The sequence below is a fragment of the Lagenorhynchus albirostris genome, chromosome 1 (assembly GCF_949774975.1).
Source record: "Lagenorhynchus albirostris chromosome 1, mLagAlb1.1, whole genome shotgun sequence".
In the NCBI taxonomy this organism is placed as follows: Eukaryota; Metazoa; Chordata; class Mammalia; order Artiodactyla; family Delphinidae; genus Lagenorhynchus; species Lagenorhynchus albirostris.
This window is the reverse complement of record NC_083095.1, coordinates 190,299,316-190,433,502: the sequence shown is the minus strand read 5'-3', so window position 1 is coordinate 190,433,502 and position 134,187 is coordinate 190,299,316. Positions and strand designations below refer to the sequence as shown.

At 49.8% G+C, this 134,187-nt stretch overlaps 2 long non-coding RNA genes and 1 pseudogene across 4 annotated transcripts; all 3 read right to left on the bottom strand.

The window, feature by feature from the left end:
• Positions 1 to 21,235: 21,235 nt before the first annotated feature.
• On the bottom strand, positions 21,236 to 55,038 carry LOC132528873 (large ribosomal subunit protein eL15-like; annotated as a pseudogene).
• Positions 55,039 to 74,833: 19,795 nt separating this feature from the next.
• Positions 74,834 to 96,876, bottom strand: LOC132527497 (uncharacterized). Of its 3 annotated transcripts, XR_009543012.1 has the most exons (7): positions 96,755 to 96,876; positions 86,724 to 86,786; positions 80,863 to 81,900; positions 78,893 to 80,662; positions 75,786 to 76,536; positions 75,155 to 75,258; positions 74,834 to 75,061 (listed from the first exon to the last, which is right to left on the bottom strand). It is a non-coding gene; the product is annotated as an uncharacterized LOC132527497 (long non-coding RNA). The 3 variants fall into 3 exon arrangements; XR_009543013.1 differs by lacking the exons at positions 78,893 to 80,662; positions 80,863 to 81,900 and adding an exon at positions 78,208 to 78,414; XR_009543015.1 differs by lacking the exons at positions 78,893 to 80,662; positions 80,863 to 81,900.
• LOC132527502 (uncharacterized) lies at positions 89,628 to 94,790 on the bottom strand. The gene is made up of 2 exons (XR_009543017.1): positions 93,319 to 94,790; positions 89,628 to 89,918 (listed from the first exon to the last, which is right to left on the bottom strand). It is a non-coding gene; the product is annotated as an uncharacterized LOC132527502 (long non-coding RNA).
• Positions 96,877 to 134,187: the final 37,311 nt, after the last annotated feature.

Sequence of the window (134,187 nt, the reverse complement as noted above, 5' to 3'; positions counted from 1 at the left end):
TACGGCTGTGCATGACAGAGGACCGGGTCACTGCTGGGGTAGGGAGCCCGGCCACGACTTATCCCTTCACCGGGGTGGTCCACTTCCCTCTTCCAATAACTTATCATGCTTCTCTCTCCGCTGCCATAGTTACGGGCCAGCCAAGAGACTGACAACATTGAATTCTCCCAAACATTTTTCTTAGGTTAGAGCAGGGCACCGGGATGTTTATGAGCCTGGCAGTCAGTCCAAGGCGTTAATCTGCAGTGTCTGAGTAGCCTTCTTTTCTCACGATTTCAATGCACGCAGGTTGGGAGAAGTTGTGTCTCACCAGCTAAGTCGGCCTTTCCGCTTCTGCCCCGAGCATAAACCTCCCCCCAGATGCTCAGCTTGTATTTCACAGGCTGGAAATGCTGTCGGTCACCCCATCGCTCGGCATTTGGGGGACAACAGCTCCGTGGAAAACTGAGCGTTATTCCTCCCGGGCCCAGTAGGTGTTTCGTCTGGATTCAGTGGGAGAGCCCAGCTCTTCTTTGACGTAGAAGAGGTTTGTACCAGATCACGCAGAGGCTCTATTTGCTGTTCCTTCTCGTGGTTCCTCCTTCTGTCCTGTGCTTCCTGCTGCATTAACTGTGGTTGTTTTTACCTCGCCTCACCCCACTGGAGTTTCAAAGGCTATCACAGCAGGGTCAGCTCGTGTAGAAACAAACCCAAGTGCATTTACCTGGAGTTTCTTCTGAGTTTTAAAATTAAATTCTCAACATGGGATGGAAGAAAACAAGGAAACCAACATAACTGGGTCCCTACTGTGTGCCAGGTAGGTTATAGCATTAATTTAATGTACAATGCTTTACAAAAGACAAACAGGTACAGAGAAGACAAATAATTGCTTACAGATGCAGCTCGCAGCAGGGGAGGGATTTAAACCTACTTCTTTACCTCAAAGTGCATGCTGTTCATCTTAGCTTGCTTCATCCCAGGAGGACGAGAGAGTGATCCTCCAGTGAGTCAGGAAATTCAAAGGTAACATCTTACCACACTAAATGCATCTGTTAATCAGGCTCAGCTGCTTATGTCAGAAAATTGGAAACAACGTAGCTTAAATGAGATAAAAGCTTATGTCTCTCACACTTCCACGGAGTTCAGAGGCAGGCAGTCCAGGGCTAGCGTCTCAGCTCCATGGCAAATGGGGAGCCAGGCTCCTTACGTCTTTCTGTTCCAGCATCCTCACATGGTGGCTTCCATCCTCGAGGTAAACTCATGGTCCAAGACAGCTGCCAGAGTGCCAGCCATCTCAGACACTTTCCAGGTAGCTGACAGGAGGAAGACTTCTCCTCCCAGGTAGGTTAGCCTCCTTTAAAGAGACTTCCAGGACGTCCTACACTCTTCTACTTTTATTCCATTTGCTGGAACTTAGTCACATGGTCAAACTAGCTGCAAGGGAGGCTGGGAAATGTAATCCTTTAAGTTGGACACCATTATGAATCTGAATATAATCAGGGTTCTGTTACAAGTGAAAGCAAAAGGGGAATTTATGATGGCTATTGGAGAAAGAATAAGAAATGTAAGATGGGTCCTGGGAGGATTCATTTTGAGAGTTTTGTAATTTTACCATAGGGTCTGCCTTTTTTGTATACAAGCTGTCAGGAGAGTTGCTTTGCTTTGGGAAGCCCTACAGGGATGAACTTGGACAGAACTCTGTGTTTGAGTCACACCAATATTGTGCCACACAGGTTATACCAATATTTTAAAATGACTCTCTTTAGTATAAGTGTCTGTTACTCTCAGGTCCCCTGTCAAAGTTATAATCATGCCCATATCATATCTGGTTCAGATACAATCCACATACATAAGATTGTACTATGAAGGATAATAAGCTAAAGTTTGCAGAATTTATTTCATTTACAATAGATCATCTTTATTAAGTTTGGGTACGTCCGATGGATGGTGTCTGGGAAGGGGTTCATTTTTTTCTTTATCCAGAGACGTTTCAAGTCACAGAATCATTGCCTAGATCCTGCCATCACATGCAATAGAGAGAAAACATCTTCTTATGAAAATAACAGGTGGTTGTCTGGGGCAGGTTTCTTCAATATGCCTTGCTCATGGCTTATCGAAGAATCTCCGCTGGGCCACCTGCTTCGAGTGAGCTCTGAGATCAGAACCACGATTCCCACGGAGCGGCCATCTCCACAGGCAACCCCACAGTGACAACAGCGAGCGCCTGCCTGGGCGGAGACTCCCAGTCCTAGGAAACTGGGCCGCTCCTCAGCCTCTGCGAGCTGGTTACACAGTTTTGTCTGTTCTTGAGTGATATTTATGAAAAGTGGCATTTGGCCATTTTTCTGCGGCTGCACATAAATCCTCCAGTTTGAAGCTGGTGGGTCTCAGTACATCATTGACTGGGGAGCCAGCCCAGCATGGGCCTCCCCACAGCTCTGTGTGTTCCACCCACCAATTAGTTCAAAGGCGCATTGGGGTCCACAGGGTGTGATGTTTGGATGACACCCATTGCCATGAAAACACACCCCAGCAGCCCCTCATTCTGGAAACATGAATGGCATTCTTACCCCAGTTGATCCAAAGACGTGTAGCTTGAAATCGGGTCGGCTCAGCTGACCCACGGTAGTGTGAGTGAGAACCCAATGCTTACTGTGCACGTTCTTGAAATGTTCTCGGTTTCTTGTTAACACAGCGTGACAGTGACAAAGCTGCTGACTGGGACGCGGGCAAATTCCATCGTTCATTATATGCTGCTTGCATTTACAGGGAGAACCCTGCGCTCTCAAGGCATCCAGGAATTTTTATAACTTGCAAATGCCTGAGGTCAGGGCCTTCAGGGATACGAAGAATCACCCGGAGAGGGGGTGTGCTCAAGAGATTGGCTCTCTGCCCTTTGACCCTATGCCTGCCTGGCAACCATCAGTGCTAGATTGACCTGGGCTGGTTGCCTTGGGATATCTCACCTCTCACCCGCCCGGTTTATACCTGAGGGTCAAGTTGACCTCGGAGCCTTCCTCTGACCTTCTTCAAAGGCTAAAAATCAGTAGAGGCATCTGTGCTTTTGGGGTATTCTCCAAAGGCCTCACACAAGGAGCTGCTGTGTTTCTTAGTGCTCAGATCCATGTCTTTGGAAATACCCTTGGTTTCTAAAGGGATGGTCACTTGGGAGAGACTAGGAGATGCAGAACATTTGAGGGTCATGGAATCCGAGTTGGCATTCCAGCCAAATATCAACACTGGCCCTTGGCCACTGGGATAAACGCCTTCAGGGATGACTGACTGTGGCAAAGGGTGTCCCCAAATCCCCACCAGAGAAAAAAGCCCTTCCGTGGAGCAGAGCCTGCTGGACAGTGCTGGCAGCCCCGCTCCGGCCAGGCGTGCTTGGGATTTGCAGGAAGCGTCTGGCTGTCTGTGTGGTCAGACGCTGGGAAGTGGCCCACTGCTCAGGGCTCAGAGGTGTGGGCTCTCTTCTGTGGTTCCAGGGACGACGGGGGCCGCCATCCAGAGCATCCTTAGAGGAGGTGTCCAACCGGTGTTCAGACACCAGAGGGCAGCGTCGGCTCGTGCCGAGAAGCGAGCTGGTCCAGAGCATCTGATCCCTCGGGGCTGCGGGGAGGGCCGGCAGCTTTTCCCGCCAACAGAACCCCCAGACCTACTCATCTAAGATCTGGGTTGAGGCACTTTGCTGCAATGGGCCGGCACGAAAGAAAGGCTCTTAAGGGATTCTGCTGCTGGACCCGGACTTGATTTGTGAAAATATGCAGATAACCAGAAACCTTTTGTGAAAAGCATATACGGGCCTTAGAGCCACTGGGGCCTTGGACGGATAGGCGTCTTGTCACTTACTGTGTGACTCTAGCATGCTGTCATAGAGAGGGTTTCACGAGGATCAGATAAAATAACGCGCGCGGAGAGCTTCGCAAAGCCCTATTCAATCAAAGTTCATCAGCAGTCATGCTGCGGCCTGGAGAAGAGGCCAGGCCGAGCACGAGCCCCGGAGGAGACGGGGCAGGAACTGGGGCTCCTGCAGGCACCCCGCTCCCCGCTTCCCGGGCGACAGCCCCTTGCCGACACCTGTTGAAGCACGAAGACAGACCTCAGGCCAGACCCCTCGACCTCTCGAGCCTGGCCACCTTCACTGCATAGCAACTGCCCCTCGGGTACGGATCCTTGGGGGACAAAGCAGCTCCGGCCGTGCAGGCATGAGTGCGGCTGGCTGACCGCCAGCCCCCCCCCCCACACACACACCCCGTCCCGCCGCCGGGCTCAGCCCCATCGCCCGGGCAGCTCCAGGTCCGGATTGCTTCTGGGTGTCCCGAGCGCCCTTGTAGCCCTCTGCCACCCCTGCAAGCACGATGGCCGGGACGCAGCCCAGGTATTCAGCACACCTCTCACCCGTTTTCATAGGTGCTCAGTCTCGGACGCTTCCGAAGCTTCTAAGGGCAGTGACTGCTGAGTGCTTCCGGCGCTGTAATTTGTAGGTTGTCGTGGGGATGAATGGGGCTCGAGTGACATCAGAGATCATCCTGCCGGGGGCCCCGGAGGCCAGATTTCTCAGGGTTAGACTCGGCGACTCACCGGGTAGCCAGGTGGCCTGGGGCACCTGCTTCACCTCTTCCTGCCACAGCTCCGCATCCGCGTAAGCAACACAGTGGGGTCGTCTCGGCCCCGCCCCTCACAGGGGCGCTGTCAGCATCCGCGCAGCAAGAGCACCAGACGGACGCCCAGTACCCACACCGCACGTGGCGCTTGTATCGGGGGACAGCTCTCTGCGGGCCCCCTGCCCTTCTGCTGACGGCTCTTGTTCTAGCTTTTGCTCTCGACCAGCTTTCCAAGGATGTTCACAGAACGAACAGTCTGGAAAGACAGAGACAGTGTCTGTCACCCGGGCAAAGCGCAGGTTTGTTGACGGCTCAGCGGGATGAAGACCGTGTGCCTCGGGGCCCAAGCTCAGGCTGAGCGCCCCTCCGACCACATGCGTCTCCTAAGCGCAGGGCTCCTGTCCCGCGGCAGGTGTCACCTGGCCCTCTTCACTCCACCCTGTGCCTATTGGCGGTTAGGGATCTGGATCCGGGTCAAGAAAACGCCGGCACCCGGCTAAGTACCATTGCTGACAGCTGCGCAGCCCTTCCTCCCGGCCCAGGATGCTTCTGTGTTCTGCCGCCACCTGTGACACCGGGCCAGCCTCGCTTACAGGGCGGGCGACGACCTCAGAGCCTTCACAGTCCTGAACCCCCTTCAGCCAAAGCCGAAACCCTTGTGCACCACACTCCTGCGAGCCAGGTACGCAGATACTTTTATTCCTGTTTTACAGGTGAAGCAACAGAGGTTCAGGAAGTTTAGAGATACTTCCAAAGCCAGCTAGCACACATCAGAGGAGACATCTGGAAAGTTTAATTACCTAATTAAAAACCGAATTTCCTCCAAACCTCTCTCCATATATATATATATATTTATTTATTTATTTATTACAGTCTCTTCCTCCATTCATCCATCTATGGGCCCTTAGGTTGTTTCCATATCTTGGCTATTGTAAATAATGTTGCAATGAACATGGGTGCAGATATCTTTTCAAGTTACTGTTTGTTGCCCAGGTTATTACAGGGTATTGAATATAGTTCCCTGTGCTATCCAGTAAATCCTTGTTGTTTATTTTACATATAGTAGTGAGTATCTGTTAATCCCATAGTCTTAATTTATCCTTCCTCCCTTCCCTTTTGGTAACCAAAAGTTTCTTTTCTATGTCTGTGAGTCTGTTTCTGTTTTGTAAATAAGTTCATTTGTACTATTTTTTAGATTCCACATATAAGTGATTTCATATAATATTTGTCTTTCTCTGTCTGACTCACTTCACTTAGTATTATCATCTCTAGGTCCATCCATGTCGCTGCAGATGGCGTTATTTCATTCTTTTTTATGGCTGAGCCGTATTCCATGGTATATATGTGACACATCTTCTTTATCCATTCCTCTCTCAATGGACTTTTAGGTTGCTTCCATGTCTTGGCCACTGTAAATAGTGCTGTTATGAGCGTTGGGGTGCAGGTATCTTTTCAAATTAGAGTTTTCATCTTTTCTGGCTATACGACCGGGGGTGGGATTGCGGGGTCATATGGCAGTTCGATTTTTAGTTTTTAATGGAACCTCCATCCTGTTCTGCACAGTGGCCACCCTTCTGTCCCTCTGTTGTATATTTTTTAATAAAAGAGACCTCTGAGGAAACTCGGACTGCAGGTTCCAAACATTTTGTGTGTGTGTGTGTATCTGTGTGTATTTGTGTGTGTGTCTGTGTGTGTTTGTGTGTGTGTCTGTGTGTGTTTGTGTGTGTGTGTCTGTGTGTGTTTGTGTGTGTGTGTATTTGTGTGTGTCTGTGTGTATTTGTGTGTGTTTGTCTGTGTGTGTCTGTGTGTATTTGTGTGTGTGTGTACCTGTGCGTGTGTGCAGAGGAGGGTATAGGGGGCACACTGGAAAGAGGAAAAGAAATGCGCTTGGCTGGCATGTGGTCCTTTGGTGACAAGTCTTGAACGACACCAGCTTCGTACCGTGGGGATTGGGCACAGAGCAGCTTCTTGTCCCTCCTCCCAGCTCGGGGGCTTTGGGCGGGTGCCCAGCGGTTCCCACGGCCGCCAGGCCTGCTCCACACGGAGGAGCCCCTGTGGTGTGCTGTCCTCGCGGGGATGTACACTGTCAAAGCGTAAGCTACGCCCCGGCTTTGAAGGCTTCAAAAAACAAATGCAAAATAGCTCGGTATTTGTATATTACACATGGAAATACTACTTGAGTATATTGGGTCAAATAGAACACAGTACTAAGTTAGTGGCACCTGCTTCTTCTCCTTTCTGAAAGTCACCAATGCGGCTTGCCTATGTGGCTCACATTACGGTTCTACTGGGCGATGCTTTTCTGTCGGCCACGACGTGTTCCAGGAAAGGGGCAGGGATGACGTGCTCACCCAGCATCACAAGCCCAGCGTCTGCATCTAAGGCAGCAACTCCCCTACCCTTCCTGCCTCAGCCAGGCGGCCACATGGCTGGCTCTGGATGAAGCCCACTCTAAAGAGGTTTGGCAGGAAGGTGAGGTGTTCCCGTTTTCTTCATCGCGGGCTGCGAAGCACCCAGCTCAGGGCCTGGCACATACGCACTGAACGCAGGCTGTCCGGTTAATTAATCCTCGCCGCCTCTGACGCGAAGTCCTTGACCTCCAGCCTTCGCAATGCTGTCCCCTGCTGGCCAGTTGTAGGAAGAGCCCAGCCAGGTCTCGGAAGCCCTTGGGTGTGCGCGGTGCGCCGTGCGCCCGTGTGACGTGAGCGCGTTCCTCGTGCGCGCACTGCGTGTGCGTGTGTGGACGTGATGATGTGCGTGTGCGACACGTGCGACCGTTTAACGCTCCGCAGCTCACAGTGGTCCTCAGCGATCCTCTCCTCCCCATCCCCGGAGCAGCAGTTGCTGGGTCCAAACATCCTCAAGGGGTTGAGGAAAGAGTCCCCGTTTACAAATCGGGGACCCCCTGGTCTTTGCCCAGCACAGAATTATTCCCGAATAGCGGTCCTCTGCGGGGCCACCAGAATCTCAGGTAGGAAATTCTAGCTCAAGTCTGTCGTAGTTCAGGTGTTCCCGGCTCTGTGCTGAACCGCTTGCTTCCAGGCTGAGGGGCGCATTTGCGCGGGGAAGGTGGCAGCGACGGATTGAGAGGGGCTGGGGGAGGGCTGGGTTCTCCACGGCGGGGACAGACGAGAACAGAACGCGGCATGACGTCTGATGGCCGAGCTTCCCGGAGATCCCAAAACATGTGGTGCAGACGTTCATGTTGGAAACACCTGTAAACCGGTGACTGCGTGTCCTTACCCCACTGCAGGCGGGCTCCTCCGAGCATGGCAGGTGGAGAAAGCAGTAGGGCCCAGGCACTGGGAGGCCTAAAGTCCCTCCCTTCTGATTAAATCCCATTTTTTCAGGCCTCTGCTCTGTGCCAGGTGGCAGCCAACTGAACCGATAAGCTGGTGGATCAATGCTTTGTTCCTTTCTGTGTCCCAGCTCTGCAGTTCCACGTGGCCTTCTGGAGGTGCACGGTGAGTTACTGTTCATTCATTCAACAGCTACCTTCTGCCAAACACGCAGTTAGTCCCCAGGCCAGAGGTACTCAGAGTCTTCTGAGAAAGAGGCAGAGACGGAGAGAGGGGCAGAGAGAATTTCAGTGCAGTGAGCAGATTCTAAGCAGCAGAGTAGAGGTATCTATAAATAAATGGATTTGGAATCGGGGAGATAACACAATTCAATGCTTGGCGAGGCCCACGGAGACTTCCCAGAGGAGCAGAGAGTTTGGGATCCATTTTGAACAGTGAGCAAGTGATCTCTAGGGGGAGAAGTGAGGAAAGAACTTTCTACAGGAAGGAACAGTGTACAGGAAAGCACAGAGCATGGGATGTCTTCACTCATAGCCGGGTGGGAATTTCAAGTCCCCCAAAGTGAAGGAGGACATTTGGCATTCTTCCACTATGGGCTTTTCTAAAGGAATTCTTCCAACCCTTGCTTCTAGGGACTAGGACACCATATTGGTGATGTGTGCCATTCCCACTGCATTGCATCAGGATCTGCATGGCGTCAGTCTGTGAAGGGTGTAGACTTCCATGAGTTATGTGCTTGAAATTGTCCCAGGTGGGGGATAACCCTGAATCGTTTCACCTGCTCAGCCCAGATGTGGTGAGTAAGACACCTGAAAGGTCTACATTGGTCCAGTTCTTTATTAATAAACATAGAGGCGCAAAGGAAAACGACAGGACCTGTTCTTTGGGGGATCCCATGAGGGGTGGAAAGGGATTCACCTCTCTTGGTTCCCTTAGGTTCCTGATTTGAGGTGAATAATATGTTAATCACCCTTTGCTGCCTCACTAGCTCATATGAATGAAATATTCCCCCAGCACACAGCTCTTCCTACACAATTGCTGGCCGGGGTTTTCTCTCCCCCCTGGAGAGCCATTTGCTTCCTCGCACATGTGGAGTGAACTTTTCTTTTCCCCTTCCATTCTGCTGAGTAAGCAGACCCTGGATAACGACACCTGCATCCTATTCAGTCTGCAACGGGGGCCAACGGGGAGGGAAGCTGGTGTGTGAGGGACCAAGGGCGGCGAGGTCTGGGAGCAGCCTGTTTCTTATCAAAAGAGGCAATGGGGACGTTTCAGAGACAGGATCGCAGGCCGATAGACAGTGATGCTTCTTGTTTATCGATTGACACATTCAAGCCATTGCCCACTGAGGGTCAGCCTGTTGGTAGCCCCCGTTTCCTGACTTCCCTTTTAGTTGAACAGAAATTTAACTCTTACTAGGACCCTAATAAGGCAGACTTTGGAACAAAGGAGAAAGCAAAACTGCACTGTTTCCTTCCCCAATGATTTAGCACTTTGAACATTTCCATCCTAAAAGCGTTGATACACCACTTAGAAAGACAGTAGCTCTTCTGAAATAAACACAGTACTAATTTGAAACTAGAATCATCAACCCCGACACTAAATATCACCGTCATCACTATTAGTGGACGCAGGCTCAGTGTATGCATGTAAACCTTTGTCAGATAAGTGCATACCACGGTGCCATTATTTCTGGTGTTTCAAGACGCTGTTGCTGGGAGCTTCTTGACAGAAAAGCTGACATCACCACTCACATTACCCTGATCATATCTGTTTTTCTACGAATGGACATTTAGGTCACATTCTTTCCATCGCTTCTCAAGCCAGCCGTGAGCAGTGACATCTGGGATGAGCTTGCCCACTGACTCACCGCCTGGGGTAATGACTCCCTTCCAGCTATGCAAAGTGCATTACAGACGCCTCATTTATTTTCCACCTTTCCACGTAGTTAGCATGTAGGAGACTGAAAGTCAAAGTACTGTCCGTCGGTAGATGCATGCATACCCAAAATGTGGTAGAGGCGTACAACAGAATATTTCCCAGCCTGAAGAAGGAAGGAATTCCGACACACACTGCAACCTGGATGCACTTGAAGACATTATGCTAACTGAAAGAAGTCAGTCACAAAGATAAATACTGTACGATTCCTCTCATATGAAGTACCTAGACTAGTCAAATTCTTGTCAAATTCATAGACACAAAGTAGAATGGTGGTTGCCAGGGGCTGGGGGAGAGTTCGTATTGAGTGGGTACAGATTGCAGTTGGAGAAGGTGAAAAAGTTCTGAAGACGGATGGTGGTGATATTTGCACAATAATGTGAATGTACTTAATGCCACAGAACTATACGCTTAGAATGGTTAAAATGGTGACATTTAGGGACTTCCCTGGTGGCACAGGGGTTAAGAATCCGCCTGCCAATGCAGGGGAGACGGGTTCGAGCCCTGGCCCGGGAAGATCGCACATGGCACGGAGCAACTAAGCCCGTGCGCCACAACTACTGAGCCTGTGCTCTAGAGCCCGCAAGTCACAGCTACTGAGCCCATGTGCCACAACTACTGAAGCCCGCGCACCTAGAGCCCATGCTCTGCAACGAGAAGCCACTGCAATGAGAAGCCCATGCACCGTAATGAAGAGTAGCCCCTGCTCGCCGCAACTAGAGAAAGCCCGTGTTCAGCAACGAAGACCCAACGCAGCCAAAAAAAAAAAAAAAAGTACTCAGACAAGTGTGTTTATGAAAAAAATGGCAACTTTTCTATATATTTTGCCACAATAAAAAAGTAGAAATACTGTCATGTGAGAAATTGATATTACAAACAGACTATTTGATCAGTTCGAGAATTTCTATCCTAAAATTCCTCTTTTTGCATACTCCACTGTGCCTGTAGATTTAACATTCTGGTTTTAATGGTGGGGTGTCTTCTGTGGCCCATCTGTGGAACCTTTTCCCCAGTGTCTCGTACAAAGCAAGCTCCTCTCTTCTATTCGCTATTGTACACGTAACTTGCCTCTAAGGTGATAGGGTAACTTTCCTAAGCCTTCCTGGATGTTTCTCTCCTGAGTTTATTACCAACCACAAGTGGCTGTAGTGAACATGTGATGAACAGGTAATTTTCTAGATGAACAGACCAACCCCCACCGTCTACTGATTTCTAAGGTGCGCTTTTCCATCCCTGGGAAGGCAGACAAGCCGAGTCTTCCCTCCCGCCCCCTCACCTGCTGGACCATCTTTCATCACCATGGGGCTCCTCTTGGACGTGATGTATCGAACTTTCTCCCACCTGCAACACAGAAGGCCTCGCGCCTGGAAGCAAAATCTATAGCAAAGCGCTGGACACCTACCATCCCCTTCTGGTGAACTGGGTCCGCAGGCCGGGTTACTGAGAAGCCGGGCCACGCCCGGGCTGCTCCCAATGTCAGCATTCACGGGGGGCTCCTCGCTGTAACCCCGGCATTGCGGCAGCCGCGAAGGGCTCGGCCCTGAACCCCACGTCTGCACCGCGATAGCCACTGGATGACATCATCAGGGTCCTCAGTGCTCTTGGGAGGATTTGCTCTCTCTCTCTCACATGCACACACATGCACACACAATTTACTTTTTCAGTCTTCTGCATTAATACATATACTGATTGTGACACAAATCATTTCAACTTTTGCTGTTTTAACTCCCTAAAAGGGTGAGTTTCAATTTTCTGGCAAACACAAATAATTAGCCAACATGGATGTGTGTGTGTCTGTGTTTGTGTGTCTGTGTGTGAGTGTGTCTGTCTCTGTCTGTGTGAGAGAGTGTGTGTGAGTGTGTGGGAATGTGTGTGAGTGTCTATGTGTGTGTGTGTGTGAGTGTGTGCGTATCTGCGTGTGAGTGGGAGTGTGTGTGTGTTACAGACGAGGAAGACTCACAGGACGCCCGGGGACCTGAGAGGAGAAGGCTCTTCTGCTTCAGGTCTCAAGGCTGGGTTCTTTCCCACCCGACTGTGAGGTCTGCGCGTCCCCCCTGCCGGGCCCGTAGGTCTCTGAGGCTGCGTCTCTAGATTGATGGGATGCCATTTCAATTATGTATGTTTCTACTTTCCTAGGCCAAGCCAATAACGACGGGAAGTTCTCTGGTTTATGTTCTGGCAAATGTCGACAAAGCAAAACAAAACACAGCAAAACTCCACTTCCGAGGCATCCAAAGAGGGGAAAGGGAAAGAGGTTTCAGAACACGGAACGCTCAGCCATCGGAGTTCCATCTAATGGTTATGCTTCACGAAGACGTGAGGACACGTGCCTGCAGCCCAGGACAGGGTCGCGCGGGTCCAAGAGCAGAACAGCGCGCGCGGGCCCAAGAGCAGAACAGCGCGCGCGGGCCCAAGAGCAGAACAGCGCGCTCGGACCCAAGAGCAGAACAGCGCGCTCGGACCCAAGAGCAGAACAGCGCGCTCGGGCCCAAGAGCAGAACAGCGCGCTCGGACCCAAGAGCAGAACAGCGCGCGTGCCCAAGAGCAGAACAGCGCGCTCGGACCCAAGAGCAGAACAGCGCGCGCGGGCCCAAGAGCAGAACAGCGCGCTCGGGCCCAAGAGCAGAACAGCGCGCTCGGGCCCAAGAGCAGAACAGCGCGCTCGGGCCCAAGAGCAGAACAGCGCGCTCGGACCCAAGAGCAGAACAGCGCGCTCGGGCCCAAGAGCAGAACAGCGCGCTCGGACCCAAGAGCAGAACAGCGCGCTCGGGCCCAAGAGCAGAACAGCGCGCGCGGACCCAAGAGCAGAACAGCGCGCTCGGACCCAAGAGCAGAACAGCGCGCTCGGGCCCAAGAGCAGAACAGCGCGCTCGGGCCCAAGAGCAGAACAGCGCGCGCGGACCCAAGAGCAGAACAGCGCGCGCGGGCCCAAGAGCAGAACAGCGCGCTCGGACCCAAGAGCAGAACAGCGCGCTCGGACCCAAGAGCAGAACAGCGCGCTCGGACCCAAGAGCAGAACAGCGCGCTCGGGCCCAAGAGCAGAACAGCGCGCGCGGACCCAAGAGCAGAACAGCGCGCGCGGGCCCAAGAGCAGAACAGCGCGCTCGGACCCAAGAGCAGAACAGCGCGCTCGGACCCAAGAGCAGAACAGCGCACTCGGACCCAAGAGCAGAACAGCGCGCTCGGGCCCAAGAGCAGAACAGCGCGCTCGGGCCCAAGAGCAGAACAGCGCGCTCGGGCCCAAGAGCAGAACAGCGCGCTCGGACCCAAGAGCAGAACAGCGCGCTCGGACCCAAGAGCAGAACAGCGCACTCGGACTTGTGGCCGCGAGTCTGTGCAGCTGCGGCCAAGCCACCTTGGACCCTGAGGCAAAAGGAAAGTTCAGCAAAGGTGATTCTATTTTTATTTAAAATTTCGATGGTTTGTTCGTCATGGATTCTTTTGCATTCATTATTTTTTAACATTTTTATTGGAGTATAATTGCTTTACAGTGTTGTGTTAGTTTCTGCTATATATCAAAGTGAATCAGCTATACGTACACATATATCCCCATATCCCCTCCCTCTTGCGTCTCCCTCCCACCCTCCCTATCCCACCCCTCCGGGTGGTCACAAAGCACCAAGCTGATCTCCCTGTGCTATGCGGCTGCTTCCCACTAGCTATCTACCTTACGTTTGGTAGTGTGTATATATGTCCATGCCTCTCTCTCACTTTGTCCCTGCTTCCCCTTCCCCCTCCCCATGTCCTCAAGTCCATTCTCTATGTCTGCGTCTTTATTCCTGTTCTGCCCCTACGTTCTTCAGAACATTTTTTTTTTTAGATTCCATATATATGTGTTAGCATACGGTATTTGTTTTTCTCTTTCTGACTTACTTCACTCTGTATGACAGACTCTAGGTCCATCCACCTCACTACAAATAACTCAATTTCGTTTCTTTTTATGGCTGAGTAATATTCCATTGTATATATGTGCCACATCTTCTTTATCCATTCATCTGTCGATGGACACATAGGTTGCTTCCATGTCCTGGCTATTATAAACAGAGCTGCAATGAATATTGTGGTACACGACTTTTTGAATTATGGTTTTCTCAGGGTATATGCCCAGGAGTGGGATTGCTGGGTCGTATGGTAGTTCTATTTTTATTTTTTTAAGGAACCTCCATACTGTTCTCCATAGTGGCTGTATCAATTTACATTCCCACCAACAGTGCAAGAGGGTTCCCTTTTCTCCACACCCTCTCTAGCATTTCTTGTTTGTAGACTTTTTCATGATGGCCATTCTGACCGGTGTGAGGTGATACCTCATTGTAGTTTTGATTTGCATTTCTCTAACGATTAGTGACGTTGAACATCTTTTAATGTGTTTGTTGGCAATCTGTATATCTTCTTTGAGAAAATATCTATTTAGGTCTTCTGCCCATTTTTGGATTGGGTTGTGTTTTGTTTTTTTTTTTGATATTGAGCTGCATGAGCTGCTTGTATATTTTGGAGATTAATCCTTTGTCAGTTGCTTTGTTTGTAAATTCCATGTCCTCCTAGTATGCCATCTTGACTCTGCCCCCTGCATTAATTTTTATTTTGATGATGTCTCATTAATTGGAGTTTTTTGGGGTCTCCTTAAAGTTTGCATCTGAGATGGTTGCCTCTCCCTCACCCTAGTCCGGCTTTGAGTTTGTGTACGATTCTCAGATGGCAACAAGCCTGGAAGCTTGGGTTACTACCAAGGTCCAGGTGATGACGGGTAATGATGTGGTGGGATGGGTAATCCTTGTACCTGTACCAGCTTCACTTACCCAGCGCTTTGTCCCTGCTGGGCACTGCTGATGCCTCTTCTCGCCCTGGAAGCTCCAGGGGCAGGGACATTATCTGGTTTATTCACATTGTAGTCTCCAAAACAAGGACAGTCCCTAGAACCTTGTAGGTATCCAATGAATATTCGTTGAAACAACCCTATGAGGTTAGTGCTGTCATTATCCTTATTTTACAAGTGGGGAAACTAAGGTTTTGGAGGAATTCGCTAATGGCCCCAATTCATGCAGCCAGTGAGTGGTGAATCCTGCTCTGTCCCCTCTAAATCCTGTGCTGTCCCCAGGCCACCGTTCTAATTCCTTCTATGGTCACATAAAGCTGGGGATTCTGCCCTTCGAAGTTTCCCACTGACCATAGTTGTTGATGGTCATTGCTTCTTGGAAAATCAAATAAAATACGTCTGTGATTGGATGCATTTACGTATGTGTTTGTCTGTTTAAGCCTCATGGAACATGGACATTTCAAACTCTCTGGTAGCTACCCATCCTCCCATTTTTTTTTGAGAAATGTTTTCAAACCTGAGCTATTCAACCTGCCTGTTATTAGGGGCAAAATTGTTAAAAACACTTCGTGAGACACAGGTGTGCTACTGCTTCCCACCTGTTGGATAACCAGGAGCTTCTGACAGCAGCCATGGGGCAGACCCTCTGTTAATGTGCCTACCAGCAACTTGGACTTTTGTAGGGTCTGGTCAAAATATTCTAAGTATGTTTACCCATAACATCAACATAAAATAAAATACCAGGGCCAGTGGCCTTCCTTCTATATTTTTACTTATTCTGTAAAACAAGAAGACATAGAATTATAACTAGTGTATGCACTTATCTACAGCTGTCCTTTTACCCAGGAAGACTGACAATTGCCTTCACCTCAAGGGCAGAAGTGAGAGAGGAGCCCATAGCTCTCAGGACTGGCAAAGCCAGAGAGAAAGTATTAAGAAATCCAGCTTTCGTCAACAGGAAGCATGAAGATCTAGAACAGGGACTGGCAAACTTTTCTGTAAAATTGTAAGTGGTTTAAGCTTTGCAGGCCATGTGGTCTCTGTTACAACCGCTCAACTCGCCAGGTGAAAGCAGCCATAAACAATAGGGAAAGAAGTGGGCATGGCTGTGTGCCAATAAAACTTTATTTACAAAAGCAGGCAGTGGGCCAGCTTTGGCCCACAAGATGGGCTGTGGTTTGCCAACTCTTGATCTGGAATGCTCTTTCCCTTAATGAGGTTATGTTACTTTATGTATTTCCAAACCAAATACGTGGACCAATAACAACCATGATGATGGTTGACATTTGTAAAACATTTATTATTGACCGAGAATATACGCAAACACCCTCTCTTGAGCCTGGAGAAACTAACATCCCTCCAGTGCCCTCCATCCCTTCTGACACCCCTCGTCAAGCCCACCCTCTCCCACTGCATGGCTACAGTGGGGTCCTGCTCAGGCATCCCTTGCCCCCGCCCTGTGCAGCTGGTTTCTACATAGAAGCCAGGGTGATCTTCTAAAAATGTAAATCAGATGCTATCACCCTCTTACTGAAAATCCTTTGTTGACTTGTCGCTGCTTTTCAGCTTAAAACCCAAGTCTGCCCTCTGACCCCCAGAACGCTGCAGGGCCTGGCCCAGCCCCCCTTCGCTCTCCCACTGCCTCTCCCTCCCTGGCTTCAAGCCACGCTAACCTTTGTAAAGTCCCCCTGGCTCCCGCCACCTCAGGCCTTGCCTCTTCCCGGGATTCCCCCCACCCCACCCCTCTTTCCTCTCGTTTGCTTCCACAGCGTCCTCCGCAAACACCGTCTCAAGAGAGCCTTTCCTGACCCACAGATGAGGTCAGGACCTCCTGCTATCGGCTCTCCTGGCTCCCTGGAGTCGTCACGCATAGGGCGCGTTTCCCCTGATAAATTAGTGCTCATTCACGCGTGGGATGCTTGACTCCTTGAGACCAGAAGCTCCATGAAGGCCATGACAACACTGCCTTATTCACACCATGGCCCCAGCACCCAGCAAGGGGCCCAGCACAGAGTGGGGACTCCGGAAACACTCCATTAAAGACACACGGAAACAAATCCAGGCACGGGGTGCCCATGGAATCAGCTCCGCCCCCCGGGCACCATCGTTAGGTGAGGTTAACAGAAAAAAGGAAGGAAGTGAGGGTGACTGGGACCTTGAGAGTCATTCAGCCCAGAGACAGGTGGGCAAAGGGTGACAGCTCTGCGCAGAACGGAAGAGGACAAATAGAAAGCCCAGGCCCGGGGCCAAGCAGGACAGCTCTGGGGACGAACAGAGCAGGCAGCCGGCTCGGGACCGGGCAGCAGGCCCACGTTTCACCGAGGACCAGTTCAAAGATTTCTTCTTACTGTTTCCTGACCCAGCAAGTCAAGATCAAAAGTCTACTGCTCGGGCTTCCCTGGTGGCGCAGTGGTTGAGAGTCCGCCTGCCGATGCAGGGGACACGGGTTCGTGCCCCGGTCCGGGAAGATCCCACATGCCGCGGAGCGGCTGGGCCCATGAGCCATGGCCGCTGAGCCTGCGCGTCCGGAGCCTGTGCTCCGCAACGGGAGAGGCCACAACAGTGAGAAGCCCGTGTATCGCAAAAAAAAAAAAAAAAAAAAAAAAAAGGCTACTGCTCAACTCCCTGTCACCCCTGGTATGTGATGTACCAAAGGCCACTTATGATTTTTTGCCCTTTGCATCAACATTCTTAAATAACCTTGGACAGCCTAACAATCGAATACAAACCTAGAGTTGCGGTTCTGACAAGCTTATTGTGCACAGAATATTGAAGCTTAGAAACTTGAGGTTTCTTTCTCTGTCATTTGGAGGCATCGTGGTGCAGGGTTGCTGGTATGAGGCCTGAAGGCTGACTGCCAGCAAATGGGTCCCAGCTCCACGGCCTGTAGCTGTTGACCTCGGAAAGCTACTGAACCACACTGTCTCCATCTGGACAATGGGGACAATTAGAGTGCTTGCCTCAAAGAGCAGTTGTGTGGATTAAACGGCTGATCCAAGTGAAGAGTGACGTGGGCCTAGCCCATTAGAGGCTCTCAGTAAATAGAATCACTACTTTATTTCGTTTTTATTTTATACTGGAGTATCAATATTTTATACTGATTAACAATGTTGTGTTAGTTCCAGGTGTACAGCCAAGTGATTCAGTTCCACATATACCTGTATCTATTCTTTTTGAAATTCTTTTCCCATTTAGGTTATTACAGAATACTGAGCAGAGTTCCCTGTGCTGTACAGCAGGTCCTTGTCGGTTATGTGTTTTAAATATCGCCGTGTGTACACGTCAATGCCAAGCTCCCAATCTATCCTTCCCACCCCTACCTGCCTCCAGGATCACTATTACGACATCGGATCCAAGCTGTACGGCCCATCCTGGCCCAAGGAGATGGGAGTGAGGTAGAGGCCATATCAGGAGCTGAAATTTCTTCCCTCTTTTGGGTGTGAGGTGGTCCTTGGGACCCTGGTGGGGAATGTGTCTCCTGGCCCACCCTGGTTCTAGGACCATGACCACACGGGGCTAGGGAAGTGGGCTTTGGTGAAAAACGGGTACAACCTTTCTTCCTGCCTTTGAACTGTCGGCTTCCACAGGCAGAAGAAACCACCCCCAGGGCAGAATCACGGGCTTCCTTTTAGGCTCCAAGGGACACTTAACAAAGCCTCGGGGGTGGAGGGCTGTTTCTTTGATCTCTATCCCACCCATTCTTCTTAAAATCATATACCCAGGACCTCCCGCCAATTTCTGATCTTTTGTTCCGAGTCAATTCATGAACGTTCATAAATTGCTTTGAAGATGAAAGTACCACTTCAGTGCACCGCGATACCATTATTATTTTAACAAGTGGAGTCTGCACATGTCTCCTTGACATATAAGCTGTTCAAATATTGGTCTTGTTTTTCAGTTCAGCTGCGTGGGAAAAGAACTTGCGTCATCTCTTGTGTATACTCCCACATCTACCGCTATGTGGAGTGAGCACTGTTTTCATAAAAATATTTGCCTTTTCTCCAACAGAAGAAATTGATGCTTCTCTTGGGGATGCCTCTCCGTTAGCCAAAACTCCAGTAATTATTTTCAGAGATGTGTATTTTTTTTAAATGTCTAATTTATTGCAATGCTTACAAATGCCAATAAAATGTACTCTAATATTCACAAGGCCAACAAAGTTCAGTGCACGCTGAAAAAAGTTTGGTGCACACTGAGAAGAAATACATATATGAACATAATAATGGATTCATAAATGAACACAAGGATGGATTCCGCTTGGAAGGGAGGAAGAGAATAAAACATTTTATTCTCTAGATCCACTCTAAATGGCTATTCTCTACCCAGGCTCCAAAGAGCCTTTTCAGAGAATTTCTCTGGAAGGACATCTGACTATATCATGGCGCATTGCTTTGGCCACCTTTGCTAACTCCGCCGCAAGTCTCACCAACATCTAATGCTTCCATTTGCTCAGCCTCACTGGCAGATCACCTTTCAGGCACTAGAATTGACCTGTGTGCTGACAGCTGGGACCAGGCAGAGAAGGCTGTTGGAGGGGGTTGAAGAGAGGCCACTGGATGGGGCTTAGAAGCACAGAGTCATTACACAAACCCCCAACCTTGCAACTGGTCCCTGGGAGCATCCCTCACGCCTGCCACAGGCTACAGGCTTCACCATCTGGTTTCCATTCCACGTCTGAGCATGACATTCTGTGGCCTGGTTTCTCCTCTCAGCCGTGATGGAGGGAGTACACGGTGTGGTCCATCAACCAAGCTTCAGGGACTTACGCTCCACGGAGGAAACGGGCCTGTCCTGTGAGAAGTCAGCGCCTTCCCAGCGGCCAGGGCTTCTCCTGTCCTGGGCTGAAATCCTAGGGGTTCTGGCTGGAATCATCTTCCTGATTCCTGCTTCTTTTAAAGGTTTCCTCAGAAGTCAGTCTGGCTTTCCACAGACCTGGCTCTCTGCGGCTAGCCAGGGGGCCTAACCCGTCTCTCTCAAATGCCCTTGAACCCCAGAAACCCCATTGACCACTAACCCCACCGCAGCCCCCCCCTCTCCTCGAGTCCCCAAGCCCCACTGCCTGCCTCCTCTCTGGGATCTGCCCACTGCCTTGTGGCATCTTTGATGTTGTTTGGTCGGTATTGTAATTAAACTTTCCACCAGTGCCTTGTTTTCTTGGGAAGGAGCAATCTGATTAGATCCACCCCTTGGAACTCCTATCCCAGGATGTCTGCCCAGGACGGCCACCCACTCCAAGTCATCCAGTGCCCCACTGGGCTCGGTTTCTCTGCCATATGGCAGACCAGACACATCCTGGAAGAGTTTCCCACCCCTAGGAGGCAAGAATATGTTCCAGAACCCTCCCTCCCATACCCTGTCGGGGAGATCGGCTCTACTCATAGCAAAATAAATGAAAGCACTCCAAGGTCTTTATCTCTCGCAAGAGCAAGGAGTTCCTCCTGGCTGTCACAAGGGTGTCCCCCTCCTGCCTCGCCCCCCTCATGTGCAGTGCGGGCAGAAAGCTAGAGCCCTTAATTCAGGACGTGGGCACTTGTGGGGCACTTGTTGCATAAAGTATTACCCCAGACTTAGTGGCTTACCACACACGTATATGATCTCACAGTGTCTGTGGGTCAGGAGTCCCCGTGTGGCTTAGCTAGGTCCTCTGCTCAGGGCTGCACTCAGGTGTCTTCTGGAGCTGGGTTCTCATCGGAGGCTCAGCTGGGGAAGGAACCACTTCCAAGCTCCTGAGGGTTTTGGCAGGTTCGGTTCCTTGCGGGTGGTTGGACTGGGGGCCTCAGAGCCCGGCTGGCTGTCGCCTGCAGGCTGCCCTGTGTTCCCTGCCACGTGGGCTTCATTAAAGCCAGTGAGGGAGGGAGTCTTCTGGGAAGATGGAAGTTGCAAGCTTATGTAACAAAACTGACACCCCAAAACCCTTCCCATATTTCACAGGTTAGGAGTAAGTCACAGGTCCCAGCCACATTCAGGGAGGGGATTACGCAGTGTGTGGACACCAGGAAGTGGCGTAAGTGGAGGCCACCCTAGGGTCTATCTGCCGTACTGGGTACCAAAGGAAGGGACAGTTAGGAATACTGGCATCAGCAAGGTGTCTTTTAATGAAGGCACTGCGACACCCCTAACCATCTCATCAAAGATACTTTTCCAAAAATGTTTACCTCTTATATTTAATAATTATTTTAATCGAAGCTTATTACAATGTATTTGTTTTGATCACATGTAGATTAATGTTAAAATAACTAAATCCGGAAGAAATAATTTTTTAATTTCCACTTTTGTTCATATATCTGTAACAAAGAAGTATAGTGGGCAATCAATGAAAGATTTTCTTTCTTTTTTTTTAATAAATTTATTTATTTATTTATTTTTGGCTGCATTGGGTCTTCGTTGCTGCACGCAGGCTTTCTCTAGTTGCGGCGAGCGGGGGCTACTCTTCGTTGCAATGCGTGGGCTTCTCAATGCAGTGGCTTCTCTTGTTGCGGAGCACGGGCTCTAGGCGCACGGGCTTCAGTAGTTGTGGCTCGCAGGCTCTAGGGCACAGCCTCAGTAGTTGTGGCGCACGGGCTTAGTTGCTCCGTGGCATGTGGGATCTCCCTGGACCAGGGCTCGAACCCGTGTCCCCTGTATCGGCAGGCGGATTTTTAACCACTGTGCCACCAGGGAATTCCCTGAAAGATTTTTCAATCATAAAAATATTTTCTCTTGGAATAAGATCCTGTATGGAAGAGGAATGGAAATACAATTTAAAGATAATAAATTTCCAACACCTAGAGAAGAGAATTTGGTATGTTTTTTAAATGCATGATAGTAGACATAAAATCACTATAGCTTTTCCCTTTCATTAGATATATTTTAAAGAGTGATGAACTGTGTTATTTTAAAATGCCGTCATTTGCATTCTGCTGGAAATTCTACTCTTTTTTTTTTTTTTTTTGCCGTACGCGGGCCTCTCACTGTTGTGGCCTCTCCCGTTGCGGAGCACAGGCTCCGGACGCACAGGCTCAGCAGCCATGGCTCATGGGCCCAGCTGCTCCGCGGCATGTGGGATCTTCCCGAACCGGGTCACGAACCCGCGTCCCCTGGCATCGGCACGCGGACTCTCAACCACTGCACCACCAGGGGAGCCCTCGCACCTTTTATGTGAACTTCAGTGGTACCGTCAAGGCCAAGGCAATTTAGTTTAGGTTAACCAGGATTTGTTTCAGTTGGTAAGAGAAACATCTTGCAACAGGTTTTTTCAATTCTCTTTAAAAATGGTGGCATTCCTTTTCTTTTCGCCTTTTGGAAGCAGCAGTTGCATATATGGAATAGCAGATTAAGTCTAAAAATGTGGGCCCTACTCAACTTTATTTTTCTGCATATGATTATGATAAAGGATCACGACACCCTTCACATTTCCAAGGAAAACCCAATTGAAAGTGTGTCCTTGCCAAACTCCATAAAACAGCCACTTTAGAGTAAACCAGCAGAGCATTGCATCACCCCAATAAAGCTGTAGGTTTCATCACATGCACCAACAAATCTACACGGCTAGTTTCTGCACTCCTCTTTTCCAGAATTTTACACCTATTGTACCAAAAGGCATTTTAAACACGGACATATCAACTCCCTAACAAAGCAAAAACAAAGGCATTTCCCTTATTAGAAACAAGATACCCCATCACTTAAGGTCTTCAAACATTATTGCACTTTCAGAACCTGACAATGCATTCAGTGAAACAGTCCGCAGACAACTAGTTTTAACAGACAGATTAGACACGGATGTCCTAAACTGTTTATTAGGTAAGGATTTTACAAGCGTTACTTGTGTTAGTGGTAGCGGCGGAGCTGGAGAGCACTGTGCCTTCTCCAGGCTGCGCGGCGAGAACCACCGGTCGTGCGGAGGACCCTGTGGCCTTCCCTGCCTGCAGGCGCCACCCTGTGCTTGTGGACTGGCGTGGTGATCCACTGGGTGTCAGGGTTTCTTCTCTTAGCTTTATGGAATGGATCAATGAGGACAACCTCCAAAGATCCGTACGTAGAATCTTCACCAACCCAGTAAGGCTTCAGGACCCTCCGGGCCCCAGAGCGGCGCCCAGCTAGCTCCCCGGCGGCAGAGGGGAGGCTTCGAGCGAACCTGAGCGGGTGGACGCCATGGTGGACAGGCGTGCCGTAGGTGGCGCCATGGTGGACAGGCGTGCCGTAGGTGATGCCATGGTGGACAGGCGTGCCGTAGGTGGCGCCATGGTGGACAGGCGTGCCGTAGGTGGCGCCATGGTGGACAGACGTGCCGTAGGTGACGCCATGGTGGACAGGCGTGCCGTAGGTGGCGCCATGGTGGACAGGCGTGCCGTAGGTGGCGCCATGGTGGACAGGCGTGCTGTAGGTGGCAGGCACACTTAGGGACCGGGCGTTGGCGGCCACCGCGCCACACGCCAGCCGATGCATGACATAGCCTTGCTTGGCCTCGCAGCCCAGCCGCGTCTTGTCGGGCCGGCGGGGCGCGGGGCGGCACAGCGCTGAGAGCTGGGGTGCTGCCCGCGGCGTCCCCTGAGCAGAAGCGCATCGCGTCCGATGGCTGCTTCGGCCCCAGCTCCCGGGTGTACGCGCAGGTGCCCATCGCGGCTCACCGGACGGCCGCCGCCAGACGGCAAGGGAGCCCCCAGCTTTCTGATCTCCTTCTGCTGTTTGGGGTGCAGGCCGAGGTGGGCGCTGATAAATTCAACAACAACTGAATATAAATATATGTATATATTTACATATACACACCACACCCCACTGAATATAACATACGCCCATTTATTAAAATATACATTTCTACGTTTATATTTAGAAATTATTTATATTATTTGTATTCTAATTTATTATGATTAAGTATATAATTATTATGTTTTATTACTATAATTTAATTTAGTATAAGTATGCTTTATTATGATTATAACGTTTTATTATTTATTGTTACAATTATAAATTTATAAATATATTAAAAATAATTATTATATTAAAGACAAGTGTTTGGCTGTCCCCTCTAGAAATATTTATTATAATCTTGATGACCCTGAAAGGAATCGTGACAGATTTTCTACAGTTACCTGGTTTTTCAGGAATTTGGTGGGCTGCTGACACACAGCAGTGTGTGGTGTAATGTGAGGCCAGGGCTGGATGGCCTGCCCATGCCCTGCTTGTGTTTTAAATAAAGTGGACAAAGGTTTGTAAGAAAGGAATCTGGAGGCTCTGGTTTCTCCTTGGACACCACACCTCGTTCCCAGGATCCCAGTAAAGCAAAGAGACAAGGAGGCCCGAGGGACAGAGCCCAGGCCCTAGGCTGCCCGCTGCCCCCACAGCTGCTGGTCCAGGACTTGTCCATACGCACCAAGGGCAGGGGACGCAGCCTTGGTCTGGACTGAGCTCTGATCTGCTCCCAGCACACGGAGTCACAGCCCGATTAATACCCTGTTTACACCAAGGGCTATGGAAGGCACGTGTTTGTCCCTGCGTGGCAAACTGCAACTTCGGGGATCAGAAAATCCCAGCCAGTTCTAATCCATCCACGTCTTACGTGCTCATCCTTTCACTATGCCGAGTGGTTGGTGGTCAAGTTCCTTTGTACTCATCAACTTTCAATATATTCATCTGCCGGTAGTCCTTGGTAAAGGATGGTATCAGGCCCACGTTTCCAAGAGAAAGAAGGTAAAGAAAAGAAAATCACGTTATATACCAACCAAATGCTGGCAAAAATTTCAGTGTATGAACCTAAGAGAATAGAGGTCTCTTCTCCAGAAGACAAACCAACAAAATCCACAGAACCTTGCTTTACTTATCTCTACAATGGGAAGATACTCCCTAACCCCTCAGGGATGAAATCTGTAACAATTTCATAGCTCGGGGATGAATTAGACAGAAATTTGGAAGGTGCAGAGAGTTTAGATGTAGTGTTAAGATGTAGTGAAATGGTACCATTAAAATCAATCTTGCACAGAGCTTTCAAAAATCCTGTGCTATGGTGACTCTATTTTGCCTTAAAAGTGGGTAACAGCTTCTCTCAAATTCTCAAATTCTTCTCCCACTCCCAACTACTCTAATGCCCCTCATCCTTGCTCCATATCTGGGAGAATAATTCTGGGAGTTTATCCACCAAAAACATGTTTAAATTCCTTCTTTCCCTCCACTCAGCCTCCCAAGAAAGTATGTGTATAGTACTACCTCCTACCACAGTGAATCTAATTTTTGATTCTTCTGTCAACTAAAAACAAAACAAAACAAAATGCACAACCTAAAAGTTGAGAATTATGTTTTGTTTGGGGACCTTACTGAGAACTATAGCCCAGGAAAGCAGCCTCTCAGATCACTCCGAGGGACTGTTCCAAAGAGGTCAGGGAGGAATCAGGTTATATAGGAGTTTTTGCTGGGGAAAAAAATGTAGTTGAACATCAAAAGATCACTGCTAATCATAAAAAAGTAGACGTCTTCAGTTAAGGATTTTAGTGCTTTTCTGTGTATGGGAAGATGCAAGAGTCTGGGCTCATTGAAGTCATTCCTTTGATAAGCATCTTAGCTCTCTAGGGCCAGTATCTTGTTTTTCTCCATCCTGAGTTCCCCTCAGGGCATACCATCGGGGGGCTGCCATGGCTGATGGCTTGATGGCCTGAACACCCTTTCTTTACTGAAATGGCAGGTGACATGCTTTGTACACACTTCCTAAAAGGGTCCTGGTCTCTGTAAAAATGGGGGAGAACATTGCTGGCCGCCACAACTGGCCAGGATTTCTGCATGTTACATGATGCCTCTCTTCCTGGCCTTTCTTTCATGGGGTTAAGGTGACCTTCTAGGCACTCTCTCCTTTCCCTGACAAAGTCACAGAGTCCCATGGACCTCCATTGGGCAAAGGCATGGACTGTATTTGGACTGAGTAGTTTTCATCTAGGGGGTATTGGCGGGGTTATAAGAGTTTGTCCCATTGTGTTACGGGCAGGTCCCAACCACGAGGAGAGTGGAACACCAAACCCCAAAAGGGATTTTGGTTTAGCTCAGCTGCTCTGATTAATTGGGAAGGTCTGGTGACCGAAATTTCACAAGAAAAGGAAACCACGTATCATGTTGAATGTATCGTCTTGGGCACAGTTATCTTAAACTGAACATAAACTGGTACCTCTGCCAAGCTTCTCTGTACAACCACAACGTTTCATGGGAAGAAACAAAAGTACATTTTTTGAGTGGGGCATAGCCCTCATAGTATGGTTTCTAATAAAGGTCAAAGGTCTGGGAGAGATTTTGGTGAAATCAGCTAAAGTGCTTTGCTTGGCTTGAACCCAGAGCTAACTGAGGTTTCAGGTTTCATGAAGACATTTGCCCAGCAACAGGGTTGATAACGTGTCATTTAGTATCTGGTCTTCATAGCCCGAGACCTCTTCACTACGGCTGTGGCTTGAAAATGCTCTAAAAACCACAGGAAACATTTTCCCAATGAATCATAAACCTTCTGGGAAGTCAGAGGGTTCAGTCAGATGTACCTCCACTCTACCTGGGGCCACTGGGACGATTCAGATAACAGCGCGCGGAGACCACAGCCCACGTTTTTTCAGATATAAAGATGAACTTGTTATTTGAATGGGATTGAGGCAGGGAGAGAATTTCTGTGAAGGTACATGAAAAGGGGGCTGATTGCCGCTAACACACCTAGGACGCATTTTCTAAGTGATTTTTCCTAAATTTGCTGATCCCGTGTCCAAATCCTACTCAGTTAAGAAACGTCCAAATTCCTTTGTCCCACGGTGCCTGGATTCGTTCTACAAGCGCCAGAGGAAGCGTTCATTAGCCCAAGAGTACCTCTCAGACTGAGAATCTGAACAGCCAGGGGCGAAGAATTGTAACACTGCGACTGGAAGGCCCATTCTTGAAGCCACATTGTGGCCGGTGGAATTGTGTTCCTCACACCTCATCAAAGCCAGACCAACCCTAGCGTCCATCCAGACACAGCCTGGTGTTCACAGAGCCTAACTGGGCTGGTTTCCTTCGGCTCAACCCAAGAAACCTAAACAGTAGTTCTGTACTTAGAATTTCGCATGCGGGAAAAGCTACCGTCTTCCAACTAGAGAGAAATCAGTGCACGGGAACCACGCTAGTGATAGTTCGGGCTAACAGCTGGACTCATTCACCTTGCTGCTACGGCAGAACGAACTATCAGGCATGTTCAGAATATGAGCACAATTGGAGGACTAAGTATCCTTTCTCTTTTTTTTAATTTTTAAATTTTACTTTATTTATTTTTATTGAGGTCTAATTGACATATAACATTATGAGTTTCAGGTGTATCGCATAATGTTTTGATATTTGTATGTATTGTGAAATCATCACCACAATAAATCTACTTAGCATCTCTCTTCACATAGAGTTTACAAATCTTTTTTTTTTCTTGTGTTGAGAGCTTTTAAGAACTACTGCCTTAGCAACTTCCAAATATACAAGACAGTATGATTAACCACAGTCATCGCGCCATATGTCGCATCCCCCTTTTGACCCCCCATCACCCATTTTGCTTCCCAGCACCCCACGTCCCTTGTCTCTGGCAACCACCAATTTGTTCTCTGTATCTGTGAGCTGTTTTCTGTTTATTATTATCATTATTATTATTATTATTATTTTTGAGTCCACATGTAAGTGAGACCATATGGTATTTGTCTTTCTCTGTCTGACTTATTTCACTTAGCAAAATGCCCTAAAGGGCCATCCGTGTGGCAAATGGCAAGATTTCCTTCTTTCCCGTGGCTGAATAAGATTTCATTGCATATATATACGCATTCATTTGTTCATTGATGGACCCTTAAGACCTTTCTTAAGCTCAGGCATTTTATGTTGCAGCTGTTGTTGATGGCAGAGCTGCGTGGCTTGTGGGATCTCAGTTCCCCGACCAGGGACTGAACCTGGGCCCTTGGCAATGAAAGTGCTGAGTCCTAAGCACGGGACCACCAGGGAATTCCCAAGCCGAGGCATTTTTGAAAATAGCTCTGTATGTAGCAAGAAACACTAAAAGAAAAGTGATTCTTCTCCATATGCCCAATAAGGTGGATTTTATTATAACTGTGCCTCTAGGCCAAGGCTGGGGCATTCAGATGAGCGCCTGGACAGCTAGGAAAGATTTCTTGCAAGAGATTTGAGGGGGAACTAACAATATGTAGGTCTTTCAGATAGACCATCAAACAAAAGGACGTACAATGTACAATAAGTATTAAAATAAGCCAAAGGGAAACTACAGAGAAAAAGGCTGGCAGGAGAAAGATAACACACTAAAGACATCACATGACCCCGTACGTGTTTGTTAGGGCGATACAGGAACTAACCATGCTCACTGCAAAGAGGAACCTACAATGCGTTCCTGTAAGAAGCCAGAAGAAGGAGAGCTCAACAGCGCAGGAAAAGCATGATGATTTGAGAAACCCTGGGGGCTTTGAAGGGGAGAGCCGTCATCCCCATTTGCCTAGGACTAAGGGGCTTCCCACGATAAGAACTTTGGGCAACTTGGGCAAATTTGTGAAAAATTCATATGGGTTAGACCCATCCCACCATGGCAGGAAGCACTCTGCTTAACCCGAACCCTAACCCTAACCCTAGGCCTAACACAAACCTAACCCTACCCCTAGCCATAATCCTACCCCTAGCCCTAACCCTAACCCTAGCCCTAACCCTAACCCTACCCCTACCCCTAGCCCTAACCCTAACCCTAACCCTAACCCTACCCTAACCCTAACCCTAACCCGTACCCTAACCTGTACCCTAGCCCTAGCCCTAACCCTAGCCCTACCCCTAGCCCTAGCCCTAATCCTACCCTAGCCCTAACCCTAACCCTAACCCTAATCCTACCCTTACCCTAACCCTAGCCCTAACCCTAACCGTACCCTAGCCCTAACCCTAACCCTAGCCCTAGCCCTAGCCCTAACCCTAATCCTACCCTAGCCCTAACCCTAACCCTAACCCTAATCCTACACTTACCCTAACCCTAGCCCTAACCCTAACCCTAGCCCTAACCCTAACCCTAACCCTTACCCTAACCCTAGCTTTAACCCTAACCCTAACTTGTACCCTAACCCTAGCCCTAACCCTAGCCCTAGCCCTAGCCCTAACCCTAATCCTACCCTAGCCCTAACCAGGACCACCTCTGGACCTCATGTTTATTCTCAGACCCACAGCCGCAGGTGAGGGCAGTTCCCACAGGCTCTGACCTTGGCATCCTGGCAAGCTGCTGGCCCGTGTTCGTGAAACACAGTCAAAACCAGAGGGGGCAGGAGCCCGAAGGGACGGCAGAGGGACAGGAGGATGCTTTCTGGGGAACCTCAGCCGCGGCTGCGGCCTGACTTTGCTCAGGCTGAAGCTGCATGAGGAAGTGAGGGCAAACTGTCCATCAGGAACCTCGTGACACCAGGGCTCAGGTGACCTCCCTCAAACAGGCCCAGGGAGGCGTGCCGGCCCTCCAGGGCGGGGGCGAGGGGACAACAGCTGGTGTCTCCCCTGCAGGGCAGGAGCCAGGCTTCTGTCAGGCCAGCCTGCCTGTCTGCATCAGCCTTGGACTTTCCTGGTTCACTCACAGGGAAGTTCCTCAGACTCATGGCATCGTGACAGCTGTGGTGTGGGACCCCAGACTCAGTAAGGCGGCTTCATGGTAGCCTTTTACCTGGTGTTGTAGGTACAGCGAGCTGCTCCCCATAGAAGACACTCACCTCTTTCACAACCTGTGCTCCGACATAGCCATCCCTGTGCTGGAACATTCTGTCCTGTACCAGCAGACTCCTTCAGCTCAGCATGGTGACTTCTGCTCAACAGAGGGACTTCTGCTGCCCTATTCTAGGAATACGACGCAATTCTACCCCCTCCTACAGCGTCGTCCTCCTTGGAAGGTTGACGGTCACTAAGGCTTCTCAGGCGAACGAACGTTGCCTCTGAGTTTGCCCAGCTTTCGTGGTTTTAGCACAGAAAGACGTTTCTGTTTCTGACCCTTGGCGGGGCTCCCCAGTCTTCCTTCCCCCATATTGCTAAGGAGGCTGAAAGGTCAGACTCCACTTTGACTTGTCCATTTTTTCTTGCATCTATCCATCTAAGATAATTTTCTGGGCATCCTTGGAGAAGGTGAAAGACTTCACAACACTGCATTGCTTCAGCGGTCACGTTTTTAAAAGACTGGGGCGCATCTCTTTTAAAAACAGTCTTTGGGCCTTTTTCATATACAAGCTCTTTATTTTTTTGAAGTATAGTTAGTTTACAATATATAAGCCTTTAAAAACAAAAATGTCGACTTATAGCTGTCTCAAAATAAACCACTTGCCGAATTAAGAAATATATATTTTGGGGTTGTCTTCAAATGTCTGACGGTGTCCCAATCAACATTTCCATGCATATTTCTGAATAAGTAAGGGCTTTCATCTGAATATTTCTACAATGGGCCCTGGACACAGGAGGTATTCACCATTTGTTAGAAGAAGACAGATGGTCACAGTGACTGTGATCGGGGCTATGACAGACCCAGAGCAGGGCACAGTCCTGGCTGAGGGCAGACGGGTACAGGGAGGGAGGTTTCTCAGAAAATGGAGGCTGGAAACCATCTCGGAGGTCGAGTGAAACTGACTATCTGGACCACATGAGACCGGTGATTTGCGCTTCAGATGACAGGACGGAAGATTGCAGAGATAAAGCAAGGCCAGATCTCAGAGGGCCCCGTGTACCAGGTCAAGGAACTTAGGCTTTATCCCGTGCACCTCCTGATTTGTTGTAAAGGATTTCAAACAGGAAGGTAACGTGATCGAATTTGCACCTGGAGTCTCTTAAAGAAAGGGGTGGGTAGAGAAGAGTCTAGAGGCAAAACACCCAGCTAAGAGCCTTGGCGGTGGTCCAGAGGAGAGGTGAGGAGGGCTGGAAGTGAGGGGGAGTCACGGGGGGTGGTAGAGGGAACGCAGTCAAATCCCCTCTACTGCGGAGGTGAAGCTAACAGGATTTCATGAGTATCGGATACTGGAGGTAACAAGGCAGGGACATCAAGAAGAACGTCCTTCTAGGAGAAGGCAGCTTATCCTGAAGCTTGCGTCAGACTCTGTCAGGCAGTAACTCCTGGGAGAAGATTTACCTTCTCCTAAGAAAGATTTACTTTCTTGCTGTGTGTCTGGAGGGTGTGAGGAGGGCTCTGCTGAGGCAGTGGAGGGGAGCTGACAGGTAGGTGAGGGCGGGGCTGGGAGCACGGGGCTCGCGCGTCCAGACTGAAATACCGCTGGGGTCCTTTGTACATGGGATGAAGAAGTGGACCTGTGGAGGTTCAGGACACTCACATTCAGGGCTTCCCTGGGGGCACAGTGGTTGAGAATCTGCCTGCCAACGCAGGGGACACGGGTTTGAGCCCTGGTCCGGGAAGATCCCAAGGCCGCGGAGCAACTAAGCCCGTGCGCCACAGCTACTGAACCTGCACTCTAGAGCCCGCGAACCACAACTACTGAGCCCGAGAGCCACAACTACTGAAGTCTGCGCTCTAGAGCCCGCATGCCATAACTACTGAGCCCACGTGCCACAATTACTGAAGCCCACGCGCCTAGAGCCCATGCTCTGCAACAAGAGAAGCCACCGCAATGAGAAGCCCGCGCATCGCAACGAAGAATAGCCCCCGATCGCCACAACTAGAGAAAGCCCGTGCACAGCAACGAAGACCCAATGCAGGCAAAAATAAATAAGTAAATTTATTTAAAAAAAAAAAAAAGAACATACTCAGGTTCAAACCAAAACCAAGATAATCCCAGGCTGCCTCTCCACCCAGCTTTGACCAGGAAAGACGCTGGACAAGAAAACTATACTAGCGTCACTCCAGAAAATTCTGTCCCGTCCCAGTGGGTTTCCTTCCAAAGAGCAAAGTGAGGACGTGCGAGCTAACAAGTCCAGGGATGGGAGGGGCACGCGGAAGTGTGCTGGTCACAGCCGGGGGTCACCAAGGCCATGTCGCCAACCAACCTGAATGCAAGGAGAGTGGTTTTCCTGGGAACATCAACAACCCTGCCTCACTGGAAAACTTGCTTCATGGAAATGGTTTCATAATAGCCTGCCGTGCAGCTTGGGCGACTTGGCAGGAAAGGAATCTCCAGCTGTGTGTCGACTGTTTGCCTGCACGCTGGGCCAGAAACCCTCCTTCTCTGTTTTCACTACTTCTTTTACGGATTCTCCACTATAGTGGAAGCCCTCTTTACCAGGCTCCCCCTAAAACTGCTAGATATCCCCTAATCTCCCTTTTTCAGGAAAACACACTGACTGAAGCTCTGAGCGTGCAGGACGGTTTGCCTGGGGGCTTCTCAGGCTAACTCCTGAGAAGTGGCCCAGGTAGGCGGATCCAGGAAGGAGAGGCCGTCCACGTACCAGGGGACCAGAGAGACAGCACAAGCTGGAGCCCCGTGCGTAGCAGCCAATTAAACACAGCAAACACTGTCGCAAGCCTGTGAGACACACGCCAGTGCCTGGCCAGACGCTGAAGAGTGCAAAGTGTGACTGTCCCTGCCTTGTGGAGGCTGAACCCAGGGCTTGCAATCCAGACCCTTCTAGAGGCCCGGCAGGGAACGGGCCAAGCCGAGGTGGGGCAGATGCGGTGGCGAGTGCTGGGGTCCCCCCACTCTTGTCAAGTGTCCCTAAGTGACAGGGCTGGCTCACGGGCTAGCCACCAGTACAGACGTCCAGGGCCCTGTGCTCAGAAGGGCCCAACATTTGGGTTTTAATGCCCTTCATATAATGAATTTGATGATTAAATTTTAGATTTGAATGTGTATTTTGTAAATAAAGTCTGATGGGACAAGGGAGCAGGCCCCGGGAAGCCTCAGCCCACGGGGGGCTGTCTGTCAGCAGCTCCCCAGGACGAGTTCTTTGTCCCAGCTCCCCAGGCCGGGAGAAGAAAGCTGATGTTTCCGCCATTACCGGGTGGCATCTTAGGCTCCTAGAAAAGACTCAAGTACAAACTCCAGGGCCCTGTGGAAGCCAGGTGAGCTTGAACTCTGGAAACCCTTGTCACCAAAGCTGGTGGGATTAACCCACATCTTTCCAAATAAACATGGCACCAAGCTGTAAAAATAGTTGCTAAATTAAGCTTTATTTAGCCTAGATGGACTGCCCTTGCTCTCTACTCTATTCAAAACCATCAAAAACCAAACCAGTCCAACTAACAAAACTCCCCCTCCCATCTAAAACAGGTGCTCTGCAGATGATACTGTGAACTGTGAACAGTGATCCTTTCTACAATCATCAGAACAGCTACTCTTTATTGATTCTTTAAGCCCCACGTCACCTGTTTCATTGACCTTTTCTTATTAAGCGCTCCAAACAGTCCCAACTGGCAGATGCCAGTGGGGTTCCTCTTAATCCACTCTAGTTCCTGAAAGGGTGTCCGAGTCACATCCCCACAAAGGAATAACAGTTTCCAAGGGCAACAGCAATTATACATGGGAAATTAATGAATTTGGTTTCTTCATTCAAATAAGCACTTGTGGAGCAATAAAATTTGGCAGTGGGACTGAAGCAGAGAGTGGCGGTGACAGGTGGTGTGAGCAGAGGATGAAGAGAAGGCAGGTCTACATCCGGGAGGAAGGGGAGCTGTGTCCATGGACCACGGATGCTGTGGGAAATGCCTGGGAACAGAGTCCTGGGCCCCAACCCACCAGGACCCAGATCATCCTGGGAAGACCCAGGGGACCAGACGGCCGGCCTTCGGAGGGCCATGAGGCTGTCTCTTTGGCCTTATGACAAATCCCCCCTTTATTCTTTTTTAAAAAATTTATTTTATTAAAGTATAGTTGATTTACAATGTCATGTTAATCCCCCTCTTTGTTCTTGAATAAATTTTTTTAACATTTTTTTGGAGTATAATCGCTTTACATTGTCGTGTTAGTTACTGCTGTATAACAAAGTGAATCAGCTATATGTATACATATATCCCCATATCTCCTCCCTCTTGCGTCTCCCTCCCACCCTCCCTATCCCACGCCTCTAGGTGGTCACAAAGCACCGAGCTGATCTCCCTGTGCTATGCGGCTGCTTCCCACTAGCTATCTACCTTACGTTTGGTAGTGTATGTATGTCCATGCCACTCTCTCACTTCGTCCCAGCTTACCCTTCCCCCTCCCTGTGTCCTCAAGTCCATTCTCCATGTCTGTGTCTTTATTCCTGTCCTGCCCCTAGGTTCTTCAGAACCTTTCTTTTTTTTTTCTTTAAGATTCCATATATATGTGTTAGCATACCGTATTTGTTTCTCTCTTTCTGACTTACTTCACTCTGTATGACAGACTCTAGGTCCATCTACCACACTACAAATAACTCAATTTCATTTCTTTTTATGGCTGAGTTATATTCCAATGTATAACTTCTTGTAGGTTTTCGGTTCCTTAAAATCAACAGACCTTGACAAAAAGCACCTAAAAATACCATAAAATCAGTATGTATATACATCTGGAAAGAACCCTCAAGATCGTCCATTCTGATCTCTTCATTTTAAGAGGATGCCTGAGGCCCAGAGATGGTAAGTGGTGTCCCCAGGACCACAGAGCTGGGGTTCAGCCTGGACCCCTCCCATGTGACACTCTTTCTAAGACACTACACCACCTCTTACTTGGAAAAATGTTGTTCAACACATAGAAGGACCAATAGCTATAAAACCGTACCCTAGAATCCCGTTTCTAGACCAGAGGATAGTACTCTATGCCTTTATAGTCCATTTAGACTTCAATCATTAGACATTGATGATCATTTCCCATTGTCCTGAGCTGTATTTTTTAAAATGCCAGCCTGGCTTAGGAAAAACAAATTGGTTTCTACCATCTTGTACCCATTTTTATGTAACTAAATAACGTGCTCATGGCCTGTAATCCTAGTCTGTTTATCCGAATAGACTCTCTAGTGTACAAATTGTGTTAACAAATATATACTGTTAGGAACTGCATGTAAGAAAAAGTAATGAAATTCTAGCCCAAAGATAAGACTTCATGAATGTGTGTGTGTTGGGTATGTTTCGTTTAATTTTTATTGTTGTTGGTTTAACTTTTTGTGATTTCAACTTGGTCTTCCCTTCAATACATGTAAAGAGTCGCCCCAACCTGGAAACACCAGAAGAATGGATAAACAAGCGGAAGCACATTCATGGAAGAGAATCAACGCAGCGATCAAAAGAAAGGAAAAACGTAGATGGAGCTGACAGTCATCGTGCTGAGAAGCTTTGCGTGGAAGTATTCTCAATTACAGACTTCTAGAAGAGAAAACACTAATCTATGGTGGAAAATCAGAAAAGAAGCTCTTCTGGGGGCAGAGTAGGGACAGGAATTGACTGGGAAGGGGCACAGAGCAATGTCCCCATGGCGGGGGAGGTAAAGCTCTCTATCTTGCCAGGGGCTTAGGTTACCAGAGTGTATGCACATCCCCAAAACACAGCCAGTGACATGGAAGATGGGCACATTTCATCACATGCAAATGTTACATCCAAAGGAAAAACTACAAACAGACATTGAACCCTCATTAATAACATGCATGCTGAAATATCTAGGGGATGGTGCACCGATGACTGTAATTTACTTGGCACTGCCTTGTTTAAAACAAGGAAGCTTGCTGGGTGGATAACGGAGTTGGACAGACAGGGCATGAAGTAAGTATGCGAAAACGTTAATTATAGAATCTAGGTGGTAGGTGTCCGTTAAAACTCCTTACTACATTGCTGTATGCTTGAACATTTTCATAATAAAATATTGGAGGGAAAAGCCATGTACAAGCAGAGCAGAAGAGAGCAGACATCTTCATAATTCAGGACCCTCTGGGCGTCGGAAAGAAGCAAGGACGCAGGGCTAGCACTGGGGCGTACTGTGGACCATGTTATGATATCCAGGAATATTTCTATGGCAACGACAGACAGAAAGACTGCTGGAAACAAAAGACAATTTCCTGTTCCAGCTTTGGGGAAGACAAACCAAACACCTGAAAAAGAGGCAATGAGAAAAGCACAAATGTACCCCTCACCCCACAAGAGATTAGCCCACATTATCAGCAGAGACAAGCTGTGTTAAGGAGAGATAGTGGCCAAGCCAGCACCAGAGGCTAATCTCTCCGGGAATTAAAGCTTCATCAACTTGTTTTCGGCATTTTTCAGGAAGAATCCACAGATTCTGAACTATGACCGTTTGCATGTTATTTCTTCTTATCACTAAAATAAATAAATAAATAATATATAAAAAGAACACGGTTTGCCCACACGGTTAGTCATTGGTGGATAATGGAGACATAATGCTGACTGGTATTTGGAACTTGTCATTTATTGGTAAGTTCCTTTTCCACCCCCCTAAAATCTGTCCCTATCGGTGCTTAGGGCAGAAACCCTTTTTTTCTACCCCACTCCACCCATGTTGTTCCCTTTTCTCCTCTTTCCTTTACTTGCTTTTTGAAGGGATCAGTGGTGAAGGAAGAGATTACTAGGAAGTACCCCGCTTTCTCCCCCTATTCTCCTCTCTGGGCTTGTTGCCTTCCAGGAACAGGGAGATCACTCCCACCTGCTGAGGCAGGACTGTTCCGGGCGTCACACTTAAAGATGGCATCACAGGAAGGGAAGCAGAGGCCAGAGGATTCTCAGGGAGCCTCAGAGCCACTCCCAAAGCGAAAGCAAATTTCCTGGACGGTGTGTGATGTTCTGGGGAGGACTGAGGACAGATAAGGACCACGGAGAGGCAGAAACCATGCTTTGGGCACTCAGCCCTTCCCCGGCTCTTCCCTCCGGCAAGGTCCCTCCACCCAGGGTCCTAGCACTGTGGTCTAGTTTGTAATTTTGGAAAACCACCCCTTTCCAACATCCCTCCTCAAGCCTTCAGAAATCGTCTGCAGTTCCACAGGGTGCAGAGTGGAAGCAGCATGGAATTCGGAGTTGGGAAAACCTGGGCTCCAGTCTCTGTGCTCCCTTCTGTCTGGGTGTTACGAGTGCAGGAAGGCAGTGTCTCTGGGGGCGCAGTGTCCCCCAGGCCCCAAGGGCAGCATGGCTGTGAGGCTCCGGGGGCCTCGCGGTGGGTGTGAGAACTCCTGGGGTAGCCTGGTGCCCACCGAGCATTTGGGGTCTGGCAAAGGGGGTGATGGTACAAGCTGGAGGAGACTGAAGGCATTTCCCGTTCAAAGCAGGTATCCCGGGGCAAAAACACTGCTCAGTTACCCATCGCCGGTCGAGGGCCGCTGCGTGACCAAGCAGGCTGAGGGCTGCCATGAGGGGAGACGGTTAGACTCATCTTCTGCTGGGTAACAACTCACACAGAGAGTGGTTAGAACAACTCAGTTTTCATCTCACAGGGTCTGTGGGTCAGGAGTCCGGACCCGGCAAAGCTGGGGCCTCTGCTCACGGTGTCCCCAGGCTGAAATCAAGGTGTCCACAGGGGCTCCGAGCTCACCCGGGGGCCCTGGTTGTCAGCAGAATCCAGTTCCTTTCAGGGGTAGGACGAGGTCCCATTTTCTTTCTATTTATTTATTTGTTTGTTTGTTTTTATTGAAGTATAGTTGATCTACAATGTGTGTGCGTTTCAAATGTACAGCGAAGTGACTCGGTTATACACATATATTCCTTTTCAGATTCTTTTCCCTTTGTAGGTTATTACAAGGTCTTGAGCTGAGTTCCCTGTGCTCTACAGTAGGTCCTTGCTGGTTGTCTATTTTATATACAGCAGTGTGTGTATGTTAACACGCTTGCCCCCTTGGTAACCAGAAGTTTGCTTTCTATGTCTGAGTCTGTTTCTGTTCTGTAAATAAATTCATTTGTATCATTGTTCTAGGTTCCACCTATAAGTGGTATCATATGATATTTGTCTTTCTCTGTCTGGCTTACTTAGTAAGATAATCTCTAGGTCTATTCATGTTGCTGCAAGTGGCACTGTTTTGTTCTTTTTTATGGCTGAGTAATATTCCATTGTATAATGTGTATGTACCACATCTCCTTTAACCATTCCTCTGTTGATGGACACTTAGGCTGTTCCCATGTCTTGGCTATTGTGAATAGTGCTACTATGAACATTGGTGCATATGAACATATGAACATTGGTGCACGTATCTTTTTGAATAATAGTTTTCTCCAGATATATGCCCAGGAGTGGGATTGCTGGATCATATGGTTTTTTAAGGAATGAGGTCCTGTTTTCTTGTTGACTGTCACGGAGGGTCACCTTCAGCTACTAGAGGCCCGCCTTGGGTCCTAGCCTCTGACCACCCCCAACAGGGATGCTCAGAGCCAACAGAATGGCTCTCCCTTCAAATCTCCCTTCAGTCAGCTATGAAGGGCACATGATATGTGATATATAGAATGTGACCAAATCATCCCATCGCTTTGCCAGTAGGATATAACCTTATCCAGGAAGAGGCCAGCCATCCTGTTCATCCGGTACTTGGGGGAGGGGGTTATATAGCATGTGATCACTAGGGGGCAGGATCTTGCGGTCCATCTTAGAGAACTTAGAATGTGGCCTGGGAGAAATGGGCTCAGAGCATCAGGCCGGCAGGGAGGGGAAAGGGCTGGGCTACTGACAGTCAGCATAAGGCTCTGAGACCTCCCCAGCTTCTAGGAAGTTCCATAGCATGAGAAGAGCTTTGGGGTTAAAGCTAGAATAGCCCCAGCCAGGTTTATTTCCTGAGTTTCCTTTAGAATCATGGATGTGTTGGTCATTTTTAAAGAAAGACTGTATATTGGGGGAGAGATGTTGCTTCTGCTGCTGCTTCTCAGAATAATGTGGGTCCAGGTCTATTCCTGAGACACGTGGTATCATCAGAGAGTGAGGAATCGATAACTGGATGCAGACAGACATCATGGCAGCCGGCAGAGAAGTTCTCTCTTCTTTGAAGACATCCTTGGAAAGAGACGCCTGCTGCCCCGAGACCCTATCACCCAGGCTGGTATCTCTAGCCGGCAGGACAGACTCTGTTTGACTGAAATCCTCATCTTTTTGTAACCTCGGTGAAGGCATAGAAAATGATTCATAGATTCACAGATAAGAGAGAAAGAGCCAGAAAGAGACACAGAGGCAGAGAGAGGCAATGAATCGTCCATCCCTCAGCTTAAGGCTGAGAAAGCCTTGGGTTTGGGGTCGGATGTCTCCAAAGACCAAGATACAAATCGTGTACAATTCTCCCTGCGCCAGGCTGACACTCACCCCCTCTGAACACCAGTGCACTCCAGCCCTGCTGGATCTTTGCAATCTTACCTTGGGCTGTTCAAAGTCCTTCCCATCCAGTTTTTGGTAGGGTTGCTTGGAGCAAAACCAACCCCTGGGACCTATGTACTGAGTGCTTACAATGTGCTGGACTCTGTGGGAACTCAGTGAAGAGGCCGGGCACAAACCTGTGAAAAATGACATGGCAGGACCCAGTGCAAAGAACACAAAGGAGGAGATCACAGGGTGCGCCGTGATTGCTTGCCAGATGGTCCAGATAAAAACCTCCCAGGAGCTCAGAAGAAGCGTGATTGCCTCACACCGGTGCTGAGTCAGAGGTGGACTTGATTAAAAAGTGTAGCCTGGATTCAGGCCAAACTATTTTTTTCTCCTTTCACCACCTCCCATTCTCCTCCCCCCGGATCCTCTGGGTGTTTGGAAGCAGAGGTGTTTTCCAAGCAAAGTTCTAAGAAGGGCTGTCCGTCTAAACTTGCTTCCAAAGAACAACAAGAAAGCCCAGCAAAGTAGCAATGTCCTAAAGTAATCCTGCTTCTTCACTTCATGTCGTGTAACTTAGTTTCAGCACGAGATACAGAAAGTCAGACTGTGCTCTTTAATAACATTGGTGCAAGTAGAAACAAAATGCTTAATCACACCCTGTTTCATGCAGCTGAGCTTGAGTTGGCAGTGCTGCTGGGTCTGAACTAACCTGAGGCTAGGGAGCAACAGTGTATAATGAGCCTCTACTTAAAGCAAGGCAGGCCTGAACTTATCTTCCTGGAACTTAGAGTTTATCTGCAAAGGGAGAAGTAACAGGTAATGACAACACAGGGTGTTTGGGTTTTCTATTGCTGTGTCAAATATCATCCTAAAACTCAGGGGCTTTAAAAGAAAAAAAAAGATGCCTTTTGTTTCTCACGAGTCTCTGGGTGGACGGGGCTCAGCTGGGCAGTTCTTCTGCAGCTGCATTCAGCTGGGAGCCTGGGGGTGGGGTGGAGTGCGGGGCTGGAAGGTCCAAGATGGCCTGTCATCCCCCAGGGTCTCGCGTCATTTAGTAGACTAGCCTGGGCTACTTGAGGCTGTGGTGACTGCCTTCCAAGAAGGAGTGTTCCAAGGAAACAAGCTCCAGGATAGAGGTCCTATCAATTATTTGCCTGTATCACTCTGACTCACGTCCCGACAGCCAAAGCAAGTCACACGACCACGCCCACAGTCAGTGTGGGAGGGGCCACGTAAGGTTATGCAAAGCAGGAGGCGCGGTTCTTCTGGGGACTACGAAGTAATAATCCTCCACTTGATGTAAATACTACGAGAGCAGTAGGAGCACGCTGGAGGGACAAGGAGCCCAGGTTTAAAGTTCAAGGTGACTTCCTGGAGGAACAGACCTTAACCAGACATGAAGGCTGGGGAGGCATGTCAGGGACATCTGTTGTTTTGCCTCGTTATTTCTCGGAAAGCTACTCGTAAGATTTGTGTTAGGTATACTATGTATATAAAGTAATTAATTTTTTTAATTTGCAAGAATTAATCAACTGTTAATTAGGAGATAGAGCCATAAGCACACTTCTCACGTGGCCACGGCTGCCAGCAAGACCGAGCAATTTCCACCACGTCTCCCCTGCTGGCTCTTGTCCCGGGGTCCCCAGCAATGGGACTCTGACTCCGGATTCTATGTGTCAGCGTTTCCTGCTCTCACTTTCCACTTGGTAGTCGTGGATGCTTCCAAACTGGTAACATTCCTATGTGGATGGTTAAGCCTTAATTCTTGTAAGATGATCATTTCCTGATTCCCGGACTGATTTTTCTTGGGATTCTGAAAAACATAAATTTCCCAAGAATGGCGGAGAAGGCATTCCTGCCCAAGGGAACACTTGTATTGTGGCTGAAGAGGGGGAGAGACAGTCCGAATGAGGTGGGCGGGGGGGGGGGAGAAATCACGCAAGAGGGAGGGTCTCATGAGCCCTTTTCAGTTAGAGCTCTATCCTTACGGCAAGAGGAGATCACTGAGAAGTTTTTAGACGAGGAATGACAAGATCAGAATTGCATTTGAGAAAGATCTCCAAGGCAGAGGTGTGGATTGGATGCAGGGAAACCTACCAGAAGGGTGAAGAAATGATGCAATGGTGGTCTGAGATGGTCTGAATCGAGTAGGGGCCACGGGGATGGGACAGGAAGGAACACAAGACCAGCCTTCGTGATTGATTAGGTGTAGGACTTGCGGTGTCCGGAAGAGTTCTGCAGTCAGCCTCTGGGCTCATGCCCTCTGACCTCCCCAGGAAGATAACCCAGGTTCTGAATGTTTACAGACAGCAGAGATAAACACCATTTCTATTTGTAGCCACTGCCCTCCGCAAACACTCACCCAGTTATTTCCTCTTGTGGACGCTCACCCTCCCTCCTTATACAGCGTCTGTCTTAATCTTGGAGTTTCCTACACAAAAATCATCTTTAAAATCATGATTTTCCACCAGGATACTCAAGCATCTCCCGGAGACAACTCTGTCCCATCACGTCTATGTCAGATTTAAACCGTACTTTATCTCATTCTCCGGGCAGGAGCAAGCCAAGACAGATTCCAGAATGGAATTCCAAGGTGTGGAAAGCAATAAAGAAGGTGCTTTTTTGTAGGACTCTGCTAGCCTGTATGGCTCTTCAGTGTTACTGAAAATGCCACCAGTTCCACTGGGCTGACGCAGCCCCAGTGGCTTCATTTCTGTGGCTGACAGCTGAGAGTGGCCCCTGGTTTGACGGGCCAGAGCAGCGACCAGCGTTTTCGTGAGCTCTGCCCTCTGCAGGGAGACGGCTCTCCGTGGTCTCTCACATCTCTGTACCCCTGCCAGCAGAGGCAACGTCTTCTCAAGGATGTTTGTGTTGCAGGTAGCTCGGAAAATAGAGATAGCACCTCCCTTTAGAGAAAAGGGCGGTTTGTACTATCCCGTATAATAAAGATGAGTCTCTCCAAGGCCAAGGTCAGGTGTGCTTGCAGCCCGTGATAAATGATTGGGGTTCCTTAAGCACAGGGTTCCTGAGCTGTGATGCCAGCCCTGCCTGTGCAGTGTCCACCTGAACCTGACGGACGAGGGGAGCTGAGGGTCAAGCCTGAAGCTGCTGCCGCCGCCGGAGCTGCTGCATCTCTGTCTCTGACCCAGAAGTCTCGCGTTCTGCCAGCATCCACTCAGCTGGGCCAGGCTAGCCAGTTAGCTAGTGGGGAGGATAAAACCTCAGCCCCTTCAGCGTTCTGAACCTCCCACGGAGCTTACATCCTGATGGAGGAAGAAAAACACGAGTAACCAAACAAAGTAATCTGAATTGTCAGAGTGACAGAGAGAAACAGATCAGAGGCTGAAACAGACAGTGTGTCTCATGGTGGACGTACCACAGTGAGGGCGGCCTCTCAGGAGTGGGGCCATTTCAAGCGTCTAAGGGAGGGTCTAGGCAGAAGGCATTAGGCCCAAAACCCCGGTCAGGGGGAACCGCACGTACACCCTGAGGTCTGTTTGGGGAACAGGAAAAACACCAACGGGATTCAGGGATGGTAAGTGACAGAGAGCTGTGTCCTGAGATGAAGGGGGAAGCGGTCACGGCAGAAGCAGCAGATTCTTACGTGCTGTGGGGTTTGGCTGTTTCCTAAGACTTTCAGGCAGGGAGTGAACTGGCCTGTTGATCTCCTAGAAGGTCGCTGTCTGTGTGGAGCTCACAGGGGCCCACAGAGAGCTGCAGCCAGAGAAACCTGTAGGGAGAAGGTGGAAGCAACATGTTCGCGGGGTGAGGTCCATGCTGATGCCAGAGATCAGGCCGTCAGACAGTGATGATGGGCCAGAAATGCTGAAGCTTTCAGCAATGGGCTTGACTCTTTAGAAGAAGCCCAAGGCTCTAGGAAAACATCTGTGGATAGACTTTAGAGAACGAGTATTTCCCCACTGACTTATTTCAGTGATGGCTCTCTCTTCATCGTTTTGATTTTCTCTTGGCAGTGCTTCCAAACCCTTTGCTCTGGCCACCCTGCCCTTCCCGACCAATCAGGGTGAACTATAAAGAAAAACTGAACTACAGTGGAGAGGCTGCTGTTCAAGGGAACTTCTGACATGAAGCATTCCTTCTCCTTTGTTTTGTAAGCTTTAACAGCAGTGCTCACGGGGCGACCACGTGCGTGTTAACCAGGGCAAGCGTCGCTGCCGGCATGACAGACGTAAAGCACGAGTGCCACAGGTGGGCAGGCCCTCAGCTCCACGCAGACACGCAGGGTCTGGTGGATGGAGCCGGGGCTCTGGGAGCTGCACCGTCTGGAGCACGTGCTCCCCAGCAAAGTAGGAGAAAGAGGTGACGAAGCACCCAAGTTTAATTGCCTCAGCTCAGAAGGGGCACACCCATCACTTCCACTTCTGGTCCACGGGCCCAGGTTAATGATACGGCCTCATCCGAGTGGCGAGAAAGGCAGAGAAATGCGCTTGAAGAATCCGTTGCTGAGCCCTGTTGCTGCAGTCTATCTACAAAACATCGAGAAGCAAAAAGGAGAGGAAATCACGTGGAATTTGCTAAGTGCCGTCTCAGCGTCAGGCACGGTGACTTTTGTCCCCATATTCATGTTCTGTTGCTGTGTCACAGGTCATCACAGACTTAGGGGCTTCATACAACCGCCATTCACAGACTCGCAGCCCTGCAGGGCAGACGTCCCATGGTCCCCCTGGGCGCTCCGCTCAAGGTCTCCAAGCTGAGATCCAGGTGTTGTTCAGGCGGGCTCTTCTTGGGGCCTCTGGAAAGGATCCACCCTGAGTTCTTTCAGGTCACTGGCTGGATCCAGGTCCTTGCAGCCGGGCACTGAGGGGTCTCTCAGCTCCTTCATCTTCAAAACCAACGGCATACGTGGCCTCCTCTTTGTGCTTTGAATCTCTGACTTCTCCTTCTGACACCAGCCAGAGAAAACTCTGATTTTATAGAGGACAAGTTATGAGATTATCAGACCCCGGCAGGTCTCAGAAAGCTGGGTGACATCCTGCCCCCTGCTTTCCAGGCAGAGCCCTTGGGAGCAGAACAGCGGTCCGTGCAGTGGGTCGACCCTGGGCCTTTGTCACGCTCATCAAGCACAAAGCAGAAACAACAACTTGCCTCTGTGACCTTGAGTGCGTGTGGAAGTAACACAGCCCCCAGGACGCCGCGGCACGTGAAGGGGAGCAAAGGATCTCACTGCACTACCTGTGTGGACCAAGGGCAAAGGCCAAGACGGATGCTGAACATTCTAGGGGGTGCTGATGTGAGCAGATGACAGTTTGGCCAGATGCTACCCACCACCTGGCTCCTTGGTGGAATGTCAGCCCCCTGGAACTTGGGTGATAGAAGCCACAACCTCAGGGAAAAGAAAGGGGGAGTTTCCATCGTCCCAGCAGGATGTGATCTGGAAGCAGAAACCAAGTTGATACGTAGACAAATGGAAAGCCCTGTGCTTCTGCATACTTTGATTTTTGCAAGGTGTGCACGAGCTCCATCGCTGGGGAGCACCATCCACCCTGGAGGCAAGGAGTTCCCAAGGTCATCCTGAAACAAAGCAGGACCCTACAGTCCTTCCCCCACGTCCTCGGCTTGCCTTTTGTCTGTGGACAAATTTTGACGCAAGAATAAGTTGAATCAGAGAAGGGAGAAGATGCAGAAACAAAGGACAGCACTCAAATGAGACCAATAATAGTAGTTTAGTCTTTAAGCAGAGTCAAGGACCTTTAGTTCTTTCTCAAGGAGGAACCATATATTCTTTTTTTTATAAATTTATTTTATTTATTTATTTGGCTGTGTTGGGTCTTCGTTTCTGTGTGAGGGCTTTCTCTAGTTGCGGCGAGCGGGGGCCACTCTTCATCGCGGCGCGTGGACCTCTCACTGTCACGGCCTCTCTTGTTGCGGAGCACAGGCTCCAGACGCGCAGGCTCAGTAGTTGTGGCTCACGGGCCCAGTTGCTCTGCGGCATGTGGGATCCTCCCAGACCAGGGCTCGAACCTGTGTCCCCTGCATTGGCAGGCGGATTCTCAACCACTGCACTACCAGGGAAGCCCAGGAACCATATATTCTGAGCCATGTCCTGTGAGCTGTCCTGTAGGTACTGAAGCCCCACCAGGTGGGAGAAGTTAACCACATGATGACCTGACTGTAGCCATGACAGAAGCTGCCACAATTCCAAGAGCTGGCCTCCAAGAAATGGGAACAAAGCAACCCTGGAACTAAAGACTAACTGTACTTAAACGATCAAGATGACACTGGTCAGACCACCGCGTGACCAATGTCAATATGACCGTCAGAGCTGCACGGAGCCCCCTCTCTCTGTCTATAAAAGGTCTTGCCCCCTGATTGTCAGGGTGTGTGTGGAGGGGAGTTGGCCTCTGGACAGGGGTCCACCCCTGTCCCCTTCCCCTGCCCAGTTACCGGCCTCCAAAATAAAGCAAACTTTCCTTTCCACCAGCCTTGCTTTTTTATTGGCTTTTGAGCGGTGAGCGCCCGGACCCACTTTCAGTAACAATCCCAGTCCACAGGGCAGTCCTTCCAACAACGTTGGCCTTCTGCATGCATCACAGAGAGAAATGGGCTTTCAAGTTAAAAGGACGCGTTCTTATTCAACAACTGTTTATGCATCTGCTAGCCACTATGCTGGGCCCTGCAGACGCTGCGAGGAACCAACCAGACGTGGAGCTTAGAATCTAATGGGGAAAAGACTCACGATAAATAAGGAAAATGCAGAGGTGTTAGGTGCGGGAAGTGCTGCAGAGGAGCTGGGGGTGCGGGAGCCTGAGTGAGAGTTCAGACGGGTGGCAAGGGCGCCACTGAGAAGCAGACCTTTGACCACGACCTGAGGGAGTGGAGGGGGAAGCCGTGTGGATATCTGGGATTGGGGGCTCCCAGGAGAGGACAGTGCAAGTGCACAGGCCCTGGGAAGATGTACACCTGCCATTCGGGCACGGCAGGGACCCAGGGTCTAGAGTGGGGTGGGCCACGGGGGTCCTTGTGGATGTGCTCAGAGACGCTCCAGGACAGTGCTTTGTGGCCTTTAGGAGGACTTCGGCGTTTACTCTGAGCCTAACAGGAGCTCCGTTAGACTCCATCTTTGGAAATGCAAGAGGTAGACGCTGGGAGAAAACAAGAAGAATTAGGGAACGTAACCCTCCGCAGCATCCTGAGATTCTCAGAGGCTTACGGGAGCATTTAAGACTCTGTTCCTAGGACAGCTATTTCAATGTTCTGCAGTATTTTACCGTTTTCCCTGCAGGAGACGATGTGATGTCCAGAAACTTCACTGCCCGTCCGCCCTCAGGCAAACGGGAACTGCCCCCTGCTGGCCGTCAGCGGTAACGCAGGCCAGGCGTTTCTCTTGAGCCCCCAGCCTTGAGGGGTACCCCGCTCGGTAGGGTGGGAGGGGGCAGGACTCTATTTCTTTCCATCTGATTCCTTCCCCCCAAGGGCAGCAGCTCTGCAGGGCGAGGCCAGGTGATTGTCTTTGACCACAGGCTCCAGGCAGTGCCTCTCGCTGGCTTCTCCTCGGATCCCCTACGGCGGTGGGGCGGGGCGGCTGACCTCCAGGCTCCCCTCCCGCCTGGGGAGGGCGCGAGGCAGGCTTCCCCGGGCGCCCCCGGTACCCGCAGAGCTGGTGCCTTCAGGGATGGGGCTGCCCACGTTGACTTGGCGGGGGGCCCAGACCTGAGGCCTCAGGAAGGCGTCCCCTCCCTCAGGGTTTCGGCTGCCCGTTCAGGACAGACGGAGCCCTTGGGAGGAGGCAGGGGCGAGGTCCAGGATTGGCTTGGCCTGGCTCTGACCCTTTCTGTCCCCACTCCGTCCGGCCCGGGAACATATGCTCGCTGGCCCTTCTGCTCCACACCCAACCTCCAGGCCCTTCAGGGTTCCGGTTAAAGGGCAAAGGTGCCCTTTCTGGGTCCTGCCCAGTGCTGGCGTCCCTGGGCGTCCTACCACGTGTGCCCCCTGCTGGTCGCCTCAGCCTGTGTAAGTGCGGGCCCTGTCCGTGGGCCCGTGGGCCTCTGTCGTGGTGTGCTGGGGCCTCCGTGGGAGCGTGCCCACATTCACGCAGGGGGCACGGGGCATCTGTGGGCTGTGCTGTGTCCACGTGTGAGTTCAGGAACACCCCTGCTGGACTGCATAGTGCTCCCCCCGAATTCCTACGCCGAAGCCCTAATCTCCAGTGTGACTGTGTGTGGACGTAGGACCTTTAAGGCAGTGATGAAGGTTGAATGAGGTCATGAGGGTGGCCTGGTGTTCTCGTGAGAAGAGGCACGGACGGGGGGGGGGGGGCTGGGGGGACACAGCAAGAAGGCAGCCGTCTGCAAGGCCGGGAGGGGGCTTGCTGCAGACCCCAACCTGCCCACACTTGACCTTGGATTAACAGCCTGCAGTAACTGACAAAAGAAATGTCCCCAGTTCAAGCCTCCCGGTCCAGGGTGTTTTGTCCCGGCAGCCTGAACAGACGGACACAATTCCCCTGTGCTTTCCTGATGGGATGTCAAACAATGGGAAGCGAGAGAGACGGTCTATTTGAAGACATTCTCACTCAGAGTGAGGCAGAGAGGCTGGGATGGGAGGGAAAAGCAGGAAACAGGACAGGAGCACACGCTGGCTGATGCTGTCAGGGCCCCCCAGGACCTCCATCCTATGCGTGTCGCATCCTGCTTCCTTTTCCTAATTGTCTTCGGGAGCCTGCAGCGGGGCCCAGTGACCCTCCGCGGCCTCCCATTTGCCTAGAGAAGACTCCTCCAGGTCGGAGCTCGCGCAGCTAACTCCCCTGCAGCTGGAACTCTTCCCCCGGCCCAGGCAGGCATTTGCGGGTGAGCACGTGCTTTTCCTTTGGAGTTGAAAACGCCGGCATCCCAGGCAGGCCTGTGCTAAGCCGGGACTAGACGCAAATAGCTCCCTGCATTGTTCAGCCGCCGCAGAGATCCATGTGCCCTTTAAAAATAGCGGCGCTGTGCTAGAGAATTTTCAAGAGAAGGCACGGGTGTGTGTGTGTCTGCCACGCCCTCTTCTATCTTCGTTCTGAGACACGAAATTAGAGCCTCGCGGAAGGGAAAGGGGAAGGAAGGTGATTAACACACAGCCATGCGCACGCTTACCCCATCACCTCTTTTCAGACTGATACCCCGCACCCTGCCCAGAGACAGTGCTTTAGCAAGAACGCGCCTTCTCTAAACCACTAGGAGGCGTCCATGAAGGAATCTGTCTGAAAATAAATGAGTAGACTTGAAACTCAGCCTTCCTGGTTGAGATCAGTTGACAAAAGCTACCCTGGGTCGGAGGGAGAAAGAGGGAGAGAGTGGAGAGATTTCACTCATGGACAGGAAATGCTTTTCAAGGCCAAATCTCTCTCCTCCAAGCTACCTCGAAGCCCCAAGCTACCTTCTTAGATGGGAAGAGAGCAGGGTGAGGGTGATGCTGGGGCCTGGAGCTGGGTCAACGCCCTCACCCCAACACACACACACACACACACACACACACACACACACACACACACACACACTGCTCTGCAGGCCTGACTCAGCTCAGGGCCACTGTGTAACCAGCACAAGGGTGTGGACTCAACGTGAAAGAGGTCCCCAGGCACTCGGACCCTTGTTAGCAAAAATAGTGGTGCTTGGAAGCGACAGCTGGGATGATTGGAATTGTGACGAGAAATTCCAAGAGGGCTGGACGCTTCTCGGGGAGCCTGTGCGTTGAGATGGGGACAGATGTTACATCGAGCAAGAGCAAAAGGTTTAAAGGACCCTGTCGTTCCAGCCACCAGCTCCCAGTTCTGAACTGAGAAAACTGCTATTTGTCTCGGAGAAGTCAGCCACGAGCACTGTATGTAGGAGGCGGCTGGCATCTCCCCTACGAGGGCCTCGAGTCCTTTGTGCAGATCCAGCGCCCTTGCTCCTAACTGCTGTAGGCGGCGCTGCCCCGGCTATCAGGGGCGGTTTTCCTGGTGCCCCCAGTGGCTCCACAGGCAAGCTGTCTCTGCTTGCATCCCTCATGCAAACAGGCACCATACCTAAGGCTCAAGGTTAAGGGTCAGTTCCTGCATTTGTTCTGATATTTTCGCCGTTCCCTCGCCGCCATTCACTGCTTCCTGCCTCTTTCTCCCTTCTGCTCTCTAAGCCAAGAGTCCATTACTGGGCACTTACTGCAACCGTCAACGAGCTCCTAGGTCAGGAAGTGTGCAGAGGCTCTCATCGGATCTCCACGATCACCCTCCGGAAGGAGAGACTATAAGCTCCAGTTTACAGAGGAGTAAATGTGGGCCCAGAGAGGTGCCTACCTTGACCAAGGCTGCACAGCTAATGCGCGTTCGGGTCAAGATTGGAGCCCTGTGCTCCTCTAAGCCTGCTCCCCCAGCCTCTCCAGGCCTGCCCGGGGCCCCAGGACGGAGCGGGAATGGCTCTGGCAGGGTGTCCTGAAGGGGCGCCGTGAGTCCCAGCAGGGCTGCGCTGACAGATTTCCAGCCCTTGCCTCCTGGATTTCCGACCCGCCCTGGGGTGTGGGGACCCACGGCAGGCCCGGAACCCCGCTCTCCTGGGCACTTAACGCTCAACACCACCACCAATGGCGAGATTCTGCTGAATCCTACAGAAAGCTCAGGGGCCCGAACCGAGTCACAAAGGTGAAAACGGCCCCAGAGAGAAGGGGACGGCAACTTCCAACAAGATCAGACAGAAAGACAACCGTGCATATTTAAAACAACTCAGCAGAAACTGCAGGCTTCCAGGAGGGAAGAAACGGTCCGGAGCCAGCCCGAGTCTGGGACACACTCGTCACGACCTCGCCGGCCCCTCCATCCACACCCTGGTCCCTGCAGCCACTGGAGGGTCACAGTCCCTGAGTGCAGAGTCCAGCAGCCAAGTGAGTGAGGCTCGTTAGCCAAGGCGGTGCTCCTGGGATAGTGGTCAGAGCCCGGGGCCAAGTAGGAGAAGGAATCCAGGTGGAGGTTGGGCTTTGAGCAGAGTTGACGGATTAATCTTTGTAGCGAGCGCTGAGTCTCAGATGCACCCAAATTCTTTAACGTTCAGCTCCCAAAGCACAGCATGTTCCCCAAACAAAGGTCGATTTGTAGCCTTCCTTTGCCCTCGGCTTATTCCCCAATCTTGCCCACCATCTTCTAAAACTCGGTGAAAAATAACTTGGGTGACTTCCCTGAGTAGCTCAGAGAGGAGTTAAGCCCAGGAGGGAGTCCAGGGGACCGTGGGATTCGTGTCACAATTAGGTCCCGTGGAGACACGTTGATCTCTGCGATCGGGTTGCAGGTTAGGACTAGAGGCAGCCACAGGCTCGGAGAGTTAGGGATTCAAACCACGAGCCATGCATGGACCGGACAGGCTGCTCAGCTCCGGGGGGCATCAAGCTTGGAAAAGATAATGACAGTTTCAAGACCTGGAGCTGAGACCCTCAAGGTTCTGGAGGAGGAAAGGGAAAAGGGAGAAGTGTGTGTGGGGTGAGAGGGGGAGAGGAGGAGAGAGGCTGGGAGGGGGGCAAGGGGTGGGAAGTGGGGAGAGGAAAGAGGAGGGGAGGAGGGGCAGGAGGAGGAGGGGGAGAAGGAGGAGGGGGAGGGGAAGGGGAGGGGAGGGGAAGGGGAGGGGAGGGGAGGAGGGAGGGGAACGGGAGAGAAAAGGAGGAGGGGAGGGGGAGGGAGATGGGGAAGAGGAAGGGGGAGGGAGAGGGAAGAGGAGGTGGAGAGAAGGGAAGGGGGCAGGAGAGGAAGAACAGGCTGACTTGTGCTCCTGAAACCGGGGCTTCCACGTTCCAATAGGAGTGTGTTCCCAGACCAGCAGGAGACCGCTGAAGCTGTGAAGCAGGAGGGGACTGTCTGCAGGACCAGCGCCTGGATGCTGCTTGTGCAGGTGACCCCTCGCCTCCCCCAGCCCATGCCCAGGCCACGTGTGCTTATCAGCTTGGCTGGAGGATCTGCTCCGTGAAAAGGGGCAGCTGGTCTTTCTCGGACTTTGCTTGGGTTTCTGGGGCAGGGAACCTAGATGTCAAGTTTAATGAGCGTCTTTCTGGCTCACCAGGAATGGAAAACATGCTTGTGGGTAAGGAGGAAACTGATCATAGCAAATAAACCCATTTTTTGAGGACAAGCCCCAGCCGTGGGACGGGCCTCTCTCCAGGTGCCGAGCCAGCCGGCTTCCTGGACCCCTGCACGGAGCTGTGACCCCAGGGATGCGGCGGGGTCTCGGCGGCTCAGACGCTTTGGATGCCCGGCCCAGCTGATGCGCTGCACTGTGGCGGCATGGTTCAGGCAGCACCGAGACTGCCTCTTCTGGGGCCTCCGACAGTGGTGCTGACATTTCATACGCATGTGGGAATATATGCACAGGAATTTAAAATGTTCTCGGTAATAAAAGAAAGCCTCAGGAACCCTGCTACTGTAAAACAGTGATGTGAGCATTGACATCACAACGATATTAAGGAAAAAGATACCAAAAGCGTCACTGCTTCCTTTCGGAGCCTTTACTAAGACCAGAAGTGAAACAGACTCCCTGTGACTTTAGCCTCCAGAGTGTAAACTTGGCCAATCTGTCAAGCAAATAACACGTGGTGACTGTGTGACTTTGGCTGGTGTCACCGGGCAGATATCAGAGAAGCACATCACTTGTTCCCAGGACGCAGGGCCTTCGGCACTTAAACCGGGACAGTCCAGGGCAAACCGGGACTTGGTGTAACACACATCCAGGCCCAACCCAGGCTACCTAATGAATTCCTGCCTGCTTGTCAAGGCTGGGATCTCCCCTCTGAGAAGGTCCGTGGCGCTGTGACCCATTCAAATGCTCTCCTGGCACTCGTGACGTGCTGTTCTCTTGTGCTCAGCTGTTCCAGGTACGTCCACGAGCTATAGCACTAGCGTTGCCCAGGAGCTTGTCAGAAATGCAGGATCCCAGCCTCAACCCTTAAATCTGCACATTTCACAAGGTCCCCAGGAGGTTGGTACAAAATTTGCGATGCCGTCCTAATTCTCCATTTGGTTTGAGAGGTGGACTTGTTTCTCCCAACCAGGGGTACAAAGAGCCCCACAGAATGAGGGTCCCCTCCTGCCATGCTGGGTACAACGTGGGCACTCGGGCACCTTAACTGCTGGGACTGCATGGGGGGCCCCAAAACGTGCTTGGGAGTCACCTCAGCCTCTCCCCTCACATCCTGTTCCCAGTTGCTTCCTAAGGAGTTTCACAGACCAAACAACACGGACATATATCGCAGCGAGTGCTGCGTATCTGGTTGAGGAGTCCGGACATTGTCACTCTTCTTGGCGATCTGCGTCCGAGCCCCCCCCCTGTGTGAAGCGAGGTTCCCCGACCCTGAGTCTTGGTGGGAGCCAGGCGATGCCAGAATTACGTTTTCCTCCGCGTCCCAAACTGTGAGTAGTGAGACCCCCCAAGAATGGCACGTCCTCGAGTGCCAACGAAGAGTGTGGGCCTGTGACCTTGGCCTTGCCCTTCAGTCACTCTCCACACTGGACCAGGCAAGGAGTCTCGCTGGAGCGGGGGGCCGTTGAGCAAGATTCCGGGGGCAGAGGAGCGATCACAGCTCCAGCCAGGAGGGCGGAGCAAGTGGAGACCCCAGACCCACAGGCGAGATGGTGGGTCTCACCCTGGGCTGGGCCACAATGAGATGTTTCTGGGTGGCAATGGAGGCCCTGAACCTGATTCTCAGATTTTCCAATTCTTTCAGCTTCCCAGTGTACTTTCAGTAAATCCCACTTCTGCTTATGCAGTCGGTTCCTTTTACGAGCCCTGACTTGCAGGGGACATGTGTTCACCTGTGAAGGTCAGGGCCTCCTTTTCTAAAGCGCCTACTGGTAACAAGGAGGCAGGAGAAACCAGGGGCTTCACGGACACTAATTAGCGCTTGAGAGTCGAATCGAAAAGTTCTATCTTCTGCTTTCCTACCACATCCTCTAAGTGTGAACAAGTCAGGGATCTGATTACCCTGGAAGACATTCAGGCCGGCCCCAGGGACCTACGGAATACTGTACACAGTGTACTCCTTCACGCAGGAAAAGAGAGAGCCATCGTTATTCCTTTTTCACTTTGGAAACGGCTGGATTTGGCACACAGAACTCAGTCGATCCATCAAAGATATGTTCCGAACACCAGCCATATGCAGACTTGGCTAAAGCCTGACCCAGTCTGCTTGGCAGACAACATGTGAACCTGGACTCCCATCCGCCCACGACTGGAATCAGTTAGGCTGATTTGTGGTCTGCTTAGAAAATGCTGAAAAACTGAATATCTTCGGAAACCTTCCATTCACCCCGCAGGGGTTCTTTTCCCCCTTCTTTTTGGGGGACGTGAGAAAGAGAAGGAAAGAAATAGTGTCCTCTAAAGGGCTTATTCATCGTGACCAGAGCTTCCTTGTTAAAAACAAAATGAAAACCTCAGAGAAAAAACGTATCCCCTACTCTCCAGGAATCAGCTGCAATGAGCTTTTCCTGTGGAACCTGCCCCCATGGGCTGGGGGGCGTCGCACTGGTAAAGCCCATAGCGGTGGGAATCCCCTCCAGGAGCAGTGAATGGCGTTGCTTCTGAGCTTGGCTTCTAGGTAATGATAACGTAATGCCCAGGGTGACAGGTTTCTCACTCGAGGACCTTAAAAAGTGGTTAGGGCAACAGAGACACTCGCAGGGGACAAAGGTGGCATCAGGAGAAATCAGGAAAGGCTACATCTTAAAAAGTATGTTTGAGGGCTTCCCTGGTGGCGCAGTGGTTGAGAATCCGCCTGCCTATGCAGGGGACACGGGTTCGTGCCCTGGTCCGAAAAAAAAAAAAAAGGATGTTTGAGGGAGGTACTAAGGGATGGGCAGAATTTGACTGGTAATGGGAGGCATGGGGAAAAAGCATATTAAGAGGGTATCCTGTGAGGAGAGGGATGGAGGTGGAGAGAGTCTTGGGGGGCAGAAACTGGTCCAGTTTAACTGAGATACAGAGTGTGTAAAGGGACATCTCGGGGGAGCAAGCGGGAAGGGCAGATCTGCATCAAGGGTCCTTCAATGCTGTGTCAAGGGGTTTCAAAGAGAGTCTCAAAGTAATGGGGATTCTCTGAAGCCTTTGGGAGGGTTGCATCAGTCAGGATGGACTCAGTGCTGCTGCTGTAATAAGCAACCACTAAACCCCGATGGCTTAAGACTGCAAGCGGGACTTGCCGTGTATGTTACATTCAGCTGCAGGCTGCACTGCACACCGTCCTTACACCGTCCTTACCCCAGGACTCAGGCCGGTGGGGTTGCTGCCGTCTGGGGCACACCGGTCACTGCGGGAGAAGGAAAAGCAAAGCTCTGGAGGGTCTCACCCCGGTGCTGAGTGTTCTGCCCAGAAGTGACACTGTCCCTTCCAACAATACTTCTGAGAAGCAGGCCTTGACCCCGTTGCTGAGAAGCAGTGACTGGAAGTGCTTTATGAGAGGTGCTGATGGTCAGGGTGTGGGCGGGTCCCAGCCGGATTCTCAGATGAGCATCTTCCGGTAGAGGGTGTAGGACTGAATGGATTTAAAGGCTAATGGGGTACAGCTGCCTTCCGAAAGGCTGTTGCAACCATCCGGGTAGAAAAGAATTACCTGCTTAAGTAGGAATGAGGAGAAGGGGACGAATGGACAAAACATTACAGAAAAGGGTTTGTAGACTGGGCCGACCATCTGGGCAAGGTGGTGAGGGGCAGAGAAGACTTGAAGACGCCCCCCATGTCCAGTCTGGAAGGCTCAGGACGGCAGTGCCAGGAGTTGGAACAGGGAATGGGGAGGGAGCACCCGTTCTCTGCGACGAAGTTTAGTTACCAATGGAGGAAAAAACGGTGCTTACCCGTTTTATTGCGCAAAACAAAAGCAAAGCAGAACCCGTTCAGTTGGCAGTCAACCCATGAGCACCTGGTCCTAGCCTTGCGCAGCGGACCCGATGATTCATCGTGAAATGCTGCTGGGAAATAAGCCGTCCACGAGGCTTATCCACAAGGCTGGGAAATCAGCCTCCTCCGCAAGCACCTTTTTTTTCTTTCTTTTCAAATGACTCAAACTTTTGCTCATTTTGACTGTTTGGAATGGAAAATGTCCTAGCTGTGTGTAGAGTGCCCGACTTGTTGCCAGCTCCGTTTAAAACAAGTGTCACATTCATCTCTATCATCCCCACGTCATTCCTGATGTTTTGGTTACGGAAGGTACTTGGACTGCATGAAGGAATTCAGCCTTTCATATGGACTCGGGGACACTCTTATGACATTGACCACGTCCTCCTTATGGTTTAAGATGTGGCCCAGCACGCGCAGTGTGTCCTGTAGACGCATGTCTGCGTTGCGGGCCCCGCCCTCCCCTGCCGGCCTCTCGGCAATCGTGTACGGTTCCTGGAGACTCTCCCTGTGGTAACATCCTTGCCCGAGTACCCAACGCCCAGCAGGCAAGGTGAGCAAAACTCTCATTTGAGTCCAGCCAGTGCACGAGTGAGAACAGAAGAACTACAATTTGGCTGAAGACTCGGGGCGTGAGATACACTGTGAGAACTAGAAGAGATAATTCCTAACTCAGAGACCAATCACACGTAATGAAATGTTCGTAAGTCTTTAATTCCCAGCACCATCGGTGCATTCTCATTGCCCATCATATTAGCCTTTGGCGCCAGTATCCCATCTCGATCGGTTTCCAGATTGTACCCTTTGTACTGTTCCTGGAATGCCCCTCCCTCATGACCCCTCCATCAGAAATTATATTTAGTCTTCAGGACACAATTCAGGTGACAGCTTCTTCGAGATGTCTTTCCAAGCTCAGGCTACAATTAGTAGCCTCCTTCTGAGTCCCTTTTCTATTTGATGGGATCTCTCCACACAGATCTTTTATTTGTTCTTCTTCTAGGAGTTTGTGGTGGTGTGTTTTTCTCCCACAAAATTATGCCTCAGAGTCAAGAGCAAGACCCCAAACCTTTCCTCGTTCTAGAAGGTGTTAGAACTCCTGCTGCTGTTAGCTGAAGTCTTCCTCTGGGAAGAGACTACGTCGTTTAGCAAAATCGTGCACAAAGTCCAACTCAGACAATGCCGCCTTGAAGAATTCTGTTCACTGTGGCTCTCTGATGCCACTGCCAGCAGGAAATTCCTCACCACATAAGCCTTGGGACGTGCTCAATGAAGCTGGAATTCCTTTGTCCTATTCATGCTATGGCAGGCCAGCATGCCATGGCATTTTGATTCTTCTCAGTAAGCTTCAAGAGGTTTTACAGTTCAAATTAATAAGCCTTCAGAATTCATTTCACTGGGACTTTACGAAGCTCGCTTTACTCTAATTCAATTGTCAATGCAAGTGACTCTCTGGCTTATTTGCTTGAGAATATGACCTACACCAAAAATTACAGGAAAGGTCAGCAAACTAGACGGGTAGCTGCACTTAAAGGTGTGTCGGACGCTGCCCTCGAAGCCTCAGCAGTAACGGCACCGATACTTTTATGGCTCCGCAGTCAGTGCGGGAAAGGTCAGCAAGCAGATCTTCTGAAAATAATCTTCAGGTGTTCTTTTCATAAATGACCGATTCAACAATATGGACTGGAAATATACCTCGATAAAAACTTTCAAGGTTCGATGTGTGTTATCTACTTAATGAATTCAAATATTTATCAAATGCTTACTACGTACCAGACACAGTTCTAGGCACTCGGGACATAGTAGTATATAAACCAGGCCAAAATGCCTGCTTCTTGGAGCCTTTTGGACGGATCACCTAAGCACTGGTAGGTCTGTTCGCAGTCCTGGAATGTGGATTTTATTGTGCTCATTTTACGATGATAGACTGAAGCTCCCGCAGAACAGGAAGCTTGATCAAGATCGAAACAGCCAATCAACAGACAGGTCTGAATACACATCAGTTCTTTTGGTTGCAAGTATTTCCTCTGCTGGATTTACATTTCCCAAAATTGTCTTCTTGAATGTTCCCCAGGGGGTAGGTGTTTCATAAAAATGAAGATTCCGTATTCCAATATATTTGGGAAATTCTTTTTGGTCACAGGTTGGGTTCTAGAAGCAGCTGCTGAGGTGCACTTTTGCACAGAAGAAGATTCTGAGGACATATGCTCTTAGGATCGACACCTGGGGAAGAGAAGGGACGGGCTGGAAGCAGGATCAGACGGGGGAGGGCAAGCGGCGGTGCAGTCTTAGGGGTGGCCTCAGATGGGGCTGCAGGGATTCTGAAGATGAGATGAGCCTGCAAAGCTGTCCTGAGTGTGGGGAAACAGCCAGGCCTTTACATCCCCAGGCCAGTCATCGTTTGGCTGTGGCCCATCCCCGGAAGGAAGCGTGACCTTGGACAAGGTAGCTCAGTTCAGCAGAGCCAATCACCAAAGGTGGCCAACAGCTGAGGGGTGCCCGCAGAGGCACTGCCAGCAGCTGGGCAGTGAGTCCTCCTCCAAAGGGACATCTGGGGGGCACAACACAGCATCCAACGGACTGTGATATCTGTAAGCACGAGATTGAAATTACTTGAATACTCACTATATTTGACATGGTTTTAGATACATCCACGCGTGCAGTCTGGACATGGAACATGGCCCAGTGTCTGGGTACACAGTCCTGAAGCTGGACAGCGGGGACTTGACTATGGGTTCCATCACTTAGTAGCTGTGAGACCTTGACTGAGTAACTTGCCCTCTCTGTGCTTCAGTCTTACGGATAGGGGTCTGTAAGATGGTGAAGAAAAATAGTTTCTGCATCGGAGGTTGTCATGAGGATTCAGTGATAGAATATGTGCTAAGTCCTTAAATTATTTATGTATTAAGTCCTTACATAGGTGCCTGGCACATAGTAAGCTCTCAAAAAATATTAGCTATTCTTTTTTTTTTTTTTTTTTTTTTTTGCGGTACGCGGGCCTCTCACTGTTGCGGCCTCTCCCGTTGCGGAGCACAGGCTCCGGACGCGCAGGCTCAGCGGCCATGGCTCACGGGCCCAGCCGCTCCGCGGCATGTGGGATCCTCCCGGACCGGGGCACGAACCCGCTTCCCCTGCATCGGCAGGCGGACTCTCAACCACGGCGCCACCAGGGAAGCCCAAATATTAGCTCTTCTCGTCCTCCTATTTCATTGATCCTCCCAGCATCGCAGTGAGTTTGGTGTGACGACCCCATCTCACCAAACAGGAAGCTGAGGCTCAAGCGGTGACTTTCCCCTTGGCGACAAGGAGCCAGGAGTCAAGGACCACTGGGTTAAGCTCTTTACACCAGGAGACCTCACGGAGGATGGGGTCAAACGCTGTAATACCTGCATCTCTAGCTTTGGTTCCAAATTTGCTTTAGAAAGAAATCCGTTCCCTGCACTGTGCCGTTCCCATCTCCTCTAAAGTTAGAATTATGTTTACGAGAACCTCCAAGTGGAGGTTCCATAAAAGTGTTAGATTTTCCTCAATAACAAAAGCATTTATTTTTCAAAAATAGCATTGCTTTGTTAGGAAGTGTGATAACAGTCATCCTTTTGGGTAGTGTCCCTGGCTACTATTCAAAGCCAAGCCCACTATCCTTTCATTGTTTTTTATTTTAGATCAGGAAAGACCTGAAATTTGGCTCTGAAAATTTCCTTAATTTGTAAGAAGAAATATTCCCCTGGAAGTCCACTTGTTAAGAGCAGAGAGGAAAAACAAAGCTCTAACAAGAAATGAACAGCCTTGAAACCACGGGGTTTTCAGAATTAAATTGCTGCATTTTCATGTCACATCCTTTCTTGGCCATTCTCTAGCTATATCTGCCAAAAGTAACAAAACTTTTTGCTCCAAGCAAAAATCTTCCTAGGTAGTGACACTGATAATACTTCCCGAAGCAGAGCCTCAGGGAGGCATCTGGGCCAAGCTTAAAGGCAGGGATGAGTTGAATCATCTCCCCGGGGAGGGAGGGTTCGTTAGAGCAGTTTCAGACAGAGGAATAGTCACCTTCTGACCTCTGAACAGAGTTCTCTGGAAATGTCCAGAATGTCTGCTTCCAGAAACATTTCTTCCTTTGTTTCATCCCCATCGAAAAGTACTTACACGATACCCGTTCACCTCTGGGGAAGCAGTAAAGTTGCAGGGAGAGAAGTCATACATATGGTCCCTATGGCCTTGGAACGCACAGTCTAAGATGCAAACATATGGAAAAAAGATACATGGACAGGAAGAGATCGTATGTCAATACACGGCCAGAAATAAATTACAGTATTTCTATCACATCTACCTAAACCTTTTCTCTTTCAGCTTCAGCTTCTCTTTATAACCGAGGGAAGGCAGGCCTTCCACTGAGCTCTAACATTCTATGAGTTGAGGATGAGTGAGCTTGGAAATTGGTGCAAGCTATGTAAACCCCAGTATAGCCAGCCTTGCAGATAAAGGAAATCTACAACCTTCATAGATTATGGAAAAGACAAGCCTGCCTAAACTGTCAGAACGATGGGGAAAGAGATGGCTTCTGAACCTGAAGCAAGAAGCAACCCAAAAGCCCACGGACAGTTGGATGGATAAACAAAGCATGGCCTATCCATAAGATGGAATATTATTCAGCCCTAAAGAGGAAGTAAATTCTGACACACGCTGCGGCATGAATAAACCTGGAGGACATTATGCTAAGTGAAATAAGCCCGTCACAAAAGTCCAAATATTGTATGATACCACTTATATGAGGCACCTAGGGTAGTCAAATTCACAAACACAGAAAGTAGGATGGTGGGTGTCAGTGGCTGGGATGGGGGGTGGTAAGAGTTGTTGTTTAACGGGTCCAGAACGTCTGCCTGGGATGATGAAAAAGCTCTGCCGATGGATGGCAGTGATGGTTGCACAACATTGTGAACATACTTGATGTCATGGAGTTGTGCACTTAAAATGGTCAGCACGGTTATTTCGTTATGTATATTTTACCGCGAAAAAGAAGAGTTCCCCCATACAAACATCAAATTTTTTATTTTATTTAAAATAAAATAAAATATTTTTTAAATTATTTATTAAAAAATTATTTAAAATAAAATATTTTATTTTAATAAAATATTAAAAACAGTTTCAATAATCCTTACAAAACCCCACACAATTAAATCTCCTTCATCTGTTCGTTCAGTTCTCTTTAACTAATTCTTGTACCACTGGCTCATGGGTCAGCGAGCTGCTTTTGCAGAGTTATTTGCTTTTGGACTGGAGAGAGCTGAGAAACGTGACTCTTGTCTGATACAAGCTGTCAGAGTTGTGTAAGTGATGCCACCTTGATTAAACTCCCAAACCTGTACGCATGAGTGTATTTTGTCAATAATCAATAGTTTAGTGCACCTGCTATAAGCCTTTCCACTAATGCTCTGAGACTATCCTTGGTTAAAGATCCAATTGCTAACCTGGATATTATAGAAAATTCCGGCAAATACGAGGGGAAAGCAAAAACCACCTGTTGAGAAAAACTCTGAATAGGGACGGTTAATTTATTACAGTTACTAAGTGTAATAACCTCACTGGTCCACAAGGCTCTGGTTCATGGCTACCTTCAGGGGAGGGATGTATTACAGGCAGTGAGAGCGCTGGCAGACCTGTAGGAGTTCCTGTCAAACGTAAAATCTCTGAAATATATTTATACTAATAACATACTACCTGTGAAAAATTAACTTGGGCAACCTGAGTTCTCTTTTCACTTGACTGTCTTCCTGTGTAGCTCTTGTTAGTGTTGACCTATTTACCAAATAGACAACGTACAGACAAACCCAATCATTTCTATCATCCCTCTGTATATAATATGAAAGAATGAATCTTTGTAACTGCCCAGGGACCTTCTGGGAAATAACATATGTAGTTTAGGTGTAAAATCTATTTTGAAATTTAAAAATATTAAATAGTGCGGGGGGCAAAATTTAAATTTTCATTTAAGTTTTAAAGTTATTAGAGGGGATTTTGAAAGGATCATAGTTACCTAGGAAAAATGTGATTTTAGCTTGACTACTTATGCATCAAAATGACAATATGATATTTCGAAATACACTGAGAAGATAACACAGCTGTTAGGTAGGGATCTTAGTTCTTTCAGATGTGAGGAACTTTGAAATTTTAAAAGTAATCAAGATAAAAGTCAGCACAGAGCACGAAAAGTTACTCCTAACATATGGCATCTCGCCTGCCTAGGAAAATTATGATCAAGGTAAAGAAAGGTCTTTTGCTACTGCTTATTACGAGCAGATAAAATATTCTAAGACCTATAGTCATTTTAACAGAAAGGAAACCAAATTCTAATTTTACATGGGTCTGTTACCAGGAAGGGAGTCACAGGACTTTTAATAAAATTATCTTATGGATAAACCCATGAGAACTGAGTAGAGTTTGGCAAATGCAGACACACTCTTACACGTTTTTAGATTTGTTATTTCCAGGTATTATAATCCAAGGCCAATCAACCACCTCCACCCACACCTTCCACAGGTGCTGCAGCCGCTAGCATTCTACCTTCACTGAAGTCCCCCACCTTCTGGCGCCACCTGACACTTTAATACAAAGCTATCCTCTTTCTCTCTTGAAAAGCAAAACCACATTTTATTACTTGGCACATACAGTTGTGTTTCTTTGCCATTATTATTCCTCATACAGTCTCAGATAAACATATTATATTGATTATATATTCCTATAAAGTATAACTTGAACCAGAGAGAAAACTTAAAGGTAAGTAATTGAAAATTCTCCGTCCTACACAAGTATTTCAGCAGATTCGCAAATCTCACAAACACACGTACTACGATCCCCTACGGCTACCTACATCCTTACACATTTTTATAAAATGGCAGAAAATGAACGTGTTTGATAAGTAAAACCCAAAGGAACAGCTTATATATATTGTTATACATAACAATAACAAGCAAAGATATGAATACATATATGTGTATGTACAAACATGCACACAAATACATACAGAACTGATTATATAATTTGCAGAACTCAGTCCAAAATGAAAATACAGGCTCCTCGTTAAAAAAATGTATATATATATATCTATATAGAAATTATGTAGAGATATATACATACATATCTGATAAAATAACAATTTTTAATGGTGACATTCCAGGCATGACCTCAGTTGCACAATTACTTTGCCTAATTTATCCTGGTTAAAAGGAGGCCGTCTATTCTAAATTATAGTGTTTCAACAGTCTATCTTATTTAAAAAGTTGTTCAGGCATCCAAAAACTGTCCATTAATTACCTTGATTTAATGTAATTCAAGGTTTTAGGTTAACTAAGAATTTTGAGACTTATATTTAAGCTGATACACTATAGAATATAGTAAAAGTTGATATAAAAATTGTCAGAACGAGAATTCAAATTAGTTGAACATGTAATTTTATACTTTTCTTAATTTAAACATTACATAGAAGTAATGTTAGTTTACCTGACCAGGAAACAAGTAAAAAAAAACAACAACAAAAAAAACCTCAGGAAGTTTACATTATAAGTAGTCTCTTCATGAGAAAACAAATCCAAATCTTTAAGTAAAATGTATCCTTGTATTATAGTCCACGCTTATAAAATCGAGGAAAAGTCATGCAGCTGGTTTTTAAACCAAAATTATTAAACCAGTTTGATTTATTTAACAATTCACCTTGCTTATGTGAACTGAGATTCTTAATTAAAAGATTCCTAACTAGCAGTTTCTGTAAGAGGGCCTTTTTTTTTTCCTTAAAAGACCAGCACATCTAAAGTACTAGAAGTTCAGTTTCTTTATTTTCTAGAAATTCAGGAAATATTAGATACAGGTAAGTGTTTACAATTCTCTATAAACCAATCTGAATAGAACTTCTTTTAGAAAATACATCATCAAATTTATATCTTCACATTTATTAATATTCTCCGGAATATATTTCACACGGAAACAACGAGAAACAGAGGTTGTTCTCAATGACAGATGTACAGACCCACCGAGAACTTGCAGTTGTAGTTCTATACGCTGAGCTGCAGGTCAAAGGTAATCACAGAAATAGTGAAACTCACCCATCCAGTTCTCAAAGAGCCATTCTCCGTTCCAGTGGGCGTGAAATATTTTCTTAATTGATTTGATTCCTAATAGATAAACAAACAACAAAAAATTAACAAACTAGATTCTCCCATCATCCACCCAGCCCAACAGACCATAATGGGTCACCAAGAGATCAGCCCATCAAGGCAGATTTCCAATCCCTGCTTTCACCAAGGAGGCTTAACTTAGCAGCTGTGCACAGAACAAATACACAGGGTGCTCTCTCCCCGTGCAGTGGAGACCAGCCTAGTGGTCAGACACCCACCGGTCTTGAAGACAGTGTGGCCCAGACCCAGAGTTTCCTGACATATGAGAAGAACGTCAAGGCCAACTAGTGACCCAAGATAAAAACTGGTTTCACTGGAACGGGCAGTGGAAAGAGACTGTTACACAGACCAGAAACAAAAGCAGAAACATAGGGCTTCCCTGGTGGCGCAGTGGTTAAGAATCCGCCTGCCAATGCAGGGGACACGGGTTCAAGCCCTGGTCTGGGAAGATCCCACATGCTGCGGAGCAGCTAAGCCCATACGCCACAACTGCTGAGCCTGTGCTCTAGAGCCCGTGTGCCACAGCTACTGAAGTCCATGTGCCTAGAGCCCATGCTCCGCAACAAGAGAAGCCACCGCAATGAGAAGACTGTGCACTGCAACAAAGAGTAGCCCCTGCTCACCGCAACTAGAGAAAGCCCGTGCACAGCAACAAAAGACGTAACACAGCCTAAATAAATAAATAAATAATAAAATAAATAAATTAAAAAAAAAAAGCAGAAACATAGAATCAGAATTTGAAACATTGAAACCAAAAATCCAAGAAACCCCAGAAAACCAGAGAGTCACCAGAGACGGCGTTCGCTCGCTCCTAGAGACTGACTTTGGGACCCAGGAAAGCGCATGCCTGGGACCAAGCAGAACATGGGACTCTTCTGGGGGTGACACAGTTTAATGGGCTTCAACAAGGAAGCCCATGGGGGCCTTTCTATGAAACAATCTCTAAAAGTGCCAAATTTCCCAAATGTTAAAAACACAAATGCATAAAAACAGAATAAACCTGTGTCAAAGATTTATTTAACTCGTTAATGAGGAAACAAACAGATGAGCTGATTTAAAGAGCGTTTGAAGTACAGTATTTACAGCCACTGAAGAAAGCGTGTGGAATTAGACACCAGGTTAGAGTTTTCTAAATTGGTTTACGTCCATGTAGCCATACCGCTTGGGGTTGACTTTTCTATCCGACAGAAATAATTTGCATCGCTATCTGGCATAAATCTCCAAGTAACTTCCGTGAATTTGGGTCCTGATCTGTAGCAAATGGTTAGCCCAGCAAAGGATGGGTTTTGAACCACCCTTGGAAGGGCCTTTGGGTCAGGCTCCAGCATGACACCGCAAGGACGCGCATCTCTACTTTGCCTTAGGTTCACCTTGTGGATCACTTTGCGTTTCCAGGCAGGCAGGTGGTACAATTAGAAGGGGATCTGGGGCAGTGAGCCTGGTATGGGACGCAAGGCGGCTGAGAAGGTACAGACACGGTAGCGGTGCCCTCATAAGGGAGTTCCCGCTGGAAGGGGGTCTGCACGGTTTCCTGGAGGAGACGTTGGGCCGTCAGGGCTGACGAGGAGGCTGTGTGCTGACCCGGGAGCCCATGGGTGCAGAGCTCCCCAGGCAGGACACTCGGAATCACCAGCAAGACCTTTCCTTCTGTGGCCTGAGGAGTGGGTGCGGGTCGACATCAAGTGGACTGGGTGTTCTAGAAGATGCGTTCACGACACCTTGCCCCATCGCTCACGGTGACGGGAGGCCAAACTGTTGCCGCCTTGGCCGTGACCCACGAGCCTTCCCTGGCCGGGAGTGCAGCCCGCGAGGCTCTCGCATTGCACGCTGAGCCCGCTTCCTGGTTCTGTTCCTCCCTTCTGCGCCCCCCCCCATACGCGGTACCAACCACCGCTACAGTTCAAGCCCGCCAGCACGGTGCCCAGGAGGGGCTCCCTGGGGCGTCCACTCCATCGCCCCCACCGTGCCTCCGCCTGCCTGTCTCACTCGTTCTGTCTCATCTCAGCCCACAGTCCTGGCCTCGCTGGCCCTCTGCTCACACGTTGCTCTCTCTCTCCTCCCGAGCGCGCTCAGCTGTCTCCCCACCCCCGGCAGTTCTTGGCCCTGGGTCCCTCCCCTCCAACTGAGCCCCTCTCGGTGCAATCCCACCCCCGCCGGGCTGTTTCCCACTGTCCCCAAGGGCTCTGCTTTCAGCCCCTCTGTGTTCCTAACCTTCCTCCTGTAAGCCTCGAGGCTTGCGCCTAGCTCTGCCCTGTGACCGCATCCCTCGCTCAGAGCATCTGAACGTGCACCAGGTGGCCTGTGGATCAGGCCTATTGCTCCCTGGGGGTGATTCGCGACTTTGGATCATCTCCAGGTGGTCTTTACAGCCACAGCTTTCCCAGGTTGGCCTCGAGATCCACCCATGGCCCAAGGCTGGGGTGGGGTTACATGTGGACCCCTCCCTGTGCCCCGGTCCACCTGCAGCTCAGGGCCCTGGGGCTGAACACCTGGAATCAGCCCGTCCCCTTCGGGTCTCAGAACCCCAGAACAAGCCTATAAGACAGCTTGAAAATGGATCCAGGCTTCTTCACTCCGCCTTTCCAATTCGGGGAGAAGCCTGCTATATAATTAGGGCAGATGTCTGTGTCTTTCCTCCAAAGCTAGAAAACCCTGCACAGGCCGGAGCCCTGTTCACTTCTTCTTCTGGCTTAGCAGGGACCAAAGAGGTAAATGTGAGGGAAAAGAGCTGTCTTTCTGGCCCCGCACCCTGGCCATCCCCAACTTTTAGGGGAACCTCTACAGACACAATCTCCTACCACCTCTGTGCCTTTGGCTCTGGGCAACATGGCAGCTGAAGGACCCGGGCAGCCTTTCCTCTTATCCTTCCCAAAGGGATCCCGGGGCCCTGGCCCCCTCCTGCGGGTTGTCCCCCAAGAAGGGCAGCCAGAGGGCCACAGGACTGCTGGCTCCTCCCGAAGAAAGGACCAGAAGCTTCGAGCCCAGCGCTTGAGTCCAAGCTCCAGCATCTATTGCTTAAGTGAAAGTCAGCAACGTACTCAACTTATTTCCCCCCAAGAGTGAATAACGTTAAGGACCGTCATCCGTCTCTCAGAGTTTTTCTGTGGATCCGAGGAGATTAAATAACCTTGCAAACAATAAAGCTTCAGATAAACGCTAGCATCACCCCTCATGGTAATAAATAGAGCAAATAATCATAGTCATATTTCAGGGGTATCACTAACACCCCTCATCCTAATAACACCCATCCTGGGAACACCTGTCATCCTAGTAGATCTTCTGCAGCAGGTTCTCAGTCTCCCCGCGGGCTCCCTTTCCTTGACCTCACAGAGTGGGACCCTGTTTCCCCCATATCTCTTGCCCAAGCAAGACATGCATTACTGCCTGAGGGTTTTTTTATTTTTTACCCTCTCTACCCCACCTTTTCCCAAAGGTTCCCCTACAGACTCCTGCCTTCGACTGCAGGGCAGAGTTCTGACCATCGAGGCTCAATGAGTGTTCTGCACACCCCACGTCGTCCCTCCATCCAGCCGAAGCCACACAGGGCCACCCTCCCGCTCAGTCAGTCCCGTCTTCAGCCTCAGCTGGGTTTCGATTCAGTTCCAGTGTCGCCTGTGGCATGTCCGTGGTGTGACCCGAACAAGGGTGCCGTGACCAGCACACTTGGGAAATGCCGGCAGAGCGAACGTTGTTTTGTTTTGCTTATTCAGCTGTAAGCCTTTTCAGACGTTAATACGCTACACACACGACAGACGTCCCAGCAGGCGATGGCGTCTGCCACTCCCCAAACCCACTTGACCCTCTTTCCCGGCACAGTGGCTCTTTGCGTCAGTGTCCCGTGGAACACTCTCCTTCACCCATCACTTGGGCTCGGCACACAGTGACGCCCTCCCTCATCCAGCCTGTGGACAGAGGTTAGCCCCACCTGAAGCCTGTGCTGTCGACAGCACCTCCATCCCCACGTCCAGACCCCGCCCCACATCGTACCAATTTCTACCAGACGAAATCCGACCCTGCACGAGGTTTCCTTCCACGCACTGACTTGTGGCTCGAAGCCCTGTCAGCTCATAGGCGGAGGCAGAGACCTTCATCCTTCCGTCTCTCACAGTGGAAAGCACTTGGTCCAGGCACCATCTCAAGGAAGAGCAGGAAGGGGCCTGCTTGTCCAAACTCAGCAGCGGAGCCAAGGGTGAGGGGCTGGAAGCCGAGGGACGACAGCTGGATGACGTCTGCAAGCCCCTTCAGCACCACCTTCTCTGGAGAGAGAAATTCCCACGTGCCAGGAAGCCCAGGCCTAAGGGCTCCTTGGGGGCCCTGGACACGACCCAGAAGAACCCCTCTCCTCGACGGACAGGGAGAGGCTTATCATCCCACTGCGGGCAAAGCAGGAACGCGCTTGTCTCGTAGGCACAGGAAGGGAATTGACCCTCACCTCCAAGCCCAGTCTGGGAATTTCACTCTCACCTGGGGATCTGGGTTTTTTCCTTCAGTTTAATTCTTCACTTCCGCATCCATTCAGCCATGAGCTGGCTCTGTGCCAGGCCCCGGGAGAGGCAAGGGTGCAAGAAACTTGTCCCCTGGGGAGCATGATGTGCGCTTGGAGGACATGGGACGCACGCCTTCTTGGCTTTATCTTCTGTAACAGAGATTCTAGGAGCTGCCTTAGTTGCTGGGGGGAACCAAAGCCTGTTCAGGCCACCAAGGGCCACTGTCGCCATGTTCCGTGACTCCACAACCAGAGGGTAAGTTTGCGGTGAGTAACCTAACTGCCCTTTGCTGATAACCATGGCAGGGGACAGAGATAATGTACTGTGAAGTTAGAAGCGCCTAAGCTTGAGTCTCTGCCATGTACAAGTCCCTTCCAAGGCCCTGCCCCTGCTTTTGCACTGACGATGTGGTACTATCTCCCTTATTTCTGAATTGAATAAGCATTGGTCCCACAAATCCTGGACCTACCCTGAGTGGGTGAGAGGCACATGCCTCTCCGTTTATGTCCCATTCCTTGAAAACTTGCAGGACCAGAAGGTGCTCCTGAACTTGACAGAAATAAGCTGGTCCTGAACTTGACGTAACGCGATAGGCGTTTTTATGTCCAGCTCTCAGGCTTGGTGCATTTGCAGAGAAGACCGTTTCCTGGGCGATACTGGAGTTACTGGATCTGAATCTCTGAGACGCCCTAGGACCGCCATGTGCTCTGTAGGACATCTGAAAACCCTGCTGCTGGTGGCCTTGACGATGCCCAGAGCCCACCTGGCCAGTGAGCCAAGCCAGGGGACAGGCCGCTCTCTTCCCACCCAACCTCATTTTCAGGAAAAATCTAGTGAACATTTCAAACATTACGAGTCCTCCAGCCTTCCCAGCTTGTCACTATCCGGTATATTTCCCCCTCAACTTTTTTTCTTGATGTCAGTGCAACTCATCACGGGGCCTCCACATGGAGGCAAGTAATAGACAGAGACATAAGTAATGAGCTGTCTTCCCAGTGCCGGGGCTTCCCAGCCAAGTAGCAGGAGTGTCGCACCAGCCTGGGGCTCCTGTCCTTCTGCCAGGACATTCCCACCAGCGTCAGCTTCCTGGGGTTCAGCCCCGCTTAGTGACCTGAAACTTCAGAGCGAAATGCTTCCTCGTCTCAAGAATGTCAGAACCCTCTAGGTTCCCTTTAAATGTCTCTAGAACCTCATTCCCTGTTTACTGCTTCTTAGATGAAACACAATCCCCCATCCACGTGAAGCGTACTGGACAAGAAAATCCGACTGAAGGCTTCATGGCTGTCATTCATTTGTGCTTCGTCCCATCCCCTTGGGAATAAAAAGGGGCATCTGTTATTGCTCGACAGAACAGCCTCACCAAGAGCAGGGGACGTGCTTTGTGGGTGGAAGAACGGGCCAGGGCGGAGTGGCTGCCCTACAAAATAGGAGGGAGCCCCAGTAATAAGGCCGCCTTTGAAAAAGGACCCCCGGGGCTGGGCCATTCGGTGGGAAACAGATGTGCCTGTGGCCTGAGGAAGGGATCTGCGTCTCTCCCCGGCCCCCGCACAGTCCAGCTGCGTGATTCCATCACAGAGCCAGAGCCTCGGGCTTGCTGGGAATAGAGTTGCTTTTTCAGCTTTCAGGTACAGTGGGCGATCAGAAATTCCCCGTGCTTGCAATGCTAAGTGTTCCCAATTAAAACATCAAGTCTAAACGGGGAGCACAAAAGGGACCTTGGATCTAGTCCCTGAGGGAACAGTTTAGGAGAAACTCTTTAAAAGGTGTCATCCTCTGCCTGAGGAAAAGGAAGTGATTATTTTCACTTTTTACCATTAGAGTCCTCGCTCTACAGAAAAGTGAAAAGGTTTCATGCAGGACTTCTCCCCTCACCCATCTGCCTCCCAGCCCCTCCTTAGCTGGGCGGACAGTTACACAGGGCCCTCGCCCACCCTCAGGCCACTGAGAGGTGCTGGCTTCCCCCCAAGCCTGACCTTCTACACCATGAGCCCCAGGGTCGCCACACAGGCCGGCCAATGCTCATCCCTCCTGGCAGCTGGGTCCACATCGGAAAGGCTTCATTCTGATTCGTGTTGTCTTTACGATAGATTGTTTTGATAAGAATGTTGACTTTCTCCTGATTTTGAGATGGAGCCACGGCCATGATCCCGTCCCAAATCCCTTAGACAATCTTCGTGCTGACTCAGTTCAAGCCTGACCTGGCGTGCAGGTCTGGTTGATGGAGGCCAGCTAGCTGGTTTAATGCTCACAGCCGACCTCTATCAGAGCAGGAGGTGCCCTGAGCCCGGAGAGGGGCCAACATCTAAGCCAAGTCTCTCCCACTCTTGAGGCAAAGCTCTAACCACTGCCCAGTACTGCCGCCTGCTCAGCTATCCCCATCTCCCAGCCCGGCAGAGGGAAGAGCGTTACCGGGAGACAACCGTAAAGCGTTAGTGCTGGCAGTGACCTCTGTGCTCCCAGACCAACGCCATCCTCATTATACAACCGGAAAGAGTGAGCACCAAATGGGCTCGTTCAAGGTCAGCCAACTTATTGACGGAAGACAGAAAGACAATGTGGAAATCAGACAATTTTGTCCTTTTTGTGATGGCTATGGGCAAAGATTTTATGAGGAAGATGCTGGAAACCAGGACTAAAACTTGGGACTGAGATCTGTCCGTGGATTGAATTTCTCCTTGCTTCTCCCTTCACCCACATGGTGGGAACACTGAGAGCTGTGTCTGAGCTTCCCCTAAAAATACGGGATTCCTGCACAGAAGGCGACTAAGGTGGGATGCTTCTGTCATTTAGGCTGGTGGCCCTTCATATATTGTCACCTGTCACCCTCCTTTACCTGTCCCACCTGTGACAGCTCAGGTGAAGTAGGCCCATCTTAACTTGAGGCTCAGATGGTAATTCCTGATATCTGGCCTCATCACTGATATCTGGGTTACCCCAGAGCATGGGGTAAGTGTGGCCAGAAATCAAAGCCATGTGGTGTGACCAGGAGAAGCCTGGACGTTCCCCTGTCCCCTTTCTGATGTCCTCTGATGGGGCCCTCGGGCCTGTCTTCTGCAAAGCTGACACCTCACAGCGGGGCTGCCTGGAGGGAAAGATGCTCCTTCTCTGCTCAGAGGAGAAACGCACTGCGTCTACCAGCAGGTTGAGTCCCCTTCCTAACCTTGGGCACAGCGTCTGGGGAAGAATCCAGCCCCTCTCCTCCCTCTTCTCACCTCAGGCTGTTCAAGCCCAAGTCCATCCTATCCTTTGCTCCTGGACCCTCTGCTGGTAGAACACCCATGGCGTGTGTCCCCTTCCACCTCCTGCAGCCCTCTCTGAACTGCTCTGGCGTTCAGTCTGAGCTAGCCAGAAACTTTGTTTTGTTCATTTTATTGATTTTGTTGTTGTTATTTTATTTTCTCTATGGCAGCTCCCATCACCCCTCCTAATTTGGAGCTCCTTGAAGACCAGAACCCGGCACATCTCATGCCTGTCATGTCTCATCCCTGGCACAGGCCAGAGGAGTCCTTGGGGGCCGTCCATCAATGACAACAAAGCCATCTGTGCCATGGTTCCTGTGTCTTGAAAGAGGAAGCCGGCTACACAGGTTTATAATGAGTCTGTCTGTCACTAGAACGTTGGCACTTTCGGGGCAAAGAATGCTTTTTATAGATGCAGATGTACTGCTTGGGGGCTGACAAATGAGGACCTGGCCAAGTGCGGAACAGGAAATGCTTCTTCTCTGCCTCAACTGCGTGTCTTGAAATTGTTCTTGTCACTCCTGCCTGTGGGGAGGGGAAGGGCCTCTACTGCCTGTTCAGAATCTTCTCCCAATGGCTTCTGACTAGAACATGTAGGCCGAGAGAGCCTGGAGCAGCAGGTCTGTCGGGCAGGGCTCTGGTTCCTTTGATGAACAGTGAGGTGAATCTCCAATCTGCCAGCATTTCTCGAGAAGACATTTCATAAAAAGCCCCATTTGGGAAGGAATGCTGGCTGGAATCAAGCCACTTCTGAAAACACAGGCAGCTGCACAAAATCCCTGAGCAGTCCTGTCCTGAGACCCAGGAGGACGTCAGGCTAGGGCGGGAGGTGCTGCAGGAAGGGGGGTGGGCGGGGCATGAGGTGGCCTCGGGCAGAGAAGGAGTGAAGGAATCGGGGATGCTCCCCCTTCAGTGGACCAAGTCACTGAGGCTTGTCGGTCTGCAATGAGCTCAGCACAATGTTAGGTGACACTTGGAACCACTAATCTACTGACGGCTGCAGAATGAGCATTTAAGAGGCAGGGTTCCTTCAAGAATTCACACGGGGAGAGACAGTTATGACCAGGTGTGGTCAGGAAGGCTGAGGGAATTTGTGTGAAGTTTACAAGGATAGAAAACTAAGTACAGGTGTGTGTGTGTGTGTGTGTGTGTGTGTGTGTGTGTGTGTGTGTATGGGGGGTGCATCCCAGGACCAGGGCATGGCACGAAATGCACAAGAGAAAATAAACACCCTGTGTTCGGGGGTATCGGTGCTGTAAGAAGGTTTCACCAGCTGCAGACACCAGCTAGTAGCAGAGAGGACTCAAAGAACAGAATGTTTTCCATTGTGGAGCCTTGAATGCCAAGCAAGGGAGTTTTCTTTTTCTCCAGCAAACCAGGGAGAACCACGGGCGGCTTTGGCACATGGATGGAACGACAAGATGGGAGTTCTGTCGAGCTGACCTGGATGGGGGGCCAGAGTCCGAGGGCAGAGGGTTAGGGGGCGGCTGCCACGCTCCACGCAGGATGCTGGGACCACACCGCACTGCTGGCCAAGAGAACGCCCGGCAGGGGGCAGAGAGCGGGTGTTTTGGAGGGAGAATCAGTCTCACAGTGGCCCTTCCTGCCTGGGCAATGTGTTCGTTCCCTTGCCCAGCTAGCTACACCACCACCACTGAATGAATTGTAAGAAGAAGAGTTTTGACAAAGCGTCGCTTTGGTCCTGCTACTCTTCCACCCAAATCTCATCAGCTTCCCCAGTGCTAAACATAGAAAGCTCAAACTTCTCAGCTCGCCTTCAAGGCCCACACCGGTGATTTTCTCACTTTTTTATATAAAGCAGCAAGACTCTTCCTTCAAAGGTGATCTTAGAAAACCAAGAGGTAAAACAAAAGCAGAGCAGCTTGGCTCAGATCTGCACACGTCTAGCACATTCTCCCCCTTTAGTCAGCCCACACCTGCCTAATCCTTCAGCCACCCTACCCGTCCCTGTCCCCACCCACAGAGTCTCTGAGACCCTCCAAGAAAACCCCAGGACCTTGAGGAGCTCGGCTGGAGCCCACCTCCCTACTGAGTCTGCTCGGTTCTGCCTTTTCTCCAGCCGCGTTTCATGCCCGTCGGAGTTCTCGACCTTCTGCCCTGAACGTACCTTGGACCTTGACAGCTGCTGCAGTTGCTCGCCCACACCCTAACATGATGTCCTTCCTCACAGCATTGCACTTGCTTCCAAACCTCACCAGGCCCAACTTGTGCCTCTCCCCTGCCACCATCATCACCACCATCATCACCACCTTCATCATCACTGTCATCCTCATCACCATCATCATCACCATCATCAACAACATCACCGCCTTCATCATCACCATCATCACCATCGCCATCATCATCACCACCATCATCACCACCTTCATCATCACTGTCATCCTCATCCTCACCATCATCCTCATCATCACCATCATCATTGCCATCATCAACAACATCACCACCTTCATCATCACCATCATCATCACCATCATCATCGCCATCATCAACAACATCATCGCCTTCATCATCACCACCATCATCACCACCTTCATCATCACTGTCATCCTCATCCTCACCATCATCCTCATCATCACCATCATCATCGCCATCATCAACAACATCACCACCTTCATCATCACCATCATCATCACCATCGCCATCATCATCACCACCATCATCACCACCTTCGTCATCACTGTCATCCTCATCATCACCATTGCCATCATCAACAACATCACCGCCTTCATCATCACCATCACCGTCGTCATCATCACTATCATCACCACCATCATCATCACCAGCATCACGTCACCATCATCACCATCATCATCATCATCATCATAACCACCAACATCACCATCATCCAGAAAGCTTATCGAACACTTACTATATCCATTTAATAAACATTCTCTCACTTAATCCTCACGTCAACACACACAGGTAGGTATTATTATTTCCCTCCCTTTATGACCAGAACTAAAGTATAACAGACATAGAAAACAAACTTATGGTTACCAAAAGGGAAAGGAGGGAGGAAGGGTAAATTAGGGATTTGAGATGAACAGGCATGCACTACTATGTATAAAATCGATAAACAACAAAGACCTACTGTCTTTCCTCCTATGCACCAAGCACTGTGCCGGGCTCCAGGGGGTGGTGGTGACAACGGTGGGAACAACCTCTGCTCCCCTTGGAGCTTAAAGTCTGGGGAAAGGAGGCTACGAGGACCACTGATTCAGAGATGAAATGATGGTGCTGCTGGGAGAGAATTCCGGAAGAGTGAACTTAGAGGGAAGATGATTTGGGCAGGCGGTCTGCCGAGTTTCGGATGCCAGAGTAAAGCAAATTAACAAATGAGATTGTTCAGAAGCTGACGGAGATGCTGCTTGGGAGCTCAGAGACGCGGGGTGGGAGATGTGGCCGGCTGACGGAGATGCTGCTTGGGAGCTCAGAGACGCGGGGTGGGAGATGTGGACGGCTGACGGAGATGCTGCTTGGGAGCTCAGAGACGCGGGGTGGGAGATGTGGCCGTGGGAATGACATAAATAATGTTGACAGCTGAAGACAGGAGCCTAAGCTAAGATGAACACAGAGAAAATGAAGTCTAGAGACGGGTGCCAAGCCTTGGAGGATCCAGGGAGGATGGACGCTTCCCCAGAGAAGGAATGCTCACATGGTATCAAAGAGGCCGAGGACTGAGGAGCCTTGAAGGAGAAGGGGTAACAGGCTCAGGTAGAGCAACAGAAAAGAGCTCGAGTTCTTTCCATTTGACCTAAAGGAGGATTTTGCTGATTTCTAAGAGCACAGTTTCGATAGAGGGGTGAGGGTAAATGACAGCTTACGAGGGACTCGAGGGGAAAACAGGTGATGAGGAAAAGGTAATAACCATTTGCTAAATATACCCACATTGAAGAGTTGCTGTGGAAATCGGGTGGTACGGTCAGTTAGAGGGATAAAATGCTGAACGAAATCGGGTTTATCATCACGTGATCTGACCCAAATATGAATATGTTTAAAGATGACTGTCATTGGCTTTAAAATAGAACTGTTTCAAGGCGTGCCAACTAAAATGGGACCCCCAGAGCTGACCGGCCCAAATGAATGGTGGTCTCTGCTCTCCAGTTCCTGTTTGGGATCGTGACTTGGTTTAGTTCGCAGATTCTTTCTTCCTTTTATAACTAAAATTTTAAAAATAAAAGAAACAATCTAGTTAATCCCCCCAAATGTATTTCTCCTTGGGGAAACATTTACATTCTTATAACCCCAAATGCTAAGCCAATAAAAGCAGAGGCAGAAACCATTATTCATTGTTATCAGCAAAAAAAAAACGCAGAAGAAAATGAAAGGCTCAAAGAATTGTGGTGTTTTGGGGGGAGAAAAATGACTTTTTGGTCTTTGTATTTTTATCTTCTCTGCCATCATAATTTAGATGGACAGAGAACAGGCCTGGCAATCGGCCACATCCGTAAGGCTTGTTTCCCAGAAGCCTTGGAGAAAGACTTAGGGCATCTTCATAAAAGCACCGCAGGCTCAGGCCAGGACCGTGGGAGACCACGGGAGTGATCTGTCCCTGTTGAAAGAAATTGTTAAATCCAACACCAGCATGTATTGATTTGGGAATCGGAAAGATGCAGTCTTCCTAGAATACTCATCAGGTACTAACCTTTGTTCCAATTCAGGCTCAGACACCAAAGCAGTGAGCACAGCAGCGACAGCCTCGGGTCACAGCCACTCTGCGGAGAGGCTGAGGCAACTGAGGTCATTTGGCTTGAAAAAGAGGAAATGGAGAAAAGATATGGATCACGTGAGTAACTATTAGCTCTTTCTGTTAAGAACAAAGACACGAAGGAGTGGTTTCCACTCCCCCAAGAAGGCTTCAGTTGGAGATTAGGGAAGAATTTCTGACCACTCGGTTTGTGAGCATTGAGTGTGCCGCTAAAGGGTTGTGGAGAGGACCCAGGTTCAAATCCTGCATCCTCCTTTGTGACTCTGAGCAAGTTCCTCATCCTCTCTGTGCCCCAGTTTCCTCTAAAGTGGGGACTAAGTCGTACCTAACTGTTGTAAGGATTTCACGAGTTACTCCAGGTAGAGACCCGTCATAAATGCTCCACGGATATCAGCTCTCAGGGTCTCCGCCATGACCATTGTCATCATCCTTTTACCCGAGCGACTCTCATCTCAGTCCACAAGGTCAGGTGTGAAGGAAATGTAACATTATTTTTCTAAAACTGAATTCACCGTCTATTTCCAGCCCCCATTTGGAGGAAAATGCATCTCTGGCGATCCAGCCTCACCTCCTTTCCTTGTTGGAGGAGGGTTGACCTCCACACAGCCAAGGTGCTGGGGACGGGGCTGGTCCACAACCCCAGAGATCCAGGTGTGGTCTCAGCGCACAGGTAGCTGCCACCTCTTCAGGCCCAGGTCTCTTCCAGCTTCTTCCACGACCTGCGTGGGCATCCTGGGAGGCTCTCATAGGGCTCATTCCACTTGGGGATCTCGTCCCTTTCCCAGAGCTGGGTCCAGGAGAGGTTGAGACCCAGGACCCCTCTGCCAACTGACTCCCCGAGATCTGTCATTCCCCTTCCGTAGGCCTGGGGAGAGCAGAGCGTAGGACCCACTTTGCTTGAGACCCAAACCTTCCTGTACATGCCTTACAGCCCCCCCGTGTCACTCTTGCGCTCTCTGCTGTGGACAGATGGGGTCTAAGACTAAGGACTGGTTCACAGCTTTATCCCACTGCTGCCGGCCTGAAGACATGACTCTCTCACTTCAGCCCCGGTAGAAGGTTCCTGACGTGGGTTTCTTGATGATTCTCGTACATAACTTCCTTCCGTCTGCACAGAATCACTGCAAGGTGCTCCTCCGAAGACTGATGGCCACTCTGAGCCCTTCTCTGAGGGTCGGGACTCAGCCACCTACCGTCACCATCCCGAGAGGGTCCCCGTGGCACTGACCACAGGCAGACGAGCTGACACATGTCCCTCCATCACAGCACATGGCACAGGTAAGGTAGGGCCAGAAACGTCAATTAATTTCATTCCATTTCTAGATGTAAATATAAGAAAATAAGACGAATCAGGAAGAACTCACCCCAACTGGTTCCAGGACAGCCACAGAGAGGACCCACCTTCCCAGCAGCTGGGACTCTGAGGTCTCCCCAGTCCTGAAACTGCCCCCAGGGTCCTCAGGAGGGCAACACAGCGTAACATAGAGAATTAGGTCTCAGTGATACCCATACAGGGAATCATATGTGAGCTTCCCAGGGCTCTTCACACACACACCCGCCCCCGGCTGTGGAGACCCTGAGCATCTTGAAAAAGGGAATCTCCATGAAAATAATTCTACAGGGACCAGAACTGTGTAATACACACACACACACACACACACACACACACACACACACACTCCTCTGCTGTTTAAATAATAATAAACGGGTTAAATAATCCTAAATAAAGTTTAATAGGTTTAAGAGAGGTGAACACACTGCATACCACTCAGGCCGTCCGTTCCACACTGTTCCTGTCAAGTTATCTGCCAACAGTAATTTCAGGTTAGGGTGACCCTCCATCCCATTTGCCCAGGACAGAGGGCTTTCAGTGTTAAAACCAAGACAGTCCCGGGCAAACTGGGATGGTTGGCCACCCTGCTCCAGAAGGACCCTTCCTGCCTTGTGCCTGGGTTAGAGCCATCCTGCCTTGTGCCTGGGTTAGAGCCGTCCTGCCTTGTGCCTGGGTTAGAGCCGTCCTGCCTTGCTGGTTAAGTGCAAACGTTTAAAAGTCAGACGATCTGTGGTGAGGCTTTGGACTGCATGCACTTACCATTACCCAATGCTAAATGAATCAAAGGATGATGAAAAGTGGATGAATGGATGGTGAATGGACAGATGATGGATGGAGGGATGGCTGGCTGGCTGGATGGTGGATGGAAGATGGATGGATGGATGGATGAGTGGGTGGTAGGTGGTCAGATGAAGGCATTAGCCCCAGTAACTGATTAGATACCTCTTTTATGTAAGTATGGCATCAATATGTAAAATTTATGTTCTTAACATGAATCGTGGGTCTTAACACTCTTCTGTTTCAAAATGAAATGGAAGAGTACCCATTAGGAGGATAACAGACCCTGAGCTGAGTAAGAACTCAGCCTCTAATGTATGACACCTTCCTTGGAGAAGGAACATTCCCCTGCCAGGACTCATTTAAATCTCTGCGAAATGGAAGCAAGTAAGTTATGCTTGTCCAAAATGAATTAATCTCAGAAGAGTTCCTTGAGAATCTTGGATATAAATTTCTCCTTCAGAGCCAACATTAACACATATCTTACATAAAAGTGAAAAGAATATTTCCAGTTACTCCCAAAGAAATAGATTACGGTATCCAGTTGACAAGCGCTTATCTTAAACCTCCAAAGAATTAGACGAGCTCTCCTTAAATTTTACTCTTTAACTAACAGACCACTTTGAGGGTAGCCAGATCTGTGGTTTTGGTGGAGGAATCACCAAACCTCAGTGACAGGCCTGTTTTCTATCTCTGGTAGATTCATCTTTTGAGGAATTAAAGCAGTTTGTGTGCCTTACTCTTTGCAGACTCCAAAAAAGACTGCCCAGATATGGAGAGAAGGAAAATTCTATGTACCTAGAGAATCTAGGATGATCAAGTGCTTACCCTACCTCGTGGCTTACATGCCACGGGAGACCATTGTCTTTTAAAAACTTACCCTCGTTAAGATTTTCAAAGATGTAGAGACTCGCCTTTTGCTGATTTTGTTTAGGACGTAACGACCAAGTTTTATTTTCTTTTTAATTGTGCAATGGATAGGTCTAATGGATGTCGCCAGCATTTTCCATGGGTTTGGAATGGAAATGCACCTCTGTGGATATAATGCTCACACCTCCGTCTTAGTTTGCTCATTTTCTGGAGAATTCTGCAGGGGAAATAGCACTGGGCAGTAGACTGGGATATTATCTGGGGTCTGTTATTCAGGGGCATGAAGCCCTGTGCATGTCACTGAACCCTTCTCAGCCTCAGCTTACCTGACCTGCGAAAGGGAGCTACTACTATTTACCCTCCTATCGGAGGCCTTGTCATCATCACCGGAACTATTGGCAACGTGTAGCAAAGATTAACACAGTCAAGCAGCGTCATTCTATTAAGCGGAAGAAATTAGGACAGAAGGACACTCGCCTCACATCAACATGGCTTTGAACCTACACATTAGGTTGTAACCAAGCTTCATGGGCTCCGACAACGTCAGCAAGGCAAACAGCAAACTAACTTGCCTTCATATAAATAGAAAAAAATGTGTTTCTATTACTGGGGCCGGATTGGCCTATGTGACCTACACTTAGCTCCTTTGGTTTTATCACTGAAAAGCAACCTTAAAAAATGAAGCCCTTACTCACTCTTAGAGTCCATGACGTCATTGGGTGGAGTGGGCGTTATTATGGTGCCCCGGGTGGCCTTTTCTCAATTTCAGTTCTTTACAAAAGATCGGGAACATGTTTATGCGGGTGAAGGAACTGGGGTTCACAGTAGCTGTCGTTTCCAAGAGGGTTTAGCGCATCCGTAGCTTTAACTCCACCCGTCGTCCCCTTCCTCCTGTAAATAAAACTCCCCCAGAGACAGCTGCATAAACTTCAGGAGCAAGGATGCTCTTAGAAACATTAGGTTTGCTTCCCAATCCTAGTAGATCAGACTCTGTAGCCTGGCCTTCTAGAAACGACTTTGAGTGCCCTACGCATTATTCAGGGGCTCAAGTACCAGCCAGATGAGCCCTGACCTCAGAGACCTCTTGACTCTGAAGACCCTTTGTCCTTGTTTTCATGGCCAGAGGGGCTGCCCCCCCTGCACCTCCTTCACTGCCTCTTGTCACTTAAGTGTGTGTTGATTAATAGTTCTTCCCAGGGAGCCTTGAGTTAGTTCAGCCCATTTATTTCCAATTTCTCTCGTTCCGGCTAAGAGGCTGAAGGCTTTAGGAATCATAGCGCATAAGAGAAGGCTGAGGCGGCAAGAAGGTCTTAGTGGGGATGAGATCTCTGAGGTTAGACACTTAAGGGCACTACATTCCTGTGAGGCAGGAGCTAGATGAGCTGGGCACGCCATCAGAGCGCAGAGCTGGGACCAGCGAGCTGGGCACGCCATCAGAGCGCAGAGCTGGGACCAGCGAGCGCAGGTGATGAGGAGAAAGGTGTCAGCTCAGTAGGATGAAGAACAGCCTTCAGTGCCGGAATGGGCTGCCTCATGAGGGAGAGCTCCCCAGAAAGTATGCAAACGGAGGTGCTCTGACCCCTTATCAAGGGGGGATCTTGCCTGGTTTAAGGGCTGGACGCAAGGGCCTCTGGGGTCCTTTCAGACAGAGATACCAGGATACTAAGTTCATCAGTGAGTTTTCTCAGACCTGGACACTCCCCCGACCTTTCTGGGCCCTAAACTCCCCAGCAGACTTCGCAGAAAGCCGGGAGGAAGAGCGTTTCACATTCCCCAGATAACAGTCTCCCCACCCAGGTGAAAAGGTGAGGATGACAGACACACACCTGTGAGATGAGGCTCTTAGTACTGTCGCTTGCGGCAGAAGTAGGAAGGCAGTAAACGTTGAGGTTAGTTCCCTCGTTTTCCTCTGAATTCCACCGCTCTTACAAAACCGCCTTTCTTCTCTAACAACAAAGGGGTTTGCTGAGCTCATTACATCTTTCCCAAGAGCGTATTAAGGCTAAAACAGGGCCTGGGACACAGAAGGTGCTCAATACATCTTTGTTAAAAGAACAGATGAATACATTTTAAAAGCAAGAGAAGAACGGGTTCAATGCTTGACCCCAAAGTCAAGTATCTTAGCCGCTCCAGGGCCATCTGTAAAATAGGGTAAACATACTAATGGTGCCTGGCTCGTAGGTCGTCCTGAGGATTAGAGGAGACAATGAAGGCTGTACACTCGGCAGGGTGTCTGATACACAATCAAGGTTTAACAAATGCTGGCTGTCTTCATTGCTGTTGTAATCATTCTCATTGCTGTCATTTTCAACAATGTGATGGGGGAGGGGGTGGAGGAGATGAAGTGACACATCGTCTTAGAGCAGAACTGCTTTCTCATTACCCCTCATGTGATCACGTCACATCATCACACGTGTGACCCATCATATCGCACGTGCTGATTTTAAAGGAGGAAAAAACCAGGACTCCAATTCCTGCCGATGCAGGGGACACGGGTTCGTGCCCCGGTCCGGGAAGATCCCACATGCCGCGGAGCGGCTGGGCCCGTGAGCCATGGCCACTGAGCCTGCGCGTCCGGAGCCTGTGCTCCGCAACGGGAGAGGCCAAAACAGTGAGAGGCCCGCGTACCGCAAAAAAAAAAAACAAACAAAAAAAAAACCAGGACTCCAATTAGCAAAGGGATGCCTTTCCTTGCCTGAGAGGGCTGGATTCCGCAGACCACCGGGGACTGACGCTCATTGCCTCGGTAATTATAGGGTCCTGTAGAGACTGTAGATGTTGGAAATCAGCCTTGGGCTTCAAAGGGGGCCAGGGGCAGTCAAGAAGACTTTATACAGTGAGTACCTGCTGGAAAATGTCCTAAAAGAATGCGTCTGCGGTTTACATTTTCAAAAGTACTTATCAGCAGAGGAGAGAATTTATGAACGCTGAAACTTGTATTTTTAAAATCTTGTCCACTCCAGCTGCGTGCCCTGCCCGTCCCTCCAGATGGAGCTGGGCCCCCTGCTACCGCGTCTCCCTGCTGGGAAGAGCTTGTGTGGACCCCGAACCAGCAAGAGAACGGAAACCACACGGGGAGGGAGGAGTCTTCCCAGTGAAATCTACATGTGCATTTAGGGTCGGAAGTGACATCTCGCCTTTGTTCTAACATTCTGGAAGGACCTTTCCTCTCTGTAAGTAGTAAAACTCCCAACTGCTCTGCTAGGTGCGTGGGTGGGGGGCTACTGATTGAAGGCTTCGTACAGAGTCAAATGATTTATGACCATTTTGTAAAAACAAAGAGATTCTATTATCCGTCTGCAGCCACAAGGCTTCCGTAGCTAAGTGGCTTGAGGGACCTATCGTCCAGGCCCTAATTACCCATGAACCCATAGGCCCTGATGAGTCAAGCTCAACAATTATCCAGCGACACAAATGAATATAAGCAGAGATAAACGCCCTTGATAAAAGCGCCAGGACAAGCGGGATGTGACTTATTAACAAGTTATAAAGCCAGTCCTTTATAAATAGGCAAGTAACAAAGGCTTTTCAGGGCCTTTTCACCCTAATCCCAGCAGGTCCTGCTGTGGCATCACGAGCGTATGAGAACTCACTGCAGCCGCCCAATGCAGTCCTTTCCTTATGAATCCAAGACGGCACGTGGACGGCGGTTCTCAGAAGAGACTTCCAGAAAGGTGAACTGCTCTTCGCATTCTTCTCATTTCTTCAGAGGAAAGTGAAGCATGAATAGAAGTGATTTACTTCTTTTTAGACTACGTCACGTAATTTAAACCAAATCCCAGAGCGAATCCCGTAGGGTCAAGTCTTATTAAGTGTAGGTGGTCACAAAATTCTTGCTCTAGAAAACGGAAGTTGTCTTTTTTTTTTCTAAGTTCTGAATTTCCCAGAGAGTGCTTCTGAAAAGTAACTGCTTCAGTGTTTCCCAACTGATGCGAACGGAGTGTTTAATCGAAATTCTATGACGAAGTAGTTCATTGTAATTTGCAATAAACCTTTTGCCTCTTCACACAAGATGGCGGCCTTCTGACATCCTTGTTTCCTCCTTCTAAACATCGGCCAGTTTCCAACCATTGTTAAAATGGGACATTGTATTCATACGAGCTCAGTGACTGATTTGTCATCAGACACTCATTTGGTCCATTGTCATACAAACTGAAAATTCTGGCCACTACACTATTAAAAAATTATCAGTTAAATGGGGTGCGATGCGACACTTAAAGTGACCCCAAGATTAAACTCTTATTTGGGGTTTGTTTGCTGACTAACGGCCACTTCCACCAATTTGGAGATATTGTGAGAAAATTCTGCTGCTGACAATAAAAAGTAACCATAAAGGATGAAAACGTTCTGGCTGGAACCAGAAGAACATCTGGAGGTCCTTAAAACTGGTGAATTTTCCCTCTAAATCCTGATTGCCAAACTTAGAGCCAACCACCCAGAAACTGTGGCCCTCACGCTAACTCCGTGTTTATGTTTCATTAAAAACGACTTTAAGGATTTATATCTTGTTCTACAGAGGCCCAGTTCCCACGGTTACAGCCTCTCCTCTCACTGGGCATGTCCTGGTGCACGGCCACATTCTCGTCTCTTGGGCTGGGAAGAAGGAGCTTCCCGGAGAGTAATTCCAGGGTCCTTTTTCATGTCTAGAAGTCCATCAGCACCCTCCTGAGGTATCCTGAGATAAATGTGGAAAACTAGGATGGAAAACCCAGCAATGAACATAATAACATAAAAAAATTACTGTGCTAGGGTTTGCTTCTAAACATCTAATAAATCTGTAATATGTCATGAAAGTGACTAATGAAAAGTGACATGATTTCAGCTGTGTATTAGAAGTCCAACACAGTCCCACTGGGCTATAGTCAAGGTGTCAGCAGGGCTGTGTTCCTTTCTGGAGGTTCTAGGGAAAAGTCCATTACTTCCCCCCCTCCCCACAGTTTCTAGAGGTGCTCACATTCCTTGGCCTGTGGCCCCTTCCTCCAGCTTCAAAGCCATCAAAGTTGCACCTCTCTGACCCTTCCTCCACAGTCACATCTGTCCCTACCCACTGCAGGTAAAGGTTCTCTGATTTTAAAGACCCACATGATTAATCTGGGCCCATTCACATACTCCAGAGTAATCTCCCCATCTCAAGATCCTTAACTTAACCACACCTGCAAAGTCCCTTTGCCATGGAAGGTAACACGGGTTCTGGGGATGAGAATGTGGACATCTTTGGGACCATTTTTCTGCCTGTCACACAAGATGTTTCCAGATCTCAAGTCATAAAGAGGTTTGAAATCATAAGTTCATCAATCACTTCTCTCCTTATCATTCCTTTTAGAATTGAATTTTATCCTAGGAAATAGGACAGAAGTTTTCAATGCCTAAAACCTTAAACGTAGAACAAGTCCACAAATTTCACTAGTCCATGGAGAACCTCCTGTCTGGAAGTTTTCCAAAATTTTCAAAGAGATGATTTCAACTTTACTGGTAAGCATGAAATCTATCCAGTTTTAATATGGCATATTTATATGAGACACCCAATAAGTGTTCTTTGGATATGCTAAAATGTTCATTGAAAGCATAAACTGGAGGCTGCCCTACTCCCCCCAGCTTACAGAGGGGAAAACTGAGGCACACAGCAGCTGTGTGGATGACAGGCTCTTGGTACTCCAGCCAGGCATCAGGGCTGTGCCTTTGAGGTGGGAGAGCCAAGTTCAGGACATTGGTCAACAAGAGACCTGCCAGCTCCACGTAATATCAAACGGTGAAAATTTCCCAGAGATCTCCATTTCAACACCAGCACCCAGCTTCACTCAACGACCAGCAAGCTACAGTGATGGATACCCTATGCCAAACAAATAGCAAGACAGGAACACAACCTCACCCATTAGCAGAGAGGCTGCCTAAAGTCATAATAAAGCAATAGACACCCCAAAACACACCACCAGATGTAGACCTGTCCACCAGAAAGACAAGATCCAGCCTCATCCACCAGAACACAGCCACTAGTCCCCTCCACCAGGAAGCCTACACAACCCACTGAACGAACCTTAGCCACTGGGGCAGACACCAAAAACGACGGGAACTACGAACCTGCAGCCTGAGAAAAGGAGACCCCAAACACCTCTCCCTGCACCTGTCACCTGACAGGTGCACCTGACCCCTGTCACCTCTCCCTGACCAGCCCACTCCCTGCAGGTGCCACTGTGGACTCAGGGACTCTGCTTCTCCCAGAAGAGAAATTCCTTTGCCCAAGTCGATTAGAAATCCATCCTCCTCCTAAACTTCTTGCTCCTGCAATGAAGCAGCTGTCAGGCAATGCTCACTGCTGCCTTGCACCCAGCGCTGACTGCAGCCCCATCAGTCCAGGACAGGAAAGCAGCTTCAGTGGCCATGGACCAGATGCTCAAAGCACACGGGAAGGGTAGGGGGAGAACACGCCATGAAATTGTCATTTCCCCTGCCTCCTTTCCTTTCCCACCCACATATGAACTTTGTATCATATTAATTCTTACAGCCTCTCCTTGTATACAGCATTTAAAAATTTAAGCTCCGACTCCAATATTCAAGCAGTAAAGAAATGTTGCTTTCTTTAAATGGCATCATGAGATCAAGCAGGGTGCTTTGCTCTGATGTGAAGCAGCCTTTTTCTGGGATCCACAGGGATGTCTGTTCACCCTCTGAGCTCCCTCTTCACTCACGTTACGTACTCAACTTCCCTCTCATTTCACTGCCACCTTCTCTGTTGAACACTTAAATTCTCCCGATTCTTAAAGGGATCTCGGAGCTATTGCCAAAAAGTCCTTTCTCTTTCTTCTTAAAGCCACAGACGCGATTTTCTCAATGTTTTCTTCTGCTAGGAGCATTATATATCCTTCATTTATTCATCCAACAGATATGTGTTGTTGACCGAGAGCCAGGTTCAATGCTGTCTTGTGGATTTCCCTGACAGCAGCCCCTATCTGAGGGTCTAGCTGACACTCTCCCCAAAACACATCTGACTTTAGACGTGAACTCTAGTCAAGGGGGATCTGGGCCTTTAGCAAAAGAGAGAACAGTCTAATCTGTCCTGAAAACAGCTGAGTTTAACAACAACAAATGAGAATGTCCTTTTCTGAAGACAACTAAACAACTGTTCCAGCAAATACCAGTCAGTAAGGAAGGCCCACATGTAGGTACACACATTTCTAGCTCGTCCTGATTATACTCCTAGTTAGAACAGGTGGGTTCTAAGACCAGCTTTGCCATTCCCTAGGGGCATGAGCTGGTCCACGTCACAGCTCTGCAAAACCCCAATGTCCTCACTTAAACATCTCAAGGTCCCTCCCCACTTCAACAGTCTTTGAAGGAGATCTTCCCCCTTGCTTGGAATGTTTGGTGTTCAAATTAAGTGTACCATGCAAGAACCTTCCATGGTATGATTAAGGAAAGAAACAAGCTGTAATTTACGGAATTCCTATTTGGAATAATATTCCACATTATTTTACAGCATTGAAAGTTCCCAACAAGCATGGGAGATAAATATTCTTTTCCCCGATAAATATTCCTTTCCCCGTTCATGGAGGAGGGAACAAATTCAAAGAAAAATACTGAGTCTATGATGACAAGGTAAACACTTGGCACAGCTGAGACTTGAAATTAACCTTATTCTAAATCCTTGTTCTCAACATGCCTAGTTCCAAAGTGCTGCTGGTTAGTAAAACAGGACTGATGGGCTTCCCTGGTGGCGCAGTGGTTGAGAGTCTGCCTGCCGATGCAGGGGACACGGGTTTGTGCCCCGGTCCGGGAAGATCCCACATGCCGCGGAGCGGCTGGCCCCATGAGCCATGGCCGCTGAGCCTGCGCGTCCGGAGCCTGTGCTCCGCAACGGGAGAGGCCACAGCAGTGAGAGGCCCGCGTACCGCAAAAAAAACAAACAAAACAGGACTGATTCTTCAAACTACTCATCCAGGCAGTTTCATGTTTCTCTTCCTTCCTGTTCTCCTACATTCTAATAATGGCTTTGACTCATTAAGCTCTCCAGCAGAGGTTTTGTGGGAATGGGAAAAACCCTGAACTCTTAGTGACTTTCTAGAGTCCTCGGAATAAACCACATCAAAGTATCCTACTGAGCTCAGAGTAAATGCAGGCCAGCTCATCTGCTTTTAGCTGGATCCCCCAAGTGTCCAAGACCACCCCAACTGCACCCAAGAGGGAGAAAGCGTGGACGGAAGGAGACGGCAGTCTTAACATATTACAGCTGAAAGCCTGCGCTTTTCAAGGTTTACAAAATATATGAAGATGGAATCATGCTGCAGAGTCCCCTCCCAGGGCTGTGGCGGGGACCCACTGAAGTGAGGGGCCCCTAAGCTGTATCTTCCGCAGCTGCAGGTGAGCGCTCCTCCAGCCCCACCTTGCTCAGTGGTATTTGTAAATGAGATTTATTCTCACTGTCATCTGGCTACGGGTGCATTCATCTTTTAAATGGAAATAATGATTGCTATTAAATATGGCCTAATTTTCCTGCTATTACTATCATGCATGAGAGATTTCACTTCTTACCTGAAAACGGAATTCTTTGAGTCTAATTATTTTCATCCGTCACGTAACCAAAGGTCTTCAGAGCTGGAAAGAAACAGAACTCCTTTAATCTACAAACCTGGATTTTCAGGGATGAGAAAACTGAGGCCCAGGCTAACGCTAGAGAGACAGACACTCGTCTGTACAAGAACCATGACAATGACCTCGGCCAGTGTTTAGTGTTTCTTCTGGGGAAGGAGAAGGACAGGCACGCTCACCACTCCCAGAGAAGTTGGCTCTCACTGGGGGATTTGTACGTATTGAATGCAAGGTCATATCGGATAAAAGTGAAATTATTATCAGAGGCGAGACGTGTGATCTCATTGTATTAAACGCTTTTAATGTTTAATATAAGAAGTTGCACAACCTCATCTATCAAGGTGAGGCTCCCACCGCTTGGTCCCCCAGGTTCTCCTGAGCCAAGGGGCTGTCAGTTCTGCTGAGAAGCCCCTTGGGGGCTGAGAATTACGCAGTTTGAAGAAACTTCCAAAGGCCCTCCATTTGTATCCCTAGTTTATTGTTTGGGGCCAGAAGCACTATAAAACTTTACTACAACAGGCAGGGACAGTGTGCTCTATAAAATGCGTGTTTGTGTGGGTGAGCGGGTGGGCGTGTGTGTTTGTAAGTGGGACAGAACATAATGTTTCTGAGAATAGAAATACAAAATAGTTGAGTTAATCCTAGGAGGAAAATGATCAACCCAATATACTTACTTTTCAAATTAACTGCATCCTCTAAAATAAACTTTTAGTTCAAGTTTTTGAAGAATTCTCCATAAACCCAGAAATTCTGGATGATGACCCCATGCAAATGTCCAGGGGCAAGCGATTTATTGCTCTGGTCATGGTCTGAAGTGAGAAGGAACCGTGTCCAAATGACTTCCAGGAGACTACGAAGGGGGACAAAGAAGGGGGGGTAGGGACCTCCTTCCACACTCAGGGTTTTCAGACTTTTCTTCTTCTTCTGAAAGTCATGGGACCGTTCTCCAAATGAAACGGTACAATAAGCTCAATAGGTAAACACAGCCGAGGGCAGCTGCTCTAGTTCAAGCCAGGGTGAAGGCCCTGTCCCCATATCCCCCTACACACGTGGACGCACAGATATGCCCTTCACCCATGTTCTGGTCCACACAGCATCTCTGAATCCCCAGGAGCCCTTGAAGCGCGGAGGTTATAAAACCTAGGGAATGAGCAATGCAGATACACACAAGTGATGGAGCTGAAGGATTCTAATAGTCTCGACTGGAAATCACAGCCACAGAATAAGATTTAATCATAAAATAAGATTTTTGCAAAAGCTTATTTCAAACTCGGGAAGATCAAAGAGGCTGGAGCAGTGCTGTCTAGTGGAACGTTTACAAATGTCAATAGAACATTTTGGAAATATCCTGTGTCCATGCTGACCAGTACATTAGCCCCTGCCCATGTCTGGCTACTGAGCCTTTGCTGTGTGGCTGGAGGACTGGGAACTTAATTTTTTTATATTATGTGATTTTAATTAACTGAAATGTAAATTTATCTATAGCCACATCTGGTTCGTGGCTACTATATTAGACAATGAAGTGCTACAGTATTTCTCTTCTGCAGGTAAAAATACAAGCACAGACTCTGCAATGACACACGTCTACCCTTCCCGTGGAAACACCTAAGGGAGCAGATCATCCCATTCTTCTTTTTCTCTTTATTCCACCCAAAGGAAGTCCCAGACCAGAACCCTTTCCTGTTAGATTTCTACTGTTGCTGTTAATGAATGACTACAGACAGGGTGGCTTCCAACAACACAAATGAATTCTCTTACGTTCTGGAGGTCAGAAGTCCAAAATGAGTCTCCTTGGGCTGAAATCAAGGTATTGGCAGGGCTGCACTTTTTCCGGAGGCTCTAGGAGACAATCTGTTTTCTTGACATTTCCTGGTTCTCGAGGCCCACAGTCCTTGGCTTGTGGCCCCTCTCTCTGTCTTCAAAGCCAGCAGTGGAGCATCTTCAAATCTGTCTCTGACCTGCTGCCATCAGCACTTTCCTTCTCTGATTCTCTCTGACCCTAACCCTCCTTCTTCCCACTTACAAGGGTCCTTGTAATTACTTTGGGCCCATCGGGACAAGCCAAGATAATCTCCCACCTCAAGAGTCTTAATTTAATCACAACCACAAAGTCCTTTTTGCCACGTTAGGTAACATATTCACAGGCTCCTGGGCTGCGGGCGTCTTTGGGGGGCCCCTTATCCTGCCTACCGCATCTTTCTTGTGGATTACCTTGAAGTAAGACCAATACCTTTTGTCAAATTCATAAAAACTCAGCTTCTAGAAGGTAGCCTTGGTGAGTAAGGCTTCACGCCAGGTACCAACGAGTGAGTTGAGGTTTTCTCAGTGTTCTTTGGTCCAGTCTGGTGGTTCTCCAACTTCACCCAGCATCACAATCACCCAGATGGCTTGTTGAAACAGATTGTTGGATGTGAACCCCAGAGACTCTGATTCAGGGGGTCTGGGCGGCCCAAGACCAGGTAAGGTTTCTCAACCAGGTAAGAGATTTTTAACATACAACCACAAATTCTTTGACACTCCTCCCCGAAAACAGTGGACTGGATTTAGTGACTCGCTTCTAACTGTATCTGATAGACATGATGGATTTCAAGACAACGTTCTAGAAGGCACAGCAGCTTCTATCCTCTCTGTGTCTCTGGCTCTGGCTCTCTGTGTCTCTCAGGTCACACACCCTGGGGAAGGCCAACCTTCCTGGGAGTCAGCCACCTTGGAAGATGTCACTCCAGCCCTGGTCGAGCCTTCCGATGACTGTAGCTCTGGGCGACACCTTGTCTGCACCCTCATGAGAGACCCTGGGTCAAGATCTCCCAGGTAAGTCACTCCTAAATTCCTGACTCATAGAAACTGTGAGAAATAAGAAAGATTTATTGGTGCTTGAAGCCACCAAGTTTGGGGGCAAGTTGTTACACATAACAGATAACGAATACGTCAGGGGATGCTGAGCCCACTGGTCTGAAGATCACCTTTTGGGACCCACTGGTCCAGCCTACATGCTGTGGAAGGCACAGGCTCATCCCCTGCCTGCACTGATGATGCCCAGAGATGCAGGGGAGGGTCAGGCTCTCCGGTTTATAGATCTTCTCTTTTCTGCAGACGTCTTCGGTTTCCACCAGTCACTCTTTTGTGGAAGTACCTTTTCTGAGAAGAATAACAACAACATGTTAACCGTTAGCTGGACTCCAGAAGCCCATGTCTGTCTCCTCAGCCATAAAAAATCTTCTTCACGTGAGTGAAGAACCAGACAGCTTTAGGGAGAGGAGGAAATGATTCAAACACTAGACCATCGCTCTCCCTCACACTCTTTTCAGTATGGAGGTGAACAAGATCAAGAAAAAGAAAAAAAACAAATCGAAGCTCTTGACAGGAGAGGGAGAGCTAGCCCCAGGCGCCAGGAGAGCAAGGGGCTTCCAGCTGTTCGATAACGAGAGACTGAAAGTCCCCTCACTGTGTCCGAGAGGCCAAACCCTGACCCAGCTGTGGAAGAAACGAGGAGTTTACGTTATCTGGGCTGTTGGTGAGAGCTGAGTGGACACACACTTCCTGTCTGCTTCTCCCCAAAGATGAGCAAACCCTTCAGCAAAGATGCTTCTCCAGGGGTTGCACTGGCTGTTTACTTAGTCAGCAGATGTGGGCCAAGAAAGGAAATACGGCTCCAAGAACGAGGGAGGGGAAGTGGTCGTGAAGACAGAGAGCCACAGGGAAGGATCCTGAGACCAGGAACAGAGGGATGCTGGCTCTGAGAGGCGGGTTGTCTCTGGTCCCAGCAGCGCCCGGCAAGCTGGCCAAGCAGACTCGCATCAGTGGTCCCCACTCCATCTGATGGGATTTCTCTGGTTTTCCCATTTATTTTATAGATACTTAAACTGACATGTGATTCCACTTATAAAGAAAAACTCCTAGGAAGGCAAAACTAATACAGAATGACAGGAAGCAGAAGAGAAGTTGCCTCGGGCCAGTACTGGGGGGAGGGGCGACTGCAAAGGGCCATGTGAGAACTTGGAGGGTGATGGGAACGTTGGACATTTGGACTGTGGTAGTGGCCACATGGGTGGATACATTTGTCAAAAGTTATTGAATTGGGTGCATTTTATTGTACCTCAATTATGTCTCGATAATGTTGATCTTAAAAAAAGAAGTGTGATCTATGCGGAGTCCTCTGATGGGATTGTGAATGCTTGGTTTGTCAAAAACAAGAGTTGGGCTTCCCTGGTGGCGCAGTGGTTGAGAGTCCGCCTGCCGATGCAGGGGACGTGGGTTTGTGCCCCGGTCTGGGAAGATCCCACATGCCGCGGAGCAGCTGGGCCCGTAAGCCATGGCTGCCGAGCCTGTACATCCGGAGCCTGTGCTCCACAGTGGGAGAGGCCACAACCGTGAGAGGCCCGCGTACCGCAAAAAACAAACAAACAAACAAACAAGAGTTATCTGGTAGAAGAGGGATTCGACCATTTAGATTAGGCTCAAAGGATGGGGCTAAAACAAATGCATACAAATTGTAGGAAGCAGACTTCTGCTCAATGTACTCACATCAATCTTTTGTTTAACACAGTTTTATTGAAAGCACTGTGGGTAAAGGTTTCTGACCCTCAGATACGTATGAATAACTTAGCTTCTCTATTGTTCAAATTAATTTCTGTTCAAAAAGTCAATGTTGGGCTTCCCTGGTGGCGCAGTGGTTGAGAGTCCACCTGCCGATGCAGGGGACGCGGGTTCGAGCCCTGGTCTGGGAAGATCCCACATGCCGTGGAGCAACTAGGCCCGTGAGCCACAACTACTGAGCCTGCGTGTCTGGAGCCTGTGCCCCGCAATAAGAGAGGCCGTGACAGCGAAAGGTCCGCACACCGCCATGAAGAGTGGCCCCCGCTTGCCGAAAGCCCTCGCACAGAAACGAAGACCCAACACAGCCAAAAATAAATTAATTAATTAATTTTAAAAAAAAGTCAATTTTGCAGAGAGCGGATTATCAATTAATTAGAGGTTTCCCCATTTTCCCTGGGGTCATGTCTGAGTTCTAGTAGGTTTTCTTAGTGCCAAGGCACTCAGGGCACATGGAGGCTTGAAGGCAAGCATCCCCTGGAATAGCCTTCTTCCCACTCTGACACGTGGTCACGACCCCTCCTAGGCGGCTGCAGGGCACGTGACCTCCCTGGGCCCCTGCACCACAGCTGAGCCACATTAAGGGGGAGCGTCATGGTCCCTCTGCTACTTCTGTGCCATGGCAGGGACAGGGGAGACACACAGAGCCCTTGGCAAGTTTGTCCCCGGCCCATCTGCCTGGACAAGGCACAAAGGCACAACGTGTGTGTGACAGCACTAACTCCAGGACTCTGCCTTGCAAAGCAGGCCACAGGTCCCCTCCATTCTTGGGTCCCCAGAAGAGCCTGAAATCAGCACTTCAGCACTAGCGTAGTGGTTGAGAGCAGTGACTCTGGATCTAGACTCCCTGCGTTCAAATCCTCGCTCTGCCGGTTGCTAGCTGCATAACCTGGGCAGATGGCAGAGAAATGAACAGATTCGCTGATGATACAGTCTGTGGCAGGGGTTCCATCACAGTTCAGGTCTTCTTATTCCCTGGTCAGGTTCTTTCTCCAAAAGGCACACACTACCCTCTTGGTGAAATTAAAGAGCACTCGTTTTTTGCCAGTAGATGATGTGATGGTTAATTTTGTGTATCAATGTGGCTGAGTCACATGCCCAGATGTTATTATATATGTGCAAAGTCCAAAGAGTCTGCAGGCTGGGCTCCGCTGGCATGCTGAGATAGTCAGACTTCTCTCTCTATGTGGAGTCTCAGGGCGGCACTCCCTCCATATGACCTCTCCACACGTCCGTCCAGTGGTCTCCATTAAGGGAGCGTGACCTCTTACATAGAAGCTCAGAGCACCCAAAAATGCAAAAGCAGAGGCTGCTAGGCCTCCTTAAGGCCACAGCCCAGAATCATCAGAGTGTAAATCCCATCACAGCTGACTGGTTAAGACAAATTAGAGGACGAGCCCAGATCTGAGGAGAGCACTACGCAGGGACATGGATGCTGGAAGGCACGGTTTATTGAGAACTTTATTTTATCAACAGCCTGCCTGGGCCATCACGCAAATATTTCCTTCAGCTGTGTCACCAGAAGGGATGTTGCGACCGACTGGCTTTAAAACAATGAGACGCGGGAGGCAACAAAAAACCAGGGTGATGAGATGGATTTCCTCTCTGACCCACAGACTCAGTCTCATTAAGTCCTAGAGGCACTTGCGAATGCTCTGTTTTCTCATCAGCCCTCCGCATCCATCATCTCTGTCTGGGCCATTTTGCTCTCCCTGCCCAGATTAATCTAGTACCACTTACTACATGATCGACTGAAACCAGATCCTCACTGAAAGTGGGCAATGGAGGATTAGAGTAATTAATCTGGTCCTTCGGGCAGGCTAGTTCCTATATTAGGTATTAGTGTCTTCATCGTATCACTCAGATAATCAGGGGAAAGTTGGAGCTTTGGATACGTGACCCCAAGACAGCCGTAACTCTCTGCTGGCTTTTGTGACCGCCTCACCTGCGAGGTGTTGGCAGAGAAACCTCCTTAGTTCTCAACTCCAGATACGAGAAGCGCATCTGAGCTGCCGTGTCATCGGCAGTCCTTGAGACGAGCATCTAGGCGGCCCTGAGGGCCAGGAGGGCAGGACAGGTAGGCTAGGAAGCACGCACATGGGGGGCGCGGCCGCGGGATTCCCGGCTAGCCTGCGGGATCACCGGGGCGCGAGGCCTCCCAGGCAGCCGGGTGGTGGTACAAGCCGTCCGCGCTCAACCAGAAACTCCTCCAAGACTCCGAGCTGAACGCTGCCCCGACTTGGCTATCTGGTGGTGCCTCTGAGAGACCAAGAAAGGCAAGCCTTGAGGACTCTACTTCAGACCCATTCCTGGCAGAAGGGCTCCTGGGAAGTCTAAATTTAGATCTCTGAGCGACAGTTTCAGAAACAATGTCCTTACATGACACAAAATAAACGGGGCATCAGGAGAGAGGGGCCAGCTCCTCACCCACGTCCGTCTGTACGTCTGTCCCACACGTCTGTGTGCCGGGCACTTGTTGCAGGCTCGGCTCTGCGGGAGAGGAAGGGGGCACCTCAGAGAGGAACAGAGCTGGCCCTGCTTCAGGAAACTCTCAGTCCAACAGAAGTTCATGCTTCTTATGCCCCAGGGGCCCATCCAGCTTCACGGTCGGCAGAGGCGGCCAAACGTGCTGAAAGGCTGTGCTGAGGGCAGGGAGCGTCGCCAGGTCACGGGTGCTTGGGGGGGGGACAAAGATTGGGCAGAATAGAGACTTGGGGGGATGAGCGCCCTGCGTACAGTTCTACGGTTCTTCACCTCCTCGTCTCACCTGACAACGCGCCCCTCAGCCACGAGCATTGTTAGTTCCGTTCTGACAACGAGGACACTGAGACCAGAGAGGTGAAGCGATTGGCTTCGGGTCACACAGCCCGTTCAGGGCAGCATTGGGCTGGGCGTCAGGACAGCAGAGGGCCTGCCGCACGGCGACCGCAAGGAGGAGCGTGGTCTTCTCACACAGAACAGGCGGCCTGCCCGGACCAAGAAGCCAAAGTGCTGGGAGTGGGCGCTGCCCTGAGGCTGAAGGCGGCCCCCTGGCCATCTGCCCAGGGGAGGTGGGCACAGTGGCCCTGGGGACAGTCGACCACTCCCTTCCCGGACAGCAGCACCTGCTGGCCTGACAGCGACAGAGGACGCATCCACGCCTGACAGCACCGCATCCTGCTGAGGCCCTCCACGGATACAGTGCCCGTGGTAACCAAACAGAGGGTTAAGGGCACAGTCCCTAAAGCCCTGCAGGCTGGACGCAGGCAGAGAACTGACAGCAGCTGGCCCCCTCCTTACGGAGCACTGACTAAGCTCCAGGCACCACCCCAACCTGCCTAATCCACCCCCCACACCTCGCACCATCCGCTTTACCAGACGAGGGAACGGCCACGGGCCTTGAACCTGCTTAAGGAGAGAACTAAGCCAGAGGATAGGCAAAGGGTCTGAAGCCAGGTGTCTGACACCAACCCCCAAGCTCTGACCTCTGTGTCCTAATCCCCACCCCCACCCCCCAGCAAGTGGCCGTGAATGAGAATGGACATCAGAATGGAAGCTCCTTGAGGGCAGGAATTTGCATGTGTCTTGCTCAAGGATGCAGCCCGTCTCCTCAAACAGTGCCAGGCACGTGGTGGGCTTTTAATAAATATTTGCTGAGTGAAGTAAAGAACTGGGAAGCCACCCTGAGATGTCAGGGCTGAGCTGGCCCAGAGACTTGCTCCCAGGCATTGGTCCTGCAGCTTGAAAGTCAGATTTTTCCTTAACGAGACAGACTAGCAAAGGCCCTCGCGTTTGTGGCTTTACATACAAGGTGACCGGCCATCAGCCCACCCTCAGACAGCCCCCCATCACCTCCGGTCACTTCACTTAACCTTCAACAGCGCGACCTCTCCTTTCTGGAGGCCGAAGGCTCACCACGCGTCACAGATCTTACGTCTCCCTGTAAACCGTGAGAAAAGTCAGTTTCGCGTCCGCAGGTGGCAAAGGCCCCAGGCTCTGCAGAGCTGCCGCCGCCTGCCCCGGGGGGGGGGGGGGGGGCTCGGGCCTCCCGCGCTCAAGCACGTTCCGGGGGCAGTGAGCGCCGGATGGGCTGGAAATCGCCAACGTCCCGAGCATCAGCGAGGTCTTCTCCCACCGCACTGCTTCCCCAGAACCACGCAATCTGTCAAGCGACTTTGTTTTGCCCTCCAGATAAATGAGGAACCAGAGGGTGTTTTTCGGACTGTGAATTCTTGGCATGTTTTCAGGCTTCTAAGTAAGCAGCGTGAACACTGCCAGTCTTCTCTGGCTCTGCTCACGACTGTTTAAGGAGAAATAGAATCATGGATCCAGGGGCCTCTGAAGTCACCTGACGCAGGGGTGTTTAAACTTCTCAGGTAACGGAATCCTTCTTGCAAACACAAGCTTACCCTGAAGTCCAGCTCGGTCATATTCTATTCTAAACACATTCTAACATACCACATACTACATTACATGAAGAAAGCTCTCAGGGCTGTGGATGGGGCATGTGGCAGCTATCTCCCCAGCCCCAAGCCCTCCTTCACCTTCCAAGCAGCAGAGTCCCAGAAACACGGGTCTCCTCCAACCCCTCCCCGCAACGATGGCAAACAGAGGGCCTGAGAAGGGAAGGGGCTCAGCCAGCGTCCCATAGCAGCGAGTAGTGACTCTCCCAGGCCGCTCCTGGCTCAGGACTCCGCGTCTCTCCACAGCCCATACCCGTTTCCCCACCAGCCACGAAGGACACGCCAGCCCGGGGCAACTCCACGCAGGGAAGGCCGCCGCCTGGTCCCAAAGGACCCAGGCAGGCTGTGGACTCACGCATCGTGCTCACAATCCCACACCCCGTGCCTCATTCAAGGTGCAGCCGACGTAAAGGTGATGAAATTCACTTTGACATAAAACCTGAGCTCTAGCCTGAGAACCCCGACGGCATCCTCCTTCAGACCTCGGGCGTCTACTCTCACCAGCCTGGACCTCCGGTCTCCAAATGTGCCCTTTAATGGCAAAAGAACGTGCAAACACAAGCAAAGCCTCCCTTCCAGGCTTTTATTTATGGAGGCAGATCAGAGACCGGCCTCGCAGAAATGACACCCCGGGCCTGGCCTCGGACGGACGGCTCTCCCTGTACGGTGCTCGCCAAGGCCCCAGCATGTGACGCGGTGATTGTGATCTAGAAGCTTCCTCCAGCTTCAGCACGCAAAGAGTCTGAAACAGATAGGACACAACCCACTCTTCCCCTCCCCAGGCGGAGAAGTCCTTTCCCGAATTAACTCCCAAGAGGCAGGGAAAGAAGTGTGACCCGCGGCCCCAGCCCTGCGTCGGGGCTCCTGCGAGAAGAAAGGCTGCAGAAGTGCCCCCAAGCCCCAAACGCCCCTGCTTCGACAGGCCTTTATTCTCTTTACCTTCTCAACTACCCTTCTTCTCAGCTCCAGCTACTTCAGAAAAGCTTCCGTGTACAGCTGGGGCCCTGGCAGTTTCTCCTTCTGTCTCTTCCCTGTCTGCCTGGTCTCAGCAGAAGGCCTGGTGCCAGAGGCTGAAATGGGAAGCTCCTCTCCCCAACCCTCCGCCTCCCCCTCCCCTCCCCCTACACCCCTCCCCTCCCCTCCCCCCTCCCCCCTCCGCCCCTCCCCCTCCCCTCCCCCCTCCCCCTCCCCTCCCCCTACACCCCTCCCCTCCCCTCCCCCTCCCCTCCCCCTCCCCTACCCCTCCCCTCCCCCCTCCCCCTCCCCTCCCCTCCCCCTCCACCCCTCCCCCTCCCCCTCCCCTCCCCCCTCCCCCCTCCCCCTTCGCCCCCTCCCTCCCATACCCTTCCCCCCAGCTCAGGGGAGGGTCACATGGAAAGTCTTTGGCTGGGACACTCAGTGGTGCTCAGAAATCCTAAACGCTGTGGCCTCTGCAGCGCCTGCCAGGGAGAGCAGGGAGATCGCTCTGCGGCCCGACTGTCAGCGGGCAAGATGGAAGAGGCCTTATTAGGTCATCCAGCCCAGGAACAGGGCGCGCCCGCTTCTTCTCCTCGGCCCGCAAGAATGGAACTCCTGCACAGCTGCATCCCGCCGCCCCCAGCACCCCCGCCCTCCCCTCGGAGGAATGTGCTGTCCTCCCAAGACCAACAAGCCCTTCTCCGGCTGCATCCCATTCCCTCCCAACCTGGGAAGGAAGCCGAGAACCAACTTCTTCCCCAGACCCAGTGGGGTCGGTTCCAGGGCTGCTGCCCCCTCACCCCTTGCTTTTTCTGCACACTTGGCACCTTTTACTATCCACGCCACGTCCTCATTTGTTATGATCGTTGCTTGTCGCCGGCCTCCCTGCACTACAATGTAAGTTCCTTGAGGAAGGAATGGGCTCCTGGGTCAGGCATTAGCGCAGATGCAATTTCCATAAATACTCATTGAATGTGTCTCTTACGCACAAAGATCACCCCTCAAGCATATATGCCCCGTGTTTCTTTCCCTCAACCGTTTCTACAAATAGAGCCACTTTCTCTTCACGTGCAGAGAGGAAGGAAGTCACCCTATTCCCGTCACTTCCCTAACTGCTCTGTCTGGAGGACCACAGTCTCCCTCCACCTTCTTGGGGAAAGTGAATCAGTCCTTCACTCGACCTCCTCGGACCACAAGCCCGCAAGTTCCAAGGCGGCAGGGCAGTTCCACAACTCAAGGAGGACGATGAAACACCAGCGACCCAGCAGCCTGCGGGCCTGCCCCCCACCCTGCCCCGAGTGCCTTGAACCATCACCTCCAGGAACTGCCCCCAAGGAAGAATCTTACCAACTCTGCCACTCGGAGCCGTTACTGCTGCCTAAGACTTGAAACCTTTCCTCTCCTAGAGCTGCTGTACTTTCCCCAGGCAAGTTCACAGTCAAAGGGTCAGACCGCTCCTGGTCAGCGTTTTACCAGTTGACCTATAAGAGGCCAGCGTCTGGCCAACCAGACAGCCTGAGTGTTCAATCCTGGAGGCCCACAAACCCCCAGCAATGGGTCTGCTCTTTTAAAATATTAATTTGTGTTTCTGATTATAGAAATAACGCATGCTTATAAAAAACTTGGTTATAAAATTATATTTTTTAAAAAGACGTTGAAAGCACCTGCCAGCTCACTGTTCACACATTTTAGAAATTTTCTTTCTCTCCCTTTAGTCCATTTTTCTAATTTTCTCCTTTAGGAAAAAAAAATTTTTTTTCAGCCCATCTTTCCCATTTAGGTGCCTCACGGCTAATTCCTGATTTCCCAGAGAAACATGGAAGAGCTTGTTTCGGTGGAGTAGCGTGACGGATGGTGTGGGTTCCTCGATGGTACAGAAGCGGCACGAAATCAGTGCCGTGGACTGAACACACGTTGGGACAGTCCCCCTTAAAATGTGGCGTGTGGGCAACTAAGTGAGTGTGATTTCAAGGGTGAGAGAAGGTCTTTTCCTCAAATTAGAATTCCTTAATGACCCATTCGCTAATATCTACAATTCTATTGTGAGAACCCTATTCTTGAACCCCAAACTCTATCTACAGCTGGTAGAACTGAAATCCCAGAAGAATGAAGTGGCTTTCAAGGCTTTGCAAGTGTTCAAATGCATATATCCGGGGAAGGGAGATGATACACACCGATCACCATGAGTGTAAGTGGGTCTTTCCTAAGCACCAAAGGGTAGCAGGAAAGGGAAGAAATCTGAGGGCACAGAAACCCAAGAGGGTTGGCTGGGAGTGAGGACATAGCCAAAGAAGTAAATACAGAAGAGTGGGAAGACTGGAGACACCAGAACCAACTTTATGTTTTTCCTCTTGTGGGTTATTGATATTTAAAGAGAACATACCAGAGAATCTGTCTCCAGTCTGGGCCCTAGTTAACTGTGTGACCACAATATGTAAGATAAAGGGATTAGGCCAGGATCAATGGGGTTTTTTTGGCCTTAATATATGTCAGAATTACCTAGTAGCTTAGATAATACAGATGCCTGGGCCCTATCCCCAGAAAGTCTTATTCACGTGGTTTATAGCACAGGCATTGGTAGTGTTGATGAAGAAAGTCATCTGTCATATCAGTAAACAAAGGATATGGCCATCATATGGCCATCAGCCACTGTAGTGCCCCCCACCCCCCCACCCCGCCTCCACCAAGCTGTGTACCCTGAGGGGATTCAGGATGGGAAGTAACAGGATACTGGCCCTACTTAAGGTGCCCATCAAAGGAATGATTTCAATAAGTCCAGATTCTTGCATCTTCCCATAAATAGAAAAGTGCTAAATTCCTCAACTTGAGATGTCTGGTTTTATTTAATTAACTGTCATCTTTTGAAGTTCTGACCACCTGGTCTTTGTTGCAAAACCCCGTATGTATCCTGGCTTCTCCCTTACCTCTTCTGATGGTCCCTCAGAACTACCTGACAGCCTGCTTCCTGGGCTTAAGTCCTCAGAAAGTCTACCGAATAAAACATAATTCTCAACTTCTAGGTTGTGCGTTTTTTTTTTCAGTTGACAGTACGTATCGTTTTGGTTTTGTCTTCAGAGCTCCCCAGCAGATTCTAACATGCAGCAAGGTAATTTCTAAAGACCCTTTCCTGTTCCAAATTCAGACTCTGTACAGTGTAGGAGCCGAGGACCCCTGCATGTTTACAAGCAGGAGAGCTGCTCCATCCACCTGCACGCCCTCTGGCCCCGACACACCGGCGGGTCTGCACCCACAGAGAGTGGAGGCTTCCTCGAGGCCACGTCGCGACTTCCAGTGACAACATATGCTGTCATTTGTCCTCTCTTCTTTCATCCAAGGGTTTAATGAAGAAGGTAGGGCAAGGGCGTCCATGTAGCCATGGGGTTAATTCTTGATTGGCCTTTTGAAAAGATTGAGTGTATGTCCCAATGAGTATGTACCAAAGCTCATCCGTCAGGTAAAACACTCCATATGGCATCGATGAGGTTGTTTCTTTTCTCAGACTGTTAGAAATTCTTCAAACGTTAAAAGGTCGTTTTTAAATGCCAAAAAAAAAAAAAAAAGAGCGTGTGGGTGAAAGTAAATGCCATAATAATTTATCGTGTTGGCAAGCACCATACACCCATTCAGATGTGCTAATATCAGGGGATGAAGCTACAAGACCATCTTCAACTTGGGCTGGGAACAGAGGCGGCAGCGTGACCGTCATCTACTGACTTGTCTGATAAGCTGTGGGAATTTGCTGGAGCACATGTCTACCAGAGCCGCCATGACACATGTACACACACATTAGGGGAAATGAGTCGCATTCTCAGCAAAGTCAGCCTCGGAACTATCGGGGGAATTTTTTAATCCATCCCTGCGAGCTCGAAACACCCAAGAGCTCTCCTAAATTTATGTAAATTTATAAAGCCTCCTGGTTCCTCAGAAAGTGTCCTTTTCACCAAATTAGTGTGTTAGCCTGAGGACACACACACATCTATTGTTATTTTCCCATCCCTTTAAGTACAGCTCCATTGGCAAACTCCCACTGATGACCTAAACCCCATCTGACTTTCATCAGATGTGCTCTGCAGGAAAAAGAAAAGCCAAGTTGAACTTCTACAAGGTCAGCCCTGATATGTCTTTGCAGGTGCCACGTCGTGTATACAAAAAAATAATAGAGGTACCATTCCTAGAAAATAGCTAGCTTTTATAGCTGCTGTGAGTTTTACAGAGGAACGAGCGTAAGAAGTCAACCCCTGGGCCATCTCAGCATCTCAGCAGCTATAAATAGGAGACCTCGAACAGTGCAGATGTTTGAAACATACAAAGAATCACAATCCAGGAAAAATGGATCCGAACACGGCTTTTTGCACACCTGAACATATGGAAAGTGAGTTAATTTTACTCCAATTGCATTCCAGTCAAATGAGAGACTGTTGTTGCCAATGTGGAAAGCCAGAACCTCAGTCTGGCCACAACAAAGCTATTGATTTATGACCAACCTTCAAAACGAAGGGGAAAAGTAATCTGATTCTGGGACTGAAGCCATCCTTTGGTTACTGTAGGGGCAGGAGATAGCTGCTTTCGTGGTCCAATTTGATGAGCACTGCAGCCTGCCACAGTGCTTGGGATTTCCACCATTAGGGATCCCGCATTTTGGTCAGATATTATACCTCACTGAATTCCAAAAGTCTTCTCTGTAATATCCCTGGGTGGGTATTCCAGGGATGGGAGTTAACTACGATATAAGACATTCATTTTGGAAAAGTCTTCCCTGTGTTGAGTTGAAGCCCTTCCTGTATCCTTCACTCATTCCTTCTAATCTTCCCCCTCTTGAGTATCATCGAATAAGTCTATTATCCCTTCCCCGTGATGGTCCTCTAAATATTGGCGGACAGCTAACAAGTCTCCTCTAAGCCTTCTTGTTTCAGACTCAAAGCCCTGAGCTTCTTCAAAAATTTTAAATGATGTGATTTCCAGAGTCATCACCACTTGAACCACTTCTCTCTGGACCTGACCATTAAAACAGAAAGCCCAAACAGCAGGTGGGCACAGTCCTCCAAAGCCATCTGACAAGCACATCACTGATGTACTTGCTTTCTTTCTCTCAATGCATTCTAAGATCCGGCTAATACTCGGGAATAACCATATTGTGGGTTCATACAGGACTCTCAAAAACTGAAAACCTCTGCTGTTTCTTCATGTGAATTCCTGTTAAGCCAGGTCTCCTCCAACTCAAGCTTACAGATATAAGAGTCATCTCCATTAAACTTCCTTCGCTGTGGTGGTCTGCCAAAACCCTTCTCAGTCCTGATTCTTCTATTCAGGTGTCAGGGATGCCCTCTGGCTTCACGTCATCTGTTAGGTGATAAGAATAACTTTGGTCTCCTGATCCGAGTTGACAATAAAATAAAAATGAGGAACCCAAACAGAGGGTTAGAGGTGACTGCAGGTGAGAGCATCGTCCACCTTTGAGCACAGGGGCCTGGAGCCAGGTGTGACTGTACCTGCTGTCACCTGGTCTCTGTCTCCGTATCTCACCTCACACGAGGTACCAGGAGGGAGTTTTTCAGATTCCAGCTGAATCCAAGTCCGGGATGCAATGGTTTGGCTTCTTTCAGCCTTTCCCTCTCTCTGGCTTTGATTTTCTCAGAGCTTTCTTGCTTTTCTCATTGGACAAGTGGACAGCTTTCATTCCCTGGCGCTTCCGGAGGAGGGAGCAGATCTGCCGCGCTGCCCCTGGTGCCCGGAGCAGGCGGTCCTTTGCATGCTTTTGGAATGTGGCTAGAAGGGCTGTTCCAACTGGTGACTGCCGTGAGCCTCAGCACGATCTAGGCCTTCCTGACGTTACCCCTGCCAGGCTTGGCCACTCTGGGCTGCTCTTCTTGGACTGGGAATCTCCTTCCTTACCTCGTTCCCTTTGGAAACGTGGGCTCCTCTGAGAATTCGTGATGCTGCCACCCTGCTTCTTTTGCTGTGTCGCTCCTCCTGGGATTATGTCACCTCCTGGGGAGGGTTTCTGATCAATACCACCCCTGACCTAGGTAGGAGGGGCCCAACTCTGGGTCCCTGTGAGGTGACGAATTAGCCTTACCTAGAGTGAGGTCTGGCCTTTGCCCTGGCTACTGGGAGGGGATCTCTGAGCCTCTGGAATATCCTTCCTAATAAGAGGGTCTTTGTTTTCCTGACGGTTTTAGCCACTGCGCATCATGACAACATGATCTACGATGGGGACTCAGGACGCACTGTATCAGTTCCAACCTCTGGAGGTATTAGGCCGAGACTCCAGGAGGGGTTGGAGACTAGAGGTCAGCCACGTGGGCAGTACGAGATGGGGGCTCAATCAAAGCCATGCCCTGGAAGGCTTCCCTGGTTGGCAGTGCCCTGTGCCCACTGCCATGGCCTAGAGCGGGTAATGCGGACCATGACCACGACACCCTGGGAAGAGGCCGGCAATGGAGCAAAGCCCAGGGGCCACCAACACCATATTTCGGTGTCCAATTCCCAAGGGTCGAGAATTCTGAATTTGAACTTGGCCTTCGAGATGGTTATGAAGGTTTGTGGTTTTTTTGTCACAACAGGGAGACAGAACATATTTTCTTGAATGTAATAAGTTGTTAGCCTGACTTATTGCCTTTAAGAGGCAGATGGCGTGCATGTCTCTGTACTCCTGCCCCGGGCTACGAAACGTGAGGAGCCACTGATTGCTGATGGTCAGAAATTTTCTTTTTTTTTTTTTCTTTTCCCCTTTGCGGTACGCGGGCCTCTCCCTGTTGTGGCCTCTCCCGTTGCGGAGCACAGGCTCCGGACGCGCAGGCCCAGCGGCCATGGCTCACGGGCCCAGCTGCACCGCGGCATGTGGGATCTTCCCGGACCGGGGCACGAACCCGTGTCCCCTGCATCGGCAGGCGGACTCCCAACCACTGCACCACCAGGGAAGCCCAGAATTTTGCTTTTTTGAGGCTCCTTCCTCACGAGAGCATCTTTTACCGCAGGCTGCTAAAGGGTAACACGTCGGCCCCGCCAACTCCAGGAAGGAACCAAGAGACGGAGGTCTCCCCGCTGCCCCACCGAACCCTGCCACCCGGGCTCCCTGGGCGGAGGGACCAGGTTCTGCGGACCGTCCAGGAGTTTCCGATTCCGGTTGATTTGTGTCCCTTCGTGTTCCGGCCCCCTGCAGGCAGCAGTGCCGAGAAGAGCCCCTGTGCCCCCAGCCACCCCACGGCGTGGCTCTGCGTGGGGGACCTACACCCCAACAGGACCCAGGCCATGCTCCACGGCAAGTTCACGCGGCCGGGCCCATCCTTAGCATCCGGGTCTGCGGGGCTCCCGGCACGTTTACTTCCAGCAGCAGGCAGGTGGACGGTGAGAGCCGGGCGGAGGGTGGGCCTGGGGAGGGGCCGGGAGGGCATGTCACCCACCCTCCCCCTCCGCACCCGCCCACCCCGTAAGCGCCTGCCCCCAGCCCCTCCCCCACCCCTCCCCACCCCTCCCCTCCCCACCCCTCCCCCACCCTTCCCCTCCCCACCCCGCCCCTCCCCACCCCTCCCCCACCCGTCCACCCCTAACCCCCACCGCCCACTCCCCCACCCCTCCTCCCCCACCCCTCCCCCTCCTCCCCCCGCCCACCCCTAAGCCCCTCCCCAGCCCCTCCCCCTCCCCACCCCTCCCCCACCCCCGGCCACTGTTGCCAGCAGCCTCAGGCCCCTCGCACACCCCTCCCTTGCAACCATTTCTCAAACTTTAGGGTGATGACCCGCCGGGAGTCGGGAGGCTGGGTGAGGCTGGGTTCTCCCGCCGTGCTCCAGCCAGTAACGGCGGGATTCTGGCGCGTCGAACCCCCTTCTCGGGTAATAGGTGGGGGCGCTCCCACCGCCCAGGGGTCCCTTTCCGGCGCCCCAGGACCGGGGGGGGGGTGGCGGGAGGGAGAAGTGCGTTTCAGTGCTGGAACATACCACCACGTATGGAGCCCTGTAGCCTCACAGCCTCAAGGCCTGTACCCGCTATCGGCCCCGTGGTGCTGCGGGCTGGGGAGCCACGGGGACTTAGAAAAAAGTTACTACAGTGAAAAAATATAAAACACAAAGCACCGCGTCTAAGTGTTCTCAGAATGTCTTGAAATGTATGTAGCAGGATGTTAAAATGGAATTTGTCCCCTTTTCTGCTGAGGCGCCCAAGGGCTGAGAACAAAAGCGTAAGGGCCGAGTGTCCCCACGTTGCAAGGTGAAGTGTGAGACCTCTGCTCCGGGTGTCCGTGGCGGCATAAACAGGCACCCGAAACTCAGAGGAATAAAACAGCTATTTTATTTCCCCCCCAGATTTTGAGTCAGAAACTTGTACAGGGCATCGAGGGGACGGCTCGCCTGTGCCTCTAATGTCTGGGCCTCAGCTGGCGTCCCCAGAACATCAGGGAAAGGGGCGAGGGGGACTGAGGTCCCGTCAGTTTGGGTCCTCAGAGCTCCTGTGTGGCCTCTCCACACGGCTAGCCTGGGCTTCCTCGCGGCATGGTGGGCCCGGTGGTGGACTGCTTACAGGTCTGCTCACCTTTCCCCGGAAAGGAAGCAGAAGACGCCAGGCCTCCTAAAGGCGAGGCTCGGCGCCATCACAGCATCACTTACGCCACGTGCAGGGTGTCAAGGCACATGGCAGGGCCAGGCCAGACCGAGAGGGGCAGGGCAGGAAGAGAGTCCACTTTCCTGATGAGGTGCAGCAGGATGAACGTCCAGGGAGGGAAGGAAGTGATGGGCATGATATATAGCATCTGCCTGTGCAGGGTTTGCAAAGGAGAGGACTGAAGACTCTATGCAACCCTTAGCTCTGTACCGGCCAAGGGTTGAAAGTGTTTGAGGTTAGAAATTAGAGAGTTTCTTTGGAAAGAGTTGTTGGAAGGCAGAGGCACTTTTCTTCCGCTCTTTGTCTTTCACCTTGAGCCTAGTGAGAGGGGTTTCAGGGAGACATCATGGTCTGATTCATTTTCCCAGCACTCCCCGCAAAGTACAAGTACTGGTATTTACCCTCCAGCTGCAGACACCATAGTTAAGAAACACCAGCCTTCGGTACGCATGTACTTCACAGCATTATTCACAACAGCCAAAGGTAGAAGCGATCCAGATATCCACTGATAGCCAAATGGATAAACAAAATGTGACATATACATACAGTGGAGTATTATTCAGCCTTAAAGAGGGAATAAATTCTGACACATGCTACAACATGGTTAAACCCAAAAGACATGATGCTGAGTGACATACGGCAGATATGAAAGGACACATATTTGATTCCACTGATACGAGGTACCCACAATAGTCAAATTCATTGAAACAAAAAAAGAATGTGGTTTCCAAGGGCTGGGGGTGTGGGGTGATGGGGAGTTAATGTTTAATGGGAACAGACTTTCAGATGGGTGCCTGGTGGTGATGGTGGAACAAGAATGTGAATGTACTTAATGCCACAGAACTGTCCACTTAAAAATGGCTAAAGTGGGAAATTTTGTGCTTATATATTTTACCACAATTTAAAGAAACAGCACTGGCCCCTACCAGGAGGGATAACTGTGCTCTCTCCCTATCACTAGGACATCTCTAACCAGGGGAGAAGGATGGCCAAGAGGGTCTGTGTCAGTTGTGTGGTCTGTATTGTAGAACCATGGGCCTCATCTATCACAAGCTGCATAACCTAGTATCAAAGGGACTGGGGTCCTCCATCAGCCCACCGGGTGGGAGGGAGTTGAGGAGGGGAGACTGAGGAAAGCGCTGACCCAGCTGGTGTAAGTGGCTGGTCATGGGAGAAGAAGTCATCAGCTGAAGTCACAAAATCAGAAAGAACAAAACTGGCAATGAGGCAGGCTCTTGCACAGGGTCTGTATCAGTCAGCTTTTGCATCGAACATGCTGTAAAACAAACAATCCCCAAATTCTGTGCTTACAAGCATTTACTTTTCCTGTTTCTGGGTCTGTAGGTTGCCTGGGTTTCTGTCAGTTTCTTGTGTATTTTGTTCTGGAACCAGAGTACAAGAGAGGGAGCCAAGCCCCACACACTCACATCATGTTCCCCCCACACACACATTCTACCAGCCAAACAAGTCAGGTGCCCAAACCCAACATTAATGGGATGAGGATGACTGCTTGGCCGATTCCACATATGTACTGTTAATTCTTTCACACAGTGAGGGAATGGAGATGTGGTTATAGATGAGAAGAGACAGGTGAAGAATCAGGACAACCCAACCAGACACAGGGTACAAACTGCAGGACAGGCAAGACCTAAAGACAGGACCATTCAGGCTAACCCAGTTACAGATAGGAGAGTGCGAGCTTGTGGGGGAAAGGGCTAAGAGGGCCTCACAGCTCGAGTGGACCACGTGAGGATCCAGAGATGCGCTCTGCCAGCCACAAAGCTAAGCCAGGTCCAGGGGTTGTTGAGAATGAAGACTCAGACGATACACTTTGTTCCACTAGCAAGGTAGGAAACAGGCGCGCAGCCTGGATGCTGTGTGATGGGGTCTCAGCAGCCTGGGTGGTAGCTCTCCACATTGGGCACAGGAGCCCGGAGGAGCTCTGTGCTTGACCTGGAGATTCCTGAGGCTGAGAGCTGGGGAGCTCCCCCCGGCACTCAGGGCTGTAGTGTGTAACATAAATGTCCCACCGGGCCTCAGTTCTATACTGTGTTTTTGCTTCTTGATTCACGGTGAGGCCTGTAGGAACTGTCAGTGCAAGAGGCCGTGACCTTTCACGCGAGTCCAGCTCATTTTTTTTTTCTTTTTTTGTAAGATAATTTTTTAATGAAAATAACTCTGTCTTCATTAAAATATTGGTTTTTTACATGAATTTTTTAAAACATCTTTATCGGAGTATAATTGCTTTACAATGGTGTGTTAGTTTCTGCTTTATAACAAAGTGAATCAGTTATACATATACATATGTTCCCCTATCTCTTCCCTCTTGCGTCTCCCACCCTCCCTATCCCACCCCTCTAGGTGGTCACAAAGCACCAAGCTGATCTCCCTGTGCTATGCGGCTGCTTCCCACTAGCTATCTATTTTACGTTTGGTAGTGTATATATGTCCATGCCACTCTCTCACTTTGTCCCAGCTTACCCTTCCCCCTTCCCATATCCTCAAGTCCATTCTCTAGTAGGTCTGTGTCTTTATTCCCGTCTTACCCCTAGGTTCTTCATGACCTTTTTTTTTTTCTTAGATGTGGCACATATATACAATGGGATATTACTCAGCCATAAAAAGAAACAAAATTGAGATATTTGTAGTGAGGTGGATGGACCTAGAGTCTGTCATACAGAGTGAAGTAAGTCAGAAAGAGAAAAACAAAAACGGTATGCTAACATCTATATGTGGAATCTAAGGTCCAGCTCATTTTATGCGGAGAGTTGCAAAGAGCCAGGGGCTGCCTCTGGGGACAGTCATGCCCACAGCCCACAGGACTGACCACACACTGTGCTTTCTGGAAGGGAAAGAACCTCGAGCGGTGGCGGGGGCCCAGGGTCCATCCAGACTGAGCGACACTGACCTGTGCGCCTCCATGTGCTGTGCCGGGTTCTTACGCGACACTTACATTCCCTCGCCCCGTATCCCCACCAGCCTGCTGGAATTTCACTCCTTGCTGCAGAGACTTTTACTATTCTTTGTTTTGAAAGCTCTGATTGTAACATCTTTCTACTCCTTCCATCCCCCATACACCTTCGTTCCTTTACCAGTTAAAGTGCCACGGGGACTCGCCCGGCCGTCAGGCACCAGGTGGGCAGAGGCATCGTCCTGCACGGGCTGGTGCCGGGCTGACTCGTGCCACACGCAGACAGGAGCAGGTGCCCAGCTCTGCTGGATGCCGGCCCTTCTAGACGGTGTCACCTGTGTGCCGCCAGCCCATCCTAACCTGAGCTTGCGGATCCTGGGGCTGCCAGGAGGGAATGAGCTCAGGCTGTGCAGAGTTGGTGCCAGGAACCGCAGGTTCTGGGGGCTGCAGACTCGGCAGGCGGATGAAGGCCACGGAGTCCCAAGTCTGGAGCTGTGTGTCAGGGTCAGGGTCAGACCCCCATTGTCGGGGAGGGGGAACAGTCAAGGGCAGCCTGGTGGGGAGGGACAAGGGAGAGAAAGGATGACCCCTGCCTCAGCCCAGCCCCGCTGCATCACTGCCCACCCAGATCCCGACACGGGAGGGATGGACGGGCTCCTTCGTGGGTGCTCTGAGGCTCAGCATGTGGGTCAGCTGTGCTGCCCTCGCACCTCAGTCCTCAGACCGTGCACTTCACCCTGAAGGCTGAAGGGCAGCAGAGAGTCTTCTGAGAGCTGTATTTGGAGCCCAGAGGAGGGAGAGGTGTGTGATGCAAACAGTGACCGAGGCCAGGCTTCTCCGGGGCTCCCGCCCTCAGTGACATCCCGCCTGGACAGTCTCTCTGCAGCCCACAGGCGCTTTAAACATGGCTCCCAATTCGTTGACACCCTCCCCTTGAACCTGGGCCGGGTGGTGCTACTTCCACCAACAGGTAGTGGCTGAGTACCCAAGGCAGGCAGTGCGGTCCACCTCCCAGGGCTGCCCCACGGGGCTCTGCACGTGCAGTCCCGCTGGACTCGGCCCTCCAGCCGTCCCTACGCTGTACCAGATGCGCGCGCCCGTGACCGAGCCATCTCAGAAGGCATCCACCCGCCGCCACCATCCAGCCCCCAGCCTGTGGAGTCAGCCCCGGCCGAGGCCCCAGGCACTGCGGAGCGGGGACCAGCCAGCCCTGCCGGGCCTGTCTGGGTCGCCGTCCCAATCTGCACGCGCCAGTAACCAGAACGCTTGTCTCGGGGCCTGTGCTTCACGCGGATTAATGCAGAGAGCTCTGCTGAGTGAGTGAGGGTTCAGCGACACGGACTGAATTGCTTAACGACTAGCCAGGTACGAGTGTCCTGGACGGCCCTCAGCAGGACACGACTCCAGGTGGGACAAGCCCAGTTCCCAGCCAGCTTCACTTGTTTGTTCCAGGTTTCCTTTCACGAGAGCACTCGTTTCTCGGGTCCTTCCCGGCTTCCATGAAGGCGGCTGGCCCTGGCACAGCTCCCCAGTGGGGTTGGAAGGGGGCGCTGGTGACCGTGTCCCCTTTGCCACTGTTGCTTCCTAGAGCTGCCAGGAGATGAGGGGACAGGCAGAGCTTCCTGCTACCGGGAGATGAATGGCTGCCTGGTGTGGGCAGAGGGGGGAAGGAAAACAACAACCCTGGGGACAGTTACAGGACGGCCCCTGGATTCACCTCGGAATTCAAGTCCTTTATGGGACCGAGGGAGCAATGCTACTGCCGATTGTTTCTCCAGTGGGGGGAGGATATACCCAACGTCAGGAGCTGATGGTACCTGTAAGCATTCGGTTTGCAGGCTGAGTTGATCCTCTGTACGGCACACAGCCTCGAGGCGCTCAGGGTGGGTGTGACGGAGCCTGAGCGCCATCCACAGGGCTGTCCCTGTTGGGGCTGCCACATTTGCCGGCTGCGTGATTGACTCCTCAGGACAGGCTGTAGCATACTTGTCCCTAGAGTTGGGGTGTCCACACAGCTACGGAGCAGTCCAGGGACTGGGCTTCAAGTCTTTGACTGCAAGCGATAGACGGAGACGCCAGCTTCATTAACGATAAAGGGAATTCATTGGAAGGAACGGGACCTAGAACTTGGCGTCAGTGTAGCCTGTTAAAGATGATTAAAGACAGCAACGGAAGTGACACAAACAAACTCTACTCAACACCTCATGATGTGGGTGGTCCCCGTTCTCAAGGAAGAATCCAGGGACCTGCAACATGGGGCAGAAGCCTGGACCTTTTTATAAGATAGGGCGTAGTTTCCATTGGCTGTCAGGGCACCCAGGGCAGGAGTGTCTCCATCTAGGGACTAGAAATTTTCTTCAATAAACCCAACGACAGTCGGCTCTCAGTATCGGCCAGTTCTGCGTCTGCAAATTCAACCAACTTTGGATTGAAAACATTTGGGGGGAAAATTCCAGAAAGTTCCAGGACACAAAACTTGAATTTGCCACTCGCAGACAACTATTTATATAGCATTTACATTGTATTAGGTATTATAAGTCATCTAGAGAAGATGGAAAGTGTTACGGGAGGATGTGCACTGGTATATGCAAATAGGACGCCGTTTTATATGAGGGAGTTGAGCATCCTTGGATTTGGTATCCACGGGGCTCCTGGAGCCAATCCCTGGTGGATGCCGAGGGCTGACCGCACGGCCACTCACATAAATGAGCTCCAATGGCTTCTGTCTTTTCACCTCTGCCCCTTGTTTTTCCCTCCTGTGCGCAAGGGGAGATTATGATTCAAGATCCAGAGGTGGTCCTGGGTTGTGAAGAGCTTATGTGGTCCAGCTTGTGTCAAATGACGGTCTCTTAACCGCAGGAGGGCATAGTGCCATGAATAACAATTTCTCCCAGACCCATCTCGCAGGACAGGAGTAATTCCATCCTCCCTCCACGAAATTGGGGTGGTGTTATTGAGGAAGATGAATGGATGCTGGCTCTCATACTCCTGTTAGGCTCTGCACCCCTGGAAGATGTTACTCTGCCCCTCCTTGAGAAATGCTCCCACTAAGGGGGACGAATGCTTAAGACAACAGACAGAGGGGGCTTCTCTTTGGGCCAAGGGTGGTCCGGCTGGAATAAACCTTCAAGCTCAGAGAGGCTGGAATTGCATGTTTTTATTAGTCTCTGGGCTTGTCTTTGGAAGGCATTTTTGCCTGAGCCACGGGCTTGATAGCAAAGGCAATAAAAGTGGGGCAAAGGCTGATGTAATGTAACAATATTGGGATGATGATGTCATCTGTGTAGTAAACAAGAGTAGCTGTTGAGTCATAAATAATCTTTTCACGGCGATCTTGAATAGGTCTGACACCAGATGTACAGTAAATTCGCTCACTTTATGGAAATGCCTTTCCTTTGCAAAGAAGGGAGAGTGGTCTATAATACAAAGTTCCATATGTGCTGCTCAGCAGGCTTTATCTTGTGCTTTTTGTGTGATCTGTTTAACGCTTCTTTAGTCACCTAAACAGAACAGGCCTCGCTAGGCACCACCCCGTTTTGTGCGCATAAACTGCGTTAGCAAAAAACGTGGGCTCGATGCCCAAATCTGAACTGAATCCAAATTGCCTGGTCGCCGAATGAAATATGTCACTTCAGGAAGTCCAGTGTCCTTTCTTAACCTGTGACTTTGAAAAGAGCTAGAATTTTCTCTCACTGAGCATCTTGGGCTTTTTGTTTTTTGAATTTTGAAGGCAGAATTTAACAGACTTTGGTTCACGCCATTGTCTAAGACCTGAACAGCTAAGGCTAAGACCTGAACAGCTCCCCGAGCCGTGGGTCCCCCCTACCCTGTCCCCACGCAAGGTAACCACCATCCCCAAGTCTGTTCACTAGGCCCTTGCTACCCTTTTTACACATTGTTATCTCGTTGATACATATTCTAGGAAAATATTTTGTATTTTTGTCTTTATACAGTTAAACTGGTTGAGAGATATGACAACCTTCATTATAGTATTCTTTATTCCTTTTTGAATGTCTTCAATATTTAATACATCTTGATGGAAAACAAAGATTTGCAGATTTTTTAAAATCATTTTTAAAAGTTTTCTACCTGCGTCTATGAATGGGAAATGTTGGCTTTGAAAGCTGATATCCTGGAATATCTGGGGGCAGATTTCGTTTCAAGATGGCGTCACGTGGTGCAAATCTGGCTTCACTGTGAAATCAGATTCCTACTGGATCTTGTAGAAAATCTCTGTTACCTCTAATGGCCAGAGTAGGAAGAGTCCCCTGTAAAGCAGCAGGTTTGTCCTCCACAAAATAAGTGATTTGCCATCAGAGGGCGAGAACCCGCATCATCGTTGTGCGCCTATGCCTCCCATTTCCGGTCTTTTCCTCTTCTCCTCACCTCTCCCCCTTCACCATTCCCTCTCCTCCCCGGCCAGGTCTGCTCCTGAAGCTGAAGCATTGCTGGGGATTAGGAGAGCACACCCAAGACGTGCACTCATGCCCTGGGGGCGGGACTCAGCCTGCTTCTCCTCCAAGGAGAATTCGCACTTTGACAAAGGCCTACTCCCACTGGGGATGTTTGTGCGTGTGGCCGTGATTTGCAAGGACCTGGAGGCGAAGGCAGGAGAGGAGGACATCTGAATACCCGGCTCAGGCAGCAGGGAGTTGGGGGGATAGAGGTACGTAGGTTGAAAAAAAGTCACCGTGATACCCCCAATCCTCTCTCCCACATCTCCGCCAAGAATTTTGGTGCCAATAAAGAGAACAAATATTTACCGGCACCCACGGTGGAGCAAGGCGGATCGTTCCTCATTTAACCAACAAACTTTTGTAGTGGGCGTTGCTGTTCCCATTTTACAACTAAAGGAGCTGGGACTCAAAAGGGATAACTTAGTTGCCAGCGAGGGGCGGGGTTAAATGCTCCCTGGGCGGTACCTGCCCATCCTCCAGCACACCTGCAGTCACGCTTGCCACGCCGCAGAGGCCACGTGGAACACACCTTGCAAATGCTCACGGAGAGGATGCTTCTTGCTCCTGATGGGAACTGCCTTCTCAGCCCCTGAGGCGTTGCGGGGAGCGGGGGCATCTACGCTTTGCTCCCCGAGAGCTGTTTGGACTCAGCTTTCGCCAGTTATCGGGATTCTCCCAGCAGGTGAGTGAGGGAGTTACAAGTAGCAACTAAATTTTTAGCAGCTGAAGTCAATAGCTGCGGGGCCCAGGAATCTGTCTTGGCTGGACCTGGCGCCCTGCACTCACTCTGCGTGAGGAAGCAGCTAGAAGAACTCGCTTCAGCAAGGTTTCCCGTGTTTCAACAGCAGTTTAGCTCTTTATCAAATTCCAACTTTATCCAGCGACCTTGGCTGCGATGAAAGTGGATTATACTTATCTCTGCTGTTTCAGACAGACTGGCAGGAGCCCTTCAATAAAATCAGGACGGCAGAGAGGCCGTCTTTTTGGAATCTTGATCCTGACCCAAAGTCAAGTTTCTGCAGCCAAAGACAGAATCATCAGAGGCCAGCTCAGCTCGCTCCTGCCTGCCCCCAGATAAAGGGAGAGAGAAGGACAGGAGGTGGGGCTGGGGTGGCATGGAGGAGGTGGGGAGGAGGAAGGACAGGGAGGGGGATATGGGAGGGGGAGGGGGGGAGGGGAGAGGAGAGGGGGAAGGAGGGGGAAGGAGGGGGGAGGAGGGAGGAGGGAGGAGGGAGGGAGGGAGGGAGAGCCCAGCTACTTCCTAGCTCTTCAGCTGATGGACCAGGTGAAGCCACCTTCCTCCCCATGGGGAGTGGGTGTGCCCCCCCCCAGTGGACATCAGCCTGGGCCTTGCTCTGGAGGCTGGACCAGCCCTGGCCGAGGGCAGCCTGCATCAGCAGTCTTCTGGAAAGCAGCAAGGGGCTCATAACCAGGACTTGGGCTTGGAATCAGGACTTGTTTTCCACTCCTCCCTGCCAGGGCCCCTCCATCATAATCCTGGACACCCCGCCTGTCTGTAAAGAGCTGGATGGAGGGGGCTGATTTCATGGGGCTCTGAGAGCGTGGGCAGAAAGCAGGGCGGGAGCCACGGCCTTCTTTGTCCCTGGCAGCTGAGCCGGGCTCTGAGCTACTTCCCAGATGGAAAACACTCCACCGCCGGGTGGCTTCGTAGGACCACTGACCTGGCTTCAGGCGCAGGCTGTGGAGGGCAAACAGCCAGCTTGCTTCACTCACCCAGAGAGGAGGCCTTGCCTTAATCCTGCCCATCCCAGGGGAGGCTGGGACCAGGCACGGCTAAAGCGGAAATAGAGGGCTAGCCACATCGTGGGAACACAGACATTTCATCCTTGATTTAAAAGTTGCTCCGTCAACTCTCTCCTAGCCGCCGAAGCCTGCAGTTATGCAGGGCCACCTCCTCTTAGCCTGTCCTCCAGTGAAACCTCTGAAGTCTCATAATTAAGTACCGAAGAGCTAGAGAACATTAAACCCAGAAATTAAAACAACAGCAGCCACCTACTTCCCCTCTAAAGCAGGCCCCACACACGCGTGCGAATTGCTGGGGATCGTGTCCAAATGCACATCTGTTTCAGCAGGTCTGCGGGTGCCCACGATGCTGCATTTCTAATGAGCCCCAGGTGAAACGATGCTGCTGCCCTCAGGCCACATCTCGAGGAGCAGTCTCAGGTATGAAGGTTTTGAACACAGAATATTTCAGGAACCACAAATGGTAAGATACATTGGCATTTATTCTTTTGTCCACCCATTCATTCATTCAACGTTTACTTTTTATCTTAGTCATGTTTTCCCGTTTTACTGAGGTATAATTGATGTACAGCACTGTATGTTTCAGGTGGACTGCATGATGATTTGACTTCCATATATTAGGAAATGATTATCACGATAAGTTTAGCGAACATCCATCATCTCATATAGATACAAAAAAAAAGGAAAAAATGGTTTTTTTTCTCCCTGTAATGAGAACTCTTGGGATCTACCCTCTGAATAACTTGCGAGTAACCGTACGGCAGTGTTAACTATAATAATCGCCGCATCCAGCATTTATGGAGTACGTGCAGTGTGGCTTCTGTGCTAAGCACAGGGCAAATAGCTGAGCCGAACGTAGACCTCAAGGCAGCCCGAGTTCTCTGTGAGCCCTTCAACAAACCGACCTGGAGCGTTCGGTGTAGTGAGCTCTCCGCTCACAGCGGGTCCAGCAAGAGTAACGGCCTCACTGCTCCAGGGGAACAGTGGAAAGTAGATGTGTTACCATCACTGAACCCACTGCTCATTAGCAAGTGCTAACCGGGGCTGCCTGCACTTGGAGGGGTGCTGGTCACTGTGCCGGGTACAGAATGCCTGATGGATAGAGTCCCGCCCTCCACAGGTGATACAGCTGTAATCTGCGCAGGGTGGCACACAGCTACTCAACTGGAATCAGTAGAAAGAGAGAGAGGAAAGAGGAGGGAGGAAGTGGGGGCAGAGGGAGGGGGAGAGGGAAAGTGGTAACGATTGACAGAGGCAAAAAAAAGGAACTCCCATCCTGATGAGGTGTCTTAATTATATGACATTTTATTTCCTTTTTTATGACTATAAAAATAATATATATTCAGTGGAAGATAAACAATGAAACATAGAAAATAAAACTGAAAGCCTCCCGAAAAGCACCCCCAAAGGAGAATAGTTCCGTGTGCGCTATTCTTTTTTTCTTTTTTTAACATCTTTATTGGGGTATAATTGCTTTACAGTGGCGTGTGTGCTATTCTGTACCTTGGCTCTGCACAAACGAGTAGACGTGAGGCTAATTAGAACCACCGTTTACACACTGAATACATCCCTTTCATTCACTAAACAATATGCTGTAGACTTTTCACAGGTCAGTTCGTTAGCTTCTACCTCAATATTTGAAAGTTTTTCATTATATTTCATTCCATGGTTTACCATAATTTATGTCACCAGTTCCTGATTGGTGGCCATTTGGATTTTTTTCTATAATAAATAATGTAAACCAAATATTTGAACATATATCTTTACCTGCTTGATTTCTATACAATAAACTCTAAGGAGGAATCCCTGGGTGAAAGGAGAGGACCTCAGATATCGCCAAACTGGCCACATTACAAAGCTTGTACCAATTTAAGCTCCGGCAAAATGCACGACAGTACCAACTTCCGTATGTTTTTAATCTCTGCTAAACTAATAGGCTTTTACCATTGTTGAATTTCCTGTATCTCAGGGATGCCGAGGGGAATATTATTAGCCTCTTGTATTTCTTTCTTTTGTTGAATTGCCTGTTTGTGGCTCCTTGCTTTATCTTTCTATTAAGTGGTTCTTTTTCTTATTGATGTATAAGAGCTTTTAATATTTAATGAATATTCAGTCTTTTAAAATTGTCATATATGTTGCAAATATCCTTTCCAAGTTTGAAGAAGCATTATAACTTACTTAACTGCACAGCCTTGAAAGTTCAGATTCTGTGCCTACAAAAAAGTATTGTACTGAGATTAAATAAAAATAATGCATATAGGGACTTCCCTGGTGGCGCAGTGGTTAAGAATCCGCCTGCCAGTGCAGGGGACACGGGTTCGAGCCCTGGTCCAGGAAGATCCCACACACCACAGAGCAACTAAGCCTGTGTGCCACAACTACTGAGCCTGTGCTCTAGAGCCTGTGAACCACAACTACTGAGCCCACGTGCCACAACTACTGAAGCCACACCTAGAGCCTGTGCTCCGCAACAAGAGAAGCCACCGCAATGAGAAGCCCGTGCACCGCAACGAAGAGTAGCCCCTGCTCACCGCAACTAGAGAAAGCCCGCGCACAGCGATGAGGACCCAACGCAGCCAAAAATAAATAAGTAAATTAATTAAATAATAATGCGTATAAAATTCTCACTACAGAGCTTGGACTTAGCAAGTGCTTCAAAGTCAGTTTAGAAGTGTTGCTTGCAGATTCCTTTACAGTAACTTTGATACATGTATCATTTCATCACCTAGTCCTCTTATTAATACTTTCTGCCCTTGCGATTGAGCTAGGAAAGGTCTTGACTATATATATTCTCTTATGTGTATTTCAGGCCTTTTTTTTTTTTTTTTCTTAATAAGAGTCTGTGTCCTATGCTCTAATGATCACTCTGCAGACACCCTCTGGTCCCCTGCTTCCCTTACTCTTTCTTTGCCCTCCTGGTCTGCTCTGGTTGAACCTCGCTGCCTGCCCTGTGCCCGCACTCACCTCCTGCTTTTCTCTCTCCCCCTTTTATCAGAACGCCTCCAAAGGGTCGCCTCTGTCTCCTTCTCTGTGCCCAGCCCATTCCAATCAAGCTTTGCCCCGTTTCCCGCACTCTGCACCCCGAGTCTCCACCTGACCAGATGCTCCGCTCACCACTCATCTTACTTAAGCCTCAGCGTCACCTGACAGAGCCCATCTCTGCCTCTTCAAATCCTCTCTTCATTTGCTGTCTGGGTCATCGCTTCCCAGGTTGTCCCCGTGTCACCAGCAGCTCTTTCTGGGTCATTCTGCTGCGTTCCCCTCCTCTTTCCTGACTGCTGCATCATGGAGTGTCCCAGGCTTACTTCCTAGCCTGCTTCTCTTCTTCCTTCACCCTCACAGCCTAGGGCATCTCAAACAGCCCCCTGAATTTAAATTCCGTCTTTTCTTATGCCTCCTAAATTCACATCTCTAGCCCCGATTTCTCCCTGAAATTCAGACCCGCTTATTCAGCTGTCTACCTATCATCTCTATTTGGATGCCTAACAGGTATCTCAGATGTGATACGGGCCAGACCAGGGTCGCCATGGACTGTTGTCCAGCTTGTGTACTGCCTAAGGCAGCCAGCCAAGGGAGCCCGATGGGCGTGCAGCCCATGTCCAGCTTCCTAAGCCCTGAGCTCAGGTGTGGGCTCCAACCGCAGAGCAGAGGAGGTACCTTCCATGGGGGTGCCTTTCTAATTCTCTCCAAGTTGCCTTATAGGTTAGCTGAGGCCATGACCAAAGTATATCTTTTGACTTCTCCCCACCTCTAACCTGCTACTCTCAATATACGGCACCATTCAATTGAGGAAAAGGAGGAGAAGAAGGAAGCTGAAGAGGAAAGGGGAGAAAAGGGGAGGAAAGGAAATTTAGCCTCTTTATCTCTTTGCCTTAGCCAGTCGGATTCCCAAAGGTACCCTGAATCTGACCTCTCGTCCCCCCTCTTCTGCTCCACTGAGGGTCTAAGCCCCTACTATCTCTGGGCTACTGCAAAGCCTCCCAGCTGGCCTCCTGGCCACCACCCCTGCCCCTCTGCACAGACAGAAGCTTCCTAAGACAGAAATATTCTCTTACCACTCACCTGCTTAAATACTGCCAGCGTCTTCCTGACTCAAGCAGAGTCAAACCCAAACCCTTTCCTGCAGATTACAACTTGCCCACTTCCTCATCCACCTCGGTTCCTGGGGCCCGCTAAGCTGCGGCCACACTGGCCTCCTTCCCGGCTCAGATACACCAGCTCCCAGCTGCCTCAGGACCTTTGCACTTACCTAACCTTCTCTCAACTCTTCACACAGCCACCTCCTTTTCAGTATTCAAGTCCGAAGTATATGTTACCTTCTCAAAAACATCCTTCCTTTTGACCAAATTGGCTAAAAGAGTTCTCCCTTTCCCACTGTCACTTTCGGTCTCATTTCTCTAATATACCTTCTTTACTGCATCTCTCACTTCGTGAGATTACCATATCCACCCCTCGGCTTCCTTGTCATCAGTCTGTCCCACCATCGCCCACCAGGTCCACTTTAGAGGTCCAGGATCTCTCTGCCTTGTACCTGCCCCACCTCCGGTGCGGAGAACCGCCTGGCACGCAGCAGGCTCTTGGTGAGTTCACTGATTAGATGGACTGATGAGGGGCGGGGGCGGAGATGCAGGCCGAAAAGACCACAGGTAGAGGAAAGGAGAAAAGAGGAGAACCAAGAGAGGGGGAGAAGGGGGCAGGAAAATGGAAGATGGGACGCAGACTGGCAGGAGGAACCGCCCCTACGTAGCAGGACCAGGAGAGAGAAAAGATGGGCAGAGAAGACGGGGTTGTTCCCTGGCACCAGAGTGAAATCCCGCAGAGCTGGCGCCGCCCCCTCTGCGCGGCCACGCCACCCCAGTGTACAGGGCGAGGGGCTCCCGAGCGCCCCTGCAGGAGGCGGTCCCACACTACACCCGGGAAGCCGGCGGTTTGCACGGATCTGGGGCCCCGGGCCCTTAGATCTGCCCGCAGGCCAGGGGAGGCCCCCAGATGAGCTCAGTGGGGGGATCGAAGAGCAAGGCCGCTCAGAGCTGACTTGACGTTGAGCCTCACATGCTTACCCCGCTGACAGGCCGGGGGAGTCTGAAGCAAGCCTGTCTCTGCTTCCTCCCACGTTCCCCTGCGGCCCTCCGCCCCGAATTGCACAGAAGCTCTGAGAATAGAGTGCCCTGGCAGTCCTGCTTGAAGATAGAGAAAGGTCCAGAAGCCCAGCCCTGAAATCAGCTTCCCAGCAGTTTTCTCAGCGTTAAAAAAAAGATATTTACTGATTGATTTACGTGGCTGCATCGGGTCTTAGCTGCAGCTCGTGGGCTCCAGAGCACGCGGGCTCAGCAGTTGCGTCGCGGGTTTAGGTGCCCCGCAGCATGTGGGATCTACGTTCCCCCACCTGGAATCGAACTAGTGTCCCCTGCCTTGCAAGGTGGATACTGGACCACCTGGGAAGTCCCTTCCCAACGTCTGCAGTGTCTTCTCATCAGTTGAAGAGTGGCGGCTTCTACCAGCTGAACGTGCATCTTAACGCTTTTCAAATTGAAACCTTTTCCCGGTAGTCTTCGAAAGTATCATATCCCTGAAAGGACAAAGAAGGGCATGGGACCCCCTCCCCAGAGAGACCCCAGGTGAGATCTCGCCACCCCTGCTGTCTCGCTTCAGCCCCAACGCTCAGCATTACATTCAGTAATATCAGTATCAGTAATTGTTGGCATTCGTAATTCAGTATTAACCTACTGAGCGCGGCCACTGGCAAGGCAGGGGTCGTTTGGGTGGGGAGGGGGGACGGAAAGAGAGGGTGATGGATGGAGAGGCTGACAGTACAAGTAGCAGGAACAGATGCTGGACCCGGTGCTCCAAAGCCACCCCCGCGCCCACCGAGAGCTTTGTGGGTGCGGCTTCTCCTTGGATTTGGGGACCCCAGCAGCACTGAGATCACGAGTCAGCACACCCCGAATGTGCTTATCTCAAAGCCACCTCAGACTTATTTCCGTGCCCTCAGGAGACAGACCGGCACGACAGGCAGAAAATGATATCGACAGGCTGGTCACTCGGGGAGGCTCTCTCTGCCAGCTTCCTGTCTGTTTAATAAAACACCGGGGCTTTGCCTGAACGCGGGATTTTGCAAAGCCCACCTGGACAAGCTCTCGGAGCACCCCCAGCAGCCTCTTCCACGTGTCAGCCATGGGTTTTATTTCCCCACATTTCTCCTGGGAACACCAGGACGCCGGGTGCCTTTGAATCAGATGTGAAATCCTGCAGGACCTGGTTAGGTGACCCTTGAAACAAAGTGGACAGAGACCCTAACCTTGTATGGTCTCAAGCGAGGGAAATGACTTGCAGAACACTGAGCAGTGACGGCCCATATAAAACTTATTCTGATGGCAGGGACTCAAGCAAGCTGTGCAGGAGGCCACACGGTTTACAAAGGCGAGGTCTGCTAATTGCACAACAGGGCTCAGCAGATGGCGTGCGGCCCAGAGCGTAACTTTAGCTAGATTCCCCATGCCCGGTCTCCACGAGTTCCAGACACACAGTGGAAGATTCTTTCTGTCCCGAGCCAAACTCGAGGAGAAGAGATCAACATTGCATTTCTCTGAAAGATAACACGCTGTTCCAAGGGAGGGCCCGGTGGTTAAATCAGATCTTTGTCTCAGCTCGCACCTAGAGAATCCATGTCACGTCTCTGAAGGGCTCTCCTCTGGATTCCAAGTTGCCAGTGATTCAAGAACTCAATTGGCAGTTCGTTTACTGATGGTTATAATTTGTACAAAGTTTCCTTACTCAAGTTCAAGGGAACTTGGCATGGACCTTCCCTTGTTCATTCATCCGATCTGCTCATTTGTCTTTGCAAAGGGCAGCGTCCTCCCCCTCCTGTGTCACTGGTTCCTGGTGGGTGTGGACGCGACAGGATCTGTCTCTGGTGCCTGTTCCCCCTACCCACCATTGATGGTTTGGTGTATCCAGCTGATCTCAGTCAGAGGTCCCCTTCCTCTTCCTCTGCTCCCAGGGAATCCTTCTGGAAGTTGTGTTCCCTCTTTCCAAGACGGTGATGTTCCCAGGGAAAGGAGGCCAGTCCCTCAGGGCTGGCACATGTGCTCAGGGCAAGACCCGGTACCACCTCGTGTCTTGGTCCCCTCCCCCCATCTCACTGCCCCCTGGACCTCAGGGTCCCCTTTGCTTGTAACTCCACATTGCTCTCTGACTAGCCTGCGCCTTGGTTTCCATCTCACTGCGTCTGTCACTTCTCAGACTCACAGCTGCATCGGGAAAATACTAAGAATGCAATTATTTACCCATTTGGAATGCAGTGAAGCTTTATGAGGGGACCACAGAATGTCATCTATTCCAGACCTTTGGGAGAAAGCCGACCTGCTGAGTGGGCGGCTCTGGGGGAGGTGGGGGAGGAAGAGATGTTAGCTCTCATGCCCAGGCTGATGAGCGTACAGAGACATGTATTTTGTGTTCTGGAATGCAATCAGTAGGCCCACTAGGAGGAAGCAGGGCTCTTTGGAGGTACAGCTACTGCCAAGTCTAGGCAGGAAACAGGCGAGAGGAGCTGAGATACGTTGTGATGAAAGAAAGCGGAGACTGATGGGTCACATGAAAAGGACGTAGGAGCCAAAGTGGAAGGCCTCCCAGTGGCTAAAGAGGGTGAAATAGAAGAACAAAAGGGATTGGTAAATGCAATTGATTGAAATACACTAAATAGGTAAGACCCCAAGAGTCCATCACCATAATCATCCTCATCATTTGAGAGAGAGATTCTCATCCCCCCCGAAAAAAGAAAAAAACGAGCAAACCAACCAACCAACCAGCCAAGAAACGCAACCTTTGGACACCACGGGAAGTAACTAGGGCACCAACTCCTTACTCTGAAAGTGAGCCTCAAAAGGAAAGAATCAAGCTCCCCTCCAGCCCTTCCTTATGAACTGTATTCGAGGGTAATGAAACAGACCCCGTTTCTAAGTGGATGAGGGAAAACCACTTTATTGAAGGAATCTCACTGAGCAATGGGAAAAGGTAATGAATCTGTAAAAACAGCCTTTTGCAACCTCTAATGAAATGATTGATCAAGCCACCCTCGCCAGTGACTGATCTGCACGTGAAGGGGCGACTGCACGTCCGTGTGACAACGGGAGACTCGCTGAGCATCCCGCTAGGTGGGCAACGGGACCCCGCGCACCTGCGGATGGGATGCGCTGTAGGCCGCCCGGCACCTCCTGTGAAAGCTCCTTATCAGAACGGTTGAGTCGAAACCAAATCATGCCTCCAGAGCTAACTCCTGGAGACAGGACCCAAAAGAAGAAAGTGAACCTCAAGGAAGGGAGCAGACAAACCCAGAAAGCGGGGCATCCACGGGACAGTGACCCTGTGTCTGCCGTCAGCCCAGGGCACGCAGGGGCGTGGGAACAGAAATAGACGCTTCTCTAGTTTAGGAGACACAACAACCTATTTTGTAATAACTTTTAATGGAGTGCAACCTGTACAAACGTGGAGTCCCCATGCTGTACGTCTGAAGCTCATATAACATTGCAAATCAACCATACTTCAATTAAAATAACATATAATACCGTTCCACAAACAAAATGAAAATAACCCACAAATAACAGAATTGCAGCTGACCAGGCAATTTACAGAGAAGCAACCTCAGGTGGTAGACAGTGTGTTACGGCATCGTCAGTAATCCAAGAGATGCAAATAAATCAACAAAAGCCTTTTTTTTTTTTAAAAAAAAAGAGACACATACCACCCAACAGCTATTTGTAGACCTCATTTGGATCCCACGTAGAACAAATCAGCTTCAAATAAAAAGTTTAGACAGTTGAGCGAGTTTAGTCACAGGCTGGGAGTAGGAGGGCCCCAGGACCTACTCGGTGTCATGATGGGCTGTGGTCATGTAAAAATAAAAGTCTGTATTTTTTAGAGATACACCCAGAAGCAGCAGTGGGGAAATGATACCAAGTCTTCGTATAAGGATTTCATTCCACTATCATCTCTGCTTTTCAGTATGTTTGACATTTTCATAATGTAAAAACTTTAAACGTTGAGAGGATTTCAGGTGAATCTAAACCTTATCGTGCGAGCTAATGATTAGAGCACCTCGCTTACATTCTGCTTCAATATTAAACGAGAGGCGGTTGGCGTCTAGTTCTCAGCCTTTCTTCTATGAATGCTAATGGTGACGACCACCTAGGCATCAAAGTTACAGTGGAACCCGGAATTCTAGAATATCAGGTCACACGGTGCTTATTGGACAGGCTTCCAGAGCCATTTTGATGAGTTTGCAGGACTCAGTACTTTTAAAAACATTCTTAGGGGCCACACTGATGCTGGGAGGGCAGGAAACGGGGGGGTCTGAGAGGATGCCTTGTAGGGACGGAGTCCCCTGTCTCGGGGGACACGCACGCCTCATTCTCCTGCTGAGCTGGGACATTGCCTGGTGGGGCCCTGGGGGGCTGGGTGAGACCTACTTATGTCCAGCCTCTACTTCCGGCCATGGGGGGACTTCACTTCCCTACTTCCCTGGAGCTCCCCGAGGCCAGGACTTGTTCTGGCTGGTGAACGCAAGCAGAGATGACGTGTGTTACTTCCAGGAGGAAACATTTAAGAGGCGGTGCCTGGCTCTCCAGCTCCCCTTCCCTCTGGTGCAGACGTGGCCACCAGAGGTGACACCACCCACCCAATGACATCACAGACCAGGGAGAACCCCTGCCCCACCCCCCATCTCTGTCCCTCTCCCAAGCCACTGAGGTTCGGAGTGTTTCCTTACTGCAGTGTAAAGTGTCTGATACTTTCTAATAGGGAGTGAGAAAATGGGGTGGGCATTGTGGGGGGTTTTAAATGTCTTATGTTTGTTTACTTTGTACATCATGTGTTACTACTATAATATTCCCAATTACTGCAGGTTTACTGTGGTGAGCTTTACTTTGTACACATGACCCTATTCCAGTCTCACCACAAGCTATGTGTAAGCTTTCGTTATCATCTCCATTTCGTATCTGAGACAAGCAGAAGCTCAGAGAGGTTAGGTAGCTCACTCAAGGTCACACAGTGGGTCTAAGGCAGAGCCAGGACCAAACCCAGGCAGCTCAATGCTAGAGAACAGCTCTTAACTATAACACTATCTTTTTACTGTGTGAGGGTCCCATCTCTTACGTTTGCAGGGGTTCTGTTCCTGTTCAAATTGGTTTATTAAATACTGCTTTAAAAAAAAAAAAGACAAAACAGAACTATTTCAGAGAGCAGTTCAATAAAACAGTAACTTTGAGGCCAAGGCCTTGAGGCTTACAAATCGTTCTCTTCACTGTAGCCTGTATAACAACAGTACCCCTTTCCAAGAACAAAACCAAAAACTCTTCACAAATTGCTGTGTTTATTGGAGAACAACTTGCCTCACAGATCACTTCTGGCTGGATAAACGGTCACGTTGAAGCCTCTGAAAGTTTCCCAGAAGTTTCGGTTAGAGGCTCGCTCCGTGGGCAGCTCTACCGCAGCGAAGACCTCTCCACGTGGGAGAAACCAGCCTCGGCTTGACCCCCAAACCCGCAAGGTCCCTCCTGCTTTCCATCTTCTTGGGGCTGCATCTCCTGAGCGTACCGTGTGTTTGGTACTTTCCTAAGTGATTCGCGTGTGTTGATCCTGACAGGAACCCTCCTTCCTTCCCAGATGGGGAGATTGAAGCACAGAGCAGTTAAGTACGTTTCCAAGGCCTCACAGCTAGTGCCCAGCAGGACCAGGGGGTGACCAGGAGACCCGGCCCTGGATCCAGGGCTCCTTATCACAACAGCACCTGCCTCACCCCCAGCCCCTGTTTCCAGAGACCCCCCCCCCGCCCCCGCCAGAGCCCGCCTGGAATAAGGCAGGAGGCCGCACGCCACCCTTCAGGGCCCACACCCGCTTCCCTCCCGAGTCATCCTGGATTCCCGTACGCTTCACTCTCCCACGTCAGCAAATGTTACGGCTCTACCTCCAAAGCAGACCCCGGGCCCAGCACTCCTCACCACCTCCCAGCTCTTGCCATTGTGGTCGCCATCGTCTTTCACCCGGAATCTCACCACAGCATCCCACCTGCTCTGATTCCACTCTTCCTTCGATAGTGTTCCCTCCACAGCAGCTAAAAACATACACCAGATCACGTCTCTCATCCTATAGTTTATTTATTTATTTATTTAAAAAATTTTTAAATTCTATTTATTTTTGGCTGGGTTGGGTCTTCGTTGCTGTGCTTTCTCTAGTTGCGGCGAGCGGGGGCTACTCTTTGTTGCGGTGCGCGGCCTTCTCATTGCGGTGGCTTCTCGTTGCGGAGCATGGGCTCTAGGTGCGCGGGCTTCAATAGTTGTGGCACACGGGCTCAGTAGTTGTGGCTCCCAGGCTCTAGAGCGCAGGCTCAGTAGTTGTGGCTCGCGGGCTCAGTAGTTGTGGCTTGCGGGCTCTAGAGCGCAGGCTCAGTAGTTGTGGCGCGTGGGCTTAGTTGCTCCGCGACATGTGGGATCTTCCTGGACCAGGGCTCAAACCCGTGTCCCCTGCATTGGCAGACGGATTCTTAACCACTGTGCCACCAGGGAAGCCCCCATCCTATGGTTTAAAAAGCATCCTAAGGTTTCCACCGCACTCGTCCTGAGCTAGACTCTGACCTCCCTGCCCTTCCTGCCCTAGCATCCTTAACCCACCAATTAGCAGGCTGGGAACATTTCTCAGTAATCTTCCCAGGCTACCCCTACCTGGAAGTCAGTGAATTTATCACCTCTAATGCTCGGGGAAGGGGGAGGCATATACAGAATTCATAGTACACACGTAAGGTGTCTTGTATTTTATTGTAAAATTTCAAAAGGATTTTGCATTCAGCGCTGTAATACATTGAACCATTGGGAAAAACGGGTGGCCAGGAAGAAGCCATGCTCCCTGCCTGGCTCGGTGAATCTGGAGCCTGGGAGCATGTGAGGTCACATCACACATACCTGGGGCCCCTCTCCTGCTTTTCTTCTGACCTCAGACTGGTTTATCAAGTTCCTACTCTCCCTCCACCTGAAGTGTACAGAGATCACTATGGGAGTCAACTCCCTCAGAACCGCTTCTTGGCGTGGGAAAGTCAGATGCTCCCACAGCTCTGCAGGAAAATAAAAATTGGTTATGACTCTTAAAAACATGATGGATGGTGAAAAGTCAATGACAGTTGCTGGTAAGGCAAAGTTTTGCATGTTCTGCAGCAGGATGAAAACAGCAAATCTTTAATCGAGATAGAGAGTTGTGATCAAAGAAAGGAAGTGCAGCCCATGGAGAAGTGATCGCTTCTCCTCACCCCCCACGTACGCGTTCCCCAAGCCACCAGTGCGCCCCCAGCAGACACCTCAGTCCCCTGGACTCTTCCTGCATCTGGACCCACTGCCAGCACTGTATCCTCCCTCTTATGGGTCTTTCACCCAAAGACCGGTCTGGGGCTCTAATGAGAAGAAGGGAAGGGGCCAACCAGTCTCTTTTTAAATTTTTTTTCACTGAAAACATATATGAATAAATACGGTCACAGAAAAAATTCAAATAAACAGGATATACAATGAAAAGTAAATTTCACAGTGTAATGGTTCAGAGCATAGATTTCAGGCAGACTGCCAGGGTTCAAACCCAGCTCCTCCACTGCCAGCCTGGGTGGCCTTAGGCAAGTTATGGAAACTCCCTGATCCTCAGTTTCCCTGTCTGTAAAATGGAGATTAAGTTTGTTAATTCATGTAAAGTTCGCAAATGGGCGCCAACACATGGAAGCTCTGTGTGGAGAGATGATGTTATTGTCATTGTTGAGATTTCCTTAGACTTTGAGGGAACCAGAGATAACAGGTTCTCATGTATCCTTCTGGACCTTGTTTATGCATTCATAAGTACATCCCCTGCTTTTTACACGAAAGGTAACATGCCAGCACACTTCTGCAGAGAAGCTCGTATGTATCTCTGCCTCATGCCTTTCATACAAACGTTCCTTGTGTGACCCGTTCCTGTTGATGGACACTTAGGTCATTCCCCTATTACGTAGTCACAAATACTATGGTAATACAGCCTTTTCCATGACTTGGTGTGTATTTGTGAGTATATCTGTAGACTAAACCCCTTGCAGTTGAACTGTCGGACCCAGGCTCTATTCATATGTTGCACGTTGATAGGTGTGGCTGAATTGTCCTCTAGTCCATTTTCCACAGGGTCACCCCTAGGGCATCTGAGTTGAATCCCCCCAGGTAACACCAGGAAGCTCTTTGTGTGCAGGAAGCTGTTCCCCTCCCAACGGGCTGGTGCCCTCCAGAGGATTCCTGATGCCATGCTTCCCACATCTGGTGGGCGGGGCTTCTCATCTCTGCCTGGTGTTACCTGGAGCAGGTATCTTATTTTTTCTGCCCATTTGTACGTTATCTGTTTCTAACCCTTTCAACACTTCCATGGTAATGTAGGCTTTAAACTTCCACTATTCAGGTCAAATATGGAAATCCCTTATCTCCCATGCATCATTTCCTTCTGACTTAATGATGGATTTATTTAGTCTGTTTTCTATGCTTTCTAGAACTCAGAGAGCACATCATCTTTTTTAATGGGTGGGCCATTTGTCCTTCCGGGGGAGGGAGGAGCATCATAGAGTCAGGGCTGCGAATTAACTATAAAAGTCATTTTCTTGAAAGTCAGGTGCTCTCCCATTACAGGCCTCACTTCCATGCCCCTTATTCTTTGTTTCCTCCAACGGAACAGCTCACACGCTTGTAAAGCAGGTTCATTATCTGGCATCTTCTGTAACACAGAATGCTCCCCAGTGTTGGAATTTTCCTAACCAACAATTCCCTTCAGAGTCGTGGTCACCAGGAGGACTTTTTGCAGTTAGTGGGATTGTGATTGGCTCTTTTGGACTGGGCATCGGGAAGGCTGGAATGAGGGCCCCGCTCAGCCAGCATCTGAGATCTCCTCCAGGCCCTTAAGAAGCCTCAGTTTCCCCAACTGAAAAAGTAGGGCCAGACCGTCAACCCCAGCCAGAGCAAAACCTCTGTGATTTTTATAAACTCTTCCAGATGGCCTGTATCTGCCAGTAATGTTCGTGACCATTCTTCCTCCAAAAATGTCCTTCTTTCCAGAAATACGTACAGAAACAATTAAGAGAATATTTTAAACACACATTAGATTTGCTCATTTATTCCCCTCAAAGACTGTATCTTTTGAAGTACGTACGACGTAAATCAAAGGGCCAGAGAGGTAGTTGCTACCTAAAAACAACAGCAACAGCAAACTCCGACCTAAATTATAAGGCCACCTTTGAGGGTGGAGTGTTTCCAGGAGTGATGGGATTAAGGTGGGGTCTACAGGAAAATTTTACTCTGGGGCCTCCTTTTAAATGACCTGTAGTGGGAAATTAGAATTACTGGAAAGAAATTTAAATCCTTAAAAAAAAAAAGGAAGAAAGGAATCTGTCATTGTTTAAATATTTCTTCTGTGGTTTAGCACAAGTTTCCAAGATTTATATCTGTAGATTGTGAAAACTCCTTTCTCATGGTCAGAAATCTCATCACCTCATACCCTGTAGAAGCATAAAGCTTATTTTCAAGTAATTGGACAAAGAGCAAACAAAGACTTAAGAAAGAAAATGAGTTTCTGTTTATGGACTGGTGGAAGCACATTTTTTCTTGGTATTTAGTGGAAAGAATAGTCAGGGGTACTAATGCATCAGAGTAGTTTTGGTTTAATGTAAGCAGTACAACATCAAGAGGAAAATAAAATGTGGACACAGATTTCCCGTGGAACAAAATAGCAATTACTGTTACATTAACAAGGCTCTCTTCCTAATCTAAAAAGCTATGCTCCCTGCTTGACCTTCTACTTGCTCTATGTTCCTGAAATCATTTCCTTATTTCCCACTGTCCACCATTTTTAGCCCCATTGGTTACTTCTGCAGATAAGATCCAGAAAACTGGGTGTTTCTTCTGATAACTGGATCTAGATCTCCCTTTTACTCATTTCATGTTAAAGCTTATCCTCAAGGTAGTTGTTCATTTATTCATTCACTTAACAAATACTTGCTTAGCACCAACCATGCCCCCAGCACCGAGAAATGTGTGCGGGGGAAGGAACCGTCCTTGCCTTCCAGGGATTGACGATCTAACGTTTGCCTCGGGAAGACATATGAATCCAAAGTTACCAAGTCATGTAATTGAATCCCGCAAATATTTATTGCAAGTCTGCTGTGTGCTAGGCACTGGGAATACAAAACTAAATGAGATGCAGCGGAAGTCCCAGTTCAGTGGGGAAACAGACCAGGGCAAGCAGGCAGCTCTGCTCCGATGAGCTCAGGTCTGTAACACAGAGATGTGCACACTGTGGACACAGTGTGGAGAAACACAGAAGAGAAATGTGGTTCATTCCACCAGGAGGAGCCAGAAAAGTCTCCTTAGAAGGGGCCACCCTGTTCCTGACGTGATGTCTGACCAGGAATTTGCCAGCTGGACATGGTGATGGGCTCGTTACCAAGCAAAAGAAGTAGGGCAGGGAGGGGGCATGGGCCACTTGGAGAAGGCAAATGACCGTCACATCAGGAGCCTTGGATGCAGGTGGACAGCACAGCAAGGTGAGGCCAGGCAGGGTGGCCAGGGCAGCCATGCAGGGCTGGGCGCTCCTTGCCAAGGGGGTTGACTTTAGCTTATAGTCTAGGTGATTGGAGCCACTGAAGAGTTTAAGCAAAGATGTTATATGATAAGATCATTAAAAGAGATGCCCCAAAGTGGACAGCATGGACGGCCACTGCCTGTCGGAGTTCACATCGCAGCCCCACAGCCTACTGGCTGTGTGTCCTAACTCAAGCGACCCAGCCTTCTTGTACCTTGGTTTTCCCATCTGTGAACAAGGTAGAGAGAGGGTACAGGAGTAAAGACAGGAAGGGCTTGGGAAGGGGCCTGGCACGTAGTGAGTGTTCGTTAGGTGTCACCTGCTATCATTAGTAAGATTATCATCATGGTTTTAGTCGTTATGTCACTAGCCTTTGTCACAAGGCAAGTGCGATTTGAGCTAGAGTTCCCACCAGGGAAGGAGAGCCCATCTTTTCTCTCTGGGCTTTTGGTGAAGCAGTCACAGCCAGGGCAGGGGTCGAGTCTTGCCCTCCTACAGCATCGATTGGGTTCCATGGATCCGCTCTGTCTCCATGGTACAGCAGGGAGGTGTGGTTCTCAAGCAGGGTTCCGGAAGGAATAGCACCTCCTGTTTGCCATGCTGGGTCTTCACCAAGACCAGAGGCACGAAGGGTGGAACCAGGCAGGACCCTGCACAGCTCTCTCATTACACAGGTGGTGAAACTGCGTCGCCGCATCCTCAAAGCCTCCTTCTGTGGTCCCACCAGCGCTTCATCTCAAAACTGCAGCTGGAACTCAGGGTTCCTGCTGCCCGGGTCAGCTTTCTCTGTCACCCCATGCCAGTGGGATCACAGAGGGGTCCTAGCCTTGTCAGTGGTTTATTGTCTCCTGGGAGATCGCCCACCTGGCCCAGAGGATGAATGCTCTTCATATGACTCAGAATGAGAAAAAACCTCTTTTTCCCAGGCCATAGACCTCCTAAGACACCTGTCTCTTTTAAAGAAAGGAGAAACAAGCATCCTTCGCCCAGAAACTCTGGATCCAGAGAGTCTCTCTCAAATCCCTCCAGTAACCCACGTGGAGACTTTCCCTACTGCTTCCTGCAACACTGATCTCGGTGACATTTCTCTCTTTTTTTGTTCCCAACCACTTCTTACCTCCATTGCTCCTGGAGCAGTTTATCCCTGGAGAGTTTCTCCAAGCCCATCACAAAAGCCCCACCTTCCACCAGGAGATGCAGCCCCAGGCATCTCCACTCACATTAGCTGTGTGAAACAGGAGGGGAAGGGGTGATCTGTGGCCCGGAACAACCCCTGGTTTTCACACATCTCAGCGATGACACTGGCTTTTTCCTTCTCCTCCAGGAAGACTTTTGACAGTAACACTCCCGTAGGTTAGCAGCAGGCCTGGCCCTGGTTTTATTGTCGAGCTGGGTTCTGTTTGAATCGCGGCGCATTCCATTCTTCGTTTAGTTTGGGACAAACCAGAGAGGGAATGTACCGTGAACATAACAGAACGCCGCTCTCAGGAGGAAAGAGACTGAGTTGCAGACCTCTGGCCAAATTAAATTCATCTCTGCTACCTCCACCTCCAGATTATGCCTCACTCATTAACTAGTTCTATTCAGCTTAAAAAGGGTAAAAGGGCAAAGTTGGAAGCCAAGCCGTAACTAGAGGCAACTTTGTGGTGATGGTCAAGTCCCCCATGTTTGGCCAGGAGTGACGCAGCCAGGGCTGTGCCCAAGAACTCTGCTTCTTTTGTAAGAAGTAGAGAAATGACTGAACAATAGATATACATCATTATCACAAGACATGTAAATAGATGTTTTGCTCGCTGTCTGACATGGCATGCACAGAGAACTTGAACTATATTGCGTGGCTGATTCTGTCTGAGAGTGTGGATGGCCTTATTAGGAAAAGGTGGTGCTTTGTTGTGACGGGCAGTTTCAAAGGAACACAGGCATCTCTTTCTCTCTCTCTCTCTCTCTCTCTCCTGGGAGAACTGTAATGAGTGAAAAGGACTTTCTTTAGTGAGTAGATTCCAGCAATTCAGTGTGAGAGTAGGGACCCCACATATTTTGTGGTTCCGGAACCAGACCCTGGTTTGAAATAACTCGTACAATCTATATGAAGCTTTTTTTTAATCAGCCCAGGCGGATAATTCCAACAGTCCTGGACGTTTTCACATTTGTCTGTTCAATTTCAAAGCTGAACTCATCCTCTGAAGATGGTGCCAAGCTTAGAGCAGTATTACCAGCCACCTCTGAGAAAGATACATTAATAAAGAAGACTTTTTTCCAGCCTGGTTGGACCCAGAAAAAACAAAAACCTCTTTTCTAGCTCTCTAATATGTAAGGCATACTTTTAAAAACATATATGTGTATGTATTTTAGATTTCAAAACGATCACTAACTTAAAGGAAGTAACAAGTACAGTACAAATAATTCTTCCCCTTAGACTATTTACGAGTAAGTTTCTAATCCGATGCCCTATCCCCCCCGAACACAAGCAAGGACATTCTCCTCCATAACCATTATACAACCTTGCAAAGCAGGAAGTTAACAGTGATGCATGACTACCCCCTAATCCTCAGCCCGATTAAAATTTCGCCACTTATCCTAATGTTTTCTTGGTAGTGAAAGGAGACAGTCTGGAATCACACATTGCTTTCTGTTGTCATGTCTCTTTAGTTTCCTTGCATCTGGAACATTCCTCAGGCTTTCCTTGACTCTCATGACTTGACAGCTTTGAAGATGACAGTCCGGATCGTTTATAGAATGGCTCTGAGTCTGGGTTTGCCTGATGTTCTCTCATGATGAAATTCAGGTTCTGTGTATCTGGCAAGAGTATCACAGAAGTGATGCTGTGTTTTTCTCACTGCGTCTTATCAGTTCATGATTTCAGTTTGTCTTGTTACTGGGGATGTTCACTTTGATCCCTTGATGAGGTGATGTCTGTCAGACCCTTTTTTCCCCTTTGTAATCAGTAAGTATTTTAAGGGAGGTGATTTGAAACTAAAGATATTACTTTTGTATTTAACAAAGAGTCAGTATTTTAACTCAGCTAAGACTTTGGAGACGTAAGTTCCAGATCTGGTAGAAAAGAGGCAAAACAACTCTCCCAAAGCAGAGACCCATTGCAGAGTACCCTGGAAGAGGGACACGAGTGGTGTTTCCCAAGAAACTCCTAGGAGTGGTGAATTGTCTGAATCCCTGGAGGTAACTAATGCAGAGGTGTTTGTAGGCGGATGGCATCATGGGAAAACTTCTTTGTCACCGTTAGTTTCCACCTGGACTCGTGATACAAGATGGGGCACTTTACTTTGATGGTGTTGTGTGACTGTTGGCTTAGATTTGCCCTGTTCTTAACTCACAACAGCCTTCCAGGCGTCAGGAATTGGACTTGAAGAACTTTCAGAGGATGTCTGAAATCACAGGGCCAAGAAATTGATGAGTTTTCTGGCCAGGAATGACAGTATTGAGTCCCTTGTGGGACATATTTTTACTAGGAAGCCACTAGACATTGGATAAAGTGGCGTGACCTAGACATGGTAGCTAATAAGTTTTTAATGCCCTGTCCTATAGAATATCCTAGATAAAGGTAATGCCAATATCATTGTCAATTCAAAACATGAGGTCAATGGATGTTGAACGACGAGCCCTTCAGCCTTACAGCCAGTGCCTGAAGCCACGTTTCCTGACTCCCAGCTCTTGGGGAAGACCCTGTCAGTGGAAGTCAGAGACTGGAGACCCTTCCTCACAACACAGCCACCACCCCTTGAGGGAGGGTTCTCTTGGCTCCCACGGTCACTCTCTGAAATTGCTCCCATGCCCATACTTGCTATAATTCCCTGGGAGCATCATTTCCCACCTTGTTATTCACGTGTCGTACACAGTGGATCCAAGACCAGAACTTGTTCATCATTACAAGACTGACCCTTATGGAAATATATTGACTATGACTGATACAATTTATTATTACAATAAATATTATCATAAGCCATCTTACTTAATAAAACACCTTTAGGACCCAGAACCTTATTTGCCAGAATTGATTTTGATTATCTGGTTGGATATTTTTTCCGTATGAGGACATTTTGATTGGCCTAAAATTC